Genomic DNA, 118,823 nt, shown 5'->3' with positions numbered 1-118,823 from the left:
GGTCGTCTTGGGTTCTATAAGAGAGCAGGCTGAGCCAGCCAGGAGAAGCAAGCCAGTAAAGAACATCCCTCCATGGCTTCTGCATCAGCTCCTGCTTTCTGACCTGCTTGAGTTCCAGTCCTGGCTTCCTTTGGTGACGAACAGCAGTATGGAAGTGTAAGCTGAATAAACCCTTTCCTCTCCAACTTGCTTCTTGGTCATGATGTTTGTGCAGGAATAGAAACCCTGACTAAGACACTTCTTTATTTTCTTGTTTTTCAAAATGTATCTTGGGTATTCTATGGGATTGCAAGCTGGTAAAACCACTCTGGAAATCAGTCTGGTGGTTCTTCAGAAATTTAACCTAGTACAAGCAGAAAAATCCATCAATACTTCTTCTGGGCATATACCCAGAAGATGTTCCAACTTGTAACGAGGAAACATGTTCCACTATGTTCATAGCAGCCTTATTTATAATAGCCAGTTGCTGGAAAGAACCCAGATGTCCCTAAACAGGTGAATAGATACAAAAATATTGTACATTTACACATTGGATTACTACTCAGCTATTGAGAACAATGAATTTATGAAATTCTTAGGCAAATGGACATGTCTGGAGGGTATCATCTTGAGTGAAGTAACCCAGTCACAAAAGAACACACATAATATGCTTTCACTGATAAGTGGATATTAGCCCAGAAACTTAGAATAGCCAAGATATAATTCACAAAACAGATGAAACTCTAGAAGATGGAAGACCGGATTGTGGATACTTCCTTCCTTCTTGTATTGGGCAACAAATTATTCATGGAAGGAGTTACACAAAGTTCAGAGCTGAGACAGAAGTAAGGACCATCCAGAGACTGTCTCACAAAGGGATTTAATCCAATAAGCCACCACCAAACCCAGACAGTATTGGATAGGTCAGAAAGATTTTGCTGACAGGACCCTGATATAGGTGTCTCTTGTGAGGCTATGCCAATGCCTGGCAAATACAGAAGTGGATGCTCACCTTCATCTATTGGATGGAACACAGGGCCCCTAATGAAGGAGCTAGAGAAAGTTGCCAAGGAGCTAAAGGGGTATGCTACCCTATAGGAGGAATAACAATGTGAACTAACCAGTACCCCCTAGAGCTGTGTCTCTAGTTCCACATATAGCAGAGGATGGCCTAATCAGTGGGAGGAGAAGCCCTTGGTCTTGTGAAGATCATATGTCCAGGTACATGGGAATGCCAGGGCCAGGAAGTTGGATTGGGTGGCTTGAGAATCACATAAGGGGGACTGTATAGTGGACTTTCAAGATACCAATTGAAATGTAAAAGAAGAAAATTAAAAAAAAAAGATTTATTTATTTATTATATGTAAGTACACTGTAGCTGTCTTCAGATACACCAGAAGAGGGCATCAGATCTCATTACGGATGGTTGTGAGCCACCATGTGGTTGCTGGGATTTGAACTCTGGACCTTCGGAAGAGCAGTCGGGTGCTCTTACCCACTGAGCCATCTCACCAGCCTCAGAAAATTTCTAATTAAGAAAATTTCTAATTAAGAAACCTCCAAGATGTTTTTTTTTTATTTCTTCCTTGACCAAGTTATCCTTGAGTAGAGCGTTGTTCTGCTTCTATGTGAATATTGGCTTGAATTGAATGTTATTATTGAAGGTCATCCTTAGTCTGTAGTGGTTTGATAGGATGCATGGGATAATTTCAATATTTTTGTATCTTTTGAGGCCTGTTTTGTGACCAATTATATGGTCAGTTTTGGAGAAGGTACCATGAGATGCTGAGAAGGAGGTATATTCTTTGCTTTACGATCAAATCTTCTGTAGATACCTGTTAAATCCATTTGTTTCATAACTTCTGTTAGTTTCCATGTGTTTCTGTTTAGTTTCTCTTTCCATGATCTGTCGGGTGCTGAAGTCTCCCACTATTATTGTGTGAGTTGCAATATGTGCTTTGCTCTTTATTATAGTTTCCTTAATGAATGTGGCTGTCCTTGCATTTGCAGCATAGATATTCAGAAGCGAGAGTTCATCTTGGAAGATTTTACCTTTGATGAGTATGAAGTGCCCTCCTTGTCTTTTATGATAACTTTGGGTTGGAAGTCAATTTTATTCGATATTATAATGGCTACTCCAGCTTGTTTCTTCGGACCATTTGCTTGGAAATTTTATTCTAGCCTTTTACTCTGAGGCATTGTCTGCCTTTATGCCTGAGTTGGGTCTCCTGTATGTAGCAAAGGTTGGGTCTTGTTTACATGGCAAGTCTTTTAGTTTATGTCTTTTTATTGGGGAATTGAGTCCATTGATATTAAGAGATATTAAGGAAAAGTCTTTATTGCTTCCTGTTATGTTTGTTGTTAATTTGGAATTCTGTTCTTGCAGCTATCATCTTTTAGGTTTGTTGAAGAATTACTTCCTTGCTTTTTCTAGGGCTTAATATCCCTCCTATACTGGCACGTTTTTCCTTTGTTATCCTTTGAAGGGCCGGATTCTTGGAAAGATATTGTGTGAATTTGTTTTTTTCATGGAATACTTTGGTATCTCCTTCCATGGTAACTGAGAGTTTTTCTGGGTATAGTAGCCTGGGCTGGAATTTGTGTTCTCTTAGGGTCTGTATAACATCTGTCCAGGATCTTCTGGCTTTCATAGTTTCTGGTTAGAAGTCTGGTGTAATTCTAATAGGTCTGCCTTTATAAGTTACTTGACCTTTTTCCCTTACTGCTTTTAATATTCTATCTTTGTTTAGTGCATTTGATGTTCTAATTATTATGTGTTGGAAGGATTTTCTTTTTTTTTCTTTTTTTTTTTTTGATATAAACACAAGAGGTAGTTTAATGATAGAGCTCCAGGCTGACATGTGTCTCACGCAAGAGACAGAGGAATCGACCCTGAAGCTCAAAAGTTAGGGGTTTATATAGAAAAAAAGTCAGGGGATAGGAGAAATTGGCGCGGTTACACACAATTGAAAAGTTTAAACATCAGCAAGCAGTCGGGACAATAGCAACTCTAAAGGCAGGGTGCTTATCTTTATGGGCAGAGCATATGGTTAAATTTCAAACCATATCAGGAGGATACCAGACCAGGTGGCCCATTACTCAACTGGGCTTGTCCAGAGATGGTCCTTGCATGCCTCTCTTATCTTTATAGCCAGTTAGTTCCTGGAATGACTTAACAGCCTTTGTGCCAGCCTGTCTGGTCATGCCTGGGCCTGTTTTGCTATGCTCTCTGCCTTAGGTCTGTAAACCTTCTGACTAGTCATCATGAGACGTATGAATCATGGGCCTAGAATTTAATTTTCTTTCTTTCATTACCTTCTTCTTTTACTAAATAATTCTCATCTTAGAATTTTAAAGGTCTGTATCCTCATGTGGGGGGTAGGAATCATATTCTTCTACTATCTTTACTATGGGTTGATATTGGTGTTGGAGCACCATAAGCTGCATTGCATTCACTCTACTCTTAACAAAAGCAATTCCCTTATTTATTATGCAGGGGCCAAAGATCAAAACCAAACATATAGTAAGAATTGGTCAAGCTAAAGTGGAAAGTAAAGTGGTCATTTGTGGAGATTTAAGAGTACTACAACTTGAACCATCTCTGTTGAGCTTCTCGATCTCGCTTTCTCCTTTCTAGTCTTTCCCTCAGTTTCTGCATAGAATATCTGACTATTTCCATGTTGTCTGTGTAGAAGCAGCATTCTTCGTTTAAGGCTGCACATAGTCCACCTTCTTTTAAAAACAATAAATCTAAACCTCTTCTGTTTTGTAATACTACTTCCGACAGGGAGGTCAAGGATTTTTCTAATGCATCGATAGATTTTTCTAGCATACTTAAATCTTCATTTATAGCTTCTCTTAAGGATTGGATTCCTTGCCTACCCTCAATCAAGGCTGTTACACCCATTCCTACTCCTACCATAAGACCCACCCCCATCAACATAGCTAGGGTAAGGGAGACTGGTTCTCTTTTCCATCTCTTATTGGTATACTCATCTTCTAGGTGGGAAGCAGGATAATAACACAAGCGAGGTAGGAGCTGAACCATAACACAGAAATCATGAGAGGGGTCAAAAACACTAGTTGATACACATGGGGTGAGCCCTGTGTTACAGGACCACCAACTGACTGGATATGGCACAAGGTAATAGTTGGTATTTGTCTTGGACACAGGATGAGTCTGGCCACATAAAGTGTTGGTGGGAAGGGGGAGGTATCCCTATGCAGAGACCAGGGCTCCTTCCTGACACTTCAGTCAGGGTTAATTTCTTTCCTGTGCCCTATGAGCAGGAGGCATGACTACTGGTTTTTATTAAAATCTCCATTAAAGGCAATCTCTTCATAGTAGGGAGGGCCTGAGGATAGGTATAGCCAGCAGTCAGTAGTAACATCCAGATCCGAGCTGTTAAGGGCATAAAAGGCTCCTCTAATCAGAAGAACAGTCTCTGTCCAATCCAGAGATCTGAGGGGATTGTGGTCAGGGGATCTTGGGGGGTGACGACCTTGAGGGGGTTCTCAAATATCAGAGCCGGGGGTTTGGGTTTGGCAGGGAGGCCCTGTTCCGGAAGGACCTTGTTAGGTCCTATGGGCACTGGGGATGGACTCTCCACAGTCAATTTGATTTTGAAAACTAATCCAGAGTCTTTCCCTACTGCGTCCATATGCAAACCCCAATTGTTTCCCTTAAGCCAGCTCTGTCGTTCTCATTTCCCCTGGTCAGTAAACTTTATATGTATGGGGTTGCAATAGTTATTTTACAAGGTCCATTAGGGCTGTTGAACCAGGCACACCCACTCTCAAGGTATTTAGAATTATCTCTCTCACCTTGGTTGGGCCGGTCATAGCTACTGCCCCTTTTTACTGTGATCAGGTCCCAGGTAGAGATAGGATTCCAATAAGCTTCACCTGTGGTCTCAGGACCCCATGCAGCACAGTAAAAGTCCAGTGCCCCTCTACACTGAAGCCAAAGCTTTCATGGTTGGCCTTGGCCAGGGTAAAAATAAAATTCTGCAGACCAAAGATTGGCTCAATAGAACTGTCCCGAGCATCCAAATGTGCTCCCTATCCTGCTCAGGAAGAACTGTTTATCAGGTGGTGGTTTATGAAGGTCAGGGAGGTCCCAGGTAAGTGACCCTGCTACTAACTTACAGATATCAAATGTGAGGTCAGGCCACCAGGTCCACGGGGTTTGTACTGAGGTGGTTGACTATACAATGCCCCCCTCCTCATTAAGCACTTCCCAAGTTTGTTGAATTGGAGTATGAGGGTTGAAGTCTCTGTTCTGAGTCGCTCTTGCTATGCAAGAGCAACTGGAGGATTAATAGTCTTTACCAGAGTCCAGTCAGTCATCACGATCAGCTGCAGGGGGAGCCCTCTTGACTTGTGAGGCATGAAACCAAGAGGGGACTCCTTCTACTTTAAGTGCAGTGGTGTAGTCAATAGTACCAGGTTGGGTCCTTTCCACTGAGGTTCGAGGTTCCCCACTCAGTGCCTCCTCACCAGGATCGAGTCTCCCACTTCAAACTGATGTGGAACCTGTAAGTCAATGGCGTAGGTTTCTATCAACTGCTCCCAGGTTTCTTTCCTCACGAGTTCAAGAACCTTCAGCTGGGCCTCTACCACGAAACTGCTTCCATTGGTGAACCAGGCTACCGTTCCAGGCCAAGGTTGATTGGCTAGGTCTGGCTGAGTCCCAGTTTCCTCTGTCAGTATCTCCTCACACTGATGTACGAGGGTCTTGTCAGCTTCAGGCAGTAGGGTGGCAGGATTAAGAGTGGCAGGAGGAGCGAAAGTCACCCAATGATCAGTCAATAACAAGCTCTGGTAGTGGGTCATCTCAACATTAGTCATCCATTGGTCTGGTGGCTGCCGAATCATGCTCTCAAGGGAGTGCAGGGCCACCACAGTCACATTCTGGCCCATAGTTAGTTTATCAGCATCTTTCACCAGTACAGCCGTAGTTGCTATTGCCCAGAGGCAGGAGGGCCATCCGCTGGCCACAGGGTCCAGCTTCTTTGACAGATAGGCTACTGGGTGCTTCCAGGGTCCTAGGGTTTGAGTGAGCACCTCTCTGGCTACTCCATTTCTCTCATTGATGTATAGGGTGAAAGGCTTGTTTAAATCAGGCAGTGCTAGGGCAGAGGCCTGTAGCAGTGCCTTTTGAGAGTTTCAAAAGCCAATTGATGTTCCTTAGCCCAAATGAACTTTTCTTTTTCTTTTGTTAAGGGGTATAATGGGGCTGCTAATGCAGCGAACCCTGGGATCTAGAGTCTACAGAATCCCGCAGTCCCCAGGAATTCTCTTACCTGGTGAGGGGTGGTTGGGGTCGGGATCTGTGTCACTGTCCACTTCCTAGCTTCTGTGAGCCATTGTTGCCCATTCTTCAGGGCATATCCCAGGTAGGTCACCTCCGTCCAGCATAACTGTGCCTTCTTAGCCAAAGCCCGGTACCCCAACTCACCTAACTTGGCCAGGATTTTCTGAGGCCCGAGTTCACACTCTTCATGTGTTTCTGCGGCCACCAAAAGGTCATCTACATATTGTAAGAGAGTCACCTGGGGATTGTTGGCCCGAAAGGAGGCAAGATCTCGATGTAGAGCTTCATCAAACAAGGTGGGTTAACTCTTAAATCCCTGAGGCAGTCTCATCCATGTGAGCTGTCCGGTTCTTCTGTTCTCTGCGTCTCACCATTCAAAGGCAAACAAGAGCTGGCTGTTAGGGTGTAGTCTCAGGCAAAAGAAAGTGTCTTTAAGATCTAAGATCATATACCAGGTTCGTTCAGGTGGCAGCATGCTGAGTAGGTTGTAAGGATTGGGCACTGTGGGGTGGATATCTTGAACTTTTTTATTGAACTCTCTAAGGTCCTGTACAGGGTGATAGTCATTCGTCCCCAGTTTCTTTACCTGGAGTAGGGGGCTATTCCAAGGAGACTTACATGGGACTAGGATCCCCTGTTGGAGCAGTCTGGTGATATGGGGGCGTATGCCCTCCTGTGCTTCTCTGCCCATGGGGTACTGTCAGATCCCAATGAGAGTGGTCCCAGACTTAAGTTCAGTCACCACCGGGAGAATTAGTCTGGCCATATCCATTCCCCCTGTTTCGGCCCATGTCTGAGGAAATCGAGTAAGCCAGTCCTGTAGACCGTCAGGGGGTTTCATTTCATTTTGATAAATTTGATACTCTTCTCCTAATTGTAAAGACAACACTAAGGTCTGAGGTGTCTCAATCCCCCCGGACAATTCTGGTTCAGAGGGGGCAAATGTTATTTGTGCCTTTAATTTGATCAATAAGTCTCTTCCCAGTAAGGGCATAGGGCACTCCGGAATGACCAAAAATGAGTGAATTACTTAGCTCTTTCCTAGGTCTACCATCCGGGAAGTGGTCCATGGGTATGGTTTCTGCCCGGTGGCCCCAATCACTAGGGTCTTTTTGTTTTTTGTTTAATTACCCAAAGGTGTTTTGAGCACTGAATATTCTGCACCAGTATCAACCAAGAAATTTATAGGGGTCCCCTCCACTTTTAATGTTACCCTAGGCTCAGGGAGGGGGGCCGATCCCCATCTCCCCTAGTCTTCATCATCTTCAAGGGACAGTACTTTTGCTCCCTGTGTCTTCTTAGAGCACTCACGAACCCAGTGACCTTCGTCTTTGCAGTGTGCACATTGATCTTTTTCCAGGGGCAGTCTATCTCTTCTGGGTCTCTTTGGCCCCTGCCATTTCTCTTCTCCCAGATCCCCTGATTGCCTAGTCCTGTCTCTTTTATCTCTATCTACTACTGTGGCCATTAATCGAGTCAGAGTCTTTTCCTGTTTCCTGTCTCTCCTGTCTTCATCTCTTCTCTCTCTCTTTTCTCTTTCTTGTTTCTCATCCTCTGTCTCTCTCTTATGATACACTTTCTAAGCCACTTTAACCACATTCCTTACAGTATACTCTTGTAATCTCTCAATCCGTTGCAATTTCCTTATGTAGTCGGGGGCTGACTGTCTGATAAAAGCCATAATCACAGAGGCTTGCTGCCCTTCAGACATAGGGTCAAAGGTGGTATACCTTCTGTAAGTCTCCATGAGTCACTCCAGAAAAATTGAGGGGGGCTCAGTCGTCCTCTGAATAACCTCCTTATCTTAGCCAAATTTGTGGGCCTTTGTATGACACCTCTGAGACCCGCCACTAGAGTCCGCTGGTAATTATACAGCTGTTCCCTACTTTGTGCCATGTTATAATCCCATTGAAGGCGGGTCAAGGGGAATCCTTCATCTCTCTGGGCCAGGGTCTGGACAGGGTGTCCGGCATCAACCCGGACATTCTTCTGAGCATCGAGGAGAATTCTCTCTCTCTCCTCAGTGATGAACAAGGTCTGTAAAAGCTGTTGACAGTCATCACAAGTAGGCTGATGGGAGAACATCAAGGACTCTATCAAGCCTGTAAGCCCTGCAGGGTTTTCTGAAAAGGGAGGGTGATTAATCTTCCAGTTATAAAGATCAGAGGAAGAAAAGGGCCAATAGTGTAAAAGTTGTAAGTCATTCTGATCGCCTGGGGGTGGTCTGACAGCCCTAATGGGAAGCGCTACAGTGGAGTCAGCCAGTCCTTCAGGAACCAGTCAGCTCCTCGTCCCTGTTGAGGGACTGAAAGATCCCTGGAGGGCAGACCCTCACTCAAGCCTCGGGACAGCCGCGTACCCAAGAAGACACTGAGACCGAACTTAAGATGTAGAGAGTAAGATTTAATAAAGCAACAACAAGAAAGCACATAAAAAGCACATAAACCAGAGCTCTGGGGTCGAAACTCATACACCAGGCATGGTGTAGAGGAGAATCGAGGACGACCCAAATTTTTCACAGGCTTATATAGGAAAATGCCAAGGGGGGAAGTGGGGCAGGGAAAGTACAAGTTTGCGTAACTAAGGGGTTTTGCCAAGGGTTTTTCCAAGGGGCTTTCCAAGGGGCTTTCTGTAACCAAGGGGTCGTGTCCTATATTTGGCAATGTACCCGATCTATTGGAACATTCTGAGGTTGTTCTCTTATCTCAAAAATGTTCTTGGGGTTGTTCCAGGAAGCCTTTATCTAAAAAATGTTCCTGGAACAGTCCTCAGTTGGGAGGGGATCGAACTCTGAGTTGAAGAGTTCAGGAATGTACTCTGGGGTGAAGAGTTCACGAGTGTTCCTGGAACAATCTCCAGATGGGAGGGGTAGGACTCTGGGGTGAAGAGTTCAGGTGGCCAGCAGTAATTTTCCTCTTTCAGGACCTTCTCTTCCTCTGGTCCCAGGGACCAGGGCCAGAAGAGGGGCCGGAGGAGCAGAGGGTTGGGGTACAGGTTGGGGAGCTCAAGGATAAGGTGGGGGCAGGGGAAAAGGCCACTCAGGGGTTTCTTCTATGTCAGGGTAAATCTTAGAGGTGGGTGCTGGTAGAGTGCTGTGCTCACCATCTTCATTAGGCTGCAGCTTCGGATTCTTGTTTGCAGCACTCTCTTGGACAGCCAGGATCCTGGAGCCAGGCCTAAGGGGTGGGAGGAATGGTCGGACCCACTGGGGTGGGGATCATGTCAAATCCTTTCACACTGTGATGTAAGGCTGTTGGTCTGGGTGTGATCCCGGCCCTTCCTCATCCAGCCCCGCTGAGGACCTTCCTTTGCACTGCTACCCAGTTTGCACACTCCTGCATGTTTACATTCTGTCGTTGCTCCACGTTGTGCTCAGAAGGAATTTGTTTTATGGTCTAGTCTATTTGGAGTTCTGTAGACTTCTTTTATGTTCATGGGCATCTCTTTCTTTAGGTTAAGTAAATTTTCTTCTATAATTTTGTTGAAGATAACTACCAGCCCTGTACATTGAAAACCTTTATTCTCATCTATACCTATTATCCATAGGTTTGGTCTTCTCATTGTGTCCTGGATTTCCTGGATGTTTTGAGTTAAGATCTTTTTGCATTTTGCATTTTCTTTGGTTGTTGTGTCTATATTTTCTGTGGAATCTTCTGCACCTGACATTCTCTCTTCGATCTCATTCTGTTTCAGATGCTTCCTTCTATGGTTCCTGATTTCTTTCCCAGGATTTCTATTACAGAGTTGTCTCCCTTTGGGTTTTCTTTATTGTATATATTTCCACTTTTAGATCATGGATGGTTTTGTTCAATTACATCACCTGTTTGGTTGTGTTTTCCTTTAATTCTTTAAGGGATCTTTGTGCTTCCTCTTTAAGGACTTCTACCGGTATAGCAATGTTTTTTCTGTAATTCTTTAAGGGTTTTTTGTGCTTCCTCTTTGAGGACTTCCACCTGTTTAGCAGTATTCTCCTGTATTTCTTTAAGTGAGTTATTAATGCCTTTCTTAAAATCTTCTACCAGCATTATAAGATAAATTTTTAAAACTGAATCTTGCTTTTTGGATGTGTTGGTGTATCCAGGACTCGAAATGTTGGGACTACTGGGTTCTGATGATGGTGAGTGGTCTTGTTTTCTGTTAGTAAGATTCTTACCTTTGCTTTTCTCCATGTGGTAGTCTCTGTTGTTAGATGTTCTATCTGTCTCTGGTTGGAGCTTATTCCTCCTGTGGTTATGTTAGCCTCTGTCAGTATTCCTGGGAGTCCAACTCTCTCCTAAATCCCAGTGGTCAGAGCACTCTCTTCAGACAAGCAGTCCTCTTGCAGGGAATACACACAGAGGTCTAGAGCTCAGCTACACTTCCTGGATGAAGATGAAGGCCCAAAGGGACCCCGTTGCTTCTGTGGCCTGCAGGCTCTCCTGCAGGTGCTGATCTGTGAGAGACCTGGGATAAAAGATGTCGCTCTCACTTGTGTCCCTGGGTCAGAGCTCTCCCTGGAGGCTGACTCTCATCTGGCGGGGAAGATGCACCACACTTCTGCCTTTTAAAATTCTTTCTATGTCCTTCATAGATGCTTGAACCTCAGGATAGGTTTGATGGAGATATCCTCTTTAGGACTTGGATGCTTCAATTTTTCAGTGTATGGGTATTTCCAGTTGTGAATCTGTGTTTTAATTACCATCTACTAAAAAAATAAAAACCTATGTGATGAGCTTTTAGCAATGCACTGATCTATGGGTTTAGAGATATCTCATTAGGAGTCATTTTATTGCTATGTTGATTTAATGGAATCTATTTAGGATAAGGGTCTTGGCTTCATTACCAGTGTCAGGTGTGGGTTCCATCTCATGACATTGGATTTAAATTCAATCAAATAGTCGTTGGTCATTCCCATAACACTTATGGTTAATGCACCAAAATTTCTTGAAGATAAGTCACTGTTGCAGGTCACAGGGTTCATTTTTATGTGAGATTCTCCTATAGTGTGTACAGTACCTTCTAGAACTATTAATGACAAGCAGTATAGATGAAGCATCTGGGCATTCTCTTTTGCCCTGGTCCAGAATGATGATCTGACTTGACCAGCACCCACCTCACTATGCCTGCCATTTTCAATTTTCAGAGTCTATTGACTGTAATTTTGATGCTTATATGTATGTGTGCTTATATCTGATCTCTGGCACACAGAATCCTGGACAGAAATAAAACTGTACTATTGGTAATACTTTGGAAGTGTGCATGAATTGGAAAATGCAAGAGTCCTTATGTGGCCATATGGTTCATAGTGATGGCCTTCAGAATCCTCTTCATACAGTATCTTTGGAAACTATTACAGTGTGAATGCCATCAGATTGTAAACAAGGACTTGCCTCCCGAAAATAATGGCAAAAAATGGTTAAGCCTTAGAACTGAACTGGGAATGAGATAAATTTTGAGATGCTGTTCTCTATTTTCTTTTTTTTTTACTATTGGACCAATGAGGTGTATGAATAATTATAATGTAACCGTTTAATACACAGGAATGTGATTGTAGCCATCAACCTCAGGTCTCTTACTCCAATATTCCACTCTGCAAATGTCATTCTGTTGTGTCAGGTTCTCCAGGCATGAAGTAGAAAACCAGTGGCAAATTCCACAGGCACCTGTGCCTAGGCCTTCAAAATAGTATCTTCACATAATGACACCTTGTAGCAATTGGTCTATTTTTCTTGAAAAAAATTCTTCTATTTTTGTTGTTATTGCTCTTAAGGATTCCGTTCATATTTAAATCCTTTTGATTGCTATCCAAAGTACCTGTATTCTAGGAAAATTATGTAGTTTAATGCAGGTATTTATAGTATTTTAAACAAAACTCTGTTTTTCTTTAATTAGCACAAGATTTGGGCTTCTATTCACAAAGATACAACTGACACTCTATGATGAAGAATACTTTATAATGATAACCGCAAGTAGAGCGGTGAGTGAACAAGCATTGTGCATTGTTTGTTCTCTGTAGTGCTGTCTTCCAAATAGAACAGGCATTGTAGGTACCCAAGTGTGGTATTTGTGTTGATTTTAATGCAGCATTTTAAATCTAGTTTATATTCTGCCCAAAAAAGATGAAGCATCTGGTTGAACACCAGCTCAATTTCTCCATGTTCAATGAGAGAAATTACCTCATGTCATCAGAAATAGGACCTTACCATCATGTTATTGATGTAAACAAAAAATAGCATTGACAATAGCCTGTAATGTTTAAGGGGTCATATTAGACCTATTTATCCAACAACTCACAAGATGTTATCAATTCTTGGTAATGGAGATTTTACTTGGTAGTGTATGATTTCTAGTTGGGGCATTGTGTGCCCCATATATCATAACAGCATTTAAGTAATTTTTATTTATTTTTAGGAAGCTTCTAATGTATAAAATTTCCATCTACCTTTTCAAAATGTCTTCAGTACTAATTTTAGGAAACAACAGTTCTCAATATCTAAGTGCATTTTTTAAGGATAAATATTAGTCCAGACCCATTATTTTGATATTCCACCAGATATCATTTTGGAGAAAATAATGGACATTAACACTACAGAATAAATTAGATGAAAATAGAGCATTATTTTGAGTTCCTTTCTAACAAATTGGTCTCCTTTGAAGTACCAGGTCTGATTATGATAGGAGAAAAAACCAAGAGATTAGACCATTGGAAATCTGTATATCATAGAATTCAAGGCATAAGCATATCTTGTTGGACAAGATTTTTCATTTTACAAACAGACCCTGAAATAAGGGAGGCACGATATGGCTCAGTGGTTAAAAGCAATTGTTCTTCTAGAGGATCCAGGTTCCATTCTTTTCTCCCATATGTCACTTACAACAATCTGTAACTATAGTTCCATGGAATTCTATGATCTATTCTGGCTTCTATAGACACAAAGTATGTATGAGGTACACAATCATTTATGCAAATATTCACACACATGAAAGTAAAGTAAATTTAAAGTGCATTATTTCTTTTAAGGAATGCAATTTAAAATTTGCATCTGTAGATTTCCTTTGATAATTTACTCATTTTCATAATACTGACTCAGCCAATCTGTGAGTGGTATGTGCAGGTGCCTTCCCATTTTTAATTTTTTATTAGATATTTTCTTTTTTTCAATACAAGTGTTTTCCCTTTCCAGATTTCCCCTTTGGAACCCCCTATTCAATTCCTCATCCCCTTGTCTCCTTGAGGGTGTTCCCTCACCCACATACTCACGACTTCCAGCCATGGCATTCACCTACACTGGGGCATCAAACAGCCTCAGGTCCAAGGGCATTTCCTCCCACTGATGACAACAAGACCTTCATGTATCACATATGTGGGAAGAGCCATGCATGTGGACACTTTGGTTTGTAGTCCAGTCACTGGGAGCGCCAGGATCTGGCCAGTTGCAGTTCTCTCTATGAGTCTGCAAACCCAATCAGATGTTTCTGTCCCTTCTCCAGCTCCACCACTGTGGACCCAATGCTCAGTCCAGTGGTTGGCTGCAAGCATTTGCCTCTGTATTTACCAGAGGCAGAACCTCTCAGGAGACAACCATATCAAGCTTCTGTCAGCAAGAACTTCACAGCATTCACAGTATTGTAGTGTATGGTGAATGTATATGGGATGGTTACTATCCACTTACCAGTAAGTATATATGGTGTGTGTTTTCTGAGACTCAGTTACCTCACTCAGGATGGTATTTTCAAGTTCCATCTATTTGCCTGTGAATTTCATGAAGTCACTGTTTTTAATGGCTGGTTAGGATTCCATTATGTAAATGTTCCCCATTTTCTGTATCCATTCTTCTGTTGAGGGACATCTGGTTGTTTCCAGGTTCTGACTATTATATATATGGCTGCTATGAACATAGTGGAGCATGTGTCCTTATTACATATTGGAGCATCTTCTGGGCATACATTCAGGAGTGGTATAGTTGGGTTCTGAAGGAGTAGTATGCCTAATTTTCTGAGTAAAACCACCAGACTGATTTCCAGAGTGGTTGTACCAGCTGGCAATTCCTCTAGCAATGGAGGAATGTTCCACTTTCTCCACATCCTAGCCAACATCTGCTACCTCCAGAGTTTTTGACCTTAGGCATTTTGATGTGCGGTAGAATCTCAGGGTTGTTTTGAATTGCATTTCCCCGATGACTATGGATGTTGAACATTTCTTTAGGAGCTTCTCAGCCATTTGTGTTTCCACAGGGGAGAATTCTCTGTTTAGCTCAGTTCCCCTTTTAAAATAAGGGTTATTTGGTTCACTGGAGCCTAACTTATTGAGTTCTTTATATATATATATTAGTCCTCTAATGGATGTAGGGTTGGTAAAGATCTTTCAACAATCTGTTGGTTGGGGTTTTGTCCTATTGACAGTGTCCTTTACTGTCTGAATCTTTGCAATTTTATGAGGTCCCCTTTGTCTATTATTGATCTTAGAGCACTAGGCATTGGTGTCATGCTCAGGAAATTTTCTCCTGTACCCAGATATTTGATATTTTCACCCAGTTTCTTTTTTGTCCTATTCAGTTTATCTGGTTTTATATGGAGGTCCTTGATCCACTTGGAATTGAGCTTTGTACATGGAGATAAAAATGAATAAATTTTCATTCTTCTACTTGTTGATTGCTAGTTGAACTAGCAGCATTTGTTGAAAAAGCTTTTTACCTCCACTAGTATGTTTTAGTTCCTTTGTCAAAGATCAAGTGACCACAAGAGAGTGGGTTCATTTCTGGGTCTTCTATTCTAGTCCATTGATCTAAGTGCCTGTCAGCAATGGTGCCAAAACCATTCAGTTTTTTATCACTATTGCTTTGCAGTACAGGTTAATGTCAGGGATGGTGATTTCCCAGAAGTCATTTTATTGTTGAGAATAGTTTTAAGTATTCTGCAATTTTGTTATTCCAAATCAATTTGAGAATTGGTCTTTCTAAGTCTGTGAAGAATTGAGTTGGAATTTTGATGTGGATTGCATTGATTGTGCATATTGCTTTCAGAAAGATGGCCATTTTTCTATATTAATACTGACAATACACTAGCATGGGAGATCCTTCAATTTTATGAGGTCTTCTTCAGTTTCTTTCTTCAAAGACTTGAAATACTTGTCCTACAGATCTTTCACTTGTTTGGGTAGACTCATACTAAGATATTTTATATTGTTTCTAAAGAGAGTAATTTCCTTAATTTCTTTCTCAGCCCTTTATCCTTTGAGTATCGGAAGGCTACTAATTTGCTTGAGTTAAATTTATATATGGCCACTTTGCTGAAGTTGTTTATAAGCTGTAGTATTTCTCTGGTCGAATTTTTGTGGTCACTTAAATATATTATCATCTGCAAATAGTGACTTCTTCCTTTCCAATTTCATATCCTATTGACCCCCATTTGTTATCTAATACACTTGATAGAAGTTCAAATACTATATTTAATAGCTATTGAGAGTGTGGACAGCCTTGACTAATCCCTCATTTTAGTTGGACTGCTTCAAGTTGCTCTCCATATAGTTTGGTGTTCGCTACTGGTTTACAGTATATTCCCTTTATTACATTTAGATATGGGCCTTGAACTCCTCATTTTTCCAAGTCTTTTAACATGGTGGGATGCTGAATATTTTCAAATGTCTTACAGTACCTAACGAAATTATCATGTGGATTTTTCCTTCAGTTTGTTTATGTCGTGTTTTATATTGGTGGATTTCTGTATGATGAACCATCCCTCAATTCTTGAGATGAAGCCTACTTGATCATGGTGAATTATCATGATCGTTTTGATGTGTTCTTGGATTCAGTTTTTGACAAATTTGTTGAGTATTTTTGCATCGATATTCATAAGGGAAATTGGTATAAAGTTCTCTTTCTTTGTTGGTGTTTGTGTGATTTTGGTATCAGTGTAACTCTGCCTTCAAAGAGCAAATTGGGTAGTTTTTCTTCTTTTTCTATTTTGTGGAATAGTTTGAAGAGTAATGGTCTTAGGTCTTCTTTGAAGGCGTGATTGATTTTTGCATTATTCCCATCTGCTCCTGGGCTTTCTTTGGTTGGGAGACTTTTAATGACAGCTCCTTTTACTTTAGGGGTTATGGGACTGTTTAGATGGTTTATCTGATCCTGATTTAACTTTGGCATTTGGTATCTATCAGAAACTTGTCTTTTTCATCCAGATTTTCCAGTTATTTGGAATATAGGCCTTTGTAGTAGAATCTGATAATTTTTTGAATTTCCTCAGTTTCTGTTTGTACTGGCTAGTTTTGTGTCAACTTGACACAGCTGGAGTTATTACAGAGAAAGGAGCTTCAGTTGAGGAAATGCCTCCATGAGATCCAACTGTAAGGCATTTTCTTAATTAGTGATCAAGGGGGAAATGCTCTTTGTGGGTGGTGCCATCTCTGGGCTGAGAGTATTGGGTTCTATAAGAGAGCAGGCTGAGCAAGCCAGAGGAGGCAAGCCAGTAAAGAATATCCCTCCATGGCTTCTGCATCAGCTCCTGCTTTCTGACCTGTTTGAGTTTCAGTCCTGACTTCCTTTGGTGATTAACAGCAGCATGGAAGTGTAAGCCGAGTAAACCCTTTCCTCCCCAACTTGCTTCTTGATCATGATGTTTTTGCAGGAATAGAAACCCTGACTAAGACACTGTTGTCATATCTCCTTTTTCATTTCTGATTTTGTTCACTTGGATTGTTTTTCTGTGTTCTCTAGTGAGTCTGGCCAATGGATTATCTATCTTGCTGACATTCTCAAAAAACCAGATCTTGGTGTTGTTGATTCTTCATATTTTCTTTTGTTTCTATTTCGTTGATTTTAACCCTGAGGATAATTATTTCCTGTTGTCTACTCCTCTTGGGTGTATTTGTTTCTTTTTGTTCTAGAGGTTTCAGGTGTGCTGTTAAGCTCCTAGTATAATCTCTCTGAAGTGACATTTGGAGTCACTCAGAGTTATGTCTTTTCCTCTTAGCACTGTTTTCTTTTTTTTCAAAAGTTTGGGTATGCTGTGTCTTTATTTTCATAAAATTCTAAAAAATATTTAATTTCTTTCTTTATTTTTCCTTGTCCAATTATCGATGAGCAGGGTATTGTTCAGCATCCATGTGTATGTGGGCTTTCTGTTGTCTTTGTTTGTATTGAAGACCAGCCTTAGTTCATGGTGATTTATTAGGGTACATAGGATTGTTTTATTCTTCTTATATCTGATGAGGCCTGTTTTGTGACTAGTTCTATGGTTAATTTTTTAGAAGGTACCATAGGGTGCCAAGAAGAAGGCACGTCAATTTGTTTTAGAATGAAATGTTCTATAGATTTGGATATGTCAAATCCATTTTGTCCATTACTTCTGTTAGTTTCAATGTGTCTCTGTTTAGTATCCATTTCCATGATCTGTCCATTGATGATGGTTTGGGATTGAAGTCTCTGACTATTGTTTTGTGATGTGCAATATGTGCTTTGAGCTTTAATATATTTTTAAAAATTAATGTGGATACCCTTGTATTTGGAGCATAGATTTTCAGAATTGAGAGTTCATCTTGGTAGATTTTTCCTTTAACCAGTATGAAGTGTCCTTTCTTATCGTTTTTGGTAACTTTTGATTGAAATTTGATTTTCTTCAATATTAGAATAGAATAGAATATTAGAGTGGCTGCTTCAATTTGTTTCATTGGACAATTTGCATCGAAATTGATTTTCCAGCCTTTTCTCTGAGGTAGTGTCTGTCTTTGATACTAAGGTACATTTCTTGTATGCAGTAAAGTGCTGGGTCTTGTCTTTTGTAGGCCTGTTTTGTGGAAAGATATTGTGTAAATTTGGATTCATCATGGGATATCTTAGTTTCTCCATTTATTGTAATTGGGAATTTTACTGGGCATAGTAGCTGTGCTGGCATTTGTGTTCTCTTAGGGTCACTATGACATGTGTCCTGGATATTCTAGCTTTTATAGTCTCTGTTGAGATGTCTGTTTCAATTCTGATAGGTCTGCCTGTATATGTTACTTTACCTTTTCCTCTTATGGCATTTAATATTGTTTGTTTGCTTTCTGCATTTGGTGTTTTGACTGTCATATGTCAGGAGGAATTTATTTTCTGGTCCAATCCCTTTGGGGTTTTGTAGGTCTCCTGTATGTTCTTGGGCATCTATTTCTTTAGGTTAGGGAAGTTTTGTTCTATAATCTTGTTGAAGATATTTACTGGCCCTTTAAGTTGGGAATCATTGCTCACTTCTATACCTATTACCCTTAGGTTTGTTCTTTTCAATGTGTTCGGGATTTCCTGAATGTTTGGGTTTAAGAGCATTTTGCATTCCCTATTTTCTTTGACTGTAGAGTCAATGTTTTCTATGACATTTTCTGCCCTTGGGATTCTCTCTTTTATCTATATTCTATTGGTGATGCTTGCATCTATCACTCCTGATCTCTTGCCAAGTTTTTCTTTCTCCAGAGATGTCTCCCTTTGTGATTTCTGTATTGTTTCTCTTTCCTTTTTTAGATAATGGATGGTTTTTGCAAGTTACTTCACCTGTTTGATTGTGTTTTCCTATGATTCTTTAAGGAGTTTTTGTGTTTCCTATTTAAGTGCTTCTACCTATTTACCTGTGTCCTCCTGTATTTCTTTAGGGGAGTTATTTATGTCCTTCTTAAATTCCTCTATCATCATCATGAGATGTTATTTTTCAATCAGGGTCTTGCATTTCCAGTATGTTGGGATACCCATGGCTTGCCGTGGTGGGAGTACTGGGTTCTGATGATGCCAAATAGCCTTGTTTTCTGTTGCTTATGTTCTTTCTTTTGCTCTCACTATATGGTTATCTCTGTTGCCAGCTGGTATTACTGTCTCTGACTTTGGCTTTTCCCTTCTGCATGCCTGTGTGTCAGTATTCCTGGAAGACCAGTTTTCTCTGGGAAGAATTAGTTTTTGGAGTGCTGTGGTACAGGGTCAGCTCTGGGTGCAGACAGTACCTGGATGGATACTGTACCTGGCTGTTACTTGGTTTCTGTGACCTGATGACTCTGGGTGGGTCCCTGTTGGGCCAGGAATTTGAGCAGAAAGGGTGATCTTACGAATGTTCACAGGTATTTTGTCACTCCTGGGCATTCAGCCCTCTCCCAGACATATTTGGGTATGGAGTGATGTTGCATAGGATCAACTTCATGGGCTGTGACACAGGAGGAGTTTTTGGCACGGATGGAATCCAGCAGGAATCAGTCCATGTTTTCCCATTTCGTATTGACTTTTAGGTTATTTTTTTTTTTTAAATTGTGTCTTCTAAAGTAGAGAAACAAGGAGGAAGGCCACGTGAGGATATTTGAATCTCACTTAGATGGGGGAAGAAAATATTCATGGAGGCAGATGGAGTGAAGGAACTTTGTAACTTTGTAGAGAGTGGATTGGGGGGGGGGATTTCAGGATCAGGTGTGAAAAGGGACATGAGAGATGTTCAGCTACATGCAGGATAGGGTGTAGTCTCCAGAATAGCTCAGAGGCCTCTCAGGAGGTAGCAGTTTCTTGAAGAAGAACGGCAGCAGTGCTTGAACAATAGTGTGATGTAGGGAGGAAGGCTGCACCCTAGGTAATCTCCTTAGTGGCAGCAAGGTCACGGTCTGGATCATCCTGCTTCAGGCTGGGGTGGGGGTTTACAATTTGCCACCTGTTATTAATATTTGAAAAAAGCTGGACTGAGGCATAAAATTTATTTATGCTCTATAGTCCTGCCTGCGAGTTATGGTGGCTCTCCGGCGCACCTATCTTAGGAAATCTTTGATATTCCCGAACCATCCAAATTTCGTCTTGGAGGCTAAGTGCAGTGTGCTTGTGTTTATTTCAAACAAAACATGGCTAGCATGTGTACCTGTTGTTTCGGTGCCCAATACGATCCTTTTCTTTTTCTTCCCGTGGAGCTCCATACCAAGCAGCGTTCCTCCAGCGTTTTTCTGTCATTCCTCAGGTCCCTGTTCAGACATCAGACTGTTGGAAGTTGACCCGCCGCTCACATGGAACTGGTTTCACCTGGTTGGCAAGCCAGGGCTGAAAAGAGAGGGGAACTAGGAGGTCAAGAGAAAAATGTAGCTAAGTCAATGTTCCTAATCACAGCTCAAATGTTTAATAGCATATGTGCCTATAAATGGGGGCGAGGGGGTGAAGTGGGTGGGTGGGGGGACGCCCATTCTGCCAATCCATTCTTCCAGCCTGGAACCAGCTTCAGGTGAAGATGTGAAGGATAGGGTGTAGTCTCTGGAATAGCTCAGCAGCCTCTCAGCAGGTAGTAGTGTCTTGATGGAGAAGAGAGGCAGTGGCTGAACAATAGAGTGATCTAGGGAAGAAGACTCCATCCTAGGTAATCTCCTTAGGTGCAGCAAGACAAGGTCTGGTTCGGCCTGCTTCAGGTTTGGAGCGCAGAGGTGGGGTGTGGGGGTACAAAATAATATTGGGAGATTGTGCCACCCCTTTCTCACTAATGTATAGGTCATTGAAAAAGAAACTAAATAGAGACACAGTGAAACTAAGAGAGGTTATGAAACAAATGGATTGAATAGATATGTTCAGATTATTTCACCCTAAATCAAAAGAATATATCTTCTTCTCAGCACCTCATTGTGCCTTCTCCAAAATGACCATATAATCTGTAACAGAACAACCCTCAAACAATACAAGATTGAAATAATCCCATGTATTTTATCAGATCACCTTGGACTAAGACTAGACTTCCATAGCAACCAAAAAACAGAAAACTTATATGCTCATGGAAACGTAACAACTCTCTACCTAGTGAGAAATTGGTCATGGAAGAAATAAAGAAAGTAATTAGGTGCCTAGTCCTTTCTTCTGGGGCAGATTCTTGGCTGGTCTACTCCAGTGAAGACACCATTTTCTGATCCATCATAGACAACCTGATGCACACAGAGCAGTTGAGGATCTACTGCACTCAGAGTAGTTGAGAATTGGCTACACTCAGAGAAGTTGTACAACATCTTGAAAGCTCCATTGAAGACCCAAGTGTCTTAAGGCCTCCCAGGAGTTCTACTGAAATCAGTGCAACAGATCAGCAGCTTCTCTACCCCTGTGAAGAGCTCCCAAGTTGGAGGCCAACACAAGGTGGTCTGCTATAGCCAAGAGTGCAGGAGACCTGAAGTATCCCAGGGACAAAAGAGGCAGACTCCAGACAGTCACCAAACCAACAAACACCAGGGATATCCAGTTGGCAAAAGGCAAATGCAAGACAATCAACAACAGAAGCCAGTATGTGGGCATCATCAGAACACAGTTCCCTCACAATAGCAAGCCCTGAAAAAACAGACCTGAAAAATCAGAAAGGTGACACAAAATCATGTCTCATGAAGATAATAGAGTCTTTAAGAAGGATACAATAACTCACTGAAAGAAACGCACACACACAAAAACTCACAGATAAACAGGAGTAGAAATTGAATAAAGTCATCCAGGACCTAAAAGTGGAAGTAGAAATAATAAAGAAAACACAAATGGAGGCAAACCTGGTAATGGAAAACCGAAGAAAGAGTTCAGGAGCTACAGATGTAAGTATCACCAAAAGGATACAAGAGATAGATGAGAGAATCTCTAGCTGACAGGACCCTGATATAGCTATCTCTTGAGAGGCTATGCCAGTGCCTGGCAAATACAGAAATGGATGCTCACATTCATCTATTATATGGAACTCAGGGCCCCCAAGAAGGAGCTAGAGAAAGTAACCAAGTAACTAAAGGGGTCTGAAACCATATAGGAGGATCAACAATATAAACTAACCAATATCCATCAGAACTGTGTTTCTAGTTGCATAAGTATCAGAGGAAGGCCTATTCAGCCTTCAATAGGAGGAGAGGTCCTTGGTCTTATGAAGATCATATGCCCCTGTACAGGGGAATGACAGGGCCAGGAAGCAGTAGTGTGTGTTTTGGGGAGCAGGATAGGGGAAAGTTAAAGGGGACTTTTGTGATAGCATTTGAAATGTAAATGAAGAAAATATCTAATAAAAAATGAATTAAAAAATAAAAAAGAAGAGAGAATCTCAGGTGTAGAAGATACCATAGAAGAGATTGACGGCACAGTCAATGAAAATTCTAAGCATAAAAATCTCCTAACCCAAAGCATTCAGGACACAATGAAAAACAAACAAACAAATCCAGGAATAATCAGAATAGAAGAGAATCGAAGATTCCCAGCTTATTGGAGCTGAAAACATTTTCAACAAAATCATAGAAGAAAACTTCCCAAACCTAAAGAAAGAGTTGGCCATAAAGGTACAGGAACCCTATAGGACACCAAATAATGGGACCGGAAAAGAAAATCCTCCTTTAACATAATAATCACAACACAAAAAGCACAGAAAAAAACCAATATTAAAAGATTAAAGGGAAAAGGGCCAAGGAAAATTCAAAGGTAGACCTATCAGAATTGCACAAGACTTCTCAGTAGAGACTATGAAAGCCAGAAGAGCCTTGTCAGAGGTCATGCAGAATATAAGAGAACACAAATGACAGGTCAGTCTATTAAAGGAGAAAAAACACTCATTCAAGATATATGAAGAAATCAAAATATTCTAGGACAAAATCATAGTATATACCAGCCCAGTCCCACAGAGGATCCTAGAAGGAAAACATCAACACAAGGAAGGCACCTGCACCAAAGAAAGGAGAAGATATTAGCATCTGACAACCATGCCAAAAGGAGAGAACCACAAGCACAGAAAGCCATCCATAAAAACAAACATATCAGGAACCAACAATCATCTCTCTTTAATATCTCTGAATATTAATGGACTCAACTAACCTATAAAGATACATAAGCTAACAGATTGGATATGCAAACAAGAGCCAGTATTTTGTTGCATAGAAGAAACACATCTCAATAACAAAGACAGACACTATCTCAGAGTAAAAGGATGAAAAAAGCTTTCCCAAGAAATGGTCTCAGGAAACAAGCAGGAGTTGCCATCCTATCATCCAATAAAATAGAATTTCAACCAAAATATATCAAGTGTGAAGATGGACACTTCAAATACATCAAGTGGAAAATCCAGTAAGAAAAAGTGTCAATTCTGAACATGTTTGCTCCAAATGCAAGAGTACCAATATTCATAAAAGAAACTTCACTAAAGCTCAAAACCTACATTGAACAACAGAGAATAATAGTGGGAGAGTTCAATACACCACTCTTGACAATTGACAGGTCATTGAAACAGAAACTAAAGAGAGACACGGTGAAACAAAGAGAGGTTATGAACCAAATGAATTGAACAGATAGCTACAGAACATTTTACCCTAAAACAAAAGAATACACCTTCTTCTCAGCACCTCATAGTTCCTTCTCCAAAATCGACCATATCTTTGGTCAGAAAACAACCCTCAACAGATAAAACAAGATTGAAATAATACCATGCATCCTATCAGATCACCCTGGCCTAGGGCTGGTCTTCAGAAACAGCAGAAAATATAGAAAGCTCACATAAACATGGAAATTGAACAACTGTACTCAATGATAACTTAGGGAAAAATAAAGGAAGAAATTAAAGACTTTCTATAATTTCATGAAAATGTTGACACATCATACCCAAACTTATGGGACACAATGAAAACAGTGATAAGTGGAAAGTTCATTGTACTATTTGCCCTGCTACTGAAATTTGAGAGATCTTAAGCTAACAATTTAAGAGAATACCTGAGAGCTCTAGAACCAAAAGAAGCATACTCACTTGAGTGGAGTAGAAGGCAGAAAACAATCAAAATCAGGGACAAAATCAAGAAACACAAACAAAGAAAAAGATACAAAAAATCAACAAAACCAGAAGCTGGTACTTTGATAGAATCTGTAAGATAGATTAAACCCCTAGCCAGACTAATTAAAGGAGCAAGAGTCAGTGTCCAAATTAACAAAATCAGTAATGAAATGGAGGCATAACAACAGAAACAAAGCAATTGCAAAAAAAAAAAATCATCAGATCCTACTCTAAAAGCCTATACTCAACACACCTGAAAAATATAAAAGAAATGGAAGTTTTTATAGACAGATACCACATACCAAAGTTAAATCAAAAGTAGGTAAACTATCTAAACTGTCCCATATCACACAAGGATATAGAAGAAGTCATTAAATTTCTCCCAACCAAAGAAGCCCAGGGTCTTATTGATTTAGTGCAGAATTCTACCAGACCTTCAAATAAGACCTCATACCAAATTTCCTCAAACTATTCTGTAAAATAGAAAGAGAACGAACACTACCTAACTTTTTCTATGAAGCCATAATTACTCTGACACCTAAACCACACAAGGACCCAACCAAAAAATAAAACCTCAGACCAATCTCGCTTATGAATATCTATGCAAAAATACTCAGTAAGATTCTTGCAAACTGATTGCAAGAACACATCAAAACCATCATTCACCATGAGTGAATTTACCATTCATTGAAGGGTATTGAGGGGTGACAGGAAAAAGCCCTTAAGAACAATAGAAGAAATGGAAATATGCAATTATGGGTGTAGGATGTGGGAGGACCCTCTAGAATGTACCTACAACCTGGGAGGTGAGAGATTCTCAGGACTCAAAGGGAGGGACCTTAGATAAAATACACAACACTGGGGAGAGGGAGCTTGTACAGTCCACCTCCAGATGAAAGACAGGACATCTATTTGAGAGATGGGTTTGCCATCCCACAGTCAATAACTCTGACCCAGAATTATTCCTTTCTAAAAGAACTTCAGGCGAAAATATGAAAAAAAAAAAAAAAAACCCAAACTGAAGGAAGTGACTAGTCAAATTTGGGATCCATCTCAAGGGGAGGCTCCAAGGCCTGTTACTATTATTTATGCTATGGTGTCCTTACAGACAGGAGCCTAGCATGGCTGCCCTCTGAGAGGCCCAACAAGTAGCTGACTGAGATAGATGTAGATACTTACACTCAACCAATGGACTGAAGTTGGAGACTCCTGTTTCCCTAGAATTACGCAAACACTGGAAGAAGATGAGAAGGAGGGCAAATCCACAGTAAGACCAGTAGTCTCAACTATCCCAGATCCCTGAGATGTCTCAGATACTGAGCCATTAATCCAGACAACATACACTAACTTGCATGTGACAGCAACACACACACACAGACACACACATATGTATATGTATATATATATATATATATATATATATATATAATATATATATATATATATATATATACAACAAAGGACTACCTGGTCTGGCTTAATTGAGAGAAGATAAATGTAAGTCTCGAGCAACTTGAGGCCCCAGGGATTAGGGATGTCAGAGGGCTGGTGCAGTTGGGGGTTGGAAGTTGGAGGATTTAAAGAATGGAAGAAGAATGGTTTGAGGAATTGTGGGAGGGAGGACTGGGAGGAGGGCAATGACTGGACTGTTAAAAAAATGAAGTTAATAATTAAAAATAAAAAAGTAAAAATTTTAAAATAAAATAAAATAAAATAAAATAAAATGCCCTGCAGCCAGATCTTATAGAGGCATTTTCTGAATTGAGGTTCCCTCCTTTAAGAAAAGTTGTGTCAAGTTGATTAAAAACTATTATGTTATATAATATTATATAGTACAATTAAATTATGGGTATGGGTCATCACTTGTGTATGGAGGACAAAAAGAACTCTGTGGGGAGTTATTACTCCTTTCTGCTTTATGGATGATATGCAAAGAACTCATTACATCCCACTTGCAAAGCAGGTGCCTGTATTTGCTGTGCCAGCTATTGATTTTAACATTTTTTCCAACTTGAAGAAGGGCACTTTCAAAGTCATGTTAGGAGGCTACTCTGGTGGTCTCTATACTGTACTGGCTAGCCAATGGTAATAAGAAATGACCCTCTGCTGTTACACAATTATAGCTGAGGAGAAATAAAAGTATTTTTCTCAGTGTGAGGGTTTGGGCAACGTATTTATGTGTGATTGCCAGGGAAAAACACACAGACAATAAAAGGATAGCCAATCTTATTCCTCCCTGGCATAATCAATAAGTTTGGCCTAGGGTAGGATTATCAATGAGGGCTGATTCCATCCACACTCTGAGAGGGTGTCAGAGGTTTTGAATTTTCTAAATTCCACTGGTTTATGGTCTGAATTCCTTCATTGGATTAATGTGAGAAGAGGAATACACCATCAGAGATGCTATTGGCACCTGCAGAAAGTTTCATTTGTTTCCCTCACAATTTATTTTTTTATTCATATTACATCCCAATTGCAGCCCCTCCCTTCTTTCCTCCTATCCTAGTCTTCCCTGAAAATGTGGACCTTACAGCTACTATCCATTTGTTGTGGATTGCCCTGTTGCTGTTTGTATTTTGGTGCTAATTCTGCTTACCCAAGAGGAGGCTGCCTGGAACAAAGGAGTGAAATACTCAGGTGAGTTAAGGTGAAACTTCCTCCAATGAACAAAGATTTCAAGGAATTAATCACTGGGTGAATAGGCAGAACTTCCTGGTTGGAGAAAGGAAGAGGAGAAGCAGGAGAGAGGTCTTTTGAACGGGAGAGTGGATGGAGGAAATATGTAGGTACCATATGTTCCATATGTTCCATGTTTTCTTCTTCCACGAGAAGTATCAGAGGATCTTATCCAGCACAGTGAGCAACAGGTATTTATGTTAACACTGGCTTCAAACTTCACTTTTTAAAGGTGTTGCTGGAGGTGCAATAGGATATAGGTTAACCGGTGCTGGGTGCACTTAGGTTTGACAGCGAAATATGTAGGGGACTAGAAACTTTGAATAAGGCAGTTGTCCACAGTTTTCAAAAGCTCCTTCAGGCAAGAGGGATAGGGTTTAAAATAATAGAACAGGAGGCTGTCCACAGTCGAGAACTGCATCAGGCTAGAGGAATAGGGTTTAAAATAATAAAATAAAAATAAAAATAAAATAAAATAAAATAAAATAAAATAAAATAAAATAAAATAAAATAAAATAAAATAAAGGAAAATGGATTTTGAAACTCTCCCAGAGACAGAAAGAAAATTGGGGGACGCCCTGCACTATACTCTCTGGCCCCTACAGGAGACACTCTTAGATTTGGTTACATCAAGTTCTCTACATTCTCTGTGTTGTTTGTGTTTGGTGCACCAATATTTGTTCATGTGTCAATTCATGTCTCTCTTAGTTTCGTTGTATGGATGACTGTTTTTTTGTGTTATCTGTTGGAAAATAAAAATGGCTAAGACTTTATCTTCTGGTTCAGCAGAGCCTGAGAGTGGCTCACACTTTAGCCAAGAATCAAACACAGCAGGAGAGCCACTGCTGAAAAAAATGCTTTTAAAGAAAAGGGGTCTGTAGCTTCTTATTTTTAAGGCAAAAAAGCTGATAGTTGTTTTTTTCCTAGAAAATCTCTGGAATCATGTTTATTGTGTTTAGCAAAAGACAAAGTGCTCTTTTGTCTTATAATTATAGCTTTAGAAACTAAAATTCTTTGATTGGTCTAAATTTATAAGACTCTTGTGGCCTCTGCATTTGTTTTTTTACTGGTCTTAAATGTGTAACATTAGTAACAAGGCAGCTTTAAATTGGTAACTCAAGTTTGGAGTCTTTCAAACAGGTTGCATAAAGTAGGCAAAAATGTTCCATTGAATGCCACTTGCAGTTTGATCGCAAATTTAAGATTTTCTACTCACCCATATATTGGTAATTGAGATTATTACAAGAGTAATCATCTTATGAGAGCACTAACACAGCTCTCTGTGGCCATAAAGTCATACAAAGCTCAGAGCAGCCTCAGAGAGGATTGTGTGACTTTCTTTTATTTTGCAAATGGGATGCATAAGGAAGTTCTAGAAACTTGCCTCTCCCTGCCCCAGGGAAATTTCTCTTTAGCTAAAAGAACACTGTTGCAGATCTATCCAGATGTTGTTCTAATAAAGTTCAAATTCAAAGTTAATAAAAGGTCAACCATACAGTAGGACTTATAAAGGCAATACAATCTCACTTGCCTACTTCATGTAAAGTTATTATAGGTTTAAAGGTTTGCTTTTTCCTTTGCATCTTGATAATTGTAAAGGGTTTGCTTCTAGTGAACTGGTAATCACTGGAAAATTTTGCCTCTAGGTATGGCTAATATACATATATACATAATAATATACATATTTACATTATGTAAGAAAACTTTTTATTGTCTCTTCTTCAATACAAGAAGCTAGGAGATTGAATCTTTCACTGTATATTGTTTCCTAAGTGGAAAGCTTTTCATTAGCTAATGCCTCTCAGGGGAAGTTTACTTCAAATATTTGCTCTCACACAATGAGGTTTACAGTTCTGGGGAGTAGCTGTTGCTCCAGAAATGATTCAGCGGCAATATCTTTTTAATATTTACTGTTTTAGTTGTACTAGAAAATTGTGGTACAGAAAATCTAGAACATGCTTCAAAATTTTATTTTCAAAAGCTTCCAGAAGATGGTAATTGACTAAGGCCTCACCTTAAGTTCTTAATGTGCCTTAAACTTTTGTCAGATGTTATCTTGAGAGACACAAATTAACTGGTAAAGAACAAAAGGTTTTGCAGACGATAAAGGAAGCTTTTATAATTATCAATTATAGTCAATGGTAATTAAATATTAGCTGCTTATTTTAGTTATGGTTATTAAATGTGCCCACAACAATTCTTTGGCAAGAGAAAACATTAATGTTAAATCATCTTTCTTTGCCTCAAAGTAAAATTTTAACATCTGATTAAGGCTGCTGTGGTGCTAATAAAGAATTGTAAGATAAATTCATATATTTAAAAAACCTAAAACGAAAAATTGTGTCTTAAAAAAGTGACAAAGTATGTGTTCCTTGTTCCAAACAGCAATTAATTTGGTTATTGCAGAATATTGATATTTGGCCTATTACATACCATCATTTTAAATAAAATTGATAATCATCATCCTAAAGATAAGTTAAAGATTGTTTTTATGCATGCTTTTTTACTGTCTATAAATTCATGCATGCATACCAATTACTGTGTTTAAAAACAGCCCTTCTATGGGAGAAAAGTATATGTGAATTGGATCACATGCTTATTCTTTTGAGTTTCCTCCTGCTTCAGCACGTTTAATTAAATGTGTGCTGTAGATGGTGTTTTAAAATATTGAATAACCAAGCTTTAATTTGTATATTAATAGTCAACATTATATTTCAGAGCTTACAATTGATTAAAATTGTTCATCCCTCAGATACTATAAATTCTCAAATTTGCAATGGTTTGTGCATATATAACTCATAAGAAAAATGCTGCTCTTTTAAGAAGACTTTTTTTTGGACATTTAAGAATTTGGCCTGGATTGCCTGGACATGACCCCTTAAGGCAATGCCATGCTGGATTTATATCTCAGGCAGATTACAGGCCTTACATAAGAATAATCTCGTTCTTTACATAATCAAAACAGTTTGACTTAAGATAATATTTATGAAGCTTTAGAGAATGTGCATATCAAATTTTAAAGAAAAGAATTTGTTCTTGATGTCCTCAGATTCTACCTGTTTCCACATAATGGTATTAATTCTTGAGGACTTATACTTAATCAATTGATGCAAATGAATGTTCTTATTTCTAATTAATAAATAACTAAATTATGCACATGTGACTATTAATAACTTTTCATGCTTTTTAGTTACAACCTCTCTTCAAGGGAAACAACTGAAAGTGTCGTCACTGCCCATGTTATATTAAAACTAACTATAACAGTCAAGTATTTGAGATGTTTCGTCAACAATTTAATAATTCTCAAAGACAAGGTATTAAACTATAGCTTCTTAAAAAACAAAGAAGAGGAGGAATTATATCCCTGTGTACATTATTTAAATGATATTTTTATTTAAGAATTTTGAAATTTGGATGTCAAAGAACTCAATAAATGCCTTATAGTATCTTAAAACTAGACATAATCATGTCTAGGTGAGATGAAAACGATCTACTTATTGGCATATGGATTGATCCTGAACAGCTACCCTACTGTGGAAAGGGGAAAGCTTAGACTCTCTCCACAGAATGCTGAAGAAGCATGACAACTGTCAGAATGATTTGTGTGACAAACTGACCTGTAAGTTCTCTTAGTGCCCTAACTGTGGTGACAAGAAAGCTGAATTGGGTATATGTTTTTGACCCACCTTTGCTTGCTTTTGTCCCAGATTGGACAAGCTAAGATGCCTTGCTTCAAGCTTTTTAACCTTATGGAACATAGTACTTTAGAGACCATGGAATCTGACTTAGAAAGATTAGTCATAAGAAAGAGTTATAATGATTCTTCTCTTTCCTTCAATGTGACTGGTTATTGTAACTCAATCTTAGACTGGTCTAGTAATAATTCCAATATAACAGATCCCTATTGAAGACAGCTAAAAATCTTAAATAACTAGCAAAGTTAATTTGGAGCATAGCCTCCACTTTCAGAGAATCTCTGGCATTTCTGCTAATTCTCAAAGCCAGCTCCCCCACCAGGAGGTCAGAGTCTGAGCTTGATCATTGCTAATTTGCAACTGAATAAAGTACCTAGGCTTCCACAAAGAAACTTTTATCCTGTTGCTTCCCAACTATCTAAACTTTGTTTTTCAAGCAGGTCTGTCTCTCCTTATAGCCTGATTTCAGCAAGTGTGCAGCCTTGCCTCCAGCAAGCACAGGTGGCAGAAAATAATCAATATGAAGAAGCATATTCAGTATATATTTGTGGCTTTGGTCTGATTTGAGAATAAGGTGTGCTATGAGGCTTGGACAGTCAATGACAGGCAACCAGTTTTCGGTGCAAGATCCATCTAAGACAGAGGTATATGGCAAGAGGCTGTGGTTTGTTAATAATATACCACAGAGCCATGTTTGTGCAAAATAAACACAAACAAGCTGCATATATTCTCTTTGATGGATAAGAATGGCTTGGAAAATCTTAGATCCTAAAACGGATGCAACCACCAGCCATCAAAACTCCCAGGCAGGACTAGGGAGCATAAATAAATCTTATGTCTTGGTCCAGATATTTTTATTATACATTTAGGGAGGTAGGGAGGAATTTAGGGAGGTTGGTATTCTAGGTAGCCTCCTTCAGCCTGAAGTGGGGTGTTACAAACCTTGTCCCCATTGAGGTGGTGCCACCTGTGGTACAGCTTTCCGACTTGGCTGGCTCCATTTTGAAGTGACAACTGCCCTGAGATTCTGCTACCTGCTGAGCGGCTGAACCTGTCTTCCTGAGACATTCGTGAATAAGCAACCAGCCTAGTGACCAACTGCTGACAAAATGGCTCCAGGCACCAAGAGTGGAATGGGGGGGGAATGGGCCTTCCCCCTTATAAGCACGGTCTCTTAGTATATTTGCAGGCCTTGAATTGACACGTGTCATGGTCTCCATTAATTTCTCTCTCAGTCTAAGTCTCTTTCAGCTCCAGCCTGACTCCCAGGTATACGTAGTTCATGTAGGCCATGGGCTGGCATACAAAACAAATTGATAAAAATCAGAGATGACTGTTGCGTCCAACTCGACCAGCAAGAAAAACACAACCACAGGTTCTTCTTAAAGCAGTTTACTCAGGCAGCTTCTCTCTTCACATCCCCCATGCTTCAGGGTACAAGCACTTTTATCCACTCAAGCCACAACCATGCTTCAACCAATCACCACAGGTCACATCACCTCACCAGGCAGGCTTGCTCAGCCAATCAGGGATTAAAGGTGAGCCATCCACCAAATATGGGCTTGTTTACTGCCTGGCATAGATTTCTGTCTGGCTGGCCAGGGAGTCCGGAATGGCTTCCCACAATTCCCCCTATTATATTCTTTTGAAGCAAGCTATGTGGGTGAAGATAGAAGTCTGATCCCCAGTGTGAAGAAATAGGGGCCATGTACAGGATTGACTCTTAGGCTCACAGGTTTTTACTCAGAGCAACCCTGACCTGCTCCCGTGCCATTTTACCTGGGGGAAGGACACTAGGACACTCAACCCTCATACAATCAGACATATCGCCCAGAGATTGTCAAACAGCTTCCAGACTAACCTCTGTGCAGTGCTTAGCCTTACAACCAGCAATGGTTTCATTGTTCATTCTTCCTGGCAGCAAGCCAAATCTGAGGTGACTGCCCTGCTTCCACTGTGGCAAAAGCTTGCACCACCATGGGGGCAGTGCGGACCTGGGCATTCCGCAAACGACACATACACCATACACACAACATGCATGCCAAAACAAGGGCCACAGTAAGGGCACCTATCACAGCCCATTCTTTCTCGATGCCAAGCCAGGTTCCATTCAGGTAGAATTTACAGTGACAATCGCCGAGCGATGCTCATTCATCTTGCCATCAAAATTTGCAGTCAAATTTAAACACAGACAGTATCCTCCATCTGGGTTCCACACCCATCAGGGGCAGACACATGCTCATCACCAGCAAGATCAGCTTCTTCATTTTGACAGCATCACACTAGCTGCTCCGGAACCCACACTGGCTCTGCACGATTCTGTGGAAACCCGCAAACAGACCCTCTCGCCCAGGCCTACATGGGAACTGGACCATTCCATGATCCTGTAAGCACATCCTTCCATTTAGCATACCCCAGTTTACTGGGGCTGGTATTATCAAATTGCAAAAAAATTTAAGGTAAAAAGAACTAAGGAGAGTCTTATCTTTGGGGTATGGTGATAGCCTATTCCCCCTTTTTGTTTTATTAATAATTCTTTTAAGGTTCTATGTGCTCGTTCAATGATTTCTAGGCCTTGAGGATTATATGGCAGGCTGTGTTTAACTTGTAATGGTTGGCGTCTTTCCCACAGCAACTTCTGTAATTGTAAGACCAAGGCTTGGATGGTACTATGAGCTTTTATTTGGCCAGCCACTTCTAGGGATAAAACTAAATTAACTACATATTGTGAATCTGAAATTTGATCAAAAGGAAAATCACAATCATTAATGACCTCAATAACTATTTGTAATTCCACCATCTGTGTAGTACAGGGATAATACTGTCTGACCACAGGATCTTTCCCCTCTACATACGGTTTTTGATCCATCAGGAAACATGTTAACTACATCCTTAATGGGTGTTTTCCTCACCACTTGAGGAAAAAATAACTCGATGTTCCTTTAAAAAGGTCATTAAAGAATGTTTGTGATAATGATTATCAAATCGGCCCTCATTAATATAGGCTAAAATAGCCCACTCATCAATATTTGCTGTTAGGACCTTTTGCTGATACCCATCATAAGGGATTACAATAGAGCTGGGTTTTATACCAAAAAATTGTAAACAATACTGAATTCCCAACAAGGCTAATGAAGCCACTGTTATAGGGTAATGATCTAATTTCCTCTCAGCGCATATTTTGGAATGGATCCATAACAATGAGCCTTCTTGCCACAATAATCCTGTGGGTTGTATTTCAGTAGGCAATATTATCAAAATGATGGGTAACCCTTCTCTACAATGCTGAAGCTGGGCTTTAATCAATTCTTCTTCCACTAGGGTAAGGGCTTTACTAGCCTCAGGTGTTAATTCCCTTTTGGAACTTAACTCTGAGTCTCCGTCTAAAATTTGAAACAGAGGTTTTAATTTAACATTTGGGATCTTCAAATAGGGCCGAATCCAATTGATATCACCTAACAATTTCTGAAAATCATTTAAAGTATGCAAGGAATCAACCCTCAACTGTATCTTTTGAGGCCAAATGGCCGTAGGGGCGATCTTTGCTCTTAAACAGGACACTATTTTTAACAAATCCCTACCCCAAAAGGTAATGGGCAGCTCAAGCACTATGGTTGAAACATCCCATCATGCCCTTCCTTATCTTTCCAAGGGAGCATCCTGGCACTTATGTCTGGACTCTTTGCATAGCCCAGGCCTGGTAATATTTGTTCTGACTCCTGAATCGGCCATCCTTTTGGACAGTCCTTAAACGAAAAAGGCAGTAAGGAAAATTACCCAAATGGCTAGAAAAAGAAAGTAATCCATAGACTGTCCCCAGTACCCTCTTACTTTCACTACTCTGTTACTTTCACCTTCTTGTCTCCAGAGCTGGAGAGCCCTATTGTCTCTTACCCAGAGCCTTATTGTCTCTTTACTGAGAGTCTAATTGTCTCTTTACCGAGAGCATTATTGTTTCTTACTGAGAGCCTTATTGTCTCTTTACCAAGAGCCTAATCTCAATCCCAGGATGGTGAGTTACTTAACCGTACTCATCCTGTTGACAGAACCTGACTGCAGATAGTTCTGAACCTCTTCGGTGGGGGAGTCGGTTCCCTGGTTTCGGCACCATTTGTTGCGTCCAACTCGACCAGCAAGGAAAACACAACCACATGTTCTTCTTAAAGCAGTTTACTCAGGCAGCTTCTCTCTTCAAATACCCCGTGCTTTGGGGTACAAGCGTTTTTATCCACTCAAGCAACAACCATGCCTCAACCAATCACCACAGGTCACATCACCTCACCAGGCAGGCTTGCTCAGCCAATCAGGGATTAAGGGTGAGCCATCCACCAAATATGGACTTGTTTACTGCCTGGCATAGATTTCCGTCTGGCTGACCAGGGAGTCCGGAATGGCTTCCCACAGATGACAAAGGAAGAACCCCTAAAGACCTTGGCTACAGACAAGAAGAAAGAGACAAAGTAGGATGAAAAGATAGGTGATGTATATATCTGTGTACACGAAGACAGCTCTAGAACAAGCTGACATTTAAATGTCTATATGTAGCCAGTAACACCTATTGGGTATAAAATTCTCATGACTTGTTGTTACATACAATCCTTTATGATGGCATGAATAGAAATTTATATATTTTTTTGGTTATATGATCAAAGTAACCACTAAAGAAATACAATTGTCTGTCTTTATTGATCTTCATTAATTAATTTTTGCACCTTACACCTTTCATAAGAAGGTCTTTACAGAAGTATGTATAGGTTGTAAGGTTTATACATTGCAGAATGAAAGAGGAGGAAAACAGGCCTGACAACATTATGGGACCTTCCATTCCATCTCCTTTATTGATTTTATCTCAACTACATTGACGCTGTTTCCTGTAAAGACTTGCTTCCAGGACATTTGCATAACACCTAGCTTGTCCATCTAGCCATTCAGAATGTTATAATCAGGATGTCAGCTAAGCTGTGAACTTTCTCAACACATAGAGACTGGAAGGCAAATGATGCCAATTAGCCCTCCTTGGACAAAACTAATTTTCCCATTTCCTTTTGGGCCCACATAAGGGAATTCTTTTCCCTAATTCAGCTAAAAGCTAGCAAAAGAATTTTGTTGTTCCAGGCACTTAGTTTGGGATAGATGGTTCTTACTATTTTATAAATTATAGATATATTTCAATTTTAAGGGAAAATTCACAAACCTGGCTTGGGTCTGAGAGGAAATTGAGAAGCATAGAATAACGGATTTTTACCTTTCCTTTCTTCTTCTCTATCCTTCCTTCTTAGGTAAAGGAAGGGGAAATGGTAGTGGAAAAGAAGAGATATAGTAATATATGAATTAGAGGAATAGAAAAATAGGAATAGGTTATCAATTTTACTCTTAAACAAAACATTGTATAGCCATATCTTACACTGAAGAAAACTTTATGATTAGTGCAAATTATTTATAACTCTACATTGGTACAGAATTTAAAGATTATTTAGACCTGTGCCCCATTTTTTAAATGGGGTTATTTGATTTTCTGGAGTCCAGCTTCTTGAGTTCTTTGCATATATTGTATATAGTCCCTTATCACATTTAGGACAGGTAAAAATCCTTTCCAAACCTGTTAGTGGCCTTTTTGTCTTATTTACTGTGTCTTTTACCTTTGCAATTTTATTGTCCCATTTGTCGATTCTTGATCTTACAGGACAAGCCATTGGTGTTCTGGTTAGGAATTTTTCCCCTGTGCCCATATCTTTGAGGCTTTCCATCACTTTCTCCTCTATAAGTTTTAGTGTATGTTGTTTTATGTGTAGTTTCTGTAAGCTTGTGCAACCAGTCTGGCAGTTCCTCAGAAAAGTGAACATAGTACCACTGGAAGATCATCAATACCTCTCCTGGGCATATATCCAGAAGATGTTCCAACTGGTAAAAATAACACAAGCTCCACTATGTTCACAGTAGCCTTATTTACGATAGCAAGAAGCTGGAAAGAACCTCAACAGAGGAATGCATTCAGAAATTGTGGTATATTTCCACAATGGAATACTATTCAGCTATTAAAAAATATGAATTCATGAAATTCTTAGGCAAATGGATGGATCTGGAAGATATCATCCTGAGTTAGGTAATCCAATCACAAAAGAACTTACATGATATGCACTCACTTATAAGTGGATATTAGCCCAGAAACTTAGAATACCCAAGATAAAACTTGAAAAACACATGAAAATTAAGAAGATGGAAGACCAAATTGTGGATAATTGTCTCTCCTTACAATGGGGAAAAATACCCATGGAAGGAGTTATAGAGACAAAATTTGGAGCTGAGATGGAAGGAAGGACTCTGCAGAGACTGTCCCATCTAGGAATCCATCCCTTAATTAACCACCAAACGAAGACACAATTACAGATCCCAACAAGATTTTGATGATGTGACTCTGATATAGCTGTCTTTTTTTAGGCTATGCCAGTGCATGGCAAATACAGATGTGGAAGCTCAGAGACACCTATTTAATTGAACATAGGGTCCCCAATGGGGGAGCTAGAGAAAGTACCTAAGGAGCTGAAGGGGTCTATAACCCTATAGGAGAAATAGCAATATGAACTAACCATTACCCCCTGAGCTCCTGTCTCTAGCTGCATATGTAGAAGATGATGGCCTAATCGGACATCATTAGGAGGAGAGGCCTTTGGCCTTGCATAGGTTATATGCACCAATACAGGGGAATTCCAAGGCCAGGAAGTGGGAGTGAGTGGGTTGGGGAGCAGGGCACGGGGGTAGGGGATATAAGGGACTTTCAGGATAGCATTTGAATTGTAAAGAAAGAAAATACCTAATAAAACTATTGTTTGAATGAATAAAAAAGAATGTCAAGATTGATGCATATTAAAGTTTTCATTGTTGTGAATTTCTTATATTGATACAAAATTTGAAATTAATATTGTTACACTTTGATAGGCAATGAGTCTATGCAACTTGTCTGAGAACACAAGGCTTAGACCAAGTTCTTCTAATAACCCCCATTACAAACTTTTTAGCATAATTAAGTAACACAAGTTAAAGACCAGATAGTAAACTCACGACTACATTATATTCTGATTTAATTATTATAAAGTGTTTTCAATTTACTCAAATAGGCATGACTAAGAATAGTTAGGTTTCACAGTTCAGATATATTTTACATAATCTTCAAAAGTGTCAGAAACCCACAGGATATGACATTTAAGGCCATTTCCTTATTTAAGATCATTTGACTAGTGCCATCTGTGCTCCTGGCAACACTCCCTTTTTGGTTCAAAGAAAAAACTGAGCAACAATGGAGTTTCTTCAGTTGTGGCAAGATACCTACTGGGCAAGAATTGCCCTAATTCATCTATTGACAAAAATACTGTGTGGGAAAGTGACACAATATGTGAAACAATCAACTGATAGCTCTGACAAGAGAGGGAAACAAGTCCTTCATAATTCTGCTTTACATAGGTCTGTCAGATGATCCTGGGTCAGCACACCAAAGACTGATATTCCAACATTTTGAGGAATAATCTGTCCCTACACATTAGTAATTGCAGGTAATGTTTAAGTTGTTCTCATATTCTGACAAGGTTGTAGACTAGTTATTGTGCCATATTCAACTCAAATTGTTTAACATTGAGAGAGATGATATAGATTTGAGAGGATAGTTTTCACATGGTAATCCAAGCTAAATCCACGACATAATTCAGGTATAATATTGTAAACTCTTTAAGTTTACATAGATGGTAGAGTGCTTCATCTAAATTCACAAATATGATGGTCTGAGTTTATCTTATACTTTATAATTCACATAATTGTAATGGTTGGGGTCAATTTATATCTTAGAGAAAAGAGGCTATTTTTGGAAAAATTCGGGGAAATGTTGTGGATGGCTGTCGGGCTGTGGGTGTGTTCGAGAGAGTAGTAGGAGAGTTCCCGAGTCCCACCAGAGATCTGGTGGTCTGGGTTTGTGGACACGGGAGGACTGCCGGATGCTTTTCACGGGGACCTGGATGGGTATCTGGCTGTGTTAAGTCACTGACCCCACATTGCAGATGGTGGACATGAGGCAGTCTCAGATACCAGGTTCTCAGCCTCCAGCATTGCATGTGGATATGGCAGAGGAGCTAAGAACAGAATAGGGGCCCCGGGGTGGCACTTGGCCCCAGAGATAAGGGAAGAGGGGAGAGGGAGAGGGAGAGGCAGGTGCTGGATGATTCCTACACAGGCGAGAGTCCTTAATCCGGTCCTTGGCTGCTTCATAGGAAGGTCTTCTGTCAGGAGTTTAGACATGGCTTGTTAAGAGAAAGCCTATCGCATTGTTCAAGCATGCTGGGCCTTGATAGTCAGAGACAGTCTATGATTTTAGAGCTTTATTGGAGAAATGCAGGGGGAAAGAGTAAAGGTAGAAAGAGAGAGAGACTGGTCATTGCTATAGGCAAGAAGGGGTCAAGCAGCCCGTCTTATAGTAGGCTAGCTATCTTGCTGTTGCTAGATTAGTTTGAGGAGGAGTCTAGCCAGCATGCCAAAAGCTTGGGACATTGTCTACATGACTGCTAGCCACACGCTTGTGAAGGCTGTGGGTTTTGAAACTTTGTCAGGAGCCAGGGCTCCAGGAGACATGATCGAACTCCTTCTGACCCATGTAGGTGGAAATTACCACCCATCGGGTCACGCTGGGTTTCAAGCCCTCAGCTTGACTGGAGATCAGGCTGTCTGTGCATAGCTCATTGCCTTACAGGTGGCCCTGGTGCTGTTTGTAGTCTGATGTTAATTCTGCATCCCCAAGAGGGGCTAACTCAATTAATATTAGATCACATGTGAACCTTCTCCTCATTCTAACTGGTCAAATAAATGGTGGAGCCTGTGATTGGGCAGTAGAAGGGATAGTTGGGGAATGGAAGTTTTAGAGAGTGGAAGAAGTTTAGGGCATGATAGAGAAGAAGGACAGAGAAAGAAGAGGTAGAAGGAACATGGAACAGAACCACATGGCTTGGAGAAGCTGCAAGTAGCAAGGGATCTATCTCATACCTAGGGAATAGATTGGTATAGTGGTCGATCTCCCCAATCTAAGCATACAGAATATAAACATAACACCTGAGTAGTGTGTTATCTACATGGGCTTATTGGGGTTGAAAATTTACTGCAATATGAATTGACAGTCATTGGTAATTAATATCTCTCAACATCAATGTACTCAACTCCCCAATACAAAGTCACAGGCTAACAGAATGTGTGTGTAAACAGGATCCATCTTTCTGCTACACACAAGAAATACACTTCAGCAACAAAGATAGACATTACCTCAGAGTAAAAGGCTGGGACAAGATTTTTCAAGCAAATGTACCCAAGAACCAAGCTGGAGCAGCCATTCTAATATCTAATAAAACAGACTTCCAACAAAAATGAATCCAGAGATTGGGAAGGACTTTTCATACTCATCCAATAATAAAATACTTCAAGATGATATCTCAATACTGAAATCCATTCCCTAAATGCAAGCGCTCCACATTTATAAAAGAATCATTACTAGCATTTAAATCACACATCAAACTCCACATATTAATAGTGCAAGACTATCACCTCACTCCTACTACTGGGTATGCTATCTAGACAGAAACTCAACAGAGAAATAATGAAACAAACAGATGTTAGAATGACCCGTCCAGCAGGTCCAGTTATTCGAGGGTCTCAAGGAGACCTTCTCCTAAGAACCAAATGGGGGGAGAGAGAGACAAGAACCTTGTGCAATGAACGACACACAAAAGCAGTCTGAGTAGCATCACGGTCTCACTGTATTTAGCAAGGCTCAAGGCTTAAATGCACAAGCAAAAGGGGAAGTACTTCTCAGCAGTAGGAATGAGGCAGCTGAAATGCACAAGCAAAGGGGGAAAGTATTCTCAGCAGGAGGGATGGGTTAGTGGAAATTATTCTTTTGGCAACTACATGGGGAAGCAGGAACTTGGTGGTATCAGGGTACATCTTGTGGTCAAGACATCCAGCGCTGACTTAGGGCTGGAAAAATTTGTGGTTGTTCTCAGAGCAGTGTGTCGTTGGACCTCTTTTGACCCCCTTTTCTTCTTGGGGAGAGAGGCCCAATTCAGAGATCAGGACAATAGTGTTGTCTTAATAGCTCCCAACATTAGAACTCAAAAGAACCTAACAGATACGTACAGAATATTTTACACAAACATTAAAGAATATATTGTCTTCTCATCTTATAAAAGAAATTTCTTTTTTTTTAATTTATTTTTTTATTAGGTATTTTCCTCGTTTACATTTTCAATGCTATCCCAAACGTCCCCCATACCCACCCCACTAATTCCCTACCCACCCACTCACCCTTTTGGGCGCTGGCGTTCGCCTGTACTGGGGCATATAAAGTTTGCAAGTCCAATGGGCCTCTCTTTGCAGTGATGGCCGACTAGGCCATCTTTTGATACATATGCAGATAGAGACAAGAGCTCCAGGGTACTGGTTAGTTCATATTGTTGTTCCACCTATAGGGTTGCAGTTCCCTTTAGTTACTTGGGTAATTTCTCTAGCTCCTCCATTGGGAGCCGTGTGATCCATCCAATAGCTGACTGTGATCATCCACTTCTGTGTTTGCTAGGCCCGGCATAACAGAACTTTCTTAAAAATTGACCACATAATCAGTTCCAAAGCAAATTTCAACAGATACAAACAGAACTTTCTTAAAAATTGACCATGTAATCAGTTCCAAAGCAAATTTCAACAGATACAAACAGAACTTTCAGAAAAATTGACCATGTAATCAGTTCCAAAGCAAATTTCAACAGATACAAAAAAATCAAAATAACCTCCTATGTCTTATCAGATCCCCATGGATTAAGTCTGGGCTTCAACAAGAACAAGAGAAATATCAGAAAGCCTACAAACTGAAGGAGACTGACAACTCTGCTGAATGACTTCTGGGTCATGGATGAAATAAAGAAGAAATTAAAAAACCTTATAGAATTCAATGACAATGAAAACATAACATAACAAACTTATGATCCACAAAGAAAGCAGATAGATAAGGGTATCCTCTCTCACCATATTTATTAAATGTAGTACTTGAAGTTCTAGATAGAGCAATAAGATGACAAAAGAAGATCAAGGAGATACAAATTGGAAAGGAAGAAGTCAAAATATCACTATGTGTAGATAATGTGATAGTATACATAAGTGACCACTAAAATTCTATCAAAGAACACTTACAGCTGATAAACATCTTCAGCCAAGTAGCTGTATACAAAAATTAACTAAAAAAATATTAACCTTCCTTTACACAAAAGATGAATGGGCTAAAGGGCGGACATGGTGGCACACAACTAAATCCTAACACTTGGGAGACAGAGGCAGGAAGATTTCTGAGTTCCAGGCCAGCCTGATCTAAAAAGTGAGTTCCAGGACAGCCAGACATATACAGAGAAAACCCAGTCACAAAAAACCAAAAAACCAAAAAACCAAAAAAAAAAAAAAAAAAAAAAGACAAAGAGAGAAAGAAAGAAAAATTAGGAAACAAACCCTTCAGAATACCCACATATAATATAAAATACATTGGTGTGACTCTAAAAAAGAAAGTGAAAGTTTTGTATAACAAGAATTTCAAGTGTCTGAAAAGAAATCGAAGAAGAAATCAGAAGATGGCATCATATTCCATGCTCATGTACAACTAGGATTAACATACTTAAAATGGCCATTTTACCAAAAGCAATCTATAGATTCAGTGAGACTTCTATAAAAATTCCTACAGACTTCTTTACCCACCTTGGAAGAATAACTCTTCGTTTTATGTGGTTAAAAACAAAACAAAACAAAACAAAACAAAACAAAACAAAACAAAACAAAACAAAACAAAACAAAACAAAACAAAACAAAAAACAAGAAAGCTTAAACTCCTGTACAAGAACTTCTGGGATGTATGACCATCTGTGTTCTCAACCTCTACTACAGAGCCCAGGGAGTCTTATGAAAGAATTGTGGGTAAGATTGAAGGAGCTGGAAGTGTCAAGATCATCAGAAGAAAACCTGCAGAGCCAATTAACCTGGGTCTATGGGGGCTCCCAGAGACTGAACCACCAACAAACGAGTATGCACTGGTTGGATCTAGGCTGCCTGTACATATGTAACAAGTATGCATCTTAGTCTTCATGTGTGTCTCATGAAGACTAATTGAACCAGGGGCTGTCTCTGACTATGACTCTGTTGCCTCCTTTTGTATCCCTTTCCCACAGTTGGACTGCCCTGTCTGGCCTCAGTGGGAGAGGATGTACTTAGTTCTATGTGATTTGATGCACCAGGGTGGGTTTGTCCCTGAGTGGGTAAATGCCAGGGAACCTCCTTCCTTGAGGAGAGGGGACAGAATGAGGAAGTTGTAAGTGTGCAGCTGGGAGGAGAGTAGGGAGGTGGCTGCAAACAGGATGTAAATAGAATAAATAAACAAATGAAAACATTAAGAATATATATATATATATATATAATGAAGCTGGTATTCATGTAAAGTATGATAAATGCACAAATACTGAGTAATTCTTGTGCAATTTCCATAGTGTCACTCTTAGAAAATTTTTCATGTCCAATCTCATTCAATAAAACTACAAATAAATGACCTATTTAAATGAAAATAAAATGTTTTAAAGCTTGAATTCTATAGTGAATTGGAATTTGCTGATAATACACAAGACAATAATAATAGTAGCAAATATATGATGACTCAAGATTCCATGGTTCTAGGCTGAAGAGATGACTCTCAAAGATGGAGAGATATTAGTAGTACTGTATGGCTTAGGTAGAGGACCTGAGATGAGTTCCTAGGACCCAAAGAAAGAAGTTTACAGCTACATTCAACTGCAGGTCCCTCGGAACCAAGGCACTCTTCTGGCCTCTGTAGGTACTACAAACAGAAAGGTATACACACCAGCACTACCACCACTACTGTTGCTACTACTAGTATTAGTAACACAAGGTTTTAAAAATTCACTCTCACAATTCCACAACAGGATTTATTCTATGACCACATCCATGCACTCAAGATATAGAACAACCGGAACATAAACATCAGTGTTCATATATTATTTAAAAGTTTTGAAAACTTATTCCCATGGGAACATCCCTGGTGGGAATCCAGTCATTTTCTCCTGGAAAACTTTATCAAAGCCTTCAGCTTGGGCTACTATGAAGTGATTCTTCCAGTCCCCAGTTGTGCCTGTAAAATGTGAATAAGATATATAGGTGGATTAATAATTGTTGTAACACTTAACTAGCTCTTCCCATTATATGCTTTTACCTTCTGTTTGATAATGATCACACAGTTAATATGCTACAACCACTCCCGTAGTGACTCATATTACAGGTTTAGAAATCTGGAAGCAGACCTGAGGCACAGTTTCAAGGAAAGAGCCTCCTGGAACCTTGGCATTCCCATAGCTAGAATGCCCCAGATTTCTCTCTGCAATGTTGTGGAGGGTCTTGCATGTTTTCTTACGGTGTTTTACTGGATAAGATTTAGAAGTCTCAGGGTAAGCTTAGCAAAGTATATTTAGAATCTTCATTACAGCCAGGTATATCATTCTACATTGCATATTAGAAGCATGTTGGTGAATTCTTCTGACAAATGGAGATTCCCTACAGATACTTAACAGCCAAGTTACACTCATATGCAAGAATTTACCAAGGTCTAGGAAATAGGAGGGTTGTGGTATTGCATTATTCATGAGAAGATCTGCTAGAGCAGAACGCCCTGGTGGTACTTTTCACAAGGCTCAAAGGAGAAGGACAAATTGTGACTATGTTGTGAAATCCTTACCTATCATTAGCTGATTCTAGACAGGGCTCTTTTATCTTTATTCTAATATTACCTGGTTCCTGTAAGTCTTTGAAGTCATTTCTCTGCTTTGTGCCATGTACTTCAATGTACTTTGCCTGCTGTGACACCCTACTCCTTTCTTTTCTGTATTATATAAGACTGGTGTTCGATTTGTGACAATACATTCAGATTCAGCACACTCTCTCCTCTCTGTGTCTGTCAGTGAATTCTCCCAGACTCCATGCTCACCTGTTGGAACCTTGATTCCCATGGATTGAGGGGGGCCGATTGAGCCCTGTCCTTGGCATTAATAAATCAATCTATCATTTCCTGTAGTAAATTTCTCTCTCTCTCTCTCTCTCTCTCTCTCTCTCTCTCTCTCTCTCTCTCTCTCTCTGAAACAGGGTTTCTCTGGCTGTCATGTAGCTCACTTTGTAGAACAGGCTTGCCTGGAGCTCAGAAATCTGCCTGCCTCTGCCTCCCCAGGGCTGGGATTAAAGACGTGTGCCACCATGCCCTACCGAAAATTTCTTAAGTCCTGAAATCATATATGCAAACTTCACCCTCTGTCTAAATTATGTCCTACCTTTTCCTCTCCCAACCTATATGCTAGACAATCTAACAGCAGCAACACTGGCTTGATCTTTTTATATATACACAGATTATTCCTGCTTCCCATCAAACCTGTTCCTATCATGCTCTCCAACTCAGCAGGATTTATCATCTCAATGATTCAAACAGACTTCAAGTGTTCTGTCTACATCTTAGTATTTACTTATAGAAGTAAATAATTTTAAAGCAACTTTTAACTAATATCTTAAAGTAGTTTCTACTTATGTGTGTGTGTGGTCACATGAGTGCTGCAGATATGCATAGTTATAAGCAGCATTTCAGGTGCCTTGATTTTCTCACCATTTACAGTGAACCCAGTCCCTCCCAGCTGAGGGCATTGAAGGACTCTGTTTCACTCATCCATGGTGTTTGGTGATACATGAAAATCTGTATAATTTCAGCCCCTGTCCTATGTAGCACTGTGTCTTATGAACATATATTGTTTTTCACGACTCCATTCCAGAATGTCTTTTGTTTGAACCTTAGAGATCAATCAACTGCTAACGCTGTGTTGTATCTTCCTTCACTTTACAAGGCTAATATTTTTCATATAATTACATCTTGTTCTTTGTCTCTTTATTAATGATATTGTAACCTTCTCTTCCCATCTTTCCTCCATTTACAGTCTAGCAAGCCCCATCATTGCTTTATTTCCTAGCTGTGACACTGTAATATGTACCATGCATTTATGCTTTTAATATACACACAGAATATGCTTCTAATATATTTGAAAAGAATGTCTTTCTGAAATTACTAAATGGTTCATTTTACAAAGAGTGCCAAATATATAGGACATACTCAGTGTGGGATTTTCAAATAAATTCATGAATACCTGAGAAAGGTATAGTCAGTGTTCCTATTTTGCTGATGAGGAAAAATTAGTCTTTGAGATGTTATCAGTATGACAGTGATGGGTGTGTATTTGAATCTAAAAAGAATGACAATAGAAGTCATTCTTTCCTTTATCATATTACTTTCTTTCTGTATCATCACATAAGATAATTTTAATTCCCCAGAGGTCTATATTAAAGAAAATATAAAGAATTCATAAAAATGTAAATCCTTGATACAGCATATTAAAATAATATACTATAATTGATATGAATGTAAAATGTCATCTAATGAGATGGTACCTATTAATATCCATTGTGCTCTCAGTTTCTTTCTTTTCTTTCTTAGAATACGTTTTCTTGTTTTTGACAGAATGCCTGGATCCTGATAAGCCAAACCTGATAGATACTAGACTACAAGCATCTCAACAAATTCAATATGGATTCCCAATGGAATAAATCAGTCCATCTGAGAAACCACATCTTTGGAGGTACACACATGGAGTTGTAAGTTCACCTATGTGCAAATTCTGTGCACCTGATTGTAATTTTATTTTCTTTCCTTATTTCTAAAAATCTCCGCAAACTTTTATGTGTCAGATGGCAGGATAACCCTAACATGTGGTGGCTTAAATCTCACTGGAAAAGAACTTCCTTATAGTTCTGGAGGCTGCAGATCTCACATCAGAGTATTTTCCAAACCTTTATAGGATTTTCTTTTTGGCCTGAAGATGGCAGGCTTCTTCCTCTGTCCTTGGGTTATCTTCCCTTTTTGACTCTCATTAATGTCTTCTGAAGATACCAGTGAAAATGATCAATGGCCCAACTACTGTGTCCATTAAACATATATTCTGTAGCAATGGGTACAGGGAATTTTGAGTGTTGCCAGAATATGTATCCTATACATATCTTTATTGTGGCATTGTATTTACAAAGTCTTGTCAACCAAACAGTGGATGATTATCTCTCTAGTATGCACTTCCTGCAGAGCCTAAATATTGAATTATAATGACTACAATTGCACGTGGAAAATCATTGCTTGGAGATTAAAACCAGATGCATCTCAACAACTTGAATGATTGAGTCTCTGGGATAAAGCTTACAAAGTAGCTCTGCAGAGGCAATAAAAGATAATATCTTGTGTCTTGAGTTAAGAATAATTAAAGGATATGGGAAAATAGGTCTAGTGAATTCCTCCTGGTTCAGGTAAGTCTAACACTTAATACAGCTTTTTAATGCTTTATGATTTAGGGAATTACGTTATCTAATCGTAAATAATGGAATGTGTTTTAGCATTAACTTTGATTTGCTCATAGTTTGATTATTCAAAACTGGCACCAATGTGATAGAGGAATTGAGAAGACAAATATTATCTTTATATACATTTTACTTTTAAAGATATTTCCAGACATATCCATTTCATCATTCTCTATAATGAATTAGTGAAGCAAATGGGTAATGTATTTGTTGTCCCCCATCATTGACCTGGTTTCCAGAATTACCTGGCTTAAAGATTATAGGTGTCACACTAGTATAAGAAAAAATAATCCCCCAAAATAAAAGCTGTCTTCAAATGCAAAAAAATCATATGCTACATATACTCACTTGGATAATTAAATTTCAAAAGATTAATGAAGTCTTATCAAGTATTTTTGCAGAACTATATTATAATTAGTGTATGTATGTATGTATGTGTGTATGTATGTATGTATGTGAAAGACTCCAAAACTCCCAAAGGGAGGCACTTACTCAAGCCTCGGGTCAGCCGCGCACCCAAGAAGACACTGAGACCAAACTTAAGATGTATAGAGAGTAAGATTTAATACAGCAACGACAAGAAAGCACATAAAAAAAGCACATATACCAGATATCTGGGGTCGAAACTCATGCAGCCAGCAAGGTGCAGAGGAGATTCAGCAACTAGCCCAAATTTTCACAGGCTTTTATAGGAAAAGGGTAAGGGGAAAAGTACAAGTTTTATGTCACCAAGGTGTTCTGCCAAGGGGCTTTACATAACCAAGGGGTCGTGTCCTATATTTTGGCAATGTACTGGATCTATTGGAACATTCCGGGATAGTACCAGGAGGCCCCTATCTCAAAAATGTTCTTGGCATAGTCTTCAGTTAGGAGGGGTAGGACTAGGTTTTTTCCAGGAGACCCCTTATCTAAAAAATGTTCCTGGAGCAGTTTCCAATTGGGAGGGGGTACCTTGGGGTAAAAAGTTCAGGAGTGCTCCGGGAACAGTCTCTGGATGGGAGGGGTAAGAGGACCCTGAACTGAAGAGTTCATGGAGAGTTCAGCTTTCCTTCTTTCATTCCCCCCTTCTTTTAGTAAATAATTCTAATCTTAGAATTTCAGAAGTCTATATTTTTATGCGGAGAATACTGCATTTACTCTATTTTAACATGGGAACAAAAACAGAACAAGAAGCATTAGTAAACAGAACTAGGCAGGGGCCCTTTTAGCGAGGCTTGAGGGTCTGGGCATGATGCAGGTGCACGTAGATCAGATCTCTGGCTGGAACTGGTGAGATGTCCTTGGGGTACTCAGCTCACTCACTGTCTCGGCTGTTGGGATCCCTGGCGCGATGTCGTCCGCGTACTCAGTCCAATCCTTTTCAGTTGTGACCAGACCACCTGCAAGCCTTTTAACTTAGCATACAGATCATTATTAACAACATAGGTTTAAACACATTATTTGAGACTATGATGGGCATAGGAGTTTCATAAAAGATCTTAAAAAGAGTAAAACTGAATCAAGAGATAGGGCATAGGGAAGGAACACCAAGTCTGTGCCAGTCTCCACGATTAATTTTGTCAAGGTCTGTCTTAGAGTTTTAAACTAATTTTTATCTATCCTGAGCTCTGAGGTCTATACACACAATGTAATTTTTATTTGACCTCTAAATGCTTGGCCACACCCTGACTTACCTGGGCAACATTATCTGACACTATTGCTTTTGGCACTCTTGGAAAAATTTTCTTTAATAATCTTCTTGATGACTTATGTGAGCAGTCTCAATTATCCATTTTGAGAACGTCTTTTTCTGCAGATGTCATTTATAAAGCTTGTATCAAAACCACAAATTCAGCTTTCTGGGCTGAAGTCTCTTTAGGGAGGCTGCTGGCCTAGATCACCTGCTTTCTGTCCAGCGCTGCACTGCTGTCCCCGCCTTCCGCTTACCTTTAACCATGAGGCTACTGCCATCCGTGTACCAGTTCAACATATAGGGTAAAAGGCTTAGTCAGATCTGGCAAAGCCAGAGCGGGGGCTGCAAGCAGGGCTGCCTTTATGCTGTCAAAGGCTTTTTGGTGTTCCTCAGTCCAGGTGAATGGGACTTTTTCTTTAGTCCAGAGTCTGCAAAAGCCCACCGTCCCCAGAAACTCACGTACTTGGCGCGGGGTGGTGGGGGTTGGGATCAGCATCACAGTCTTTTTTCTTGGCTTCGGTGAGCCACCGCTTTCCTTCCCGGAGGGTGTACCCTAGGTAGGTCACCTCGGTGCGACATAGCTGGGCTTTCTTAGCCGATACCCGGTACCCCAACTCACCCAGTTCATTCAGGAGCTTCTAGGAGGGCCAGAATTTTTTCTTTGTCTTTGATGTCTCTGCCTTCAGCCAACCGCAGGGCTTGGGTTAGCGCCAAGAGTTCAGCCTTCTGAGCCGAAGTTCCTTCTGCCAGAATGTCAGTGATGAGTAGGTGAAGACTCAGCAGGTTAGCAGGGGAAGCAAAGGTCACTTGTTCTGTCAACAAAAAGCTCTAATAATGTGTCCATCAGTCAGGGAAACAATTGGATCATGTGTCCCTGACCAAAAGCCATTATGTGCAGACAAGCAGGCCATCTCTCAGTCACATTTAGGAGTCCCAAAGTTGGGGACAACATTAGGGCAGTCTCAATAGCATCTAAGGCCATCCAAGGTTGTTCTTTATTTCTTATACGAAAGGCTGTTTATCTTTTTAATTCAGCAAAACCTGGAATCCACAGTTTGCAAAGACCTGTAGTGTCCAGGGACCTTTTAAACTTGCTTTGCATTGGTCAGTGGAGGAATATGAAAACACAGTCTCTTTTTAGCTGCTTCAACAGGTAGGCTACCGGTCTCTTTTAAGGACTCAGCTTCTGTGTTAGCACCCCTTCTGCTATCTCTTTATTTTTAGCCATGAACAGGTGAAGGGTTTGGTCATGAGGGGGGCTCCTCTTCTTTTTGTTAGGACAGTAAACACTTTGATCTTTAGCCAAAGGCTTGCTTTTGTTGCCAGGTACTAAGTTTTCTAGTCTCCCTGACTTTTGTGACCAGCATTTCATTTCTCTTATCTTTTTTTGAAAATTTTCTGGCTCCTTATTTCTTACAGATCATCTCTAAGTGCTAGTATTATTAGCAAGTGTCACTTTGCTAGGTTCTAGTCTTTGTCATTTATTTCTCTTTGCTCCTATTTCTTAACTGCAATGGAGATCTCATATAATGTCTCTCTTTCTATCTATATATATCTCTTTCTTGTCTTTGCTTACTTTGAATGTTATCTAATTATTACATCTATATTCTGTCACTTAACTTTTTTCATAGTTTACCTCTTTTTACTGTTAGGTCAGATTGTCGGGGCATTAGTCCCACAGAGACGAGACCTCATCAGAGCCTGGCAGTTAGACCCATAGGTGCTCCTTACCTTGTATGTCTCCCTCACCGGAGCCCAGAACAGACTTACTGCCAGCAACTCAGGGCAGTGCCTGAGAAGAGAAAACACATGGGGCAGAGAAGGGGGTGCAGCTCTTACATCTGGCTGCACAAGACCACTGATATTTCAAAATGAACGCAATTTTTTCTCTGTTAACAAGAGACAGAATACAGGGGACAGGAGAATGAGCCTTTCTCCCACCCAGGAGGCAGGCAAAGGCTGAAAACAGATCCTTTGATGTGAAGAGCCCAGCGCCGAGTCTCCGCTGCGCGCCGGAATGCGGTGTAAACTCCTGGGAGTGGCAAACAAACGCTGGCAGGCAGAGGCAGCAATTTAACTATTTAACTACCTGATAGATACCTGGTGCTCTCTGCACTGTCTTTAGGGAGGGAGCACGCAGCCGGCCGGCACAAGGGAGTGCGGGTAGACTCTGGGGGGGGGACCAAAAGAGGGATGCTGTAGTCGGCCCCTCCCCAGCTGTGGCAGGCTTCACGGCCACTCCGGGACCGGCAGGCGGCCGCACTCACCACCAGCATAACTGCGCCGCCAAAGCCGGCTCTGCATCTAGGTTCTCTTTTGAACAGCCTGGGGCTCCCCAGCCGAGTGCGGACCTTGCGCTGCCTTTGTCGGCCGGTGGCAGCTGGTCTCGCCCCACGATGGCCCCGCAGCAAGGCCGGCCGGCGCTGCCCGCCCGCTGCGAGCAGCTGGCACTGCCTCGCCAAGAGCGCGGTGGGCAGGACCGGCCTGGTGGTTCTTTTTTCCTTTTTTTTTTTTCCTTTTTAAAACCATTGCTGACAAATTCTGTCCTGACATCAGTCCAAGTCTACAGTCGACAAAAGGTTAACACACACACACACACACCCAGTCTGTCATGTGGCCACAAACAAGCACACTCATCCACGCCTGGACTTACACAACCAGCCAAATGCTATTTTCTGACGGGGTCGGATTCTACATCGACTCCTTTTCCTGATAGGGGTGGGATTCCACATTCACTCCCGCTCTGGCAGAGAGAACACTCTCTCTCTCCTTCACTCTGCCAGGCAACAGCCAGGTCTTTTTGACTGTTCTGTACCCTGGGCACTCCTTCCAGGGTCTCCCTTGGAACATCTTTTTGGGGTGCAGACTGCGAGGCCATAGACAGTCGTCCTCTCACAGCCACTAGGGTCCTCACAGTCCACAGTGGCAGCTGCCAGAATAAACCCACAATCTCAGAATACACAAATGCAGCAGTTCCACACCTACACACCCAGCAGACTGTCCCATTTCTAGAATAATAGCAAACAACAAGAGCAGACACAAGACTTGAGACAAAAAGAAAAAACCAAAGCACGAGGTGGGACTCGAACCCACGATCTCGCAACCCGAGGCACGAGGTGGGACTCGAACCCACGATCTCGCAACCTGAAGCACGAGGTGGGACTCGAACCCACGATCTCGCACGGGGTCCACTAAGTGTCCTTAGTCCTCCCCTTGTCCTCCTGGGACGTCTCCCAGGGCGCACAGACGGTGGACACCTGGACACGTCTGTCTATCCACACCCTGCGCTCCTACCCGGAGCGCGGTCTCACTGTGCACATTGCACACTGAGCGTCTGCAAAACCGAAACTGCGATCGCACCAGATACAGAATAGCCTACCTGGCCTCTCAGAAACTAACAGAACACAGACACCAGACCAAAGCAGAACAGTAAATCTTACTTCTGAGTGGGTCCAGGACTTCTGGGTAGTCGCGCTGATTCCCGGCCAACGCACCAAATGAAAGACTCCAAAACTCCCAAAGGGAGGCACTTACTCAAGCCTCGGGTCAGCCGCACACCCAAGAAGACACTGAGACCGAACTTAAGATGTATAGAGAGTAAGATTTAATACAGCAACGACAAGAAAGCACATAAAAAAAGCACATATACCAGATATCTGGGGTCGAAACTCATGCAGCCAGCAAGGTGCAGAGGAGATTCGGCAACTAGCCCAAATTTTCACAGGCTTTTATAGGAAAAGGGTAAGGGGAAAAGTACAAGTTTTATGTCACCAAGGTGTTCTGCCAAGGGGCTTTACATAACCAAGGGGTCGTGTCCTATATTTTGGCAATGTACTCGATCTATTGGAACATTCCGGGATAGTACCAGGAGGCCCCTATCTCAAAAATGTTCTTGGCATAGTCTTCAGTTAGGAGGGGTAGGACTAGGTTTTTTCCAGGAGACCCCTTATCTAAAGAATGTTCCTGGAGCAGTTTCCAATTGGGAGGGGGTACCTTGGGGTAAAAAGTTCAGGAGTGCTCCGGGAACAGTCTCTGGATGGGAGGGGTAAGAGGACCCTGAACTGAAGAGTTCATGGAGAGTTCAGCTTTCCTTCTTTCATATGTATGTATGTATGTGTTCCTGTTATCATCTGTGCTGCATGACAAATAGTATTTCTATTCAGAAGAGATTAAATCCAAGTGTGGTCTCATCCTAAAAGAATCTTCCTGGAAAAGCAGAAACAACAGTTTTCTTCATGGAATTTTGTCTTAAAATCCATTCCATCTGTTCTGATTTGTCTCTGCTAAAGCTTTTACTTGTCAGTTTCCTTATCCCTTTGCTGTTGACAGAGCTACTTCATTCCTTTAGGTATGTAATAACAGACTTTTATTTTCTTACAATGTTTTAACGCTGCCAAATTCTCATTCATTATAGGAAATCAAGAAACAGACTACTTTGCTTTGGTGAGACATTCATTTCTAGTACAGAGAAATATGTCTCCACAGAGTCTGGAGTGCAGGAGTCTGAGGGAAGCTGGCAAGAACACTTTATTCTTTCATATGCCTTGTTCTTTAGTGTATAGATTTCCATTTTCTTTTAGTGAGTGGTGACATATCTTTATGTTTAAATCTCAGTCAAAATTTCCTATTATTTGGATAGTATGAGTACTGGATTAAATACAATCTGGCAACTACTTAGACTTCATTTTTTTCTACAAAAACTCTTGATATCCCTATATTGTTAGTTTCCAAATCTCACACTCCAAAGCAGTCAATGGAAGGTAAAGGCTGAAACATTTTAAGTATGGATAAAGAAAATTAAACTCATAAATTTTACTTCATTCATTTATATCCATGTTTTTATTTAGTGTTAAATATCTAATGACTGACACCTTCTTTCTTTTACTCTAAGTTCCATCTCACCTATCATTATCTAATTATGTCTGGGTGAGGCACAAGGTCTGATTCATTCTGGCAAAGTCACTCCAGAACTGTACAGCTATAAAGCCACACACACAAACAATCTGCTCCCAGCATAGAAAGGAGTTGGCACATAAATAAAGAGGATTGAAATTCCCCTTCCAGGAGAGATTATTCCAAAGAAGAGAGGGGTCATGAACCTAAAGTAATCTAAATAGGTTGGCAAATAACATCAGAATTTAACACTAGAAAAAAATTTTGTAACTATTGGACTTGGCTTCCACTGGACAGCAATCTTGACCTGGTCAACATCTTTTCCAACTGTTAATGTAATTTTTGTTATCTCATGGTTATCATCTTAGATATATCTTTGGTCTAATGCATTACACTTTTTTATTTTATATTTTAGAGATGAGGAATATGATACAGGGAACTTTACAAAATGCCTCTTAGAACACTGACTACTTTCCCATTTTTTTCATTGAAGTTATTGGACATGACCATCTCCAATCCCAAGTTCATTACCCAGAATAAATCAGCTTTGCAGAGTATTTGAAGCCCATATCTTCTCCATAAAATCATTCCCTGTAGTGATGCTGTGAGAAGCTATCAGTGATGGGCAGTGACTTTCAGTACATTCCCAACAACTACTTAGAGCTTTATTGCCACAACAAGCCCTTCACATGTTCTGACATATTCTGAAGCTAGATGATCTCTTTACCTTTTCTCATGAGCTTCAAGCCATTAGTAATCTGATCTTCCTTAACGAGACTAAAATTGGACATGTTGTTTTCTTTTATGGCTTGGAAAGAGCTGTACTTGAGGATGAGATCCAGCTCATCTGGCCCTAATTTTTTTCCTAGAAAGTCAAAGATCTTCTTTATGGTTCCCTTTGTATACTAAAAGAAGAACAAACTGAAATGAGGGCAATAAACAGAGAGCACTGAGAGAAAAGATTAAAAAATGGGATCTGTGGATGGAGATGATCAAAGTGTTGTGAAAGGGCATCATCAAATGAGAGAGCATGAATAGGATTTAGGCAATAAAAGAAATGGAACAAAGGGAGGAAGGAATCACACACAACATTTATATATTGAGTGTGCTTGCAATGTGGCTCATCTATGGTGTCTAAAAGACAGAGGCTGGGGATTCTTTTTAGGGAGGAGAAAATGTAAGAGAGAGATTCTCATAGAACCAAGGTTAAATTTAAACTTGCTTTTTAGAGGATCATGACCTTGAATTTCAGACCTTCCTTGGTCCATCTCTATAGTGCTAAGGTCAAAGGTGTGTGCTGATACACCCACACAGTATACTGAGATTTTTTTCTTAATACAGGGCCTCACTATGGAGTTTTTTCTTGTGTGTTGGAAGTTGCTGTGGCGATTAGTATATGTCAAGCTCACACAGATCAGAAATCCATCTATCTGGCTTTTTCCTTCCAAGTTCTGGAACTGAAAGTATGTACAACCATAACTATCCTGCCCTGGGACATTTAAAGAAACTTATAGAAATGCTGCTAGACAATGATCAAGGCAAATGAAGACATGTGCACAAAATCCTCAGCAGATATTAATGTTAGTGCCAGATAATACTGTTTGCTTAGGCTAACTGAAAACAATCCAGATTTTATGACAGTTTCATGGAAATGTTCTCAATATTTATTACTTGAGGGTACTTCTGAGAGATTTTGTTTTTAGTAAGCATCTCAGGTTGGGGCTCATGTCCTTATCACATTCCCAATTTTTCTGTCTCAGATCTCTAACTGTTGCAATGATGTCAGTGTACTACCACAATTAATTTTATCTTCTGATATAATCATTACAAGGTAAAATCTTAGAACACCAAAAATTGTGCTTTCAATCCTAGCTCTCCCCCTGGGGACATGAGGTTTTATTGATTTAAAACTTTTTTTTTACATATTTATCAGAGTTCTGCTTAATATTTCATACAAATGTAAACAATCATGATAATAACTGAAAAGAATGTGTTAATGGTCAGATAGAAGACTTATTGGAATGTGCAGTAGTGTGTAGCAGACAGCTAAGTAGTGATCCTTTCTTTGGGAAACTGAACTTAATGATGATTAAGTAAAAGATTCTATGTATCGAAAAAAGAGTGTAATGAAACTTTTTTAATTATTTAAGTTTATTTATTTTGTACACTCTATATTTTATTCCCCTATATCCTGATCCACCCTATGACTGTTCCACATTGCATACCTCCTCCCCACCACGGTATCTCTATGGGGGTGTCCTCCCCAACCCAGCTGACGTCTAATCTTCCTGTGTCCTTCTGTCTCCGAATGGTTATGTGCATCATTTTTGAATGAACACTGACCCAGAAATTCTCTATTGTATATGTGTTGAGGGCCTCATATCAGCTGGTGTATGCTGTCTTTTTGGTGGTCCACTGTTTGAAAGATCTCAGGGGTCCAGATTAATCGAGACTCTTTGTCCTCCTAAAGGATCACCCTTCTCCTTTCAACGTACTCTAATTAAAAAACAAGTGTCAGCTGCTTCTGTCCACTGGGTGGGTGCAAACATTTGCCTCTGATTCTTTCATCTGCTTACTGGGTTTTTCAGAGGGCATTCATTATAGGTCCCTTTTTGTAAGCTATCCATAGACTCAGAAATAGTGTCAGACCTTGTGACCTCCCCTTGAACTGGACCCCACTTTGGGTCTTTTGCTGGACCTTCTTTTCCTCATGTTCCTCTCCATTTCCAACCAACCCTGTCATTCTTTTAGACAGGAACAATTATGGGTTAAACTTATGACTGTGGGATGGGCTCACTCTCCTTCAATTGATGCCCTGTCTTCCTGCAGGAGATTGAGGTAGGGTCTATAACATCCTGCTCCCTAATGCATGGAAATTCATCTAAGTTCTCTACCTTTGAGTCCTGAGAATCTTTAACTTCCCAGGTCTCTGGTGCATTCTGGAGGGTCCCCCGAACCTCCTAATTTCAGAGGATGCCTGATTCCATTCGTTCTGCTGGCCATCAGAGTTTCAGTCCTTTTCCTTCACCCAATACTGTATCAGGTTCACCTCTCCGTTCCCCCATACACTTTCCCTCCCAGGGTCCTCCCTTCTGCTTCCTCAGAGATAAACACTTCGAGGTCAAATTTAATTTTGAATAATTGCATCTTTCAGTTTTTGTCTGGTTGCAATTTTTCTTTTTATTAATAAATATTTTTCTCCATCCCTAGAGGGGAGCAGGTAGGTTGAGAGCAGATCTTTGGCTTTCTAGATCCCATGCCCAATTTTCATCTTATTTATTGTAGTTGTTGTTTTAATAGGTTCTTGTACTTAACTGAGTGATAACGGTAAGCTCACCTTTTTCATGTCTTCATAGTATAGTACCAAGAAGTTGTCCCATTCTCTCATGGACAGCCAGCCACGGACATGCTCAAACCATCATCCATATATGACTGTGTGCAGGGAGAAGTGGAGTGTCAGTTACAAAGCACTAACACAGGGTCTGCTTGACTTTCTTCATTTTCTGAAAGCAGCAGCAGAAAGCTTCACTAAGAAAAATCTAACTAGTCTGTATTTATAGCATTAAACATGATTTTTGAGGTTAACACAGATATAGAGAACTGATAAAATCAAGTTCATTATCAAACTCATTACCACACAGCTTTACCATTGATGCCAAGAGGAGATATTCTACTGCCAAGGTGCAAGGACAGAGGTGTGTGCTGGGGGAAATGTATCACACCAATACAGAAATTTAGAGGTGATTTCTGTAATTTCCTGCCTCCTGGTGAGGTGTATGAAGACAACACAACAATTTGATAACAGAGATGGGAGAACAGTATTTTATATGGTGTTGGAAAGAAAGATTCCCATCAGTACAGCAACCTACTGGCAGAAATCTAATAGATGTATGATTCAAAGCTATATGACATAATTAATAATCATCTCAACAAATTTAGTTAAGGGGATCAGGCACCTTTGAGTGTGTGTGTGTGTGTGTGTGTGTGTGTGTGTGTGTGTGTGTGTGTGTGTGTAAGATATAGAGAGAGATAGGGAGAGAGGGGGGAGAGACAGAGAGAGAGAGAGAGAGAGAGAGAGAGAGAGAGAGAGAGAGAGAGAATGTTTGTGAGGTTTTAGAGTATATAAGAGACCTATATAAGGCACTGCCAAGTGGGGAAGACAAGAGGCAGGAATTTCAACAGAATCTCTCAACGCAGCATAACTGTGTCTACAATTCCCTTTGGGAGTATATAGGGCTATCCTTTCCATTTCTCAATTTTCAATTTTCAGTCCCTGATTTTTCACATAGTGCTCTTTTCCTGAGTTGAAGTCACATGCTGCAATATAGATGTGCAAGTCAGAGGTGCTCAGTAGTGCAATAATGACACAATTGTTATGGGGTTACTTAAATGATTTCTGATTGGATTTGAGGCTTGACCCTTGAGATGGAACTCATGCCTGGTACTATAATCCTGGTCATGAACCCATGGTTGATGATGTCAGAGTTCCAAATGAGCGTTCCTACTGTCAATTTACTAAATGGTCATATTGTCAAACTACAGTCTAAATATTTGTATTTATACCCATGGATTTGTGCTGTTCTATATCTTTGTTAGAGATTAATTTTGCAACTATCTCTGGTTAATGTAGAGACTCAGAAGTGATCAAAATGTGCAGCATAATTGTGAGTGTTCAGTCATTGATATATCATTCCTTACCCAAGGCTCAGGAAATACCATGGAACAGGAAGTAGAAAGTAAAAGCTAGAGAATGTGGTGGAATGCTTTGAAATTTTCCTATGTAAATATTGTCCTTTGAACATAAATTAGCTGTTATGCAAATGTGCTCATATCACCAATGGTTGCCTAAAGAAAAACTGCATAACATAAAGCTGGTTAATATTCCAGGATGCATGGGAGAGGGTCTCCTGAATCTGTACTCCTCACTGAGGATCTATTTGCAGTTGATGACTGCTAGATGAGAAAGACTTCCACACCCTTTTCATATAGGACCACTGTTATGGTTCTAGTGCCCACATGGACGGCCCCACATCCATGCACATATGAACATCACAAATTAGCATTAGTGGGTTGTATTGTTTTGAAAATAATTAAGTTCCACTATGGACATATTATGCGATGTATAGTGTGTTGGAATACATACTGGCAAATCTGGCAGAATATGATATAACATATTCATTTTTTATCTTTTGAAGAATAGAAATTTTATGTAAAAAATCACAAAAAAATTTGAAAACTAAATCAAGCACAAACAAAGGACATAGGAAAATCTAATGCTTGTCTAAATAAAATTCTAAAAGCAGATAATTCAGGATGAAGAAGCAAATATATGATGCCAATTTACTTTACTTTTGAAGGATACCAGTTCCAATATTTAAGACATATTTATTCCAAGGATGAGTTTTTAAATCTTTTTCAGAAACCACCTCATGATGAATTTTCATGATAGTTTAGTTCGTCTCTCATCCACTATCAGAAAAGTGTATCCATGTAGTAAACAGAGATTAAGTCACAGACCCATAGCTCCTATTGGTGCAGACAATATGAGACTTTGGAGTGGTGAGCAGTAAACTTGGCTTCTATATTAAACCTTTTGCTCCAATGTTTAGGTATCATATTGGATGTGGATGTGACATATTATAGAGGCAGAGGTGGTGGATGACTTGACTAAAACAGTGTTTTATGAACACTTCATGGCAGTTGGACATATGTACTCAGCAGTTGTGACAGTATGTGCAAGAGCTGTGTAAGCTCAAGAGAGACTGAGTTCCTGCATGGACCAAGAGGTTGGTCATGATGTGCCAACTATGAGGAACCAGTAGTGATTGATGGCTTCCTGAAGAGAGTCAGTTTATTTATGAGTGTTTATCCAACTACAGTGAATATTCATACACCCAAAAATGTATAGGCAGAATTAATTGCAATGGATGGTTTTAAAAAGCAATAGGACTGGAGAGATGGCTCAGGATTTTAGAACACTTGCTGCTCCCACTGAAGATGTTGGTTCAGTTCCTAGTACCAACATGGTAACTCATTATCTTCTGTAACTTCAGTTCTAGAAGATAATTTATGCTTCTGGCCATCGTGGGTAATGCTCTCATTATGGTTCACATACATACATGCAGATAAAAGACACCTAGAAATAAAATAAAAGTAAATCTTAAAAAGATAATATACAAAGTTGAATGCTTATGGAATTAGAACAGTATAAGGGAGGAATCAGGAAAGGGAATGAATGTGATAAAAATACAATTTATGGGATTATCAAAGAGTTAAAAATATATTTAAAAAACTTTTATACAAAGATCACAGAGATACTGAGTTAACTCAAAGAACATTAGTCTTGTAACCCTTGAGAAGGAAGATCAATGAAAAGAAAACCTCATTTTTCAACTGTATACACGGAGATTCAGAGAAAATAGTAAGCCCTAGAATGTTGAAGTTAAAGAAATCATTTATAAAGATTTATTTTATTTTTTATTTCTGTATACGACTATGTTATGTTTGTGAGATTGCATGTATGTATGTTTTTATTTGCAAAAGAGAGAAGAGGATGTCAGTTACTCTGAATCTGGAGTTATAGAAAATCATCACCTACTCAGGATGTGAGTGTGGGGAACCCGACTCTACTCCTCTAAAAATGCAGCAAGTGCTATAAATCACTGACCTTCTGTCCAGCTCTTAATGGTATCATTTTAAAAAGAAAGATATGAGCAACTTTACTGAACAGAAAAGTAGAAATTAGCAAAAATTCAAAATTGTAAATGAAATGAATAGATTTTTTTTTTTTGAGACAGGGTTTCTCTGTATAGCCCTGGCTGTCCTGGAGCTCACTTTGTAGACCAGGCTGGCCTCGAACTCAGAAATCCGCCTGCCTCCGCCTCCCGGGTGCTGGGATTAAAGGCGTGCACCACCATGCCCGGCTTAGATTTTTAAAAGAGAATGAAGCAATTGTTTTATGGCTCAATGTATAAAAGTGTTTATCATATAAGCCTTATGATCACTTCTCATTTTCTGTAACCTGAATAAATCAGAAGGAAATAATTGACTCCACAAAGTTGCCCACAGATCATCACTGATGTTCTGTGACATGTGTGTATCCACAGAGACACTATGCACACATACAACCCAGATAATAATAAAGAAAATACCATTAAAGGAAAAAAGAAATAGGAAACTGGACAAAATCTATAAATACCCCGGAAGACAGTCCTAATGAGGAATCATGTAGATATAATTGGCATGTGTGTATGTATGTAAACATTGTCTTGATTATTAATTGATGATATAGAAGGATAATGTATATTGTGAGCAGCATCATTCCTTACTTAGTGGGATCCTGAGAAGTATAGATGGAGGAAAATCCAAATGAAGGCCAAAAGGCCATGGCCTATATATTTATTCTCTTCTTGTTCATGACTGTGTAAACAAAGAAAGTACATTGAAATCACTGAGAGATCTGTTAAGCCATATATAAAGGAGGGCATCTCAGAAAAAGAGAGGATAGGTGTCCGCCTGGCCCGGGAGGACTTTGCCTGAGCATCAGTGGGAGATATCTTGGCTCCGGGACTCACTAAAAGTAGTCTGCACAGGTGAGACTGTGGACTACAGAAGCTAACAGTTTCTGGTACAGGCAGGACCCACAGAGCTTCTGAGCCACCCCCTTTTCAGGCTCCAGACATCCGGGCACCTTCCCTGCCAGAGGATAGGTGTCCGCCCTGCCAGGGAGGGCTTTGCAGGAGCACCTGGGGGAGCCATCTTGGTTCCTGGATCCCTCTGAGACTAGTCTGTGCAGGTGAGAGTGTGGACTACAGAAGCTAACAGCTTCTGAGACAGGCCGAAGCAACACAGCTTCTGACACAGGTCCTGTTTTGGGCCTTCATCCTCGGCCAGGAGACAGGTCCAAACACCAGATATCTGTGCACCTTCCCTGTAAGAGGAGAGCTTGCCTGCAGACCATTGAAACTCAGACAAGAGCTAGTCTCCCAGGTCTGCTGATAGAGGCTAAAAATCATGAGGGGAATAATCTCTAACCTGAGACAACTATAACAACTAACTCCAGAGATTACCAGATGGCGAAAGGTAAACGTAAGAATCTTACTAACAGAAACCAAGATCACTCACCATCATTAGAACCCAGCACTCCCACCTTGCCCAGTCCAGAGCACCCCAACACATCTGAAAAGCTAGACCCAGATTTAAAAACAAATCTTATAAAATTTTTAAGCATTTTAAGTTTATTATAAAAAAAACTTCAAACAGAGAAATGGATACAGAAAACGTGGAACATTTACAGAATAGAGTGCTATGCAGCTATTAAAGCAATGAGTTTATGAAGTTCTTAGATAAATGGATTGATCTGGAGGTTGTCATACCAAGTGAGGTAACCCAATCACAAAAGATCACACATGATATGCACTCACTGATAAGTGGATAATACCCATAAGTTTAGAATCCTTCTTAGAAGGGGAACAACATAACCATGGAAGGAGTTATAGAGGCAAAGTTCAGAGCAGAGCCTGAAGGAACAACAATCTAGAGACTGCCTCACTTGCAGATCCATCCCATGAACAACCATCAAACCCAGACAATGTGGTAGATGCCAACAAGAGCTTGCTGTCAGGAGCCTGATAGAGCTGTCTCCTGAGGGGCTTTTCTAGTTCCTGGCAAATACAGAAGTGGATGCTCACAATCATCCATTGGATGGAGCAGAATGTCCCTAATGAAGGAACTAGAGAAAGTACCCAGGGAGCTTAAGGGGTTTGAAGCCCCATAAGTGGATCATCAATATGAACTAACCAGTACCCCAAGAGCTCCTTGGAACTAAACCCCCAATCAAAGAAAACACATGGTAGGCCTCAGGAACAGTGGGAGCCATCTTGGTTCTGCACAGGTGAGAGTGTGCACACAGAAGCAGACAGCTTCTGGGTCAGGTGTGAGCCACAGAGCTTCTGAGGCAGCGCCCTTTTTGGGCTCCAGACATCCGACCACCTGCCTGGCCAGAGAACAGGTGTCCACCCGGCCCGGAAGGTTTTTGCCTCAGGAATGGCGGGAGCCATCTTGGTTCCGGGACTCCGCCGAAAAGTAGTCTGCACAGGTGAGAGTGTGCACACTGAAGTAGACAGCTTCTGGGTCAGGTGTGAGCCACAGAGCTTCTGAGGCAGCGCCCTTTTCGGGCTCCTGACATCCGACCATCTTCTGCTCCACTGCAGCACTGGGGTTCCTGGCCCGGGGAGTCTCCGGACACCCACAAGGACCCACACAGGATCCTCCACGGGATCCTAAGACCTCTGGTGAGTGGAACACAGTGTCTGCTCCAATCCAATTGCGCAGAACCTGAGACTGCATTAACTAGGGAGGCATATAACCCGGCCTGATTAGGGGCACAAGTTACCTGGGTTCCTTGTGTGCTGAGTTTCTGGACACCCTCAAGTTCCTCACAGGACCCTCCATGGGATCTTAAGACCTCTGGTGAGTGGAACACAACTTCTGCCAGGAAGCAGGTTCGAACACCAGATATCTGGGCACCTTCCCTGCAAGAGGAGAGCTTGCCTGCAGAGAGTACTCTGACCACTGAAACTAAGGATAGAGCTAATTGCCCAGCTCTGCTGATAGAGGCTAACATAATGACCTGAGGAACAAGCTCTAACCAGAGACAACTATAACAACTAGCTCCAAAGAATTACAGATGGCGAATGGCAAAGGTAAGAATCCTACTAACAGAAATCAAGAACACTCACCATCATCAGAACCCAGCGCTCCCATCCCATCTAGTCCTGGGCACCCCAACACAACCGAAAATCTAGACCCGGATTTAAAAGCATATCTCATGGTAGAGGACATCAAGAAGGACTTTAATAACTCACTTAAAGAAATACAGTAGAACACTGCTAAAGTTACAAGTCCTTAAAGAAAAACAGGAAAACACAACCGAACAGGTGATGAAAATGAACAAAACCATACTAGACCTAAAAAGGGAAGTAGACACAATAAGGAAAACCCAAAATGAGGCAACGCTGTAGATAGAAACCCTAGGAAAGAAATCTGGAACCATAGATACGAGCATCAGCAACAGAATACAAGAGATGGAAGAGAGAATTTCAGGTGCAGAAGATTCCATAGAGAACATCGGCACAACAATCAAAGAAAATACAAAACGCAAAAGCATCCTAACTCAAAACATCCAGGAAATACAGGACACAATGAGAAGACCAAACCTATGGATAATAGGAGTTGATGAGAATGAAGATTTGCAACTTAAAGGGCCAGCGAATATCTTCAACAAAATTATAGAAGAAAACTTCCCAAACCTAAAGAAAGAGATGCCCATGAACATACAAGAAGGCTACAGAACTCCAAATAGACGGGACAAGAAAAGAAATTCCTTCTGACACATAATAATCAAAACAACAAATGCACTAAATAAAGATAGAATATTAAAAGCAGTAAGGGAGTGTTGCCTCCCTTCCCCCAGCCTGGAACTTGCTTGCTCAAGGGTGGAGCTACCGGCTCATTCGTCCTGCCACGCCTACTGCTGGAACCTGCCTTTGCCGCCTGGAGGCACACAGGTGTTCGTCCTGCTACTGGACCCTGAGTTACTTGGCAGGATATTGGGTTCCCTCCCCCTTCCTTTATAACTGAGTGTCTGAAAATAGTAAAATTGAGCCTTGATCAGAACGTTGTTGTCTTGGCTCCATTGTTTCTTCCGCCCCGTCTAGATTCCTCTCTTTTCAGTTCGAACTGCCATTCTCAGTTGAACCGTTCGTGTTGTGGACTGCGGGCAGGCCGCAACAAGGGAGAAAGGTCAAGTAACATATAAAGGCAGGCCTTTAAGAAAGCTAAAAACTCCTGTACAAGAACTTCTGGGATGTATGACCATCTGTGTTCTCAACCTCTACTACAGAGTTCAGGGAGTCTTATGAAAGAATTGTGGGTAAGATTGAAGGAGCTGGAAGTGTCAAGATCATCAGAAGAAAACCTGCAGAGCCAATTAACCTGGGTCTATGGGGGCTCCCAGAGACTGAACCACCAACAAAAGAGTATGCACTGATTGGATCTAGGCTGCCTGTACATATGTAACAAGTATGCATCTTAGTCTTCATGTGTGTCTCATGAAGACTAATTGAACCAGGGGCTGTCTCTGACTATGACTCTGTTGCCTCCTTTTGTATCCCTTTCCCACAGTTGGGCTGCCCTGTCTGGCCTCAGTGGGAGTGGTTGTACTTAGTTCTATGCGATTTGATGCACCAGGTGGGTTTGTCCCTGAGTGGGTGAATGCCAGGGAACCCCCTTCCTTGAGGAGAGGGGACAGAATGAGGAAGTTGTAAGTGTGCAGCTGGGAGGAGAGTAGCGAGGTGGCTGCAAGCAGGATGTAAATAGAATAAAACAAATGAAAACATTAAGAATATATATATTTCCTTGCAAATAATGAAGCTGGTATTCATGTAAAGTATGATAAATGCACAAATACTGAGTAATTCTTGTGCAATTTCCATAGTGTCACACTTAGAAAATTTTTCATGTCCAATCTCATTCAATAAAACTACAAATAAATGACCTATTTAAATGAAAATAAAATGTTTTAAAGCTGGAATTCTATAAAGTGAATTGGAATTTGCTGATAATACACAAGACAATAATAATAGTAGCAAATATATGATGACTCAAGATTCCATGGTTCTAGGCTGAAGAGATGACTCTCAAAGATGGAGATATATTAGGAGTACTGTATGGCTTAGGTAGAGGACCTGAGAAGAGTTCCTAGGACCCAAAGAAGGAAGTTTACAGCTACATGCAACTGCAGGTCCCTTGGAACCAAGGCACTCTTCTGGCCTCTGAAGGTACTACAAACATGAAGGTATACACACCACCACCACTACCACTACTGTTGCTACTACTAGTATTAGTAAGACAAGCTTTTAAAAAATCGCCCTCACAATTCCACAACAGGATTTATTCTATGATCATATCCAGGTATTCAAGATATAAACCAACAGGAACATAAACATCAGTGTTCATATAATATTCAAAAGTTTTGAAAACTTATTCCCATGGGAACATCCCTGGGGGGAATCCGGCCATTTTCTCCTGGTAAACTTTATCGAAGGCTTCAGCTTGGGCTACTGTGAAGTGATTCTTCCAGTCCCCAGTTGTGCCTGTAAAATGTGAAGGAGACACATAGGTGGAATAATAATGGTTGTAACACTGCACTAGCTCTTCCCATCATATGCTTTTACCTTCTGTTTGATAATGATCACCCAGTTACTATGCTACATCCACTCCAGTAGTGACTCACATTACAGGTTTAGAAATCTGTAAACAATCCTGAGGCACAGTTTCAATGAAAGAGCCTCCTGGAACCTTGGCATTCCCATAACTAGAATGCCCCAGATTTGTTTCTGCAATATTGTGGAGGGTCTTGTATGTTTTCTTATGGTGTTTTACTGGAAAAGATTTAGAAGTCTCAGAGCTAGCTTAGCAAAGTATACATAGAATCTTCATTACAGCCAGGTATAGCAGGTTACACTGCATATTAGAAGCAAGTTGATGAATCCCCTACAGATACTTAAAAGACCATCCAAGTTACACTCATATGCAAGCATTTACCAAGGTCTAGGAAATAGGAGGGTTGTGATATTGCATTTTTCATGAGAAGGTTTGCTAGAGCAGAACCCCCTGGTGATAGCTTTCACAAGGCTCACTGGAGTAGCACAAATTGTGACTAGGGTATGAAATCCTTACCTGTCATTAGCTGACTCTAGGCAGGGCTGTTTTATCTTTACTGTAAATATTACCTGGTTCCTGTAAGTCTTTTGAAGTCATTTCTCTGTTTTGTGTCAGATACTTCAATGTACTTTGCCTGCTGTGACACCCTACTCCTTTGTTTTCTGTATTATATAAGACTGGTGTTCCATTAGTGACAATACATTCAGATTCAGCACACTCTTTTCTGTCTGTGTCTGTCTGTAAATTCTCTTAGACTCCATGCCCACCTGCTGAAACCTTCATTCCCATGGATTGAGGGAGGCTGACTGAGCATGGTCCCTGGCATTAATAAATAAAACTACCATTTTCTCTAGAAAATGTCTTCAGTCCTGAAATCATATATACAAACTTCTAACTCTGTTTAAATTATGTCCTACATTTCCTCTCCCAACCTATATGCTAGACAATCTAACAGCAGCAACACTGGGTTGATCATTGTATATGTACACAGATTATTCCTGCTTCCCATCAAACCTGTTTCTATCATGCTATCCTACTCAGAAGTGTTTATCATCTCAATGATTCAATCAGACTTCAACCGTTCTGTCTACATCTTAGTATTTACTTATAGAAGTAAATAATTTTAAAGCAACTTTTAACCAATATCTTAAAGTAGTTTCTACTTGTGTGTGTGTGGGTTTACGAATGCTGCAGATACACACAGTTATGAGCAGCCTTTCAGCTGTCTTGATTTTCTCACCAGATACAATAGACACAGACCCTTCCAGCTGAGGGCATTGCAGGACTTTGTTTCACTCATCCATGGTGTTTGGTGATGCATGAAGATCTGTATAATTTCAGCTCCTGCTCTGTGTAGCACTGTTTTCTCACCATATAATGTTTTTCACCACTCCATTCCAGAATGTCTTTAGTTTGAGTTTTAGAGATTAATCAACTGCTCACGCTGTGTTGTATCTTCCTTCACCCTAGAAGGCTGTATTTCATATATTTACATCTTGCTCTTTGTCTCCTTATTAATGACACTGTAACCTTCTCTTCCCATCTTTCCTCCATTTACAACACAGCAGGCTCCATCCTTGCTCTATTTTCTAGCTGTGACACTGTAATGTGTACTATGCATTTATGCTTTGAATATACACACAGAACATGTATCTAATATATTTGAATAGAAAATGTTTCTGAAATTACTAAATGGTTCATTTTAAAAAGAGTGCCAGACATATTGGACATACTCAGTGTGGGATTTTTAAATAAATTCGTGAATACCTGAGAATGGTATAGGCAGTGCTCCTATTTTGCTGATGAGGAAAATTTAGTCTTTGAGATATTACCAGTATGACAGTGATAGATGTGTATTTGAATCCAAAAACAATGACAATAGAAGCCATTCTATTCTTTATCACATTACTTTCTTTCTGTATCATCACATAAGTTAATTTTAATTCCCCAGAGAGCTATATTAAAGAAAATATAAAGAATTCATAAAAATGTAAATCCCTGATACAGCATATTAAAATAACATACTATAATTTATATGAATATAAAAGTGTCATCTAATGAGATGGGTAGCTATTAATATTCATTGTGCTCTCAGGTTCTTTCTTTTCTTTATTCGAACATGTTTTCTTATGGTTGTTGACAGCATGCCTGAATCCTGATAAGCCAAACCAGATGTTGCTAGACTACAAGCATCTCAACAAATTCAATATGGATTCCCAATGGAATAAATCAGTCCATCTGAGAAACCACATCTTTGGAGGAACACACATGGAGTTGTAAGTTCACCTATGTGCAAATTCTTTGCACCTTATTGATTCACTTTTATTTTCATTCCTTGTTTCTAAAAATCTCTCCAATCTTTTGTAAGTCAGATGGCAGGATAACCCTAGCATGTGGTGTCTTAACTCTTTTTTTTTTAACTTTGGAAATTTTGTATTTATCATTTTTAATTTTATTGCTTGAAAATTCCATACACGTGTATAATTGATTTAATCAAATCCACCCCCCCACTCTCTCCCCGCCAGTTACTTTTATTTTCCCCACATCACTTTCCCCTATTTCCTGTATTCTTTTAAAAGCCACCAAGGGTCGGCTTGACGCTGATAGTATGCACATAGTTCCATTGCGTTCACTGGAGCATGAGCAACTTATTAGGGATCACATCCCTGAAGCAAACTGATGTCTGCCCCACTTCCAGGACATCAGTGTCCAATAGCTTTTCAGATAGGGGTGGGACTTCAGAAGGCCCATACCTATCCGAGTTGGGTGTTTAGTTGGCTTATTCATGTCTTGCATCTATAGTTCATGGCTACAGCACCCTTGTCGAGTCTTATAAACATCATTTTGCTCGAGTGCTCCCTGATTTCTATCTATCTTCCCACTCTTGAGATGATTCTTGTTCCTTGAAGAGATTGAGAGTGACATGGATGAGCCCTGTAAGATAGAAAGCTCTTGGTATCTTTCAATATCGTAAAAGTGAATTTCAAATGCATTTGGCACGTTGTGAGGGAAATCAGTATAATAGACTATGTTGCTCATGTTATAGTTGTGAATTGTTTGATTTTCCTTTAAAAAATATTTTATGTAGCCCCATGGTGATGCAAAGTTTAACTTCAATTAAAGTGAACTATTTTTATTTTTTAATTTATTTTTAATTAGATATTTCCTTCATTTACAGTTCCAGTGCTATCCCAAAAGTCCCCCATACCCTCCCACCCCACTCCACTACCCACCCAAATTCTTGGCCCTGGCATTTCCCTATACTGAGGCATATAAAGCTTGCAAGATAAATGGGCCTCTCTTTCCAATGATGGCTGACTAAACCATCTTCTGATACATACGCAGCTAGAGCCACGATCTCTGGGGGGTACTGATTAGTTTATATTGTTGTTCTGCCTATAGGGTTGCAGATCCTTTAAGCTCCTTGGGTAATTTCTCTAGCTTCTCCATTGGGGGACCTGTGATCCATCCAATAGCTAACTGTGAGTATCCACTTCTGTGTTTGCTAGGCCCCATCATAATTTCACAAGAGACAGCTATATCAGGGTCCTTTCAGCAAAATCTTGCTAGGGTATTCAATGGTGTCAGCGTTTGGAGGCTGATTATGAGATGGATCCCTGGGTATGGCAGTCTCTAGATGGTCCATCCTTTTGCTTCAGCTCAAAACTTTGTCTCTGTAACTCCTTCAATGGGTGTTTTGTTCCCAATTGTAAGAAGGGGCACAGTATCCACACTTTGGTCTTCGTTCTTCAGTTTCATGAGGTTGGAAATTATATATTGTATCTTGAATATTCTAAATTTCTGGGCTAATATCCACTTATCAGTGAGTATATATCATGTGAGTTCTTTTGTGATTGGGTTACTTCACTCAGGATGATGCCCTCCAGGTCCATCCATTTGCCTAGGAAATTCATAAATTCATTCTTTTTAATAGCTGAGGAGTACTCCATTGTGCAAATGTACCACATTTTCTGTATCCATTCCTCTGTTGAGGGGCATCTGGGTCCTTTCCAACTTCTGGCTATTATAAATAAGGCTGCTATAAACAGTGGAGCATGTGTCCTTCTTACCGGTTGGAACATCTTCTGGATATATGCCCAGGAGAGGTATTGCTGGATCCTCCGATAGTACTATGTCCATATTTCTGAGGAACCACGAGACTGATTTCCAGAGTGGTTGTACAAGCTTGCAATCCCACCAACAATGGGGGAGTGTTCCTCTTTCTCCACATCCTCTCCAGCATCTGCTGTCACCTGAATTTTTAATCTTAGCCATTTGACTGGTGTGAGGTGGAATCTCAGGGTTGTTTTGATTTGAATTTCCATGATAATTAAGGATACTGAACATTTTTTCAGGTGATTCTCAGCCATTCGGTATTCCCTAGGTGAGAATTCTTTTTTAGCACTGCACCCCATTTAATGGGGTTATTTGATTGTCTGGAGTCCACCTTCTTGAGTTCTTTATATATATGGGATTATATATATATATATATATATATATATATATATATATATATATATATATATATATATATATATGTAAAAATCCTTTCCCAATCTGTTGGTGACCTTTTTGTCTTATTGAGAGTGTCTTTTGCCTTTCAGAAGCCTTGCAATTTTATGAGGTCCCATTTGTCGATTCTCAATCTTAAAGCACAAGCCATTGCTATTCTATTCAGGAATTTTTCCCCTATGCCCATATCTTCGAGGCTTTTCCCCACTTTCTCCTCTATAGGTTTCACTGTCTCTGGTTTTATGTGGAGTTCCTTGATCCACTTAGATTTGACCTTAGTACAAGAAAATAGGAATGGATCAATTCACATTCTTTTACGTGATAACCACCAGTGGTACCAGCACCATTTGTTGAAAATGCTTTCTTTTTTCCACTGGATGGTTTTAGCTCCCTTGTCAACGATCAAGTGACCATAGGAGTGTGGGTTCATATCTGGGTCTTCAATTCTGTTCCATTGATCTACTTGTCTGTCATTATACCAGTACCATGCAGTTTTTATCACAATTGCTCTGTAGTACAGCTTTAGGTCAGGCAAATTTAGGTAATTCCAACAGAGGTTCTTTTATCCTAGAGAAGAGCTTTTGCTATCCTAGGTTTTTTGTTTTTCTAGATGAATTTTCACTTTGCCCTTTCTAATTCGTTGAAGAATTGAGTTGGAAGTTTGATGGGGATGGCATTGGATCTGTAGATTGCTTTTGGCAAGATAGCTATTTTTAATATATTGATCCTGCCAGTTCATGAGCATGGGAGATTTTTCCATCTTCTGAGATCTTCTTTAATTTCTTTCTTCAGAGACTTGAAATTCTTATCATACAGATCTTTCACTTCCTTAGTTAGAGTCACGCAAGGTATTTTACAATATTTGTGACTATTGAGAATGGTGTTGTTTCCCTAATTAATTTCTCAGTCTTTTTATCCTTTGTGTAGAGAAAGACCATTGAATTGTTTGAGTCAATTTTATATCCAGCTACATCCCAGAAGCTGTTTATCAGATTTAGTAGTTATCTGGTGGAATTTTTAGGGTCAGTTATATATACTATCATAACATCTGCAAAAAGTGATATTTTGACTTCTTCCTTTCCAATTTATATTCCCTTGATCTCCTTTTAATGTCAAATTGCTGTGGCTAGGACTTCAAGTACAATGCTTTTGTTGGTTGGGAGATTATAAATAACTGCTTCTATTTCATTAGGGGATATAGGACTGTTTTGACTGAACCTGATTTAACTTTGGTACCTGGTATCTGTCTAGAAATTTGCCCATCTCATCCAGGTTCTCAAGTTTTCTTGATTATAGCCTTTTGTAGAAGGATCTGCTGATGTTCTGGATTTCTTCAGGATATGTTGTTTTGTCTCTCTTTTCATATCTGATTTTCTTAATGAGGATGCTGTCCCTGTGCCCTCTAGTGAGTCTGGCTAAGGGTTTATCTATCTTGTTGATTTTCTCAAAGAAATATCTTCTTGTTTGGTTGATTGTTTGAATAGTTCTTCTTGTTTCCACTTGGTTGATTTTCCCCCTGAGTTTGATTATTTCCTGCTGTCTATTCCTCTTGGGTGAATTTGCTTCCTTTTGTTCTAGAGCTTTTAGGTGTGTTGTCAAGCTGCTACCGTGTGCTCTCTCTAGTTTCTTTTTGGAGTCACTCAGTGCTATGAATTTTCCTCTTAGAAATGCTTTCATTGTGTCCCATAAGTTTGGGTATGTTGTGGCTTTATTTTCCTTAAACTCTAAAAAGTCTTTAATTTCTTTCTTTGTTCCTTCCTTGACCAAGGTATCATTGAGAAGGGTGTTGTTCAGTTTCCACGTGAATGTTGGCTTTTTATTCTTTATATTGTTATTGAAGATCAGCCTTCGTCCATGGTGATCTGATAGGATGCACGGGACAATTTCAATATTTTTGTATCTGTTGAGGCCTGTTTTGTGACCAATAATATGGTCAATTTTGGAGAAGGTACCATGAGGTGCTGAGAAGTTTTAGTTTTAGGATAAAATATTCTGTAGATTTCTGTTAGATCCATTTGTTTCATAACTTCTGTTACTTTCACTGTGTCCCTGTTTAGTTTCTGTTTCCATGATCTGTCCATTGTTGAAAGTGGTGTGTTGAAGTATCCCTCTATTATTGTTGAGGTGCAATGTGTGCTTTGAGTTTTATTAACGTTTCTTTAATGAATGTGGCTGCCTTTTCATTTGGAGTACAGATATTCAGAATTGAGAGATCCTCTTGGAGGATTTTACCTTTGATGAGAATGAAGTGTCCCTCTTTGTCTTTTTGGATAAATTTGGGTTGGAAGTTTGCGAGATAAGGAAGGAACTAAGTCAAAAGTCTCTGTTCAAGGTTCAATTTTTACTATTTTGGCACTCAGTTATAAAGGAAGGGGGAGGGTCCCAATTTCCGCCAAATAATCTTGGGGTCTAGTAGTAGGGTGATCACGTGATGGCTTCAGAACGGCAAAGCAGCAGGTTCCAGCAGTGAGCATGGCAAAATGATTGAGCAGGAAGCTCCATCCAGGTGTAAACAGTAGAACCATTAAGGCTGTGGGAGGGGAGGCTACAGAAGTTGATCTTATTCAATATTAGAATGGCTACTCCAGCTTCTTTCTTCGGACCATTTGCTTGCAAAATTGTTTTCAAGCCTTTCATTCTGAGGTAGTGTCTGTCTTTTTACCTAAGATGGCTTTCCTGTAAGCAGCAAAATGTTGGGTCCTGTTTGTGTACCTAGTCTGTTAGTCTATGTCTTTTTATTGGGGAATTGAGTCCAATGCTATTAAGAGATATTAGGGAAAAGTAATTGTTGCTTCCTATAATTTTTGTTGTTAGAGATGGCATTCTGCTCTTGTAGCTGTCTTCTTTTAGGTTTGTTGAAGGATTACTTTCTTGCTTTTTCTAGGGCGTGGTTTCTGTCCTGGTATTTTTTTTTTTTTCTGTTATTATCCTTTGAAGAGATGGATTTGTGGAAAGATAATATGTGAATTTGGTTTTGTCATGGAATACTTTGGTTTTTCATCTATGGTAATTGAAAGTTTGGATGGGTACAGTATCCTGGGGTGGCATTTGTGTTCTCTTAGTGTCTGTATAACATCTGTCCAGGATCTTCTGGCTTTCATAATCTCTGGTGAAAAGTCTGGTGTATTTCTGATAGGCCTGCCTTTATGTGTTACTTGACCCCTTTCCCTTAGTGCTTTTAATATTCTATATTTATTTAGTGCATTGGCTGTTCTGATTATTATGTGTCGGGAGGAATTTCTTTTCTGGTCCAGTCTATTTGGAGTTTTGTAGGCTTCTTGTATGTTCATGGGCATGTCATTCTTTAGGTTTGGGAAGTTTTCTTCTATAATTTTGTTGAAGACATTTGCTGGCCCTTTAAGTTGAAAATCTTCATTCTTATCAATTCCTATTAATTTGTAGGTTTGGTCTTCTCATTGTGTCCTGGATTTCCTGGATGTTTTGAGTTAGGATCTTTTTGCATTTTGCATTTACTTTGATTGTTGTGTAGATGTTCTCTATGGATTCTTCTGCACCTGAGATTCTCTCTTCTATCTCTTGTATTTTGTTGCTGATGATTGCATCTATGGTTCCAGAGTTCTTTCCTAGGGTTTCTATCTCCAGCGTTGCCTCACTTTGGGTTTTCTTTATTGTGTCTACTTCCCTTTTTAGGTCTAGTATTGTTTTGTTCAGTTCCGTCACCTGTTTGGATGTGTTTTCCTGTTTTACTATAAGGACATGTAACTCTTTGTAGTGTTCTCGTGCATTTCTTTAAGTGAGTTATTAAAGTCCTTCTTGATGTCCTCTACCATCATCATGAGATATGCTTTTAAATCTGGGTCTAGCTTTTCGGGTGTGTTGGGCTGCCCAGGACTGGGGGAGGAGGGAGTGCTACATTCTGATGATGGTGATTGGTCTTGGTTTCTGTTAGTAAGATTCTTACACTTGCCTTTCACCATCTGACAATCTCTGGAATTAGTTGTTATAGTTCTCTCTGGTTAGAGCTTGTTCATCCCGTGATTCTGTTAGCCTCTATCAGCAGACCTGGGAGACTAGCTCTCTCCTCTGAGTTTCAGTGGTCAGAGCACTCTCTGCATGCAAGCTCTCCTCTTACAGGGAAGGTGCACAGATACCTGGTGTTTGGGACTCCCTCCTGGCAGAAGATGAAGGCCCAAAACAGGACCTGTCCCAGAAGCTGTGTTGCTTCTGCCTGTCACAGAAGCTGTTAGCTTCTGTAGTCCACACTCACCTGCACAGACTAGTCTCAGAGGGATCCAGGAACCAAGATGGATCCCCCAGGAGCTCCGGCAAAGCCCTCCCAGGCAGAGCAGACACCTCTCCTCTGGCAGTGGAGGTCCCAGATGTCTGGAGCCTGAAACGGGGTCTGTCTCAGAAGCTGTCCTCTAGGGACCTTGGGGGTGTCCGCTGACTCTGAGCCCTGGTGACCAAGTGCTAGAGCTGACTGGAAGGGACTTGTGACCCTGGTCAGGCCGACTTTCCTACTTCCCTAATGCTGTCTCAGGTCCTGAGCAATTGCATAGGAGTAGAAGTTGTGTGCCACTCATTGGTGGTCTTAAGATCGGGTGGAGAGTCCTGTAGGGGACCTTGGGGGTGTCCGCGGAATCCGCGCCAAAGGTGACCTGGTGCTGGCTCCTACTGGAAGGGACTTGTTCTGGCTTAACTCTTGTTGAAAAAGAACTTCTTCATAATTCTAAAGGCTGCAGATTTCACATCAAAGTATTGTATAAATCTTTGTAGGATTTTCTTTTTGGCTTGAAGATGACTGGTTTCTTCCATTGTCTTTGGGTCATTTTCTCTTTTTGACTCTGAATAATGCCTTCTTAAGGTCCATTAAACATGTACTGTGAAGTAATCAGGGCTGGGAATTTTGAGGTTTGCCAGAATATATTTCCTATACATGTCTTTATTGTGGCATTGCCTTTACAAAGTCTTGTCAACCAAACAGTGGCTGAATATCTCTCTAGTGTGCATTTCCTACAGAGTCTAAATATTGAACTACAATGACTAAAATTGCACGTGGAAAATCATCACTTGGAGATTAAAAACAGATACATCTCAATAACTTGAATGATTGAGTCTCTGGGTTAAATCTTACAAAGTAGCTCTACAGAGGCAATAAAAGATAATTTCTTGTGTCTTGAGATAAGAACAATTAAAGGATATGGGAAAATACATCTAGTGAATTCCTCCTGGCTCAGGCAAGTCTAACACTTAATACAGCTTTTTAATGCTTTATGATTTAGGGAATTAGGTTATCTAATGGTAAATAATGAACTTTGTTTATCATTATCTTTGATTTGCTCATATTTTGATGATTCAAAAATGGCACCAATCTGATAGAGGAATTTAGAGGATAAATATTATCTTTATATACATTTTCCTTTCAATGGTATTTCCAGACATATCCATTTCATCATTCTCTATAATGAATTAGTGAAGCAAGTGGGTAATGTATTTTGTGTCCCCCATCAGTGACCTGGTTACCAGAGTTAGGTGGGTTACTGGCTATTGGTGTCACACTAGTATAAGAAAAATAATCCCCCCAAAAAAGCTGTCTTCAAATGAAAAAAACGCTCCATAAAATCACTAGGATAATTAAATTTCAAAAGACTAATGAAGTCTTATCAAGTATTTTGGCAGAACTATATTATAACTAGTGTATGTATTTATATATGTATTCTTGCTATCATCTGTGCTGCATGACAAATAGTATTTGTATTTGGAAGATATTAAATCCAAGTGTGGTCTCATCCTAAAAGAATCTTCCTGGAAAAGCTGAAACAACAGTTGTCTTCATGGAATTTTGTCTTAAATTCTATTACATCTGCTCTGATTTGTCTATGCTAATGATTTTGCTTGTCAGGTTCCTTATTCTTTTGCTAATAACAGAGCTAATTCATTCTTTTAGGTATGTAATAACAGACTTTTATTTTCTTGCACTGTGTTAACTCTGCTAAATTCTCATTCATTATAGGAAATCTAGGAACAGACCACTTTGCTTAGGTGAGACTTTCATTTCTAGTGCAGAGAAATATGTCTCCACAGAATCTGGAGTGCACGAGTCTGAGGGCAGCTGGCAAGAACAGTTTATTCTTCTACATGCCTTGATCTTTAGTGTATAGATTTCCATTTTCTTTAGCTAGTGCTGACATATCTTTATGTTTACATCTCAGTCACAATTTCCTATTATTTGGATAATAAGACTACTGGATTAAATACAATCTGGTAACTACTTTGATTTCCTTTTTTCTACCAAAACTCCTGATATCCTTATATTGTAAGTTTCCAAATCTCACACTCCAAATCAGTCAATTGAAGGTAAAGACTGAAACATTTTAATTATGGATAATGAAAATTAAACTCATAACTTTTTACTTCATTAATTTATACCCATGTTTTTATTCATTGCTAAATATCTGATGACTGGCACCTTCTTTCTTCTACTCTTCACCTATCATTATATAATTAGGTCTGGGTGAGCCTCAAGGTCTGATTCATTCTGGCAAAGTCAGTCTAGAACTGTACACAAATGAAACCACACACACAAAAACTGCTCCCAGAATAGAGAGGAGTTGGCACATAATAGAGAGGATTGAAATTCCCCTCCCAGGACAGATAATTCCAAAGAAGAGAAGGTTCATGAACATAAAGTAATCTAAACATAGGATGGCAAATTACATCAGATTTTAACACTAGAAACTTTTTAAAATTCTATTGGAGTATAATCTTGCCTTACATTGGGCGGCAATCTTGACCTGTTCAAAATCTTTTCCAGCTGTTAATGTGATTTTTTGTGGTTCTATGGTTATCATATTAGATATATCTTGGTCTCCTGCATTACACTTTTTATATTATATTTTAGAGATGAGGAATAGGATACAGGGAACTTTACAATGCCTCATAGAACACTGACTACTTTCCCATTTTTTTTTCATTGAAGTTATTGGACATGACCATCTGCAATCTCAAGTTCATTTCCCAGAATAAATCAACTTTGCAGAATGTCTTAAACCCACATCTTCTCCATAAAAACCTTCCCTGTCATGTCTGTGAGAACCTATCAGTGATAAGCAGTGACTTTCAGTACATTCTCAACAACTACTTAGAGCTTCATTGGCACAACAAACCCTTCACATGTTCTGACATATTCTGAAGGTAGACAATCTCTTTACCTTTTCTCATGAGTTTCAAGCCAATAGTAACCAGATCTTCCTTAATGAGATGTAAACAAGACATCCTGTTTTCTTTCATGGCTTGGAAAGAGCTGTACTTGAGGACGAGATCCAGCTCATCTGGCCCTAATTTTTTCCCTAGGAAGTCACAGATCTTCTTTATGGTTCCCTTTGTATCCTAAAAGAGGAAGAAACTGAAATGAGGGCAATAAACAGAGAACACTGAGAGAAAGGATTCAAAAATAGGATCTATGGATGGGGATGATAAAAGCATTGTGAAAAGGGCATCATTAAATGAGAGAGCATGAAAGGAATTAGGCAATAAAAGAAATGGAACAAAGGGAGGAAGGACTCACACTTAATATTTATATATTGAGTGAGCTTGCATGGTGGCTCATCTATGGTCTCTGAAAGACAAAGGCTGGGGATTCTTTTTAGGGAGGAGAGTTTCTCATAAAATCAAGGTTAAATTTAAACTGCTTTTTGGAGCATCATGACATTGAACTTCAGACCCTCCTGTTTCTATCTCCATAGTGCTGAGATCAAGGTATGTGCTGACACAGTCACTCAGTATACTGAGGTTTTTTTATGTTTTTTCTTAAGAAAGGGCCTCACATCTCTCAATTCTGAATATCTAGCTCCAAATTCAAGGGCAGCCATATTACTTAAAGAGACTTTAGTAAAACTCAAACCATACATTGGACCTCGCACAATAATACTGGGATACTTCAACACACGACTCTCATCAATGGACAGATCGTGGAAAGAGAAACTAAACAGGGACACAGTGAAACTAACAGAAATTATGAAACAAATGGATTTATCAGATATCTACAGAACATTTTATTCTAAAACAAAAGGATATACCTTCTTCTCAGCACCTCATGATACCTTCTCCAAAAACCATATAATTGGTAACAAAACAGGCCTCAACAGATACAAAAATATTGAAATTGTCCCACGCATCTTATCAGATCACCATGGACTAAGGATGGTCTTCAATAACAACAAAAATATTAGAAAGGCAATATTCACGTGGAAACTTATTAACATTCTTCTCAATGATACATTGGTAAAGGAAGGAATAAAGAAAGAAATTAAAGACTTTTTAGAGTTTAATGAAAATAAACCCACAACATAACCAAACTTATGGGACACAATGAAAGCATTTTTAGAGGGAAACTCATAGCTCTCAGTGCCTCCAAAAAGAAACTAGAGAAAGCAAACACTAGCAGCTTGGCAACACACCTAAAAGCTCTAGAACAAAAGGAAGCAAATTTACCCAAGAGGAGTAGACAGCAGGAAATAATCAAACTCAGGGGGGAAATCAACCAAGTGGAAACAAAACCAACTATTCAAAGAATCAACCAAACATGGAGCTGATTTTTTGAGAAAATCAACAAGATAGATAATCCCTTAGCCAGACTCACTAGAGGGCACAGGGACAGATTCCTAATTAACAAAATCAGGAATGAAAAGGGAGACAAAACAACAGATCCTGAAGAAATCCAGAACACCATCAGATCCTTCTATAAAAGGCTATAATCAGCAAAACTGGAGAACCTGGATGAAATGGACAAATTTCTAGACAGATACCAGGTACCAAAGTTACATCAGGATCAGGTTAATGTTATAAACGCTCCTATATCCCCTAAAGAAATAGAAGCTGTCATTTATAATCTCCCAACCAACAAAAGCCCAGGACCAGATGGGTTTAGTGCAGAGTTCTATCAGACCTTCAAAGAAAATCTAATTCCAGTTCTTCACAAACTATTCCACAAAATAGAAGCAGAAGGTACTCTACCCAATTCATTCTATGAAGCCACAATTACTATGATACCTAAACCACAGAGAGACCCAACAAAAATAGAGAAGTTCAGATCAATTTCCCTTATGAATATCGATGCCAAAATACTCAATAAAGTTCTCAATAACTGAAGCCAAGAACACATCAAAACAATCATCCATCCTGACCAAGTAGGTTTCATTCCAGGGATGCAGGGATGGTTTAATACATGGAAATCCATCAATGTAATCCATTATATAAACAAACTCAAAGACAAAAACCACATGATCATCTCCTTAGATTCAGGTAAATCATTTGACAAAATCCAACACCCATTCATGATAAAAGTCTTGGAAAGTTCAGGAATTCAAGGCCCATACCTACACATGATAAAAGCAATCTACAGCAAACCAGTAGCCAACATCAAAGTAAATGATGAGAAACTGGAAGCAATCCCAGGAAAATCAGGGACTAGAAAAGGATGCCCACTCTCTCCCTACCTATTCAACTTAGTACTTGAAGTCCTAGTTCGAGAACAAAAGGATATCAAGGGGATACAAATTGAAAAGGAAGAAATCCAAATATCACTTTTTGCAGATGATATGATAATATATATAAGTGACCCTAAAAATTCCACCAGATAACTCCTAAACCTGATAAACAGATTCAGTAAAGTAGTTGGATATAAAATTAACTCAAACAAGTCAATGGTCTTTTTCTGTACACCAAGGATAAAATGGCTGAGAAAGAAATTAGGGAAACAACACCATTCTCAATAGTCACAAATATTATAAAATACCTTGGTGTGACTCTAACAAAGGAAGTGAAAGATCTGTATGATTAAAAACTACAAGTCTTTTTAAAAGAAATTGAAGATCTCCGAAGATGGAAAGATCTCCCATGCTCATGGATTGGCAGGATCAATATAGTAAAAATGGCTATCTTGCCAAAAGCAATCTACAGATCCAATGCCATCCCCATCAAAATTTCAACTCAGTTCTTCAACGAATTTGAAAGGGAAATGTCCAATTTCATCCGGAATAACAAAAATCCTAGGTTAGCAAAAACTCTTCTGAAGGATAAAAGAACCTCTGTTGGAATCACCATGCCTCACCTAAAGCTGTACTACAGAGCAATTGTGATAAAAACTGCATGGTACTGGTATAGCGAGAGACAAGTAGACCAATGGAATAGAATTGAAGACCCAGATATGAACCCACACTCCTATGGTCACTTGATCTTTGACAAGGGAGCTAAAACCATCCAGTGGAAATAAGACAGCATTTTCAACAAATGGTGCTGGTACTACTGGTTGTTATTATGTAGAAGAATGCGAATTGATCCATTCCTATCTTCTTGTACTAAGGTCAAATCTAAGTGGATCAAGGAACTCCACATAAAACCAGAGACAGTGAAACCTATAGAGGAGAAAGTGGGGAAAAGCCTTGAAGACATGGTCACAGGGGAAAAATTCCTGAATAGAACAGCAATAGCTCGTGCTGTAAGATGGAGTATCAACAAATGGGACCTTATAAAATTGCAAAGATTCTGTAAGGCAAAAGACACTGTCAATAAGACAAAAAGGCCACCAAGAGATTGGGAAAGGATCTTTACCTATACTAATTCAGATAGGGGACTAATATCCAACATATATGAAAAGAACTCAAGAAGGGGGACTCCAAAAAATCAAATAACCCCATTAAAAATGAGGTGCAGTGCTTAACAAAGAATTCTCACCTGAGGAATACCAAGTGGCTCAGAAGCACCTCAAAAAATATTCAGCATCGTTAATCATCAGAGAAATGCAAATCAAAACAACCCTGAGATTCCACCTCACACCAATCAAAATGGCTAAGATTAAAAATTCAGGTGACAGTAGATGCTGGCGAGGATGTGAAGAAAGAGGAACACTCCTTCATTGTTGGTGGGACAACTGGTACAACCACTCTGGAAATCAGTCTGGTGGTTCCTCAGAAAATTGGACATAGTACTACCGGAGAATCCCGCAATACGTCTCCTGGGCATATATCCAGAAGATGTTCCAACCAGTAAGTTGGACACCTGCTCCTCTATGTTCATAGCAGCCTTATTTATAATGGTCAGAAGCTAGAAAGAACCCAGATGTCCCTCAACAGAGGAATGGATACAGAAAATGTGGTACATTTACACAATGGAGTACTACTCAGCTATTAAAAAGAATGAATTTATGAAATTCCTAGGCAAATGGATGGACCTGGAGGGCATCATCCTGAGTGAGGTAACCCAACCACAAAAGAAGTCACATGATACAGTGGTCCGCCCTGCATGGGAGCGCCATCTTGGCTCCAGGACTCTGCTGAACTTAGGAACTTAGTCTGCACAGGTGAGAGTGAGCACCACAGAGGCAGACAGCTTCTGGGACAGGCGGGAGCCACAGAGCCGCTGAGGCAGCACCCTTTTGGGGCCGCAGACATCCGGCACCCTCCCAGCCGGAAGACAGTGGTCTGCCCTGCATGGGAGCCCACTGCCTCAGGAGCAGGGAGCGCCATCTTGGATCCGGGACTCTGCCGAACTTAGGAACTTAGTCTGCACAGGTGAGAGTGTTCACCACAGAAGTTGACAGCTTCTGTAACCTGCCAAAGCAACACAGCATCTGGGAAAGGTCCTGTTTTGGGCCTTCTTCTTCGGCCAGGAGGAGGTCCAAACACCAGATATCTGTACACCTTCCCTTTAAGAGGAGAGCTTGTCAGCAGAGAGTGCTCTAACCACTGAAACTCAGAGGAGAGAGCCTGTCTCCCAGGTCTCTTGATAGACGGTAATCAGAATCACCAGAAGAACAATCTCTAAACAGAGACAACTATAACAACTCCAGAGATTACCAGATGGCGAGAGGTAAACGTAAGAATCTTACTAACAGAAACCAAGACCACTCACCATCATCAGAATCCAGCACTCCCACTTCACCCAGTCCAGGACACCCCAACACACCTGAAAAGCTAGACCTGGATTTAAAAGCATATCTCATGATGCTGGTAGAGGACATCAAGAAGGACTTTAATAACTCACTTAAAGAATTACAGGAGAACATTGCTAAAGAGTTACAAGTCCTTAAAGAAAAGCAGGATAACACAATCAAACAGGTAGAAGTCCTTAAAGAAAAACAGGAAAACACATCCAAAGAGATGATGGAAATGAACAAAACCATACTAGACCTAAAAAGGGAAATAGACACAATAAAGAAAACCCAAAATTAGGCAACACTGGAGATAGAAACCCTAGGAAAGAAATCTGGAACCATAGATGCAAGCATCAGCAACAGAATACAAGAGATGGAAGAGAGAATCTCGGGTGCAGAAGATTCCATAGAGAACATTGGCACAACAATCAAGGAAAATGGAAAATGCAAAAAGATCCTAACTCAAAACATCCAGGAAATACAGGACACAATGAGAAGACCAAACCTACGGATAATAGGAGTGGATGAGAATGAAGATTTTCAACTCAAAGGACCAGCAAACATCTTCAACAAAATTATAGAAGAAAACTTCCCAAATCTAAAGAAAGAGACGCCCATGAACATACAAGAAGCCTACAGAACTCCAAATAGACTGGACCAGAAAAGAAATACCTCCTGACACATAATAATCAGAACAACAAATGCACTAAATAAAGATAGAATACTAAAAGCAGTAAGAGAAAAAGGCCAAGTAACATATAAAGGCAAGCCTATCAGAATTATACCAGATTTTTCACCAGAGACTATGAAAGCCAGATGATCCTGGACAATGTTATACAGACACTAAAAGAATTCAAATTCCAGCCCAGGCTACTATACCCAGCCAAACTCTCAATTAACATAGATGGAGAAACCAAAGTATTCCACGACAAAACCAAATTCATATATTATCTCTCCACGAATCCAGCCCTTCAAAGGATAATAACAGAAAAAAAACCAATACAAGGACGGGAACCACGCCCTAGAAACAACAAGAAGGTAATCCCTCAACAAACCTAAAAGAAGACAGCCACAAGAACAGAATGCCAACTTTAACAACAAAAATAACAGGAAACAACAATTACTTTTCCTTAATATCTCTTAATATCAATGGACTCACTCCCCGATAAAAAGACATAGACTAACAAACTGGCTACACAAACAAGACCCAACATTTTGCTGCTTACAGGAAACTCATCTTAGAGAAAAAGATAGACACTACCTCAGAATGAAAGGCTGGAAAACAATTTTCCAAGCAAATGGTATGAAGAAAAAGCTGGAGTAGCCATTCTAATATCTGATAAGATTGACTTCCAACCCAAAGTCATCAAAAAAGATAGGGAGGGGCACTTCATACTCATCAAAGGTAAAATCCTCCAAGAGGATCTCTCAATCCTGAATATCTATGCTCCAAATACAAAGGCAGCCACATTCATTAAAGAAAGTTTAGTAAATCTAAAAGTACACATTGCACCTCATACAATAATAGTGGGAGACTTCAACACACCACTTTCACCAATGGACAGATCAGGGAAACAGAAACTAAACAGGGACACAGTGAAACTAACAGAAGTTATGAATCAACTGGATCTGGCAGATATCTACAGATCATTCTATCCTAAAACAAAAGGATATACCTTCTTCTCAGCACCTCATGGTACCTTCTCCAAAATTGACCACATAATTGGTGACAAAACAGGCCTCAACAGATACAAAAATATTGAAATTGTCCCATGCATCCTATTAGATCACCATGGACGAAGGCTGATCTTCAATAACAAAATACATAATAGAAAGCCAACATTCACGTGGAATCTGAATAACACTCTTCTCAATGATAACTTTGGCAAGGAAGGAATAAAGAAAGAAATTAAGGACTTTTTAGAGTTCAATGAAAATGAAGCCACAATATACCCAAACTTATGGGACACAATGAAAGCATTTCTAAGAGGAAAACTCATAGCTCTGAGTGCCTCCAAAAAGAAACTAGAGAGAGCACACATTAGCAGCTTGACAACACACCTAAAAGCACTAGAACAAAAGGAAGCAAATTCACCCAAGAGGAGTAGACAGCAGGAAATAATCAAACTCAGGGGGGAAATCAACCAAGTGGAAACAAGAAGAACTATCCAAAGAATCAACCAATCAAGGAGCTGGTTCTTTGAGAAAATCAACAAGATAGATAAACCCTTAGCCAGACTCACTAGAGGGCACAGGGAAAGCATTCTAATTAACAAAATCAGAAATGAAAAAGGAGACATAACAACAGATCCTGAAGACATCCAAAACACCATCAGATCCTTCTACCAAAGGCTATACTCAACCAAACTGGAGAACCTGGATGAAATGGAGAAGTTCCTAAACAGATACCAGGTACCAAAGTTGAATCAAGATCAGGTTAATGATCTAAACAGTCATATATCCCCCAAAGAAATAGAAGCAGTCATTAATAGTCTCCCAACCAAAAAAAGCCCAGGACCAGATGGGTTTAGTGCAGAGTTCTATCAGACCTTCAAAGAAGATCTAATTGCAGTTCTTCACAAACTATTCCAGAAAATAGAAACAGAAGGTACTCTACCCAACTCATTCTATGAAGCCACAATTACTCTGATACCTAAACCACAAAAAGATCCAACAAAGATAGAAAACTTCAGACCAATATCCCTTATGAATATTGATGCAAAAATCCTCAATAAAGTTCTTGCTAACCGAATCCAAGAACATATCAAAACAATCATCCATCCTGAACAAGTAGGTTTCATCCCAGGGATGCAGGGATGGTTCAATATACGGAAACCCATCAATGTAATCCAGTATATAAACAAACTTAAAGACAAAAAACACATGGTCATCTGGTTAGATGCGGAAAAACATTTGACAAGATCCAACACCCATTCATGATAAAAGTCTTGGAAAGATCTGGAATTCAAGGCCCATACCTAAACATGATAAAAAGCAATCTACAGCAAACCAGTAGCCAACATCAAGGTAAATGGTGAGAAGCTTGAAGCAATCCCTCTAAAATCAGGGACTAGACAAGGCTGTCCACTTTCTCCATACCTATTCAACATTGTACTTGAAGTCCTAGCCAGAGCAATTCGACAACAAAAGGAGATCAAAGGGATACAAATTGGAAAAGATGAAGTCAAAATATCACTTTTTGCAGATGATATGATAGTATATAAAAGTGACCCTAAAAATTCCACCAGAGAACTCCTAAGCCTGATAAACAGCTTCGGTGAAGTAGCTGGATATAAAATTAACTCAAACAAATCAATGGCCTTTCTCTACACAAAGAATAAACAGGCTGAGAAAGAAATTAGGGAAACAACACCCTTCTCAATAGTCACAAATAATATAAAATATCTTGGCGTGACTCTAACTAAGGAAGTGAAAGATCTGTATAATAAAAACTTCAAGTCTCTGAAGAAAGAAATTATAGAAGATCTCAGAAGATGGAAAGATCTCCCATGCTCATGGATTGGCAGGATCAACATTGTAAAAATGGCTATCTTGCCAAAAGCAATCTACAGATTCAATGCAATCCCCATCAAAATTCCAACTCAATTCTTCAACGAATTAGAAAGTGCAATCTGCAAATTCATCTGGAATAACAACAAACCTAGGATAGCAAAATCTCTTCTGAAGGATAAAAGAACCTCTGGTGGAATCACCATGCCGGACCTAAAGCTTTACTACAGAGCAATTGTGATAAAAACTGCGTGGTACTGGTATAGTGACAGACAAATGGACCAATGGAATAGAATTGAAGACCCAGAAATGAAGCCACACACCTATGGTCACTTGATCTTCGACAAGGGAGCTAAAACCATCCAGTGGAAGAAAGACAGCATTTTCAACAAATGGTGCTGGCACACCTGGTTGTTAACATGTAGAAGAATGCGAATCGATCCATTCCTATCTCCTTGTACTAAGGTCAAGTCTAAGTGGATCAAGGAACTTCACATAAAACCAGAGACACTGAAACTTATAGAGGAGGAAGTGGGGAAAAGCCTTGAAGATATGGGCACAGGGGAAAAATTCTTGAATAGAACAGCAATGGCTTGTGCTGTAAGATCGAGAATTGACAAGTGGGACCTCATGAAACTGCAAAGCTTCTGCAAGGTAAAAGATACCATCAATAAGACAAAAAAACCACCCACAGATTGGGAAAGGATCTTTACCTACCCTAAATCAGATAAGGGACTAATATTCAATATATATAAAGAACTCAAGAAGGTGGACTCCAGAAAGGCAAATAACCCCATTAAAAAATGGGGCTCAGAACTGAACAAAGAATTCTCACCTGAGGAATACCAAATAGCAGAGAGGCACCTGAAAAAAATGTTCAACATCCTTAATCATCAGGGAAATGCAAATCAAAACAACCCTGACTTTCCACCTCACCCCAGTCAGAATGGCTAAGATCAAAAATTCAGGTGACAGCAGATGCTGGCGAGGATGTGGACAAAGAGGAACACTTCTCCATTGTTGGTGGGATTGCAACAATACAACCGATACATATGCACCTTTCTGGAAATCAGTCTGGCGGTTCCTCAGAAAATTGGACATAGTACTACCGGAGGATCCAGCAATACCACTCCTGGGCATATATCCAGAAGATGTCCCAACCGGTAAGAAGGACACATGCTCCACTATGTTCATCGCAGCCCAATTTATAATAGCCAGAAGCTGGAAAGAACCCTGATGCCCCTCAACATAGGAATGGATACAGAAATCATGGTACATTTACACAATGGAGTACTACTCAGCTATTAAAAAGAATGAATTTATGAAATTCCTAGGCAAATGGATGGACCTGGAGGGCATCATCTTGAGTGAGGTAACACAATCACAAAATAATTCACACAATATGTATTCACTGATAAGTGGATATTAGCCCAAAACTTAGGATACCAAAGATATAAGATACAATTTGCTAAATGCATGAAACTCAAGAAGAATGAAGACCAAAGTGTGGACAATATACCCCTTCTTAGAATTGGGAACAAAACACCCATGGAAGGAGTTTCAGAGACAAAGTTTCGAGCTGTGATATAAAGATGGACCATCTAGAGACTGCCATATCCAGGGATCCATCCCATAATCAGCTTCCAAACGCTGACACCGTTTCATACACTAGCAAGATTTTGCTGAAAGGACCCAAATATAGCTGTCTCTGAGACTATGCCAGGGCCTAGCAAACACAGGAGTGGATGCTCACAGTCAGCTATTGGATGTATCACAGGGCTCCCAATGGAGAAGCTAGAGAAAGTACCCAAGGAGCTAACGGGATCTGCAACCCTATAGTTGGAACAACATGATGAACTAACCAGTACCCCGGAGCTCTTGTCTCTAGCTGCATATGTATCGAAAGATGGCCTAGTCGGCCATCACTGGAAAGAGAGGCCCATTGGACTTGCAAACTTTATATGCCCCAATATAGGGGAATGCCAGGGCTAAAAGAATGGGAATGGGTGGGTAGGGAAGTTGGGGGCGGTATGGGGGACTTTTGGGATAGCATTGGAAATGTAATTGAGGAAAATATGTAATAAAAATATTAAAAATTAAAAAAAAGAAGTCGCATGATATGTAATCACTGATAAGTGGATATTAACCCAGAAACTTAGTATACCCAAGATACAAGATATAATTTGCAAAACACATTAAACTCAAGAAGAACAAAGATGAAAGTGTAGACCCTTTGCTCCTTCTTAGAATTGGGAACAAAACACCCATGGAAGGAGTTACAGAGACAAAGATTGGAGCTAAGATGAAAGGATGGACCATCTAGAGACTGCCAGACCCGGGGATCCATCCTATTATCAACCCCAAACACTGACACCATTACACACACTAGCAAGATTTTGCTGAAAGGACCCTGATATAGATATCTCTTGTGAGAATATACCATGGCCTAGCAAACACAGAAGTGGATGCTCACAGTCAGTTCTTTGATGGATCACAGGGCCCCCAGTGGAGGAGCTAGAGAAATTACCCAAGGAGCTAAAAGGATCTGCAACCCTCTATGTGGAACAACAGTATGAACTAACCATTCTGCATTCTGGAGCGTCCCCCCCCCAACTCCTATTTTCAGAGGATGCCTGTTTCCATTCTTTCTTCTGGGCATCAGAGTTTCAGTCCTTTTCCTTCACCCAGTACTGTATCAGGTTCACCTCTCCGTCCCAGTCCCCCCATACACTTTCCCTCCCAGGTTCCTCCCTCCTGCTTCCTGAGAGATAACACTATGAGGTCAAATTTATTTTTGAATAGTTTCAACTTTCAATTTTTGTCTGGTTGCACTTTTACTTTTTTAAATATATATTTTTCTCCATCTCTTGAGGGAAGTAGGTTGGCTGACAACAGATCTTCGATCTTCGGCTTTCTCTCTGTTTTTCTAGATCCCATGACCAATTTGCATCTTTTTTGTTGTTGTTGTTCATGTTTTTTTTTCTCTCAAGACAGGGTTAATCTGTGTAGCCCTGGCTGCCTTTGAACTCACTCTGTAGACCAGGCTGGCCTCAAATTCAGGAATTTGCCTGCCCCTGCCTCCGAAGTGCTGACATTAAAGGTATGCTCCACCATGCCTGGCCTCCAATTCTCATCCTTAGCTATGCAGCAGAAAGTTTTTGGCATCATTTCCCTTTTCTAATGGATCCAAAGGTCTCTCCCTTCTTAAATTGCTCCCTCAAATCATTCGGGAACTCACAAACTACTCTGGCCAGGGAAAGAGGTAGGCGTTTAGTAGATAGATTTTTAGTTTCCCCTACTTGTCTCATAGTCCAACCATCCAGACTCATACTTCTCTGCAGCAGAACACCAAACTTTGGGGGGTGAATTGCTATGCCCCAACTCCAGAGTGCACACCAAGGAAGCCACAGAACATTATGACAAAGGAAGCAATTAGGTTACACCTTCAGATCTTCATCTCTCCCTCCATTCTTCAAATTCAATCCCTAAGTCTCATCCCCTCCTGTTTACCAATCCTGTTTACCAAACTTCCTGCTGTGGTCTCTTCTCAACATATGGCTCTCTTCCCTGGAGATTGTCTAAGCAGTTCCTAGTGGAACACCCTGCTTTCCTCCCTCTTTAGAAGTCCCTCTGCCATGTCCAACCCATCCCATTCCTAACTCTCAGATCTCCCAACCCATAAACTCATCTTACCTGGTAGCCCAATGTAGTTCCTGCAGGGTATGTAGGGCCACCTCAAACTCATAATAACCAAAGTGAAACAGAAGCCAGATAACAAAACTCCCATACAATAATGACAAGACCAGATATCAGCCCCTAGAATTATTATCTTCCTAATCTAGTATGCCTAAGTGCCAGTATCAAAATACAATCAATAACAACCAGGGCAATATATCTTCACTAGGCTCCAGCAATCATAACACAGCAGGTCCTGAATATTTTACCATAGCTGATGCACAAGAAAAAATCCTTTAAACAACTTGAATATGATAGTGGTCTTTTAAAAGGAAATGAATATATCTTTTAAAGAATTCTATGGAACCACAAAGAAATCGTGGAAAGTATTGTATTAAACTGATTTACACCAGAGTAGAAATAGAATCAATTCAAAAAATCCAAATTGAAGGAAGTCTCAAAATGAAAATTTTAGGAACTCAAACAGGTATCTTAGTGGCAATTTTCACTAACAAGTACAATATACTGAGACCTTCAGTTATTGAAGATATGATAGAAGAAATAAATATATTAAAGAACTTATTAAATATAAAATACTACTGGCACATAATATCCAGAAAATCTAGGTCATTACTATGAAAAGACCAGATCTATGAACAATAGGAATACAAGAAGAAAAGGAAACCCATGTTAAAGAAACAGAAAATATTTTTAAGAAAATCATAAAAAAAAAATACTGTGAAGAAAGTAGATCATACCAGGTAAGAAAGTCTGCTGAGCACATAATAATCAAACCATTAAGTGTACAGAACAAATTATAAAAGGATATGCAAGGGCTAGGATGGGGGTAGTCAAGTAGGAAAGGACAAAGGAAAGGGGGTTGTGGAAGGGAGTACAGGGAGAGACAGGTAAAATTAAGAGTTGTTTGAGAAAGGTATTGAAACCCAGTACAGTGGAAACTTCCTAAAATCTATGCACATGTGAAGGTAAATCAAAGTGAAATCCCCAAATAATGCCCATGTCATGTCAGGAAGGAAAAAGAATGAAAAATTCCATTACTAGAATTGGGTCACAATTAATTGAGTTGTTGGTCAAATGGACCCCATGGGACTTCCGCTAAAAAAACAAAAACAAAAACAAAAACAAAACCACCACACTTTTACTAGGAGTATAAATTGCCCTCTATAGATTGACAGCAAGCCCCATATTGCTATAGACTACACCAATACAAAATACTGAATGTGAAAATGTCAAGATTGTCCCTACAGAGAACCTTCACTCTCACATCCTAGTGTCTTAATATAGAAAGGCACTGTGCATGCTCCACAAGGAGAAATATATATACAATACTAGACACAAATGTTTCTATCTATAGTGGGTACTTACTACTTTTGAGACAAGTTAGATAACTAGTGGCTCAAAACTTATAGGAATAAGGAAAAAAGAACTGATTTGACTTAGGTCCTATTGCATGAGATGGAGCTCATATGCTAAACTGTTTGGTGACCAAGGACCTGAGACCAAATAATGTTCTTAAAATGGAAAAAGAAAAAAATACTCTCAAAATGAGTCCTAATGATATTCTGATATATGCATATAACAGTGCCTTCTTTACACATTATTAGTGAAACTTCCTCTTGTAGTAGATGGAGACAAATATAGGATCTTACAGCCATACATTATAGAGAGTGATACATCATAAATGGATATCTCCATCAAATCCCTCTTTCCAGATCTCAGAGAACCCAGAATAAGTATAAGAATGAAAGGGGAGGGGAGGGGGAGAGGGAGAGGGGGAGGAGGAAGAAGAAGAAGAAGAAGAAGAAGAAGAAGAAGAAGAAGAAGAAGAAGAAGAAGAAGAAGAAGAAGAAGAAGAAGAAGCAACAGTAGCAGCAGCAGCAGAAGAAGCTGTAAGACTGTAAAAGAAAGAGAAAATCGAGTGCACCAAGAAATATGAACTCTTAGAGACTGAAGCAGCATGGACAGACCTTGGATGGTTCTTTCCCACATACACCGTGTCTATAACATTGCCAAAAATTAAGTGTTTTCATGAGAATCCTGAGGGAGTAAAGGAGTGGGTTTCTGATCCTCATGCTTTCAATAAGATTCTTTTACTTTTTTTGGTTTGACTTGTCTCACTTCAATGTTATAGTTTACACTTTATCACACATCATTTGGCTTACACTTACACAGCATTTTTCACCATTGGAGGAATTCAGTCACTGGATGGGACAGTCACTGGATTCTGCTCCAAACTTTGTCTATGTATCACTTCCCATGAGTGTTTTGATCCCCCTTCTAGGAAGGACTGAAGCATCCATACTTTGGTCTTTCTTCTTCTTGTGCTTCATATTGTCTGTGATTTGTGTCTTGGGTATTCAGTACTTCAGGGCTAATATGCAGGTATCAGTGAGGACATGCCATGTGTGTTCTTTTGTGAGTGGGTTACCTTACTCAGGCAACCAGTTTTCTAAAAGAACTAAAAGAGGGCAACTCTCACAAGAGGCTGGGCTCTCCATCTTCAATCAATGACTAAGAAAGTGCCTTGCAGATTTGCCTACAGCCTGATATTATGGAAGCATTTTCATAATTAAAGTTCTGTCCTCTGAATAGATGCCCATGAACATACAGGAAGCCTACAGAAATCCAAATAGACTGGACCAGAAATGAAATTTTTCCAGTCCCATAATAATCAAAACACCAAATGAACTAAACAATGAAAGAATATTAAAAGCATTAAGGAAAAAGTCAAGTAACTTATAACGGGATGCCTATCAGAATTGCACAAGATTTCTCACCAGAAAATATGAAAGCTTGAAGATCCTGCGTAGATCTCCTACAGACCCTAAGAAAACACAAATCCCAGCACTGACTACTATACTCAGCAAAATTCTCAATTACTATAGATGGATAAAACAAGATATTCTATGACAAGGCCAAATTTACACAAATCTTTCCACAAATCCAGCTATACAAGGAATCATAGATGCAAAACACACACAGAAGGAGGGAAACTACACCCTAGAAAAAGCCAGAAAGTAATCGTTCAACACTTATCCTTAATATCTTTTAACATCAATGGACTTAATTCCCAATAAATGATATAGACTAATAGACTAAATATGCAAACAGGACCCAGCACTTTGTTGCATACAGAAAACACACCTCAGTGACACAGATAGACACTACCTCAGAATAAAATGTTGGAAACAAATTTCCAAGCAGATTATCCTAAGAAACAAGCTAGAGTAGCCATTCTAATATTGGATAAAACCAAATATCAACCAAAAGTTATCAAAAAAATAAGGAAGGAAACTTCATACTGGTCAAAGGAAAAAAGTCTATCAAGATGAACTCTCAATTCTGAACATCTATGCTCCAAATGGAAGGGCAGCCACATTCATAAAAGAAACTTTGCAAAGCCCAAAACATATATTGTATCCCACACAATGATAGTGGGAGACTTCAACACCCCACTCTCAGCAATAGACAGATCACAAAAACAGGAACTAAACAAGAACACAGTGAAACTAATAGAAGTTATGAACTAAATGGATCTAACAGGTATTTATAGAACATTTCTTCCTAAAGCAAAATAATATGCCTTCATCTCAGGATCTCATGATATCTTCTCCAAAACTGACCATATATAATTGGTCACAAAACAGGACTCAACAGATACAAGATAGAAAAAATTCCCATGTATCCTATCAGATCACCATGGATTAAGGCTGCAATTCAATACCAAGAAAAAAAAAAAGAAAGGAAAGCACACATACACATGAAAGTTGAACAACACTCTACTCAATGATAACTTGGTCAAGGAAGAAATAAAGAAAGAAATGAAAGAAATTTTAGAATTTAATAAAAATGAAATCACATCATACCTAAATTCATAAGACTCAATGAAAGCAGTCCTAAGAGGAAATCTCCTAGCTCTGAGTGCCTCCAAAAAGAAACTGGAGAAAGTTTACACTAGATGCTTGACAGCATAACTAAAATCTCTAGAACAAAAAGGAACAAATATACACAAGAGGATTAGACAACAGGAAATAATCAAACTCAGGGCTGAAATCAACCAAGTGGAAACAAAAAGAACTATATAAAGAATCAACAAAACCAGCAGCTGATTCTTTGAGAAAATCAACAAGATTAAGATAGGCCTCTAGCCAGACTAATCAGAGGGCAAAGAGACAGTATCCAAATTAAGAAGATCAGAAATGAAAAGGGAGATATAACAACAGAAAATGAGGAAATTAAAAAAAAAATCAAATGTTACTACTAAAGATTATATGCAACAAAACTGGAAAATCTAGATGAAATGGACAATTTTCTAGACAGATACCAGATCCCAAAGTTATAACAGGATCAGTTAAACCATGTAAACAGTCCCATAACCCCTAAAGAATTAGAAGCAGTCAATAAAATTCTGCCAGCCAAAAAAAATCCCAGGACCAGATGGGTTTAGTGGAGAATTCTATCAGACTTTCAAGGAAGACCTAATACAAGTACTCTTCAAATTATTCCACAACATAGAAAGAGAAGGAACACTAATTCATTCTATGAAGCCACAGGTACACTGTGTATTTTCTCTTGACGATGGATCTGTTTCTGTCTAATCAGGAACTTGTCACAATTTCCTTTCATAGAGGATTTCATTACAGATTTTTTTCTACTTCTATCATGTTTAAAGTTCCAAATATATTTCAAAAAGTGACTGAGTGTATATTACTTTTAACTTCCAAAGATATCATACAAATTCAAGAGGCTTTTAACTATAATAAATTACTGTAAATTTTTTGATTCATTTAAAAATGTTAATGTTCACTAATAAGTGGATGGTAACCAAAAAAAAAAAATGCGTACAGGTACCAAATATACAGTTCACAGAACTACAAAAAGGCCAACAAATTGAAGTGCCCAAGTGAGGATGCCTCAGTCCCACTTGGGAGGGAGAAGAAAGCATTCACAACTGGGAAGGGAGGAGAAATCTCAGAGGGAAATGGAATGGGGGAGTGAGGTGGAACAGGGTTCCTGATCTGTTATTGGGTAAAGAGAAAGGACTGAAACTCTGATGGCCAGCAGAAAGACTGGAAACAGGCATCCGCTGGAACTAGGAGGTTGGGGGGACCCTGCAGAATACACTGGAGACTTGGGAGGTGTGAGCCTCTTAGGACTCAAAGGGAAGGAACTTAGATGATAATGCCAGTCATTAGTGAGAGGGAACTCATAGAGCCTACCTCCATCAGTAAGACAGAGCATCAAATGAGGGAGAGTGGGCCCATCCCACAGTCATAACTATAACCCATAATTGCTCCCTTATGACAGAATTACCGATGGAAATGGAGAGGAACCTGAGGAAAAGAAGGTCCAGCAACAGACCCAAAGTGGGCTCCAACTCAAGTGGAGTTCCCAAGGCCTGACACTATTATTGAGGCTATTGAGTGCTCACAAAAAGGGACTTAGCATGACCTCACTCCAGAAGAACCAACAAGCAACTGAAAGAGTAAGATGAAGATATTTGCACCCACCAATGGACAGAAGCAGCTGTCCCCTGTTGTTGAATTAGGGACAGCTGAAAGAAGCTGAGGAGTAGGGCTACCCTTAGGAGGACCAGCAGTCTCAATTAATCTGGGCCCCTGAGATATCTCAAACACTGGACCACAAAGAAAGAAGCATAAACCAGCTGATATAAGGCCCCCAACACTCATACAGTAGAGGACTTCCAGGCTTGTGTTCATTCAGAAATGATGCACTTAACTCTCAAGAGACTGGAGGCCCTAGGGTATTTTCCGGTCAGGTTGCGTGGGCGTGGAGAAACATGCAGTGGATAGGAGGTATGGGATGTTGGAAGTGTAGGATGATGGATGGGAAGGGGGATAAAATATGGAGTGTAAAAAATAAATTAATTCTTTAATTATAAAAAATTAGGAAAATAAAGTAAAAATGCTAATACTGAGTTACATATTTTAAAATATATTTTATTAGCTTAATAAAAATATACAATTCCAAAATTTCAACTGTGACATTTAAAAGAAAATAAAACAGGAGCAAAAATACATAATAAATGAATAAATAAATAAATAAATAAATAAATAAATAAATAAATAAAGTTCACTTCTTTCAGGTGATATTTTTTATAAAAGTCAAAACAAACAAACCAATCACAGTTCTCAGTAATGTTCCTCAATAATAGGTTCTTGTTCGTAAATGAGTGATAACTGTAAGCTCACCGTTTTCATGTCTTCATAGTATAGTACCAAGATGTTGTCCCATTCTCTCATGGATAGCCAGCCACGGACATGCTCAAACCATGATCCATATATGACTGTGTGCAGGGAGAAATAGAGTGTCAATTACAAAGCACTAACACAGGGTCTGCTTGACTGTCTTCATTTTCTGAAAGCAGCAGCAGAAAGCTTCACTAAGAAAAATGTAAGTAGTCTGTATTTATAGCATTAAACATGATGTTTGAGGTTAATACACAAATAGAGAACTGATGAAATCAAGTTCATTATCAAACTCATTACCACACAGATTTACCATTGATGCCATGAGATATTCTACTGCCAAGGTGCAAGGACAGAGGTGTGTGCTGGGGGAAATCTATCACACCAATACAGCAATCCAGAGGTGATTTCTGTAAGTACCAGCCTCCTGCTGAGGTATATGAAGTCAACAGAAATATTTGATAACAGAGATGGGAGAACAGTATTTTATATGGTGTTGGAAAGAAAGATTCCCATCAGTACAGCAACCTACTGGCAGAAATCTAATAGATGTATAAATCAAAGCTATATGACATCATTAATAATCACATCAACAAAATTAGTAAAGGGGATAAGGCACCTTTGTGTGTGTGTTTTTGTTTCTCTCTCTCTCTCTCTCTCTCTCTCTCTCTCTCTCTCTCTCTCTCTCTCTCTCTCTCTCTGTGTGTGTGTGTGTGTTTGTAAGGGAGAGACCTTGTGTGTGTTTGTAAGGGAGTAGTAAGCACTAAAATTGGCTTCTATATTAAACCTTTTGCTCCAATGTTCAGGGATCATTTTGGATGTGGATGTGCAATATTATAGAGGCAGAGGTGGTGGATGACTTCACTAAAACAGTGTTTTCTGAGCACTTCACTGCAGTTGGACACATGAACCCAGCAGTTGTGACAGTATGTGCAAGACCTGTGTAAGCTTAAGCCAGACAGAGTCCCGGCATGGAGCAAGAGGTTGGTCATGATGTGCCAAGTATGAGGAACTACTAGTGATTGATAACTTCCTGAAGAAAGTCAGTTTATTTATGAGTGTTTATTCAACTACAGTGAATATTCATACACCCAAAAATGTATAGGCAGAATTAATTGGAATGGATGGTTTTAAAAAGCAATAGGACTGGAGAGATGGCTCAGGATTTTGGAACACTTGCTGCTCCCACAGAAGATGTTGGTTCAGTTTCCAGTACCAACATGGTAACTCACTATTTTCTGTAACTTCAGTTCTAGAAGACAATTTATACTTTTGGCCACTATGGGAAATGCTCTCATTTTGATCCACATACATACATGCAGATAAAAGGCACCTAGACATAAAAAACCTAAATCTTAAAAAGATAATATACAAAGTTGGGTGCTTATGGAATTAGAGCAGTATACCGGAGGAATCAGGAAAGGGAATGAATGTGATAAAAACGCATTGTATGGAGTTATCAAACAGTTAAAAGATATATTTAAAGACATTTTATACAATGATCACAGATATAGTGAGTTTACTCAAAGAACATTAGTTTTGTAGCCTGTTAGAAAGAAGATCAATGAAAAGAATACCTCAATTTAGAACTGTAAACATGGGGATTCAGAGAGAATAGTAAGCCCTAGAAAGTTGAAGTTAATGAAGTCATTAATAAAGATTTATTTTATTTTTTAGTTTTATATATGCCTATGTGATGTTTGTGAGATTGCATGTCTGTGTGGTTATATTTGCAAAGGAGAGAGGAGGATGTCAGTTACTCTGAATCTGGAGTTATAGGAAATCATGACCTACGCAGGGGTGTGAGTGTGGGGAACCAAACTCTAGTCCTCTAAAAATGCAGCCAGTACTATAGATCACTGAGCCTTCTCTCCGGCTCCTAATGGTATCACTTTTAAAAGAAAGATATGAGCAACTTTATTGAACAAGGAAAAGTAGAAATTAACACAAATTCAAAATTTTAAATGAAATGAATAGATTTACAAAGGGGAATGAAGGGATTGTTTTATGGCTTAAGGTATAAAAGTGTTTATCATATAAGCCTTATGAGGAGATCTCATTTTCTGTAACCTGAATAAATTAGAAGGAAATAATTGACTCCACAAAGTTGCCCTCAAGTCATCACTGATGTTCTGTGACATGTGTGTATCCACACAGACACTATGCACACATACAACCCAGATAATAATAAAGAAAGTATCATTAAAGGAAAAAAGAAATAGGAAACTGGATTCAATCTATAAATACCCCAGAAGACAGACTTAATGAGAAATAATGTAGATACCATTGGCATGTGTGTATGCATTTAAACATTGTCCTAATTGTTAATTGATGATATAGAAGGATAATGTATATTTTGGGCAGCACCATTCCTTACTTAGTGGGATCATGAGAAGGATAAATGGAGGAAAAATCTAAATGAAGGCCAAAAAGCCATGGCCTATACATTTATTCTTGTTCATGACTGTGTAAACAAAGAAAGTAAATAAAAATCAGTGAGAGATCTGCTAAGCCAAATATAAAGGTAGGCATCTCAGAAAAAGAGACTCATTAACAATTCTAAAGGGAAGGAAGTCTGGAAATCAGTATTTCAAGTTCTAAAAGTTAACTATTTACATGTCAGAGTAGTATATCTAGCATGGCTACTTGTCATAACTGATGGAGAAATTTAAAAAAATATATTTTTTCCAATTTTCTCCTCCTCCTCCTTCTTCCTCTTCCTATTCTTCTCATACAGATTCAGCTTGAACCCCATCTTCCTCTCCTTGCTTTGCTTCCACTTGGAGAGCCCTTGCTTCTCTCCATTTAGTCACACTTGTCTGCACTTTAGAGGCTCAGGATTGTCTTTGCTGCCTTCTTTCAAGTGTTTTGCATCATTATCTACATCTTTTCTACAAAGGGCAGTGTTTTTGAAGAAATGATTGTCTTTTCCTTCCTCTTCCTCTGTCTGCCTTTTCTTCCCTGGCTGATGTTGGAATGCTTTCGTCAGAACTGGCTTCCTGTCCCCCTCCTCCACTGGGATCCCACAGGTAGGCTCCAGCTGCAGCATTTGTCTCTCCTCATCTGAGTTGTCAAAGGGCTCATTTAGCACTTCTGTCCTCTTGGAAATGGTCTCAGTGGTTACACTGCTGTTGATCCTCCTGCATTTATGACCTCTTTTCTTCTTTACTACAAAAGTCCTCTTTCTTTTAATGGAAACTGACTGTGGCTTAGTCAACCGTGTGGGAGCTGTCTGAATGCTCTTCTCCTCTTACTCATCTTCTTCCTCTTCCTAGTCATCTTCTACCTCCTCTTCCTCTTCCTCACTGCTCTCTTTGGACAGCTCTAACAACTGTCCTCTCTCCCCGGCCACTGGTCGCCTCTCTGGAGAATGCAGGTATTTATTCTTTTTATTGTACTTTTGCAGACGATTGCCTACTGGTATCTCTAGACAACAGGATCCTTTTCTCCTTCTTCTCCCAGAAGCTGGCTTATCCATTAGTCGTTCAGCCTCCTTTCAGTTTCTCCCTCTTCCACAGAAACCACAGCATTAGAAATTAAAATTGGACTCCATCTTAGATTCTCTGGATCAAGTACATTTGGTCAGGAACAGTTCTTCAGCTTTTCCATGTGGCTCAATATCAACTTTTCCCTTCTAATGATGAGAAACCTTCCATCTCTCCATCAATCATATGGAGGTGCTGCATAGTGGTGGCAATGACATGTGGGCACATACCTGTGGCTCTGCTAATGACCTTGATGCTGATGTGCATCTCGTGGTGGTGGTAGAGGTATTCCAAGATGACACTTTTCCAGTAGGCCAGGTAGGAGAGCCAGCCCAGGTTAGAGAGTGGCTTTTCGGGAGACCCTGCTTGGCCTTCTCTTCGAGAAAGCAAATAGCTGAAATCAAGGAGAAAGCATCCAAATCCCTGCCTTTGGTGCTGGGGCATGATTATTATGCAGGCCACATTATACATTTGCTGGCAGAGATTTTCCTTGGAGAAGTATCCAACCACATGACAGCCTTTTTCATCATTTTTTGTAAGGACATTAAAAAGGAATGGCTCAACATCATAATACAATGTGGTCCAGGAATAGCTTGGCTAACAAGCAAATGTTTTGGCAATACATATTACTCATATTCCCATCAACCTCAAATACTGAATGGCCTTTTGTTCAGTAAATCTCATTTGCTGGAGGACGAAACCATCCACACTTCTTTGAGTGTCTTAGCAAAATATTTTCACTCTTCATATATTTAAGACAGAATTCACACAGGTAAAATTTTGGTAATCTTGCATATTCCAGTGGGTAAGGCAAGGAATACCAGGTTTGGATTTCATATTTTCTGAACTCTATTACTGAGGGGTAGTGACCACAGTCTTCCACTCCACTTTCACACTCTATTTTCCCCCAAGACAGTCCTGGGCCTGCTTAAAAATTTCCAGATCCTCTTCAGTCGGGATATCCTTGTTTCCCATCAGACTTACTTCTGTACTTTCTTTTTTGATGCTTATTTTAATTTTAGTATCAGGTGACCCCATTCCTGTGAATGCACTCATGGACACTTCATCACTGGTTACAGACCTTTTATCACTCTGTAAAGTGGTGGGTCACAACACTCCGTATGGTATCCTCTATCACAGGAATAACAAAAAGAGCATATTATCTGCATTTGTGCCCTGGACTTGACATGTGCTGCATGTCCCACACTCAATGCACTGCCACCTCAAGGCCTTCACATTTGTGGTTAATTCAGGACAAAACTTCAGACAGGATGGGTATCCACTGTTGCCACAATCAGCACAAGAAACAAGTTCTTCTGGTTTCTTTTCACAATTTGACTCTTTAGTCCTCAAACAGAAGCTACATATTGGAATGGGATCAGCACAGGGTATCTTAGTTAGGATTTTACTGCTGTGAACAGAAACCATGACTAAGGCAACTCCTATAAGAAGAGCATTTAATTGGGGCTGGCTCACAGGTTCAGAGGTTCAGTCCATTATCATCAAGGCAGGAATATGGAAGTATTTATGTAAGCATGGTGCAGGAAGAATTGAGAATTCCTCACCTTCAACTCAAAATGGACTTTCAAACTAAAGTTCTCAAAAAAGATAAGGAGGGACACTTCTTATTCATCAAAGGTAAAATTTACAAGATGAACTCTAAATTATAAACATCTATGCTCCAAATGCAAGGGCATCCACATTCATTAAAGAAACTTAGCTAAAACTCAAAGCACACATTATAACTTTCACAATAATAGTGGGACACTTCAACACCCCACTCTCATCAATGGACAGATCCTGAAAACAGAAACTAAATAGAGACACAGTGAAATTAACAGAAGCTATGAAACAAATGTATTTACCTGCTATCTATACACACTTCATCCAAAAATAAAAGGATATACCTTCTTTTCAACATGTCATGCTACCTTCTCCAAAATTGACCATATAATCAGTCACAAAACAGGCCTAAGCAGATACAAAAAATATAGAATGAATTCCATATACTCTATCATATCTCCATGGACTAAGGCTGATCTTCAGTATCAACATAAATAATAGAAAACCCACATACACATGGAAGCTGAAGAACACTCTATGTGATGATAACTTGGTCAAGGGAGAAATAACGGAAGAAATTAAAGACTATTTAGATTTTAATGAAAATGAAGCCACAACATACCCAAACTTATAGGACACATTGAAAGCAGTCCTACAAGGAAAAGTCATAGCTCTGAGTTTCTCCAAAAAGAAGCTGAAATGAGCATACACTAGCAGCTCAACTGCATACCTAAAAGCTATAGAAATAAAGGAAGCAAAATCACCCAAGATTAGTGAGTGGAAGGAAATAATCAAACTTATGGCTGAAATCAACCAAGTGGAAACAAAAAGAACTATACAAAGAATTATCCAAATCAAGAGCTGGTTCTTTGAGAAAATCAACAGGATACATAAACCCTTAGCTAGACTAATTATAGGCACAGGGAAAGTATCCTAATTAACAAAATCAGAAATAAAAAGGGATATATAACAACAGAATCTGAGGCAACCCAAAAAATCCTCAGATCCTACAACAAAAGTCTATACTCAACAAAACTGGAAATCCTGGATGAAATGGACAATTTCCTAGACAGATGCCAGGTACCAAAGTTAAATCAGGTTCAGATTAATGACCTAAACAATCCCATTTCTCCTAAAGAAATAGAAGCAGTCATCAATAGTCTCCCAAACAAACAAACAAAAAAAGCCCAGGACCAGATGGGTTTAGTGCAGAGTTCTATCAGAACTTTAAAGAAGACCTAATTCCAACTCACCTCAAATTATGCCACAAAATAAAAACAGAAGGTACTCTACCCAGTACATTCTATAAAGCCAGAATTACTTTGATACCCAAAACATATAAAGTCCCAACAAAGAAAGAGAACTTTAGACCAATTTCCCTTATGAATATCCATGCAAAATTAATAAAATTCTAGCAAACCGAATCCAAGAAAACATCATAACCATCATCCTTCATGATAAAGTAGGCTTCATCCCAGGGATGCAAGGATGGTTCAATATACAGAAATCTGTCAACATAATCCCCTATATAAACAAATTAAAAAAAAGATCATCTAATTGAATGCTCAGAAAACATTCGACAAAGTCTAACACCCCTTAATGATAAAAGTCTTGGAAAGATTAGGAATTCAAGGCCCATACCTTAACATACTAAAAGCAATATAGCAAACCAATAGCCACAATCAAACTAAATGTTGAGAAACTGGAAGCAATCCCACTAAAATCAGGTATTAGGCAATGCTGCCCACTCTTTCCCTACCTGTTCAATATAGTACTTGAAGTCTGTCTAGATCAATTAGACAAAAAATGAAGATCAAAGGAATATAAATGGAAAAGAAGGTGTCAAAATATCACTATTTGTAGATGATATGATAGTATATCTAAATGACCCTAAAAATTCCACCAGAGAACTCTTAAACCTGATAAACAACTTCAGTGCAGTAACTGGACATGAAATTAACTCAAACAAATCAGTGGTCTGTCTCTAGACAAAGGATAAACAGGCTGAGAAAAAAAATCGGGAACTAACACCCTTCAAAATAGTCAGAAATAGTATAAAATACCTTGGTGTGTTTTTATCTAAAGAAGTGAAAGATCTGTAGGATAAGAACTTCAAGTCTCTGAAGAAAGAATTCAATGAAAATCACAGAAGATGGAATCATTTCCCATGCTCATGGATTGGCACGCTTAATATAGTGAAAATGGCTATCTTGCCAAAAGCAATCTACAGGTTAAATGCAATCCCCATCAAAATTCCAACTCAATTCTTCACCCAGTTAGAAAGGGCAATTTTCAAATTCATCTGGAATAACAAAAATTTTAGGATAGCCAATACTATTCTCAATAATAAAAGAACCTCTTGTGGAATCACAATCCCTGACTTCATCTTTACTACAAAGCAATTGTGATTAAAAACTGCATGGTACTGGTACAGTGACAGAGAGGTAGATCAATGGAACAGAATTGAAGTCTCAGAGATGAACCCACACAACTATGGTCACTTGATCTTTGACAAGAGAGCAAAAACATCAAGTGGAAAGGAAACAGCATCTACAAAAAATGGTGTTGGCTCAACTGGTGGTTAGCATGTAGAATAATGCTGATTGACCCATTCTTCTCTCATTGCACAAACTTAAGTTTAAGTGGATCAACGAGCTCCACATAAAAGCAGAGACACTGAAATTTATAGAGGAGAAATTGGGGGTGAGCCTTGAAGATATGGGCACTGGAGAAAGATTCTTAACAGAACACCAATGGATTGTGCTGTATTATCAAGAATTAACATATTTGGCCTCATAAAATTGCAAAGCTTCTGTAAGGCAGAGGACACTGTCAATAAAGCCAAAAGGCAACCAATAGATTGGGAAAAGATCTGTACCAATCCTAAAGCAGATAGGGGGCTAATATCCAATATATATAAGGAACTCAAGAAGTTTTACTACCTCTCCTTTCTACTTTCATATTCCTTTTCTTTGTGTGTGCGTGTGTGTGTGTGTGTGTGTGTGTGTGTGTGTATGTGTGTCTGTGTGTGCATGTGTGTGTGTTTGTTACTGGAATATAGGAAAGGAGTCATTTTTATTAACATGGGTACCTTATCAATAGCTAATCTACTTAAAAAATAACCTCTCTCCATCAGAAGCCACTAACATGATATAGAGGCTGGAAAGAGGAAGATCTCATGAGCACTGCTCCTATCTACTAATAATTGCCTATAAATCCTCAAGAAATGGGTAAGGGGTTTGTGACCATCTCCTCTCTCCTTGATAGGATATTGAAGGGATCACCTTTTGGAAGTTTTGAGCAGTAATCAGAGATAATATGAGTCCAAGAGTGCTGTGGCCAAATCATATCTACAAATCAATGTTCCACATCATTCTATCCCATCTTTAGGTTCTTATATCATACCTTCTTCCTTGATGTTTCCTAAATTTATACTATGGGCTATTGATGTCTCATTTATGGTGAGCACTAAAAGGGTACTTATTCTCAGCACTTTGGCTAGTTTTGAGTTTTGGCTAGTCTGAAATTACCATTGCCTATTACAAGAAGCATTTTTACATCAAGGTGATGGTAGAGATATGTTAGCAGAAAATTATGATTATTTAGAAGACAAGTTGATGTTCACATCATATATATTTACCAGAATAACAATGACAGCTTCAACACTATGATCTATTCCCTCCAAAATGTGGATATTTAACATGTTGAATAAACATGATGTGAAATCTTCTCAATGAAAATAAAAAAAAAATGACTGTTTAACCCCAGAACACAATAGCTATTATTAAGCATATGTTGTGAAGATGGTTGAAGTATAGATGACAGTGTCCACAGCTGAGTAAGTGTTAATGACAATCTCCTAATAACATCCTGACTGACACTGTGAGGGCTATTCAGCAGGAAGGCACAGTGCAGCTGACTCCCAGCATTCTTCCTTCATGTCCCATGACAAGCACATAAGGATGTCTGTAGCAATAGTGTCTTACCAACTACTTTTTGATGGGCAGCTGACAACAGTGACAATTGCTCATATTATTTGAATCCTCGGGCATTTTCCAGGCAAAAACTCCTAGGGAGGGATGTCTTCCAACACCAGCAATGGAGCTTTCATTTAACAAGCTATGACTTCTACAGGCAGTTTTTTCTACCTGTATAAGGTATCTTGACTAGTATATTAATGAGCTTCCAAACATGTGAGTTTCCATAAGGCATTTTCATATATTCTTGTTTTGATTAATTATATCCTTCATCTTACAACCCTATCTTTGCATATACCACCCCACTCTTATATTCATTCCTTCACTCTCATATTAAAGTATTTTGGAATGTCTCTTTCTTGTTCTTCTAATGTCTCCTTGCTGATTTCTGTCCTTTATATGCACTTTGATTTAAACACAATAAGAAGTTATATAGGATACTCTTATGACTAACAACAAATACTATTTGTCTATCTGTGCCTAGGTTACCTCATTAAGTATATTTTCCAATTGTATCTACTTTCCAAAGAAACTCAAGTGTTATTTTTATACCTGAATGAAATTTCATTCTGTAGTGTACACACATCACAATTTCATTATCTGTTTTTCAGTTGATGGGCACATAGGCTGAACCTGGCTATTTTGGGTAGAGTTGAAATGAGCACAGATGTTCAACTACTTTTAGTAGTATATATCTACGTATGTAGGAATATATACCTAACTACACAATAGCATATACCTAAGGATGTAGTATTATATATCTAAGTATATAGTAGTGTGCACTTAAGTGTGCTTCTAAGTCTGCAGTATTATATACCTAAGTACTATGCTATGTCAGTGCCTAGCAAATACAGAAGTGGATGCTCACAGTCATTATTGGATGGAACATAGGGCTCCCAATGGAGGAGCTAGTGAAAGTACCCACAGAGCTGAAGGGGTCTGCAGCCCTATAGGTGGAACAACAATATGAAGTAACCAGTATCCCCAGAGCTCATGTCTCTAGCTGCATATGTAGCAGAAGATGGCCTAGTTGGCCATCATTGGGAAGGGAGGCCCCTTCTTCGTGTAAAGTTTATATGTTCTAGTACAGGGGAACACCAGGGCCAAGAAGTGGGAGTGGGTGGGTAGGTGAGCAGGGCTGGGGGAGGGTATAGTGGAGTTTCGGGATAGCATTTGAAATATAATTGAAGAAAATATATGATAAAAATTTAAAAAATACAAAATTTCTAGACAAATGGATGGATCTGGAGGATATCATCTTAGTGAGGTAACCCAATCGCAAAAGAACACACATGATATGAATTCACTGATAAGTGGATATTAGCTCTGAGTCTCAGAATCCTTTTTAGAATGAGGAACAAAATACCCATAGAAGGAGTTAGACAAATTTCGGAGCAGAGGCTGAAGGAATGACCATCCAGAGACTGCCCCAATATGGGATTCATTCCATGAACCATCACCAAACCCACACACTATGACAGATGTCAATAAGAGCTTTGTGAAAAGAGCCTGATATAGTTGTCTCCTGAGAGATCTTCCAGTTCCAGGCAAATACATAAGTGGATGCTCACAGTCATCCATTGGTTGGAGCAGAAGGTCCACAGTGAGGGAGATAATGAAAGTACCCAGGGAGCTGAAAGGGTCTGAAGCCCCATAGGATGAACATTAATATGCACTAAACAATACCCTCAGAATTACTTGGAACTATACCACCAATCAAAGAAAACAGATAGTGGAGATTGTTACTTCTAGCTGTATATGTTGCAGAGGATGGCCTAGTCGGTCATCAATGGGAGGAGAGGCACTTGGGCCTGTAAACGCTCTATGCCCCAGTATAGAGAAATACCAGGACTTGGAATGGGATTCTGTGAGTTGGTGTGCAGGGTGAGCAGGGTGGGTCTATGTGATTTTCAGAGGGGAAACTAGGAAAGGGAATGACATTTGAAATGTACATAAAGAAAATATATCATAAAAGATTAAAAAAAATAGAGGTAGTTGGAAAAAGGAATAAAATCAGCTAGAATGGAAAAAAAGCAAGAATGGTAAGTGGGCTATTATTGAGATCAAAATCCCTGTATACCTGTATGGAAATATCAATAATAAAACACTTATTATACGTGATTAATATATTTTAATAAATATATAAATCAAAACAGTGTATCAAGAATCCCCTACCTCACCTCTGAAAATATTTTAGAGGCAAATCGGAGATTGGTATTTATAATATTTAGAAAAATGCCATTTAAGAAAATGCTGGATGATCAGGCTAATATATAAGATGCATAAGAAGCCATTACAAAACGACTAAGAAAATTGACAAATGAAAAGCATGGTAGGAAGTAAGCAACATTTGTTATGTTTCTGTTCTGTGATAAAACACCAAGATCAAAGGCAACTTAAGGAATAGAGAGCTTGTTTGTGTCAGGCAGAATGATAGGAAGGGAAACCTGGGATTTCATTTCCTTAACTACATTCAGGAAACAAATGGAGTGTACTGAAATTGGTTTGAGTGTTTGTTCTCTCAAAGCCCACCTTGAATGGAATACTTTTTCCAACCAGTCAGTGTCTCATAAACATTCTGAAAAAGTGCCACCATTTGGAAACCAAGTGTTGAAATCTGGGGGCCTATGTGGGCCATTTCTTACTCAAATGATGACCGATGTCAATATAAAGATTAGGTCTGTAAAGACTAGATACTGCAAATGGTGCTTAAATATTATGACATGGGGCCGTCTGTGACTGTGTCCTGTACTGTGGTGGTGTGTGAGAACAGAAAGACTTCACAATCAGTGTTGAAATGATTATGAGTCCTGGGCCCATAGACTTGTTGAATGTAGAGAGATAAAATGGAGCCTACAGAATATTAAAAGTCTAGAGATGAAGGCAAGTTAGGTATCATACATAAAACTGTGGGTTTGAGCTCCAGCATCCAATAAGTAGAGTATACAGTAGGTGCTTTTAGACTTAGAACTTAAGAGGTATCAGAAGAAGGAACAACACTTCAAGATCACCCCAAGCTATATAGAGAATTCAAGGCCAACCTAAGTTATCTCTCACTTTGTCTTTTTTAAAAAATTACTCTGTGACCTGGAACTGGGGAGACTCCAGAGTCTCTATGGTGATGACTCTATCTGAAACTCTTAACAGTAAGTGACATGAAGCCTGAAATGCCACCTCCTGTAGGCAGATAGGATTCCCAGTGGAGGGATAAGAATAGCAACGCTTTCAGAAAACCTTTGACCCCAAATGTGTCCTAAACAGAAGATGTCCGGAAACAAAGATGGAGCAGAGATGGAAAAAATGGGCAATTATTGACTAGCCAAAATTTAGACACACACCATGGGCAAGAAAAAATCCATGACACTATTACTCTGATATGCATGCCTACAAGAGCCCAGAATAAGTGCACTCTGTGAGACTCCACCCAGCAGCTGAATTAAAAGAGATGTATAAGTCCACAGCCAAACATTAGTTAGAGCTCTGGAAGTCTTTTGGAAAAATTTGAGAAAGATTTGAGGGACCCAACGGGGTTAAGAACTCCAGATGAAGACCAGAAGAGTCAACCAACCTGAACCTTTTATCACTCTTAGAAACTGAACCACCAACCAAAAAGCTATCATGAGCTAGATCTAGGGGTCCTGCACATATGTAGCAGATGTACAGCTTGGTCTTTGAGCAGATCTCCCAAAAACTGGAGCTGGGTCTCTCCATGAACATGTTTCCTCTCTGTGGATCCTATTCCTTTATCTGGGTTGCCCTGTCTTGTCTCAATGGGAGAAGACACACCAAGTCCTGGGGAGAATTGTTGTGTCATGGTAGGGAGGTACCCTAGGGGCAACTATCCCTTCTCAGAAGAGAAGACGATGGGGATATGAGCTGTGAGTAGGGGTCATTAAGAGGAGATGTGTTCTGAATATTGTGATATAATATAAATAAATAAATTTATAGTATATAATATGTATTAATAAACAAATTAATTAATGAAATAAATGTCTCTGAATTTCCCCCACCTCCTATATTTCATAGATTACTCACCATTTCCTTTGAGGAACCATTCAAAATAAGTTCCAAAAGACCCTGGATTCTTCACAACGTTTTTGTTCCTCCAGAAAAAGTAACCAGACACAAGAATATCTCTGGGATTTCTGATGAGATAGATCGCCTAGAATGGACAAAAATGTAAATGAATGTCAACAGTTATTCTCACCTTTTGACTGTCATAATTTACATGCAATATTCTAATATCTAAGGGTTTCTAAAAACATTTGTTATTTTTTGTGGGCAAAAAATATACACATGTGAAAAATCTATAGTCATAATTCCCCTTTTCTAATTTTATTTGATTTGTAAAAATGGAACAACAAAATGACTAGTTCATTAGTAGTGTAAAATATCACAGACTGATTCGACAGTTCTAAAGATTACAATAACAATTGGTTATCCAACAACAAATGCCAAGCCTGTAAAATATACATACAAGTAATACTGTAGTGACTGAGAATGGTGTACTGAAGTAATTTGGGATATACAGATTTATTTAGGAATATATTGATTATTTATTTATTTAGGAATATATACTGTATATATTAAAAACATGTAAATATATATCTATATAGGAATACATAAACATAGGAATATATTTAGGAATATATATGTTCATATGCATATGTATATATATGCAGCATGAATCAATGAAAAAATAAACTAAATATGAAAGAGAGGAAAAAGTGATATATTAATGTATTTGGAGGGAGAAAAAGGTAGGGGAAAATGATGTATATAATTATATTTTATTATAAAAATTTCAAAACATGAAAGAAATAAATGAGAGGAAATCATCATTTAAAAAAAAAGATTTATTTATTTTATATATTGGAGTACACTGTCGCGGTATTCAGACATACCAAAAGGCATTGGATCCCATTACAACTGGTCATGAGACACCATGTTGTTGCTGGGAATTGACATCAGTACCTCTGGAAAAGCAGTAATTGCTCTTAGTCCTGGAGCCAACACTCCAGCCCCCAAAGTAATCATTTTTAATAAAAGGAACTTCAGATTTTGTACCAATTCTTCTAGATCTCATATTTTTTAACTTCAAAAATATTGCTTTATGCATGTCTGAGTGCACACATTATTTTTTGCTCACCATATGTGGACAGAAACCCACAGACATTAAGTAAAAGGGGGTTGGATGCCCTGGGAGAAGAGTTGCAGAGTTGTGAGACACCATGTGGGTGTTTGGAACTGAACCTAGGTCCTTTGCAAAATAAGCCAGTACTCTTAACAGCTGAGCCATCTCTCTCAGTCCTCTTAGAAATTTAAAATATTTTATTGGATATTTTTATATACATTTCAAATGTTATCATCTTTTTCAGCTTCCCACCTCCTTCCTGGAATCCCCCAATCCAATCTCCTTGCCCCTGCTTCAATGAAAGTGTTTCCTGACCCAATCATCCACTCCTACTTCCCAAGGATAGCAAAAATTATCCTCAACAATAAAAAAAAGTACTGGATGAATCACCATCTCTGATCTCAAACTGTATTATAGAGCAATAATGATAAAAAATTGTATGCTATTAGTACAATGAAATGTAGGTAGATTAATGGAATAGAATTGAAAACCCAAAATTGATCCCACACTCCTATGTTCAGTTGATATTTTGCAAAGCTTCTAAAATCATCCATTGGGAAAATGATAGCATTTTCAACAAATTATGCTGGTTGAATTGGCTGTCACCATGTAGAACACTGGAAATCGATCCATTCTTACCTCCTTTTACACAGCTCAACTCCAAGTGTATCAAGAACTTACACATAAAACCAGATACACTGAAACTTATAGAAGATAAAGTGGGGAAGAACCTCAAATGCATGGGACCAAAAGGAAACTTCCAGAACAGAATAGAAATGGTTTATGCTTTAAGATCAAGAATTGACAGATGGGACCTAATAAAATTGCTAAGTTTCTGTAAGACAAAGAACACTGTCATTAAGACAAATGGAAAAGAGGAACACTCCTCTATTGCAGGCGGGATTGCAAGCTGGTACAACCACTCTGGAAATCAGTCTGGTGGTTTCTAAGGAAATTGGACAGAGTATTACCTGAGGACCCACTCCTGAGTTTATACCCAAAAGATGCTCCAACATATAACAAGGATACATGCTCAACTATGTTCATAGCAGCCGTATTTATAAGAGACAGAATTTAGAAATAAATCAGATGTCCTTCAACAGAGGAAAGGATACAGAAAAAGTGGTACATTTACATGATGACATACTACTCATCAATAAAAAACAATGACTTCTTGAAATTCATAAGAAAATGAATAGAAATAGAAAATATCATCTTGAGTGAGGTAAGCCAATCTCAAAAGTATTCAAATGGTATGCATTCACTGATAAGTGGACATTAGCCCAGTAGGTCAGAATAACCAAAATATAATTCACAGACCACATGAAGTTCTAGAAGGATAACCAGTGTTGATACTTCCATCCTTCTTAGAGGGGTGGGGGACAAAAAACTCATGGGAGTAAAGATGGAGACAAATTGTGGAACAGAGACTGAAGGAAAGACAATACTGATACTGCTCTATCTGGGGATGGATCCCGTATTCAGTAACCAAACTAAGACACTATTGTTGATGCCAAGAAGTGCATGCTGTAAGGAGCTGTCTCTGAGATGAAGAAACATCAGCATCACCTAGTGCATGAGAATCCCATCTTCACATTTCAGCAAGACCTCCAGGACTTGTCAGGTAAAATAAGTTGAAAGAGTGTTTAGTCAAAGAAAATCTCAATCACTGGACACTGACCTTGGCCTTGGAACTGAATAAAGACTTGGAGAAGAGATGGATGGGAAGATGGGAGGTTATGAGTCGTGGTCCTTCCTTATTGATTATTGCAGGATATCCTATATCAGCCTCTAGCCAGGGTGAGCGTTCCCAAATGGGCACAGTTTGGTTCCACTTCGGATCTCCCTTGGTCTGAATCAAGCAGACAATCTCACTCAGCCAGTTCGTTCCTGAATGAAAAGGAAAAGTGATTGTTACTCATTTCAACATTACTTGTGAAAAAGCCTCAAGTAGAATATATGCCCATACAATTTACAGTGCTGCCCAATTTCAAGCACACAGACTTGTGTACACAATGTCCATGTGACATAAGTGCAAAGTATATTCACTCATCATATTCTAGACTTCATTTTGCAAAACAGAGACCCTATACACAGCAAACAGAAACCTGGCAATGGAATTTCTCCTCCAGCCCTGGGCCAACACCATTCTACATTCTGGTGGAATGAATTTCACTATCCCAGATATTTCAGAATGTTGTAATCATAGCACATGCCCTCTGAGACTACCTCCTTTAATTTAATTCATTGCCACTGAGACTCACCCATGCTCCAGTGTATGACTGAGTACTTCTACTTTTTAAGGTGAATCAATTCCCTCGTGCATATTTATCACACACAGTTGATTTGTGTTTATGTGCTCATTTGTCAGTGGATGTTTCTCTAGCTTCCTTCTCAGAGTTATTGTCTGGTACTTTTTTCCTGTATTCCAACTGCCTATGGAAATTCTGTGTCATTTTCCTTTCAATGTCAGCAACCTAATACTTACTCAAAGTTCAGTGCTTCTTCCACACAGATATCATCCATACCCCAAACTACCATGATGTTGCTTTTTGCTTTCTTGAGTTTTCAGACTATTTCTATGTCCTGGACAAAGTCCATAGTAATTTTACCTGAAACTGTCCTCTCCTCCACATATCCTCACTTACATGTCTTTATCTCTTAATGTTATTTCTTGTATTTATTCTCACCACTCTCACTCTTCTATCTCTTCCACAGAGAGAAGGACCAATGGCATATTCTGCTTTAGGGAGCACTATCATTGTTCTGGTGCCATAGCTGATCTACTCTGCCCACATAGGTCAGTCTGAGTGGAACACACACAAATCTCCATGCCCACAAGTCATTTTACACATAAATATATAGAACACTCTACTCATCACCCAAAATGAATTAGGATCAAAGTACTAATCTCCCTTATACATTTCAGAATTAGTCTTACTGATGATCCTTACCTGACTTGGGGTAAGTCAATATCAACAAGTCTTCTTCTTTCACCACAAACTTATTACGAATATCTTCCAAAATTTCTTTTTGATATATTATGGTAGGAAAAGGTATCCCTTCAAACCAATTATAGTCTGACATCATGAATAGCTTCTTGTAGGTGATGTTAGGATTCCAGCCCAGGACACCTATTCAACTTATATCAAATTCTGAGAGGTAAGATTTATAGTGCAAGTAAAAAATCATTAACATTCTTTTATGTGTTTTGAAATATGTACTGACGGGGAGAAATTAATATTGTCACCTACAGTCAAAGGTTACTATATTGAGCAATTTTAAAGTTGTACAAATAACATTCTGCAGAATTTGTGAGACCAAGTTCATGACCCCAAATCAGTGACGCAAGAAGACTTAATAGGACATAGAAATGCAAGTTAATTTAAAATGTCTAGTAATATAATTTAGCTTTCAGAATGATTTTGAATATGCAGAAAAATTACAGAGATAATACAGAACCTTTCCATGGAATTTCTTTTTTTTTTTTTAATAGTGGTTGCTTTTGAGAAACTCATAGTTCATTAACTGCCTGTCTTCTTCCCCTCAAATCCTTCCCTCCTTTTCCCATATTTTTGATCTCTTTAATATTTGTTGCTATTTATATATGCATACATGTATAGTCAACCTACTGAGTTCATACATTTGAGCTTGTATGAGATGTATCCTGAGGTGTGCAGTTGAGATTAGAAAAATCAATGGGAGATTTCATCTTCAGACACAGGCTATTCTCCATATTTTAGTAAAAATTGATATGAAGTATTTCTTCTTATAAGGTAAAAATATATAGAATTTCCCCTGGCCTCTTTAGTATACCTACTAGTACCATTATGCTGGTTTCTTTAGGTAACTACGCTGTTAAAAGATCATGTGTCTATTTTCCTGTTGTGTCTAAGATAGACATATTGTATCAACAGGAACCTTGGTATTTGGCGGAACTCTGTACCCTCTTCTGTGACATTTTCTGTGAGCCTCTTAGGTTGTAGGGATTTATTTCAGATATATCAGTTGGGGTTGTGTACCTTTCTGTTATTATCTACATTTTTGTCCATTGTGGATCCTTGCCAGAGACACCACATGAGTGTAGTAACCCAATCACAAAAGATCACACATAATATGCATTCACTGATAAGTGGATATTAGCCCAGAAACTTAGAATAGCCAAGATATAATTCACAAAACAGATGAAACTCTTGAAGAAGAAGACCGAAGTGTGTATGCTTCCTTCCTTCTTAGATTGGCCAACAAAATATTCATGTAATGAGTTACACAAACAAAGTTCAGAGCTGAGACAGAAGTAAGGACCATCCAGAGACTGTCTCACAAGGGAATTCAATCCAATAAACAACCACCAAACCCAGACACTATTGGATAGGTCAGAAAGATTTTGCTGACAGGACCCTGATATAGGTGTCACTTGTGAGGCTATGCCAATGTCTGGCAAATACAGAAGTGGATGCTCACCTTCATCTATTGGAAGGAACACAGGGTCCCTAATGAAGGAGCTAGAGAAAGTAGCCAAGCAGCTAAAGGGGTATGCTACCCTATAGGAGGAACAACAATGTGAACTAACAAGTACCTCCTAGAGCTGTGTCTCTAGTTGCACATATAGCAGAGGATGGCCTAATCTGCCATCAATGGTAGGAGAAGTCCTTGGTCTTGCGAAGATCATATGTCCAGGTACATGGGAACGTCAGGGCCAGGAATTTGGATTAGGTGTGTTGAGGATCACATCAGGGAGACTGTAGAGTTGACTTTCATGATACCAATTGAAATGTAAATGAAGAAAATATCTAAGAAACCTCCAAGAAGTCTTTTATTTCTTTCTCAATTTCTTCCTTGACCAAGTTATTATTGAGTAGAGTTGTTCTGCTTCTATGTGAATATTGGCTTGAATTGAATGTTGTTATTGAAGGTCATCCTTAGTCTGTAGTGGTTTGATAGGATACATGGGATAATTTCAATATTTTTGTATCTTTTGAGGCCTGTTTTGTGGCCAGCTATATGGTCAGTTTTGGAGAATTTACCATGAGATGCTGTAGAGGAGATATATTCTTTTGTTTTACGATCAAATTTTCTGTAGATATCTGTTAAACCCATTTGTTTCATAACTTCTTTTAGTTTCCATGTGTTTCTGTTTAGTTTCTCTTTCCATGATCTGTCGGGTGTTGAACTCTCCCACTATTATTGTGTGTGTTGCAATATGTGCTTTGATCTTTATTATAGTTTCCTTAATGATTGTGGCTGCCCTTGCATTTGGAGCATAGATATTCAGAAGTGAGAGTTCATCTTGGAAGATTTTACCTTTGATGAGTATGAAGTGCCCTCCTTGTCGTTTATGATAACTTTGGGTTGGAAGTCAATTTTATTCGATATTATAATGGCTACTCCAGCTTGTTTCTTAGGACTATTTGCTTGGTAATTGTATTCTAGCCTTTTACTCTGAGGCAGTGCCTGCCTTTATGCCTGAGTTGGGTCTCCTGTATGTATCAAAAAGTTGGGTCTTGTTTACATGGCAAGTCTTTTAGTCTATGTCTTTTTATTGGGGAATTGAGTCCATTGATATTAAGAGATATTAAGGAAAAGTCTTTATTGCTTCTTGTTATGTTTGTTGTTAATTTGGAATTCTATTCTTGCAGCTATCATCTTTTAGGTTTGTTGAAGAATTACTTTCAAGCCGGGCGTGGTGGCGCACGCCTTTAATCCCAGCACTCAGGAGGCAGAGGCAGGCGGATTTCTGAGTTCGAGGCCAGCCTGGTCTACAAAGTGAGTTCCAGGACAGCCAGGGCTACACAGAGAAACCCTGTCTCGAAAAACCAAAAAAAAAAAAAAAAAGAATTACTTTCTTGCTTTTTCTAGGGCTTACTATCCCTTCTGTACTGGCACATTTTTCCTTTGTTATCCTTTGAAGGGCCGGATTTGTGGAAAGATATTGTGTGAATTTGTTTTTTTTTTTTTTTTTTTCATGGAATACTTTGGTATCTCCTTCCATGGTAACTGAGAGTTTTTCTGGGTATAGTAGCCTGGGCTGGAATTTGTGTTCTCTTAGGGTCTGTATAACATCTGTCCAGAATCTTCTGGCTTTCATAGTTTCTGGTTAGAAATCTGGTGTAATTCTAATAGGTCTGCCTTTATAAGTTACTTGACCTTTTCCCCTTACTACTTTTAATATTCTATCTTTGTTTAGTGCATTTGGTGTTCTGATTATTATGTGTTGGAAGAAATTTCTGTTTTTTTTTCTTTTTTATTCTTTATATATAAACACAAGAGGTCGTTTAAAGATGGAGCTCCAGGCTGACATTTGTCTCACGCAAGAGACAGAGGAATCGACCCTAAAGCTCAAAAGTTAGGGGTTTATATAGAAAAAAAGTCAGGGGATAGGAGAAATTGGTGCGGTTACACACAATTGAACAGTTTAAACGTCAGCAAGCCGTACGTGCAGGTTGGGACAACAGCAACTCTAAAGGGAGGGTGCTTATCTTTATGGGCAGAGCATATGGTTAAATTTCAAACCATATCAGGAGAAGACAAGACCAGGTGGCCCATTACTCAACTGGGCTTGTCCAGAGATGGTCCTTGCATGCCTCTCTTATCTTTATAGCCAGTCAGTTCCTGGAATGACTTAACAGCCTTTGTGCCAGCCTGTCTGGTCATGCCTGGGCCTGTTCTACTATGCTCTCTGCCTTAGGTCTGTAAACCTTCTGACTACTCATCATGAGACGTATGAATCATGGGCCTTGAATTTAATTTTCTTTCTTTCATTTCCTTCTTCTTTTACTAAATAATTCTAATCTTAGAATTTTAAAGGTCTGTATCCTCATGTGGGGGGTAGGAATCATATTCTTCTACTATCTTTACTATGGGTTGATATTGGTGTTGGAGCACCATAAGCTGCACTGCATTCACTCTACTCTTAACAAAAGAAGTTCCCTTATTTATTAAGCAGGGGCCAAAGATCAAAACCAAACATATAGTAAGAATTGGTCCAGCTAAAGTGGAAAGTAAAGTGGTCATCTGTGGAGATTTAAGATTACCACAACTTGAACCATCTCTGTTGAGCTTCCTGATCTCGCTTTCTCCTTTCTAGTCTTTCCCTCAGTTTCTACATAGAATATCTGACTATTCCCATGTTGTCTGGGAAGAAGCAGCATTCTTCTTTTAAGGCTGCACATAGTCCACCTTCTTTTAAAAACAATAAATCTAAACCTCTTCTGTTTTGTAATACTACTTCCGACAGGGAGGTCAAGGATTTTTCTAATGCATCGATAGATTTTTCTAGCATACTTAAATCTTCATTTAAGCTTCTCTTAAGGACTGGATTCCTTGCCTACCCTCAATCAAGGCTGTTACACCCATTCCTACTCCTACCATAAGATCCAACCCCATCAACATAGCTAGGGTAAGGGAGACTGGTTCTCTTTTCAATCTCTTAGTGGTATACTCATCTTCTAGGTGGGAAGCAGGATAATAATATACGTGAGGTAGGAGCTGAACCATAACACAGAAATCACGAGAGGGGTCAAAAACACTAGTTGATACACATGGGGTGAGCCCTGTGTTAAGGACCACCAACTGACTGGATATGGCACAAGGTAATAGTTGGTATTTGTCTTGGAGACAGGATGAGTCTGGCCAGATAAAGTGTTGGTGGGAAGGGGGAGGTATCCCTATGCAGATACCAGGGCTCCTTCCTGACACTTCAGTCAGGGTTAATTTCTTTCCTGTTCCCTATGAGCAGGAGGCATGACTACTGGTTTTTATTAAAATCTCCATTAAAGGCAATCCCTTCATAGTAGGGGGGCCTGAGAATAGGCATAGCCAGCAGTCAGTAGTAGCATCCAGATCCGAGCTGTTAAGGGCATAAAAGGCTCCGCTAATCAGGTTGAACAGTCTCTGTCCAATCCAGAGATCTGAGGGGATTGTGGTCAGGGGATCTCGGGGGATGAAAACCTTGAGGGGGTTCTCAAATATCAGAGCCGGGGGTTTGGGTTTGGCAGGGAGGCCCTGTTCTGGAAGGACCTTGTTAGGTCCTATGGGCACTGGGGATGGACTCTCCACAGTCATTTTGATTTTGAAAACTAACCCAGAGTCTTTCCCTACTGTGTCCAATCGCAAACCCCAATTGTTTCCCTTAAGCCAGTGCTGTAGTTCTCATTTCCCCTGGTCAGTAAACTTTATACGTATGGGGTTGCAATAGTTATCTTTACAAGGTCCATTAGGGCTGTGGAACCAGGCACACCCACTCTCAAGGTATTTAGAATTATCTCTCTCACCTTGGTTTGGCCGGTCATAGCTACTGCCCCTTTTTACTGTGATCAGGTCCCAGGTAGAGGTAGGATTCCAATAAGCTTCACCTGTGGTCTCAGGACCCCATGCAGCACAGTAAAAGTCCAGTGCCCCTCTACACTGAGGCCAAAACTTTCATCGTTGGCCTTGGCCAGGGCAAACATAAAATTCTGCAGACCAAAGATTGGCTCCGTAGAACTGTCCTTAGCATCCAAATGTGCTCCCTATCCCGCTTGGTAAGCACTGTTTATCAGGTGGTGGTTTATGAAGGTTGGTATGGTCAGGGAGGTCCCAGTTAAGTGACCCTGCTACTAACTTACAGATATCAGGTGTGAGATCAGGCCACCAGGTCCTCGGGGATTGTAATGAGGTGGTCAACCATACAATGTCCCCCTCCTCATTAAGCACATCCCAAGTTTGTTGAATTGGAGTATGAGGGTTGAAGTCTCTGTTCCGAGTCGCGCTTGCAATGCAAGTGCAACTTAAGAGGATTATTAGTCTTTTTCAGAGTCCAGTCAGTCATCACGATCAGCCTCAGGGGGAGCCCTCTTTAGGTGTGAGGCATGAAACCAAGAGGGGACTCCTTCTACTTTAAGTGCAGTGATGTAGTCAATAGTACCAGGTAGGGTCCTTTCCACTGTGGCTCGAGGTTCCCCACTCAGTGCCTCCTCACCAGGATTGAGTCTCCCACTTCAAACTGATGTGGAACCTGTAAGTCAATGGCATAGGTTTGTATCAACTGCTCCCAGGTTTCTTTCCTCACGATTTCAAGAACCTTCAGCTGGGCCTCTACCACGAAACTGCTTCCTTTGGTGAACCAGGCTACCGTTCCAGGCCAAGGTCGATTGGCTAGGTCTGGCTGAGTCCCAGTTTCCTCTGTCAGTATCTCC

At 39.5% G+C, this 118,823-nt stretch overlaps 1 protein-coding gene and 2 pseudogenes across 5 annotated transcripts; 1 reads left to right on the top strand and 2 right to left on the bottom strand.

Annotated features, from left to right (window-relative positions):
- The first annotated feature begins 11,393 nt into the window (after positions 1–11,393).
- Positions 11,394–11,723, top strand: LOC147003554 (protein kish-A pseudogene; annotated as a pseudogene).
- A 47,549-nt stretch (positions 11,724–59,272) lies between these two features.
- Positions 59,273–112,829, bottom strand: LOC147003552 (sulfotransferase 2A2-like). Of its 5 annotated transcripts, XM_085842202.1 has the most exons (7): positions 112,602–112,829; positions 111,329–111,537; positions 108,549–108,675; positions 95,492–95,586; positions 77,353–77,530; positions 74,409–74,531; positions 68,290–68,602 (listed from the first exon to the last, which is right to left on the bottom strand). In XM_085842202.1, exons 1-7 carry the CDS (start codon positions 112,735–112,737, stop codon positions 68,535–68,537), a joined length of 936 nt encoding a protein of 311 aa, XP_085698328.1. In that variant the 5' UTR covers positions 112,738–112,829; the 3' UTR covers positions 68,290–68,534. The 5 variants fall into 5 exon arrangements, with proteins under 5 accessions (XP_085698331.1, XP_085698329.1, XP_085698328.1 ...); XM_085842205.1 differs by lacking the exons at positions 68,290–68,602; positions 74,409–74,531 and adding an exon at positions 59,273–59,579 and having other exon boundaries at positions 112,602–112,828; XM_085842203.1 differs by lacking the exons at positions 68,290–68,602; positions 74,409–74,531 and adding an exon at positions 65,382–65,598 and having other exon boundaries at positions 112,602–112,827.
- LOC147003553 (histone acetyltransferase KAT6B pseudogene) lies at positions 97,741–104,088 on the bottom strand (annotated as a pseudogene).
- Positions 112,830–118,823: the final 5,994 nt, after the last annotated feature.

This window comes from Mus caroli, unplaced genomic scaffold, assembly GCF_978045245.1.
Source record: "Mus caroli unplaced genomic scaffold, Mus_caroli_1 scaffold_8, whole genome shotgun sequence".
Lineage (NCBI taxonomy): Eukaryota > Metazoa > Chordata > Mammalia > Rodentia > Muridae > Mus > Mus caroli.
Note: the sequence above shows the minus strand (reverse complement) of the source record. Positions and strands in the feature narration are given on the sequence as shown.

What these genes read in the sequence shown, in the direction of transcription:
- LOC147003552 (XM_085842201.1), bottom strand. Translation starts at nt 112,737, where the DNA reads ATGATGTCAGACTATAATTGGTTTGAAGGGATACCTTTTCCTACCATA. An exon ending in ATGGTTCCTCAAAGGAAATG is followed by an intron (nt 95,587 to 108,548) that starts GTGAGTAATCTA and finishes CCCTGCACACAG; the next exon opens with TCATATATGGATCATGGTTT. An exon ending in ACTATGAAGACATGAAAACG is followed by an intron (nt 77,531 to 95,491) that starts GTGAGCTTACAG and finishes TTCCTCTTTTAG; the next exon opens with GATACAAAGGGAACCATAAA.